Source organism: Mustela lutreola, chromosome 13, assembly GCF_030435805.1.
Source record: "Mustela lutreola isolate mMusLut2 chromosome 13, mMusLut2.pri, whole genome shotgun sequence".
Taxonomy (NCBI): domain Eukaryota; kingdom Metazoa; phylum Chordata; class Mammalia; order Carnivora; family Mustelidae; genus Mustela; species Mustela lutreola.
In genome coordinates this window covers 81488901-81618778 of record NC_081302.1, presented here as the reverse complement: position 1 = coordinate 81618778, position 129878 = coordinate 81488901, and the positions used below count along the sequence as shown (strand labels likewise).

Genomic DNA, 129878 nt, shown 5'->3' with positions numbered 1-129878 from the left:
CAGCCTAAAGTCCGTAAGATAGTGACATTAAAGTTTTGAAGAACATCGTCATTTTTCTGTATATGCCTACAAATAAATAGGTACCTATTTTCGTAGGTACTTAGACATGCAGTCAGCTTACTAATTCTGAGTTTGCCACCCTTTCTTTACATCAGCTGTATGTTGTGGACTTCTTACCCTGAAAATAGATGCACCATGATATAGCTGTATAATAGACGTGTTGTGCTAAAACTTATGTAAACACTCCCCTGTCAACAGACTTTAATGTTTTGTTTTCAAGTTTAAGACATTTTGCTTAACTTCCCTCTAGAAAGATCATACCAGTATATACTCCCAGCAAAAGGGCATGCTACTATTTTATGAAATACAGGTATTATCATTTAGGCATCCTGCATTTTTAAAAATCTTGACTTTAACAGAATTCTTTTGTTGTGCTTGAAACCCTGAAGTGTTAGATAGGCAGTTGGCCTAAAGCCAAATGTTGGCCCATCGTTTAAAGCTTATATGTCCACTTCCATCACACACCCAGAATTTTGTCTTTTAAGAAATCAAAAAAGATCAGGGATTTGTTTGTTAATAGGTTTGCATGAGCAGGGGTCTTCCCATAAAGCTAAATTACTGGTTATAGAGTATTTGGTAGTGGTGAGGGTTAGGCAGTAAAGCAAACAATTCTTAATATTGAAATGAGATCACAGAGGGGCCTCTCATCCCTCACACCGTCTGATCTAATACTCGGAAGTGTCAGAATCTCAAATATCTGGATTGTAAGCGTTCTACTTTGGCATTTACCTGTTAGATCAAATCCCCAGACTCTGGCCACATGAGAAGTGTTATTCTTTCAGTTATTTGAAGAATTGTCTGAAACTAGTTTAATGAAATACTTGAATAAGTAAGTGACTCTAATAGGGCCTTAAAATTGGTTATCACTCAGGCACCTGGGTGGCTCCGTGGTTCAGCATCTGCCTTCGGCTCAGATCCTACATCGGGCTCTCTGCTCTGCGAGGAGTCGGCTTCTCCCTCTTCCTTTGCTCCTCCACCTTGCTCTCTCGCTTTCGCTCTCAAATAAATAAATAAAATCATTTTTTAAAAATTATGGTTTTCACTCCTTTTCCAACTTGAGAACTGAAACTGGAGTGCTTTCTTAACATTACTGACTGCAGTCATGGGGGAGGAGTGTTCTACTTTCCACCACAGCTTCTTGAAAGCAGGCTGTCAAATTTTCCCATAGAAATGATATTAAACTTGGAAAGTTGTAGTCATGACCAAGAATCAGCATCAAGTAGACCAGGCCTGTACGTTAAAAGCAAAGATAAAATAGCTTTAAAAAGTATAATAAATGTGAATCTGTGTTTCAGATCTAGATCTATAAATACAGATAATGGACCTCTAAATTTAACGTGGTTGTCATCACCTCTAAAATTACATTTATGTGTGAGTGCACATATGGCATATATACGCACACAATTTGTGATGTATATAAATACTAATCCTGTTTTACAGGACCTTTGTTATCATTCTTTTCAGGACTGTTTAAGCTGATCCCTATTTTCGATTTGAAGCTGTAGTGTGTGGAAACAGAGCTACATGTAGTTTCATTGATTATCACTCTCAAAGTAGCCATCTTGGAATTTATTTCAGAAATCACAAAGGATTGTAATCCAGTTTAGAATCCGTTCGTCCTTATATCTTCTTTGCTCTCTTTCTCTCAGTGCCAAGGCCAGTTTTGCAGGGGAGGGAAGTATAAAAAGACAGTTACCCTTCAAGAAATCATGGGGAGATCAGAACCCAGGCTTTGCTTTGGTTATATCCTTGGTATTTCCAGGATTAGGGAAGGTTTACCCAAGAGGTCTGTGTGTGGCTCTTTTACCTGCAGAAGTTTTAAAGTATTAGCTCCTGAAATGAACTCCCTCGTCTGCCCCACCCCCAGCAGGGTCCTTCAGTCCCCACTCAGGTGAGGCTCTGATACAGCGATGATAAGTGCATTGAAAATGACCCTCCCTATAATTTTTTTAAGTGAGAAGCATCATTAATGACTGGTGATTATATATGTGTGTTTTCTCCAGGCTAGTGGCGACAGGGTGGATTTAACAATTGCTAGGCCGGGGAAATCCCAGCCTGGTAACCCTGTCCAGGACACAGGAGCTCAGGGTAGCAGCCAGCAGCATGCACAGCCGCTGTACCACAACAGACCCAGCTCACACAAGATGAGGCCTCGAGTTTGCATGTTTTCATTCATCTGCCCTCAGGGAATCCTTGTGACAAACTGGTAAGATTTAAATGAGGGCTGTTACTCTGTTGGAAAAGGTGAACACAAGGTGTTTGGGGGTGTGGAATGTGTGTTTGGCTACCTTGAGAGTCCCTGTACAGTCTGTTCCTCAGCCAGTAGGGGTGGTTTCTTAGTAAGAAGGTCCCTCTGCCAGATTGATGAGAAGTGTTTGATCTTCTAGAAAGACTTCTTTGTTTGGTCCTGCTTGAAGGTGGGATTTATCCTGGTTTGCTCATTCAGTTGTAACAGGAGGTTATGTAACTGAAAAAAAGACAATGACCAACAAGTCTATACTTAGCGGTTGGGCAGGTTGCCTACAACAACAGAATTCTCTATGTGAATATGAAGCAGAAATCATACTTTCTGATACGTACATGCAAAACACAGAAAGCATTTCTTTTTATGTTACAGTTCATAGGAATACTACCCTAGATCATTTTAAATTCCCGTATGTTGAGCTTTTTGCTGCATCTTTCATATTTCAGTGCTTTGATAATATATTCCTAGGTCATTTATCTGTGCCAAAAATTCTGCTGCTGTCTCACTTTGGATGCAGAAATCAGTAGAAATCAAAAAACAGTGGCACTTTACTGTGTTCTCAGTGTTATTTACTTCATTTGATCTTTCATTTGAACTCAACTTCTAGTAGGCCAGAATTTTTACAATGATGCTATTTACCAACTGTGTGAAAATCACACATCGGAAACTTCCTATAGATTTTTTGTTTGTTTGTTTGTTTTTACTTCCTATAGTTTTTAAGTAGACCAGTAAATAAGTTTTAATTTAGCAAAGCAATTTAATTTTACTTAAGGAGAATGACTTAAGAAACACATGTTTAGCTTAAAGTGGCTTCTTAATGTAAGTACAATTTGAGATAATAACTCTGTAATGTCACAGGAGCCCAAGAAAGCATTATTTATTTATGTATTTATTTATTTTTAAGATTTTATTTATTTATTTGACACACAGAGATCACAGGTAGGCAGAGAGGCAGGCAGAGAGAGAGAGAGAGAGAGAGAGAGAGAAGCAGGCTCCCCGCTGAGCAGAGAGCCCCATGCGGGACTCGATCCCAGGAGCCCAAGATCATGACCCGAGCCGAAGGCAGTGGCTCAACACACTGAGCTACCCAGGCGCCCCAAGAAAGCATCATTTCAAGGCACAAGTATTTTTGGCCCATCAGGTTTATCTTGTTTTCTGAGCTGAAGTATAGACTTGTCAGTGGTCTTTGTTAAGTTAAAACTTTTAAAAAATTATAAGCACAAACTTCATCTTATTTTTGAACAGAAAATGAAATGTGTGAAGGGAACCTATAATTTTGCTTTCACAATGATGACTACGAAAAGCAGTTATTGTTTCGAAAAGGAATTTGAATAGGAGTTGTTCATATCGCTGGTCCTTGCTTTACAAGTTACATATATATACATATTCCTAAAGAATCATAATTAAGGCAAAAGTTGGTAACTGAATCCATGAATTCTACAGAAAGTGGAAATATGGGTGCTCAAAGACAATGCTACAAATTTAAGACTGTCTTAAGAACTACTTAACCATTTCAGCGTTCATATAGAGGACGATTTATGTCCTTTTGTTTGTTTTGGGCACAAATATTTTTCTTTTTACTAGTTCCTCTTCCTTAATTTTAAGTGGTGGTGTTTTAAATAGCAATGCTGAATTCTTACTCTAGGTGCTCTGTAAACCTGATTGTTAGAACAGCCACATGAAATGTAATTTTAAGCATTAATTTAGCAATTTACCATTAACATATAGCATTTGTGATGTCAAATCCTACTTTAAAAAAATAAAGGTCTCCTAGGGAGAACAAATACAAATTCATCAAAACAACCTGTTCAGAGGATAATCATTGTTAAAAATTAAAGCACACATTACTCTATTACTAAGCCCCTGCGTGGCCCCTGCTTGGAAACATTCATCCAGTGTTAAGCCCTTAGAAGTTTCCATGAAGTATACCAAGAGTAATCCCTGAAGTTTGGCTAAAATGCATACATCTCAGCCATATGGAGGAATAAAACAACCACCCCTAATTGACTCGATACCTGACAGACACAAGCGTTGAAGTCAATTTGCTCCCAGCTGAGTTTACCTGGATTGTCTTCATAATAACGTGGGTCTTACCCAGTTTGGAAGGATGCGAACATAGATGTCATATGCTATGATACCACCTGTGGACGTTTACAGGTTTTCTATGAGGTCAAAATTCTAGGAACTCTAGGCTATTTAAGTAGTGCCCTCAAGAAAATTTCAGAGTGTTGGTTTCAGGAGCAGAGAAGAGCAGACACCCCTGCCGGTGCAGGGCTTGACTGACACGTCGTACCTGTCCACTCTGAAGCAGTGTCACTAAAGGAAATGTTACAGTTCTAGCAAAAGAATTCATCTAGTTCTGCTGTTGATATTGTTAGTCATGGTAATAGTTATCTTGTTATCTACAATATGCTGTTACAGTATATGTGTTATGGAACCTTTTGAGATAGGAGCTTCCATTATTACACCTAATGGGATAGCACCCTTGTAGTGTGGATGCATATAGCATCATGCTGTATGAACATACACAACTACATATGAATACATGTTTATGTATATACACTATGTGTGTGTATGTGTATTTTTTTTAAACTTGAATCACCTCAGATCCCAGTGTGATCATGCGTAGCTATATAATTTGGAGCAAATTACATGAACTTTCCTTTTTTTTTTTTTTAAGATTTTATTTATTTATTTGACAAACAGAGATCACAAGTAAGAAGAGAGGCAGGCAGAGAGAGAGGAGGAAGCAGGCCCCCGCTGAGCAGAGAGCCCGATGCAGGGCTCAATCCCAGGACTCTGAGATCATGACCTGAGCCGAAGGCAGCGGCTTAACCCACTGAGCCACCCAGGCGCCCCTACATGACCTTTCTAATAAGGCTATTCCCTTGTTTATAAAATGGGGCCAACCATAGGATTTACACTCCGGACCATTGTAATGAAATGTAATGAAACCATGTAATGAAATAATACATGTGAAGCCATTTGCTTTACACATAGTAAATCTTCAATGTTAGTTACTATTGCTATTTTAATATTAATATTGCATAGGTACACCTTGTTTTTTATAGCATTCTAATTTTAAAAAAGGGTGGTGTTTTAAATTTTCCTTTTCTTCTAGGATGTCCCCATAAATAGAAACAATCAATATCGGTAAAAATTGCTTTTTCCTGAGAACACAGTTTGTTGGAAAATTGTTCTCTTCCTTAACTTTTTCAAAAATTCAGTTATTTCATATCCTTATAGATTTCCGTGAAGGTTGTGAAGATCAGTTTGCACCCATTTCATGACCGAGCATTCTCATGATTAAGAAACAGAAGATAGATCTATAGCTTTTTTCTGGCAGTTAACAAAATCCGCACTTTACTTTTGTACTGTTCTGTCACCATTTCTCTCAAAGAATAGAGGAGAGAGAGAAATAAAATTAATTAGCTTGTCTTCAGAATCTTAAAACTCAAGTGCATTATTGACCTTTGTAGAATTGGCCCTATTTTGACTTCCATATGTCAACAGTCCTGAGTTTTTTCTGTTCCATACATAGTCATATGAAAATACAGCCGTCCAAAGTCTGACATTGTGATCCCCAGTGTTCGGTGTCATGTTTGTACCATGAGGAACTGTGTATTATTTCTACAGTAACTGATTTTAACAGTGACTTTATCATTGCCATGGTATTTTTTCCTTCAGTTTCCTTACTTTACTTCAGCTATGTATTATTTATTTTGCAATGAATTTTCTTCTCCTGTGTTAGGATCTTACCCAGTGTGTTACATGCCAAGAAAAACACATTACTGTAAAGAAGGAACCACCTAAGTCCCTGGGAATGACAGTGGCAGGGGGCAGAGGAAGCAAGAGTGGTGAACTGCCCATCCTTGTAACCAGTGTGCCAGCTCATGGCTGTCTGGCACGTGATGGACGCATCAAGAGAGGTAAGATAGGAAGGGCTGGGAACAGTGAAACTCTCCCATCTTCTCCCTGCATGCTACTCATGTTTGAAAAAAGTAACAAATATTCCCCAAATTTTCTATTAAATATGATTTTTTAAAAATCTTCTAAAGTGTCCCTTCCATATATATGTGTAAAACCTTTCTCTAAGGTTAGAAAAATGCCTAATGGGAAGGAAAATTGCTGCAGTTTGATGATGTTTCTGTTCTTTTTTTTTTTTTTTTAAAGAATTTATTTATTTATCTGACAGACAGAGATTACAAGTAGGCAGAGAGGCAGGCGGGGGGTGGGGGGGCGGGAAGCAGGCTTCCGGCTGAGCAGAGCCCGATGCGGGCTCGATCCTAGGACCTGGGATCATGACCTGAGCTGCAGGCAGAGGCTTTAACCCACTGAGCCACCCAGGTGCCCTTTCCCTTATTTTCTAATGTTTATTTAGATCATTGCATTATTTTATGTTGGAAAAAACCCTCCAAAAAATAGAACACTCATCTTTTCCTTCCTAACCTTTTATATAATCCTCGTGGCCCTTTTTTTTTATTATATTACTTGGCAGGGCAACAAACACTTTTTTTTCTTCCTTAAGCAAAAGATGCTCAAATCACGAGTTTCATTTCTTTGTGTAGACCCAAGGATCTCTTCTCTTTAAGTATTCTGATACATCCACGCTGAGCAAACTCTGTAGGACTATATCTATAAAACTGTGTAACTCTAAAACAGGATATGTTAAAAATTCATTTCTAAGAGCAAAAGATCAAATAATTTTTGAGCAGGAAAGAACTATAGAAATCACTGAAGCCCAAAGAAGAGAAATGAACATGCCCAGGTCCTGCACATTAGCAAAACGAGGTCTAATGATTTGGACTTCCAGTCACATCACAGTGCCTCAAGCCACATTTTTTCCTATATATGATGAAATTATCTTAAAGTTTTGAGTTGTTTTGGAATGTTTTCCATGAATTGGATTTTTCCCTCGATATCGTAAGAATGACAGAGATGTGAAAAAATTACAAATAACAGGATGTATAGGGAAGATAATGACTTGGTAGCTCATCTCATTTTCTTGTTTATTCCTTTGGACAGGTGATATATTGCTGAATATCAATGGCATTGATTTGAACAATTGAAGTCACAGTGAGGCCATGGCTATGCTAAAAGTCAGCGCCGCGTCCCCTGCTATTGTCCTGAAAGCACTTGAGGTCCAGACTGTCGAGGAGGCAGCCCAGGCTACTGAAGAGCAGCCAGGCACCTTCAGTGAGAATGAGTAGGACTCCAGCTGGTCCCCGTCGTGGGTCATGTGGCTTGGGCTTCCAAGGTACTGACAGCGTTTCAGCAGTTTCGTGGAATAATCATAGTGACAACATTTCTCAGTATGGAACACAGTAAATTCATTTGTCCAGGGTGTGAGGGGGAAGGTCCTGGTCAGAGATGAAAGTGGCAATGGCATATCAAGTTATAGAAGAAAAGGGTAATTTTTTCCTTAGGTTATTATATTTTAAAAGATAAATTTAAGGGGCCTCTAGGTGGCTCAGTCGGTTAAGCATCCAACTCTGGATCTCAGCTCAGGTCTTGTACTCCGGGCCATGAGTTTGTAAAAAAGATTTTTTGTAATTTTTAAAAAATTAACATTCTTAAAAAATAAACCCTTTACCTTATTAAAGGTAAATTTAATATGTAAGAACTCAGCTAAAAAGACTTGGTGTATCTGTTTATAAAAATGAATAAAGCCACTCTGTCCATGACTATTAAGAAGGTTCTCAAGTGGGCCAGCCATGAGATTTGGATGTTCATGCTCTTGCTTTAGAAAAGCTGTCATTCAGCCTTTTCAATAAATGGTGCTGGGAAAATTGGACAGCCACATGCAGAAAAATGAAATTGGACCATTTCCTTACACCACACACAAAAATAGACTCAAAATGGATGAAGGACCTCAATGTACGAAAGGAATCCATCAAAATCCTTGAGGAGAACACGGGCAGCAACCTCTTCGACCTCAGCCGCAGCAACATCTTCCTAGGAACAACGCAAAAGGCAAGGGAAGCAAGGGAAAAAATGAACTACTGGGATTTCATCAAGATCAAAAGCTTTTGCACAGCAAAGGAAACAGTTAACAAAATCAAAAGACAACTGACAGAATGGGAGAAGATATTTGCAAACGACATATCAGATAAAGGACTAGTGTCCAGAATCTATAAAGAACTTAGCAAACTCAACACCCAAAGAACAATTAATCCAATCAAGAAATGGGCAGAAGACATGAACAGACATTTCTGCAAAGAAGACATCCAGATGGCGAACAGACACATGAAAAAGTGCTCCATATCACTCGGCATCAGGGAAATACAAATCAAAACCACAATGAGATATCACCTCACACCAGTCAGAATGGCTAAAATCAACAAGTCAGGAAATGACAGATGCTGGCGAGGATGCGGAGAAAGGGGAACCCTCCTACACTGTTGGTGGGAATGCAAGCTGGTGCAGCCACTCTGGAAAACAGCATGGAGGTTCCTCAAAATGTTGAAAATAGAACTGCCCTATGACCCAGCAATTGCACTATTGGGTATTTACCCTAAAGATACAAATGTAGTGATCCAAAGGGACACATGCACCCGAATGTTTATAGCATCAATGTCCACAATAGCCAAACTATGGAAAGAACCTAGATGTCCATCAACAGATGAATGGATCAAGAAGATGTGGTATATATACACAATGGAATACTATGCAGCCATTAAAAGAAATGAAATCTTGCCATTTGCAACAACATGGATGGAACTAGAGCGTATCATGCTTAGCGAAATAAGTCAAGCAGAGAAAGACAACTATCATATGATCTCCCTGATATGAGGAAGTGGTGATGCAACATGGAGGCTTAAGTGGGTAGAAGAATAAATGAAACAAGATGGGATTGGGAGGGAGACAAACCATAAGTGACTCTTAATCTCACAAAACAAACTGAGGGTTGCCGGGGGGAGGGGGTTGGGGAGAAGGGGGTGGGATTATGGACATTGGGGAGGGTATGTGATTTGGTGAGTGCTGTGAAGTGTGTAAACCTGGTGATTCACAGACCTGGGGATAAAAATATATGTATATAAAAAATATATGTTTATAAAAAATAAAAAATTAAAAAAAAAAAAAAAAAAAGAAAAGCTGTCATTTACCACACGTGTACATGCTTAGATCGTGTGCATTTTTCACCAGAAAAAACAGGTCAAAGTGTGGGGCCTTTTGAAAAGCTTTACTAAATCCCCTTTCTTAATCTTGTTAACTCTGTCTAAAAAGGCAGGATGTCAGAACTCAGTTTTCATTGAACATGAGAGACTCCTTCAGCCAAACCACGGGTGTCCGAGAGTAGGTCTTCTCACCACCTTCGGGACTGTAACCCACCAGGACATTCTGTAGTTGGTCATTGTCTGCTCATGAAAGTGTTTCAGCTCCTGGTGAGTGTTGTATATACTTCGGTATTGAAGTTGGAAGAATGTGTATTACTGTCTTTGTTTCTAGATCACTTTAGAGGAATCCTAAAACTGAACTATGATGAAACTTTCTGATTCTGAGCCAAGTAGGAAAATGACTGATTTTTTTAAATAAAAATAAACAATAAGAATGCCAGTTTCTGAGACATCTAGCTTCATTTGGATGTAATTTGTAATAACTAGCATTTGTATAGTGCTATGTGAGATATATATATATATATATATATTTTAAAAGTACTTTCACGTAAAGAATAGCAGAAAAATCCAGGATGAATGGAATTCATTTGTCTATCATCTAACTTACTGACTTGTCCTTGTGGTAGTGAAAAAGACCAAAAAGGCCTGAAACAGTAACAGAATTCGTATCTCAAGGCCCTGTAGGCATAGATTGGAATGGTTGCTATGAAACCATGGCCGTTCTACCTAATGGTGAGGGCTCAGCCAGCAGAGGGAACTCATTTATCCTCTTGAGTACTCAGCCCGATACACTGACCTGTCACTTGAAACCCAGCATGTCAGAAAGGCCTGGTACCACACCAATGGGGGAGAAGTGGTCTCCTCGGCGGCGCAGGAGCCGAGCGTGTGCACACCACTGCCGGTGGCCAGGCCATGCTGGCGCTCCTTTAGTTCTTGTTACCTGGTGTTCTGGGTGTCCAGCTCCCCTAAGAAGTCCAGAAATGCTCACCCCATTGATCAAGGACTCCCACTCCTAGTGGCTTTTGGCCAGCCTGCCGTGTGGGAGCAGGCCTGTCTTGGGCAGGACTGCCAGGTAGCAGGTGGACAAGGAGTCTCACTGGGCTCGGACAGGAGCTGGCAGCCCAGGACCCAGGTTCCCACTTGGGTTCCTTGGGATTTTGGTTTGGATGCGTACCCTGTCCTCTGACTTCTCTGCCTCCATGTCTGTCCCCAGGGCGGAGCATTTTCAGGTGAATCACAAAGAACAATGATATTTCAGATGAACAGTACACGGGAATATGAAATCTATTTGGGGAGTCTACCTGTATCGAAAGGGTATCTATCAGTCCAAGCTCACAATTCTGTGGACTTCTTGAGGTTGTGTGTTGTGTGCAGACCAGTATACACAACCAGGTATTGGGAGGGCCACTGCTCTGTGGGTACCGGCGGCTCTTTCCAGCATGTCGCACACCACACAGGGTAGCAACTCTGCTCTTTCTCAAAAGGGAGGGTCTTTCTCTGCAGTTAGCTGGCGGTGTACCAGACAAAAGAGTCATTTGTTTTGTGTTGTGCTGTTTCATTGTTTGTTTTGGCAGAAGATTCACAAAAAGGAAAATACCTATATCGTCTCTAAAAAAGTTTGAAAAGAGGGGAATCACTCTTATGTTCTGCAGACACACACAGAAGGCCATATTGTAGTTTTCCAGGCAGAGGAAAATCCAAGTTGAGGTGAAGTGGCCGAGACAGATAGAAGAGCAGTGGTTGCAGGGACTGGGGGAGGGACAGAGCAGTGAGCGATGAGGAGCGCGGGTGTCTCTGTGAGGAAACGTCGTAGAATGACATGGTTGTGCAACACTCTGGATGGACCTAATGAGACCTCCATATCCCACTGCAAAGGATGCGAGTAAAATGTTATATAAACTCAAATTCTACTTTATTTAATAAATAACATCTATGAAGTAATTATAGAGGTGAACACAGAAAACAAATACGATAAAGAAGGAAATGATGTCATGCTCCAGTCATGCTCTGGAGCTGCAGCAAGCACAAGCTGTTGCTCGGGGGCCGAGCCTGCTTGCTCCATGGAGGCAGGGGGCGGCAGCTTGGGGGCCTAGCCTGCTTGCTCCACGGAGGCAGGGGGCGGCATCTCGGGGGCCGAGCCTGCTTGCTCCACAGAGGCAGGGGGCGGCAGCTCGGTGGCAGGACCCTGCTGGTCATCCAGGAAATTCAAAAGGCCTGGTGGCTCTTCCGTGGCAGAGAAGTGAACGAGGGCCCTGACGACCATCTGCCCTGGCCCCAATGGGTCAGGGGGGGTCACTGGTTTTCCTAACCCATAGTGAGCAGCCATAGCAGGGATGGCGGGGGCCAGCTCAGGCCCTAGAGGTGCCGCAGGTGCCAGAGTGGCTGCTGGAACAACTTCCCGAGACACATCCTGATCTCGCTCTGGGGCCGGTGCTGTAGCTCCGAGAAGAGAAAGCATCATCAGCTTGATTGACTTCTCTTTTGCCTTTCCCTTTCTCCACCACTCAGCGTGGCCTGCGTTCAAGACCCAGCCCCCGGAAGGTGTCCCCGACGGAAGCCCATGGGGACAGGGATCTGAGACGATTCACTCTCTTCGGCCCAATTACAATCTACAGAGGCTTCCTCAGGGTGGCCCACCCTGCCTCTGCCTCAGGCCCACACCAGTCACCCCCAGTCCTCCTCACCCCCAGCCTCTGGCTCCGTGGTCTTTTCAGGAGCGCATTGCCTTTCTGGAAGCAGAAGCTGGGCACAGCGCTGCAGGTCCGAGCCCGGCACATTGACCTGCAGGTAGGCCAGCAGCGTATGCAAGCTGAGAAACTCCGGAGGCTGCACAAAATCCCCTGGATACTTTTCCACCCAGGTGTTAAGGATGGCATAGACGGCCCTGGGGACAGACATGGAGGCAGAGAAGTCAGAGGACAGGGCACGCATCCAAACCAAAATCCCAGGGAACCTATGTGGGAACCTGGGCCCCTGAGTTGTCAGCTCCTGTCTAAGACCAGTCGGACTCCTTGTCCACGTGCGACCAGGCAGTCCTGCCCGAGAAAGGCTTACTCCCACACTGCAGGCTGGCCAAAAGCCGCTAGGAGTGGGAGTCCTTGGTCAATGGCGTGGGCATTTCTGGACTTCTTAGGGGAGCTGGTCACACTCCTCAGTCTGTCTCCTTGCCCACGAGCCACTTGAATTCAACTGCTTGTGCCTGGGGAGGGCTGGTGTCTGACCTCTTAATTACCCTCACTGCACTCGCCTCTGCTCGGTGAAGATCCAACCGAGGAGGGAACAAAGGGACTCTGTCTCTAGCCAGGCCTTCCCAGGACCCTCCCCATACCTCCACCGTTACCTCCTCTGCCCAGTCACTAGGTGCCATGAGAGTGGATCTGTTTCCACTGACACTCACCTCCCACAGGGTGTGGGATGCCTGCTGCTCCCTGGGCTCTACTGGGTCACCAGTCTCCCTGAGCCCCCTCTGAGCACCCAGCATGTAGGTGCCAACAGAATGCTATGCGATGGTTCCTCAATCCTGCGTTCTGGGTCCCAGAATTGGGGCAGAGAGAGGGCTGGGAGGGGTCAGGGATGGAGCATGACCCTCTCAGGGGTTGAAGCTGTACACCATCCCCTTCTGCTCTCCCACAGTGCTCACACACCTACCCCAGCCCCCCAGGGCACCTTCCCCGTTTCCAGTAGAAGCTCTCAGACATTTACCATAAAGCAAGAATAACGAGGTGAGTCTGAAGGTCCGGCAGCCCCTCGAACTCACAGGACCCTCACTACCCTGGTGGAGAGGGAAGGCCCTCCTAAAGCAGCCAAAGCTTACTCACATGTTGCGCTGCTCCTGGGGTCCGCCGACCTCATCATAGCTGGAATAAACACATCCGAATCTAGAGGAGGCCAGGGGGCATCGCATGAGATATCTGTGGATGTTGGCTCTCACCGCCTGACCCTCGACTACCCTGCAGCCCTGGGGTGCTCTCTGTTCTGTGCAGGGATCCCATTCAGCTCCTAGATAATCGCCTCCACCTACTGGGGCTTCCTGAATGCTTGCTGAATAAAAGGGCCCCAACCAGCCCATCACCGACGTCTGAGTGGGCCTGGCCCCTGCTCACCCCCAGGGATGCTTGCTCTGGATTCAGCCAGACACAGGCCCCAGAAGGAGTCTCAGATCTCCCTTTCAGTGGCAAAGGAGCCCAGCTCAAGATCATAGTGAGAGTCAGGGATGAGGCAGTGGCTTCATCATGAGGGGCACAGGAATGAGCAAAGAGCATGCCCACAGGCCCTCCAGCAGAATTTTCCACTGGCGCAGGCTCCCAGGTGTCCTTTCCCTACAAGACCCCACTGAGTCCCTATAATACCTCTGCCCCAGTTAGGAGCAAGGAAAGCTTGGGGAAGCTTAGGGACCTGCCAGAGTCTCACAACAGGAATTGGCCAAATCTCACAGAGCAGTTAGGGGCAGGGGAGGGTGCTCACCTTGCAAAGAGGAGGTCCAGCACCTCCTGGGTGGTGGCCAAGTGACGGTATGTGTCCAGAAAGATGTGGACACAGTGTAGATCTTGTCTGATGACGGCAGGCACCAGGTGATCTATTGCAGCCTGCAGCTTGTTGGCCTGCTTGGCCATCAGCACCGAGGTCTTCCTCCTCTTCCTGGTTGAACGATTTTTCCCCTGAGGTGAATCAGAGGAGACATGAGTCAGTGCTGTGGCCAACAGGAGGGTTGGGGCTTGGAGGGCAGAATGAGCCCCCAGATCTCAGGGACTTCTGCAAGAGGTGGGACAAGAGAGCCCAGAGTCCGAAAAAGAATCGGGTGACTCAGTGTCTCATTGGGTTCAGCCTAAGGCTCTTGGTTTTGCTTCACGTCATGGTCTCTGTTTCTGAGGCTGCGCTCCTCGTAGGGCTGTGTCCATAGGGGCAGTGTCTGCTTGAGGATTCAGTCTCTCTGTCTGCTTCTCCCCACTCTCCCCCTGTCTCTCTCTCAAATCCATCAATCAGCCAATCAGTTAAGAAGCCTTTAAGGCAATGAGAAAATGTTCTTGGTATCCATACAAAGAATTGAAAAAAATGATGTCTGAACTTGCTAGTATCTGAGGTCCCTTTGTGAGCGGAGTATGGATAGCACGTCCCTGCATGAGTGGCATGGATCCTGTGATTTCTGATAACATAGCCCATTCTTTTTATTTTTTTGAAAGACTTGTTATTTATTTATTTGATAGAGAGAGAGGTCACAAGTAGGCAGAGAGGCAGCCAGACATAAAGGGGGAAGCAGGCTCCCTGCTGAGCAGAGGACCCCACGCCCCCGACGTGGGCCTCGATCCCAGGACTGTGATACCCACGACCCATGACCTGAGCTGCAGGTAGAGGCTGAAACCCCTGTGCCACCCCGGCACCCAACATATCCCATTCTTGAGACGAGTACACAGAAATGTTTAAGGCGAGGGGGCTTAGGATAAGAAGGAACAGAGGCTGTAGGATGCAGCACTGTGCCTTGGCCAGAGAAGGGGATTACATCCAGTCCTGCCACAGTAAAGGGCTCCATGGCTGTGATCAATGACTGGCCTTCAGGACTGCCGTGCAGTGCAGTGCAGTGAGGCCCCTGTTCCTATTCCTGGGGGGGGGGGGGGGGCACAACAATGTGTTCAATCAATACCAAAGCGCAGAGCAAGAGACAGAGTACCATGGGACCCATGTCCCTTTGGATCAAAGTCTCCCATTTGCAAGACTTGCAGAAGCTGAGGAAGGACTGTTGGGCCAGTGGGGGCACTTGGGAGCACGAGTTAGAAAAATGCCTTGGCCAGGGCAAAAGGAGTCTAAATCAACGGGATGAGACCTGGTCTAAAGTCTCTTTAATGATACTCCTATAAGTATGTGGACAATGGCAGTGCTTCTGTCCAAGGCGTGGGCAGGACCATGAGGCCAGTTTGGGGAAGAGATGGGATGCAGATTCACGGGAGTACAGGACTCTAGGAGGCCAGGCTGGCTTCTAGGAAGTGGGGCCCTTGGTGCTGCATGGGCGCCCCGGGGTCGGGTCTCCCCAGCACCTGCACTCACCCTGAGCCAGCGCCAGACTCTCTTGGCCGTGTGAGGCTTCTTTTCCTTGGAGGAAGGAGAGCAGGCAATCTCCTCGGTCACCTCCTGCACCATGTCCTCTGGGGCGTTCTGTAAAGACAGTGCCCGGCAGCCAGGCAGGAGGCCTTAGAGCCCTGTCTGGAGGCGTTTGCTAGTGTTCAGACCCCGGGCGCTCCATTCCAGACACACCACAGCCCAGGTGGCAGAGCCCTCCCCCAAGGAGAGAAACGTGGCCCAGCTTCAGGGCCTTGGATGTGCTCTGGCACAGCTCAAGAGTCACCTCAGGAATCCCCTGTGCACCCTGCCCACCCTGACATTGGTGTGAACAAGAAGGGATCACCAGGGTATCCACTGTGCTCACCCTCCTCCAGCCCATGGGCAGGAACCCCCACATATCCCTCCTCCCCTCAAACTCCAGAGGAATGGATGGGGCTTCCCTAGGATGGTTGGGGGGGGGCATCGCCTAGTCTCCTCAGTAGTAAGTACCTTATGGCGTCTCCCTTGAAACGTCCTGTGGCATTGGGGGGGTGGTTTTAGCCAATGTCTGCAGCATGGGAACAAGTCATTTTCCTGGGGGTTCTGGTACCCAGAGCCCCGGAAACTACGTACACAACAGGAAAACATCTTTCTGTGTCAAGGTCCTGAGTCCAGTAACCCTGCTACTGGACTAGACTGGCTGCCTGGTTGCAGGGGTTCCAAGTTCTGAAGGCCTTTGTGAGCCAGGCAGTGACATCACTTCCTGAGATGCCCTATCGGGGCCCACTCCTGGTTGGACCCCTACACGAACAGTGCTCCTGTCTGCCATCTCCTCATCTCCCTTCTGCATGCAGGGACACATCTTATCTGTACACAGTAACCCCAACACACCCCTCTCCACAGGCCCCCAGGGAAGGTCTGGGAGCAGCCAGGGCCCCAGCTTGCAAACACACCTGGTTTCAGACACAAGTCTCTATTCTTACCTGGTTCAGATCCTAGATAAGCCATTGTGGCACACAGGGATGGTCTTCTTGCCAAATATGGATGAATCCAGCATGTCTTTCTATCAGATGTCCAAAGGCATAGGTTGGATAATAGCTATGATGTTAGAAGAGTGCTGTCACATGGAGGAAATACCTCCTACCCAATTTCCACCCTCCTGTCAACTTCTTGGAATCTGCTACTAATCAGATCCCACCCCACAGTCCCTCCTGGGGTGTGTGTGTTTGTGTGCACCAGCACACAAGCTCCTGTGTGCACACATGTGTTCATAGGTGCTCACATTCTGGAGTCCCAGAAGAGGACAGCCCCACTTACAGAGGGCTGGGTAATAGTTCCCAAGGTCTTAGGCTTTGCATTTTCAATGCAAACCCTAATGAAGGGACTGGATTCTTGGCCCTTGATGGTCAGAATGTACCCTTAGCCCTAGAGACCGCCTGTCCCGGGATGCAGGCCATTCTCTCCTATCCAAAGGGTGTGATGCAGATAGGGGTCCATCCAGTGGGTCGCCATTCCCAGGATCCTCCTCAGACAAGAACCTGGGCATATGTCTCCTGTCTAGGAGACTAATGTTCACCCTCAGCCTGATAACATTTCCAGGCCAACAGCCACTTCCTTCCAGAAAAACTTTTCCAGAGCCCCCAGTGAATGTCTAGGTTGCATCCAGGACCCCAACTTTGAGGATACTCAAAGAGTTGGGTTCAAGCCTGCTAAGCATCCCTACCAGTCTGATTCTGGGCAAGGCCTAGACCCTTCTGGGATCTTCACAGTCTCCCTTCGGGGGCTCCATTGGTTGCCCAACTCCTCTGTAGACATGTTTGTGTGACCCCTCCCCAGAGTGTGGTCCGGACTTGGTGATTCACTTCCATGACACAGAACGTGGCAACGTGACCCAAAGGCCCTTCTGAGATTTCGTTCGAAAACTCATTGCCCAGCCCCATGTTGACTCGGATCCATGTTCTCTCTCCAATATTCATACTGGAGCACAAGGCCCTAGGTGGAACCATGACCCAGACATACGCACATGGCCCAGCCCTGTGGGCCCACAAAAGACAGAAGTCAGGTCTTTGAGATGGGCTGTATCTGGCCCATGCCCCTGAGTGCGCTCAGGTTCTCGGTGAAGCAGGTCCTCCCTTGGTGTTGTCATTAGCCCAGTTTAAGGAGAGACTCTGGCAGGAGCCCCTAGCAGAGCACTGCTGGATTCCTGATCCCCCGAGACCACGAGGCAGCATTTGTTGGTTCAGCCACTGAGTGTGGGGAAGTGCAGTCACACAGCCCTGGGAGAAGGGCACTGATACTGACCAACTTCCCGGGCCCTGGCCCTCCTCCCCTCCCACTCTGGTCCTTCCTCATCTTCTCTGGCCACCCTGGCCCCCTTTCTAACCTCCAGTCCTCTGCTCCATGGTGCCCTCCGCCAGGTGGAATGCACTCGCATTTGTGCAGGGCTGTCTCCTTCTTTTCCTCCCGCAGGAATTCTCCGTGTCATCTCAGCACAGCCTTGTCATACCCCTCACCGGGTGCAGTTCGGGCCTTAGTTGTGTCCCTTGCTCTTTTGCTGTGGAGCAATCGCTTTTCCCGTTCACATTTTGGTTTCTCGTCTGTCCATCTTCTGCTCTAGACCCTGAGCTCTCACGAGGAGAACCCGCTGGGCTGATAAGCCCTGGCACCATCTGAGTGCGCAGTGCCCAGTGGCTGAATGAACGGGAGACAGGATCCATCCCAGCAGAGACCAGCTCCGTTGTTTGAGCCTCACTGATTTTAGTCCTGTGTAAGCCTTTTGTTTATTTTTAAGTTAACTGTGACTGATGTTGGCCTCGAACTCATAACCCTGAGATCAAGGATCCTAGTGCCTGGGAAGCCAGGTGCCTCTTTGGTCCTCTTTAAAGGTTTTAGGCTGATCACTATTCAAGTGAACTTGGTCATTTCAACATGCTGTACGGAGCTATATTACATTACGCTGAATGCCCATGTAACTCCCCAGGTTTTGGTAGCCTGTCACCACAGAGGTCCCGCCTTGACAGTGCTGAGTGGATCTTCAGATTGGAGACTGAAATCCTTTCTGTGTTCTTCAGGAGCCCAGAGTCTCTCCACCATCGGCCTTCTCCCTCCTTGGGATGACATGCACCTCTGATGCCATCAGCACAAGAAGAAAGATGACAAGGAAATACACACAGGAGGGTGTTTCCGGCCAGGTCTTGAAGGCCTCAAGGTTCACTTTGATGCTCAATCTTTTATGTATTATTTTAGGATTTTATTTCTTTATTATAGGGAAAAGAGCACAAGCAGGGGGAGGGGTAGAGGGAGGAGAACCAGAGAGATGCTGATCTGAGGAGGATAGGGGGTGGCTGATATAGACCTGTGCAGGGAACAGTGGAGGCCGTCCTGAGCTAGCCTCTGTCATCTGGTGTGCCGGGAGTAAGGAGTAGCCTCAGATCCCTGTGCCCATGACCTGCTATCAGGGGAGACCCTCTAGGGATTGCTTCCTGGACTCAGAGAACATTGAATGGTGGGGAAATTTTCCTTGATTTAGGAGGGACATGAAAAGTCAATCATTGGATTGATACTTTCTCTTCTTGGACCGACAGCCCCAACCTCAGAAGAAGATGCTGAACCACCTCAAGAGCTACCTCTAGCTCCCACTGTGGTGCCTGCCGCAGCTTCAGAGCCCGAGGGGCCTGGATGGGAACCAGTTGTGAGTGTGATACAGCTATGGATACAGCCAAGGGGAGGCACCTACCTGAAGGGGCCTACTGCAAAGTTTCTATGGACAACCAGGTGCATGATTGAAAGACTTAGGGGTCTTCCCCTGTGGGGGACATTCCTGGCTTAAAAGTGTTCAAGCGGTGAAGCGGGGCGATATCCCAGGTATGACAGCATGATTTCAGGATCCCGGGGGTCCCCAGAAGACCAGCTGGGGCCCGAATGCTTCTGAGTTCCCAGACATCAGTTAGGGAGGATGGCTGAAAACCAGGAAGCTAGGTCCCGGCTTTCTGCTCTGGGAAGCAAGCTGGGCCCAGACATCACCTTATTCCATCCACAAAGTCTCACACATCTCGCCATTCTGGTTGCAATGAAGAAATGGACTTACACCAGAATTTCGTACCTGTGGATTATGCCCAGGATTTAAGGTGCTAGAGAAACATTTTTTGACATAAGGATGGAGAAATGGTTCCTCCACAACAGCTACTGGAAGGACAACTGAAGGATTATTTCAGCACCGGAAGTCAGACGTGCAGGAGTGAGTGGGAAACAAGGAGCCCGGTGGGTAAGTAGTTAGCCAACATGTCGGGAAATCTGAATCACCATTAGCTGTAAAACCCACGAAAAAGCCATTTCGAGAGATGTTAGTGACAAGTTGGAATGACATGATAATGCACATTGTTAGAACAACTGAAGGTACATAGCATTAGGATTCTGAGATTCTCATTGTGTGCTCTAAGAGGGGTAATAGACTCAGTTCATACATAAATTACACGTGCTTAAGAGTTTGGCTTTTTTAAAGATTTCATTTATTTATTAATTTATTTATTTCTCAGCAAGAGTGTGAGAGCGCACAAGGAGGGGGAGCAGCAGGCAGAGGAAGAAGTGGGCTCTGGGCTGAGCAAGCAGCTTGATGCAGGACTCAATCCCAGGTCCCCAGTATCATGGCCTGAGCCGAAGGCAGATGCCTAAGAGGCTGAGCTACGTAGGCGTCCCTACATCGGCTTAAGAGTTTTAAAGGTGGGGCACCTGGGTGTCTCAGTTGGTTAAGGAAGTGCCTTCGGCTCAAGTCATGATCCTGGAGTCCCAGGTCCCACATCAGGCTCCCTGCTCGGCAGGGAGTCTGCTGCTCCCTCTGACCTCTCCCCTCTCATAGTCTCTCTCTTGCTCTCTCATTCTGTGTCTGTCTAATAAATAAATAAAATCTTTTTTTAAAATGAGTTTTACAGATAACCCAAAAATCACAGAAATCAAGTATATGTTTTTTCAAACTAAAAGATGAAATTAGAGAATAAAGAAAGTATGTCAACTCCTTGACAGGGAACAAATGAGAAGAAAGAAACATTAAAAATGCATGATCAGGACACCTGGGTGGCTCAGAGGGTTGAGCCTCTGTCTTCGGCTCAGGTCATGGTCTCAGGGTCCTGGGATCGAGCCCCACATCGGGCTCTCTGCTCGGTGGGAAGCCAGCTTCCTTCTCCCTTTCTGCCTGCCTCTCTGCCTACTTGTGATCTCTCTCTGTCAAATAAATAAATAAAATCATTAAAAAAAAAATGTATGATCAGGGACGCCTGGGTGGCTCAGTTGGTTAAGCAGCTGCCTTTGGCTGAGGTCATGATCCCAGCATCCTGGGATTGAGTCCCACATCAGGATCCTTGCTCAGCAGGAAGCCTGCTTCTCCCTCTGCCTCTGCCTTCCTCCGCTCACTCTCTCTGTCAACAACAACAACAACAAAAAGCATGATCAATAGAAAAGTAAAAATCATACAGTAGAAATAAGTCTACCTATATAAGCCATCACAACAAATGTGGGTAGTTAAACCATAAGTCAAATGATATATGAATGGACAGAACTCTTAAATTGAATTAGGAAATTAACAAAATCTGTTTCTCTGCTGTTTTTAAAAAAACATCAAATGCAAGAGGACAGAAACCAGTGCACAGGCCCAAACTAAAACCAAAGCAGATGCACTGGGTTTTGCTTGGAGGTGGAAATACCCCAGGCTGATGGCCTTGGGAGACACGAGGGTGGGGGGTGGAGGGCCAGCTAAGGGAGGACTAAATGGAAGAAGTGATGTGAGATTTGAGGCGGAAATGGTAAGAATGAGCCACCTGGGTACCGTACTTCAGGCAGAACATCCTAAGGTCCCGTAGGACCTTATGATGTTTGTAAAACAGAAAGGTGGGTGTCCTTTGACAGATGGTACCGGAAATAGATCATGAAGGATCTTGAAGAATATTTGCATTTTATTTTTAGTGCAGTGAGGAAACATCGGAGCATTTGTAGCAGACGAGTTCCATGATGTATCTTTAAAAAGATCCTTCCAGCTACTGCGGGGAGAATGCAGTAGAGAGGGTTATAGAGAAGCAAGAGGGGAAGCAGGAAAGCCATTTGGTGGCCAGTACAGTTGTTCAAGTGAGAGGAGAGTGTGCCTTGATCCAGAGGGGTTGTAGGGGACACCAGGAGGCAGCGATGGGCTGGAAATATGTTTTGGCGGTTGAGCCAAAGGGACTACTTGATTGACTGGACACAGAGTACGGGATGGGGAAGAATCAAGGCTGACGCTCTCCTTGGGGGCTTGAGCAAGTGGGTCGATGTCAGTGCCATTCACCGAGATGGGGAAGGGTGAGGAGCAACAGCTTCGGGGGGTGGGTAGGGGTTGCAAATCAACAATTCTGATTGGGTCTGAGATGACTCTCAGCTGTAAAAGTGGAGTTATCATGTAGGTAGTCCACTCTTTTGGTGTGGAGATTGGTAGAGATTTCTGAACTGGAGATAAAAATTTCAGAGTTGTCAGGATAAAGCTTGGACTGTGTTGACTCCCCTAAGTAGTGTGTGTGGGTAGAGAAAAGGTCCAGGGTGGAGACTCAAGGTAAGTGTTCCTCGAATTAGCAAATAAAAATAAAGGAGTGCCAACTGAATTTGAACTTCAGATAAACAAATAGTTTTATGAGACTGATGCACTGCCTACTGTGCTAAGGAGGCACCTACAATAAATATTTTTAAAGGATATGTTACATGAAATACTGGGGACATACTTGTGCCAAAAGAATCACTTATTATTTTTCTGAAATTCAGATTTAATGGGACATCGCATTTAATTTGACAATCCTACCTAAGGTATTACTTCCTTGTTTAGATGAGATGTAGAGAAGGATCAGGAGCAAAGAGAATGTTCCATTTAGTGTGACTATGTATCCTATCTTGCCAGAATGCAATGTCATAAAAAAAAATTTATAATGCTCACAAATTCTATGGGTCATGGATTTGGACAGGGGATAGTGGACATGGCTTTCCTCTACTCCTTACTCTAATCCTGGGATTCTTGCCAGCGTGGTGTCTGGGTTCCAATGGTGAGAAAGAAAATGCATGTGCATGTAAGCAAAAGAGAAAGAGAGATTCAGATAGAGAGAGAGAGAGGGAGACAGACAGAGAAAGAGAGACTTTATCACTCAAATGTCCCGATTCCAGGTAACTTTGATTCATTCTACAAGAAGCTCCCCCATGCCTTGCCCTATATTCTGGACTCTACAGTAGGGATAGGAGGAAAGCCCTTGTTCATTTTTCAATCTTTTATGGACCAGACCCTGTGCAGGGCACTGGGAACACAAAGGGTCTTAGCCTTGGCCCCTGCTGTCCAAGCACTTACAGTATGGGTGGGTATGTGCTGGTGAAGACAGACATATCGGGAGAATCAGGGCTCGGCATCCCCATCAAACCCTATCCTGGCTTTTGGGGGAGAAGATGTGAAAATGTAAGCTATTCTTAAATAATCTAGCAGGTGACTTAGGATCAGACAGGCTGAAACAGATAGCAGGAACAGGTGGAACCTGGGAGAGGGAGTGATTGTTCTGGGTTGGATTAGTTTGGAACGATTTTCTACAAGAGAAGCAGTTTGAGCTAGACCTTCCAGAGGAGGAGAGTTTGATCACTTCCCTTAGCTCAATAACATCCTAGACATCCTCACATTAAATAAGTCTGATCTTCCACACCCAGAGCCCTAGTGCCCACCATTAGTTGACCCTGGGTGTCAGTTGACATTTTTTCCTCCGGAGTCCTGTGTTTCCTCTACACTAGTAGTTAGATCTAGAAGCTTGGCTGGGCTTGATTTTCTCTTTCCCTTCCCTTCTGTTCCCTTCCCTTTTCTTTCCTTCCCCCCTTCCTTCTTTCCTCCCTTTTTCTTCCTTCCTTCCTTCCCTCATGTCTCGCTCTTTCTCTCTTTCCTCTCTCGCGCTTTCTCTCCTTCCTCCCTCCATCCCTCCCTCCCTGCCTCTCTTCAGTCCTTGCTCTCTCTCTCTCTCTCAGGAATACTTCCTTCACAGGTGGTGCCCTTGTTTCCAGCAGGAACATGTGCGACAAAGGCTTACCACCTAAGTTTTCTTCTCTAATTAAAAATGTGCCAGCATCTCATTTGGATTATTTACTTACTTATTTATATTTATTTTATTTTAATATTTATTCAACTTGTCTTGGTGTTGGTTTGTTTTGGTTTGTCTGCTTTTTGGTTTTGTTTTGTTTTGTTTCATGTTTTGAATGCCTGCTCTGCTCCAGACAGATTGCCAAAGCAAATGCTTATTAATCTCAGCAGTCTTCGTGGTGAAATTACTTACTCCTGTAGGTATATGTGAAATAAGAATAAGATCAAGCCACCTAGACACCAGTGTTGGTAGAGTATCTCATCCCAAAGAAAACCAAATCCTGCTTTAAAACCAAACAAAACATGAAAACTAATATAGCTCCTTACTGAAGATCTCTTGAAAAGGTAGAAGAAGGTGAATTATACTAAACAACATCCATCAAGACTCCCTTAATAAAGCTTCTTTGTATACTGTTTCTCCCGCCTTGTTCGTCACTTTCCCTATTTCCTGCTCATCCGCAGTTTGCCCGCAGTTTGCCCGCACGTCCCAGGCTGTCCTCCCCCACTCTTGTCTCGTATCATGTCTCCTTGTTTTTCTTTTGCCAATTTTCACGGAGAGGTAATAACAGTAACTAACACTTACTAAGGGATTATCAGGAGACGGAAAGTGTAGCAAATGCATCACCTGTGTTATGAGGAAAATACTGTTCCTTTCCTCCGTTTAAAGATGAAGAAAGTGGAATACAATGAAGTTAAGTATCTTGCCCAATATCACAGAGAGTTAAAGCCTAGATCCACGATGTAAAGCCAGACAGTCTGACTCGAGAGTCTGTATTCTTTTTTTAAGAATTATTTTTATTAACATAAAATGTATTATTTGCCTCAGGGGTACAGGTCTGTGAATCATCAGGCTTACACACTTCACAGCACTCACCATAGCACATACCCTCTCCAATGTCCATAACCCAACCACCCTCTCTCTACCTCCCCACCCCTCAGCAACCCTTAGTATGTTTTGTGAGATTAAGAGTCTCTTATGGTTTGTTTCCCTCCCGTCCCCATCACTTTTTTTCATTTTTTTCTTCCCTAATCCCACGACCCCTGCCCTGCCTCTCAAATACCTCATATCAGAGAGATCATATGATAATTGGCTTTCTCTGATTATAGAGTCTGTATTTTTAACAGTTATTCTATACTGATTTCTTTTCCAAAATCTATATATAAGTTCCACTTATGATAATATAATAGGTTGGAAATGACCCTGCCTTAAAAGAAAAAAAAAAAAAGGAATTAAAATAACAAAGTAGAAATCAAGTTCTGTAAAGCACCAGGTAACTGACAAGTTAGTGAGAAGGTAAAAGAGCAGACTATAAGAAAGTGTATACCCAGAGAGGTAAGCAGAATCGTAAAATTGTTGCAAAAGGGCCATTTAAATTTTTTACAGGATATGAAATTCAGAAGTTAAAATCTAGGGCCTAATGAATGGGGAGTCTAATGAGGTACTCTTCCGACATAAAGCCAGGGACATATAAAAATACAACCAACCCAAACAATAGAATACATCAGAAAATTTGCACTGACATTGAGAAATTGCCTGTCTTGGATATATCACAACCACAAAAAAGTTAATAGATGGATTTGCAACCTATATTCTTACTACCCAAAAAACTTCTCCCAAATGTCAAGCTGTGCATATAATTGAAAGTGTTTGCAATTAGTAGTGCCTAAGAATTTTATTACAGCAAATACAAATTCTTTTTGATTGGACTGTCTCTCTATGATAGGTTTCAAATAATTCTCACAATTAGTTTTCAAAGGAAAATAATTCATCACAACAACAACAATAAAACTAGTACACAAGGAAACAATTCTCAAGAGATCATTGGCAGTTACAACCTGTGGCAATAAAAGACTTTATAATTATCAGGCTTTTTTTTATAAAGCAACTGTTTTATTTCAAGAAATTAAAGCCCCTTAAAACATCTGCAGTGTATGGGAAAATGATTTTTGAATGATATAGAAAATATGAAGAACAACCAAATATAAGTTCTACAACTGAAATACAAAAATTGGAGTGGAAAGCTCATTGGGTGAGTTTAACAGATGAGACCCATTAGAAAAAGAATTAGAAAACTGGAAGTTACTAAAAGAAGATTATCCACAAAGAAAAGAAATACAGAGAGACAAAAAGATTATATGAAAAGAGGTTAAGAAAAATGAAGGATAGAATTAAAAGATCTAAAGCAAACTTGATCATGGTTTCACAAGAATAAGAGAGAAGGAGAGCAACTGGGGCAAAGATAATATTTGAAGAGACAGTGCCTCATTTTTTTTTCGCAGAATGCTTGATAGACACCAATCCACGGAATAAAGCAACCAATGAATTCCAAGTATATTAAAAAGAAATCCAACTCTAGACACAGGCTAGTGAACTACAGGTTCACTATGGTGACTTCATTATGGCAACACCAAGCACAAAAATGGGGATTTTAAAACCATCCAGAATAGAAGTACAAATTACCTCCAGCAGATCAATAAGTAAATTTCCAGTAGACTTCTTATCAGCGATAGAAGCCATGGAACATTGCAATGGTATCTTCCATATACAGAAAGAAACAACTGACAATCTCAAGTACTTTTCCCAGGGGCACCTGGCTGGCTCAGTCAGTGCGGCATAGGACACCTGATCTCAGGGTTGTAAGTTTGAGCCCCATGCTGAGTGTAGAGATTACTTGGGAAAAAAATCTTTCAAAAAAATGAATATAAATAATAAATAAATAAAATACTTCTCCCAGGAAAAAATATCTTCCAGAAAATAAGAGTAGGGAGGAAAATTCATTTTTCCAACAAACAAACAAACAAACAAACAAAAAGATTGAGTTTGCCATGATCCATATTAAAGCAAATTCTAAATTTATACTTCAGAATAAGTAAAATGATCAGAGTTGGAAGATATAAGCTACAAAAGAAATGAAGATTTTTTTAATGTCAAGAAATGAATAAATGTAAGTAAACACTGCATAAAACAATAATACTCAAGTTTTATAAAATTGAAAAGCAATTTAAATATATGAGTGAGGACTGAAATAAAGTATCTTAGGATCCTTGCATCATCTTGGTAGAAATTAGGAATGCTAGTTAACTTTCGTCTTAAAAAGTTGTGTGTAGGGACGCCTAGGTGGCTCATTCAGTTAGAGCATCTGATTTTTTATTTTAGCTCAGGTTATGATCCTGAGTTGTGAGATCAATCCTGCTTAAGATTCTTTCTCTTTCGCATTTCCTCTGCCCATTCCCATATATGCCCACCCTGCTGTCTCCTTCTCTCTCTCTTTCTCAAAAAAGAAAAGAAAAGAAAAAGGCTGTGTATATTTTTTAATTGCTAGGAAAACTGATTTTAGAAATAGCATACAAATTCCAATTTAATAGAAGATGAAAATGGAATTGTATTTGCCACAGCATAAAAATAATGTCAGATGTCAATGAACAAATTTAACAAAATATGTGTAAGATATTTATAGAGAATGTTATAGAACTTCATAAATGGATGGATGAAAAGATATATTGGAGTAGATCTATCTCAATTTCTATCTCTCCCCCTGCCAACACACACACACACACACACACACACACACACACACACACAAAGACCTAACTAAATGGAATGGTTGCAGTATGTTCACGGAATAGAAAACTCAATTTTAAAATATATCAATTCTTTCCAAACTAATCTATCTATAAATTCAATATATTCCCAATCACTATCCTAACAGGTTGGTGTGTGTATATATTTTGGGGGTGCAGGGATTTGTCAGTATGTATGTGTAATGAGCTGATTCTACAACCTATATGGTGATGTAAAGAGCTAAGAATAATTCTGAGGAAGAACAAGAAGGCAAGACTTTCCCAATATAGTACTTAAGGTGGCATGTTGCAAGATTAGGCAAACAGAATAAGAGTCCAGAAATAAAACGACATATATGTAGCTATCTGGTTTATGAACAAATGTGATTTTACAGATCAGTATGGGGAAACTCTCTTTTCAATACATGGGGCTGAGAAAATTTGCTATCTATATGGGTCAAAAGATGAAATTTGATTCTGACCCCACAGTACGCATTCCTATGTTGATTGAAGACCCAAGTGTGAAAGGCAGCATTATAAACTTTTGGAGGGTAAGGGAGAAGAGTCTCATGACTTTATTATAGAGGAAATTATTTAAAACAGACTATACAAACATTGTAGACAATAAATTGTACATTTCTATTCCTTAAAAAAAAAAAAAAGACAACAATAAAGCAGTACAAGGACAAACCATAGAGTGTAAGGCAGGTTTTTAAAAACTATTTTATTTATTTGAGAAAGAGAGAGAGCATAGGGCGAAGGAGCAGAGGGAGAGGGACAAGCAGGCTCTGTGCCGAGCACAGAGCCCCACATGGGGCTCGATCCCAGGACACCGAAATCACGACCTGAGCCGAAATCAAGAGTTTGAGGCTTAATCAACTGTGCCACCCAGGCACCCAGCATTTAAGGCAGTTTTAATACATATAATATGCAAAGGATTCATATTAAGAAAATATAAAGAACTTCTATAAATAAATTAGAAAAAGGCAGAGGCTCCACAGAAAAACGGGGAAAACATTTAAACAGGACTTCACAAAATAAGACAGACAAAAGTTCTGTAAGCATATGTGAAAGTATTTAACTTTATTTTTAATCAGGACAATTCAAAAACGTTGACACTAACATGTTTTGGCAAGGATGGATCACAGCATGGACTCTCAGACCATGGTTGCCGTTGGGGTGTAATTTGTTACAAAACCTTTCAAGAACAATTTATCTTCCTCTTATCCAGTGGAACACATACATAGCCTAGGAACCATCAACTCACTCCTAAATGTGGATGCTAGAGTATTTTAAACATATGCAATAAGATACATGTCTAATGTTTATAGCAACCCCATTCTAATAGCCCCAAACTGTAAACAATAGCAACAGTAAAATAGGTATATGGTGATATAGTCATAAAATGGAATGCTATGCAGCAGTGGAAAGGAACAATCTTCAGTTACATACAGCAAGGATTAAACTTAAACATAAGTTTGAACAGGGATGCCTGGGTGGCTCAGTTGGTTAAGCAGCTGCCTTAACCAGTTCCTGATCCCAGCGTCCTGGGCTCGAGTCCCACATCGGGCTCCTTGCTCCGCAGGGAGCCTACTTCTCCCTCTGACTCTGCCTGACACTTTGTATGCCTGTGCTCGCTTTCGCTTGCTCTCTCTCTGACAAATAAATAAAAAAAAATCTTTCAAAACAAAACAAAACAAAAAAACATAAGCTTGAACAAAAGATGCAAGGCACAGGGGCACCGGAGCGGCTCAGTCAGTTAAGCATCTGATTCTTGATCTCAGCTCAGGTCTTGATCTCAGGTTTGTGAGTTCAAACCGCACTCTGGGCCCTACACTGGGTGTGGAGCCTACTTAAAAAATAATTTCAGAAAAATATACAAGGCACAAAATGATGCATATGGTATGATTCCATTTATATTACAGTTCAAAAATAGGCAAAAATGCAACTATGTTTATGGGTGAGCATGTAGGTATTGAAACTGTAAAGAAAAGTAGAGAATATATCCTTACAATAGCTAGGATAATGGTTACCACTGGAGTGTGATTGAGGACGTCAATCACTACAAGTCACTTGTAAGTCTCCTGCAGCGCTCAGTTTCTTGATGTGAGCGGTGGTTACAATGTGACGTTTAGAGATGAGGGTATCTAGTTATACAGTACTTGCACACTTTGTACTTTCTTCCTCAAGTATGATATTTTCACAATTGGGAAAATCTATGGAGTAGGAAATTTGAACTTTTTCCCAAAATAATATACGATGCTTTTAAAAGTTCAAGAGTAGGGGCGCTTGGGTGGCTCGGTGGGTTAGGCCACTGCCTTCGGCTCAGATCATGATCTCAGGGTCCTGGGATCGAGTCCTGCATCGGGCTCTCTGCTCAGCAGGGAGCCTGCTTCCTCCTCTCTCTCTCTCTGCCCGCCTCTCTGCCTACTTGTGATCTCTGTCAAATAAATATATAAAATCTTTAAAGAAAAAAAAAGTTCAAGAGTAGCATAAAACTTATAGCAAAATGTGGTTATCACATGCTTCATCACTATTCCTACTTCTCCAAAGCACTCATTTTAATTTTTGCCTTTTTCCTCTTTTTTTTTTTTTCCACTTCTATATGTCTAAGTAACTTGTTATGGGACTCTTTCCTCTTTTGTGTGTGTGTGTTTTGTTTTTGTTTGTTTGTTTGTTTTAGATAATCTTCATTTACTTCCTTCAGTGAAGGTCAGAATTTCAGTATCTTACAACATAGGTACCTGCTCCCAGACTTACACCTATAAAGGTATTCCTATAAAGGTATGCAGACACTTTACAGTGGAGAACTTTGCTTAGTTAGCATGAATTCAGAGCAAGGGAAAATATGGTGTGGATAGGCTGTTCTCATTCATCCAAAGTCTTGATGCATCTGTAAATCCTATTGGGAGGAATCAAGTGCAGGAGAAGGTAGTAGTGTTTCTGGGCCAGGGAAACCTCTGGAGGCAGCCCTGAAGGTTCATTATTATAGGGGTGTATCAAGTAAGCCTAATTTAGGCTTTATTGCCGAAAAAGTCTCCTTCTGAGGGTCCTGTTGTTTTTTTAACTACACCATTTGGCCAACTAAGTTCCTGCAAGTCATGGTCTAGACACCAAACTGTGTCTTTCTATGGAGTCCTTAAATGTTAGTTCTTTGATTAGTTTTGTTTTGTTGCATCTAGTTAGAACTTCCTTTGTCACCCAAGTTCTAGGGGACACCTAAATTTTTCCTTGTATGTGCCAACAAAAACAACTTACAATAGGGATGTGACTATTGTTATTGGATGACTTTAATGAAATGGCATTTTCTTAATTAAAGATGGTAGATTTTTGCATCAAAATTAACAAACACAATAAAGCATTCAATAAACAATCATGATACTTTGAAATAATGAGGAATCAGAATCTCCTGCATTCCTTTCTCCCTAATGCTTGTTTGTTTGAACACTCTTAAAAAAAAAAAACACCAAAACACTTACTTCCCCTACAAAATGTGTGAGAGTTGTCTGATACTATGATTCATGTGAGATAATATTAATATTTTAAAAGCAAATGTTGTTGCTTTTATAATTATGTTTACTATTTGCCACCTAATGAGATATCATAAGAGCAATTATATTTCTTAATTTGGTTGTTTCTTAAATAAACATAAGTCATTGAAAGAATAAGAATATTTCATTTGACTCCATTTCTTCACTTTTAGTTTTAGGTATATTATTGCAGAAGATGAAATCTATGGTCAGAATTCTTTCTGGAATCAAAGCTATCTAAATTCAAATCTCATTTCTGCTGTTCACTATCTGTGTGAACAGATATTAAATTATTTAATTACCAAATAATTTACTAGCTATAATTTAATAATTACAAAATTATTTAATTTCTCTACTCTCGGTTTACTTATTGGTAAGTAGTAGTACTTACCATCATCTTCTCCACTAAGTTATTTGTGTTAGTTAAATGATGTAATGAAGAGAAATGCTCAAGCGTAGTGGCTGGCCTCAACGAATGCTCAATAAATAATAGGTGTGAGCACGTGTGTTTTAAGAATGCATCCCAGAATGCCTGGAGATGTCTGCGTACTTGCTGTACCTCATCCTCCTCTTCAACCCTGAGTTTAGGAATTTATATGGATCAGACTGTGTTCCTTGAGGAGAATGGGTGACGGAACAAACATTTGTTCTTATCAGAGTGACTGTACATTGTATGCAAGTGATCACACTCTGTATTCTATACCTGCGGGTGAGGACGTGCACCTGGCCCAGCAAAGTGCATGCAGCCAAGTTAACCGATATGCCTCAGTCTCATACGTGGAGGGAGAAATATTATATTTCCAGAGGTTAGTATAACTTTCATTGTCTCCGGATTTGAGAGTTCGGAGGCTGGCTTGCTCCTCATTCTGTCATAAAGAAGATAACTCATCATTTTTCACTGTATCCTGAAGGTGTGACTTTCTCTCTGAATCCTTTAGATGAGCAAATATTGATGATTTGCCCAAGTGGTATCCATGTCTGATCTTTCTGTCCGTTCACACTGGTTATTAACATTGGTGGATACAGTGGTCAGTCGTGCTGTAATCTGCATAATCCCTTCATTGAACACTGGATTCTTATGGGGTGAAACAGGCAGTAGCTTTTTCTTCACAGTTACCCTTCAAGGCTGTTTTGTTGGTTCTCCTTTTACCTCTCAATAACTTTGCATGATTACTCTGCGTTTTAGAAAAACTTATTTTTCGGAGTCAAGAGTTTAGTTTAACATAAATATAAATTTGCCCCTCTATCCTATTCAAAAACTCTTTTTCCCTGTACTTCCCTGGTTTGATAACAGTGGGGTTGGAGGTAGGGACAGGGTTGGGGGTAACTGTTCTGCTACGTTTGTTTCACTTTCTCCGCGTTTGTTTACTGGCCTTTTCTCCTTGAGAGCTGGGTCTCAGATTCTTGTGTGGCAGATGCCTGAATGCCCCTCTGTTTCCCTTGGGCACTCAACCAGTTAGTTAATCCTTCCCCCATCCCCTGGGACCTCCAGATCTTCTCAGTTCCAAAATAAGTGTAACTCTCCACTGTTCATTTCTTATGAACTGTCTAGCTGTCACTTTCTGATATACTTGAGGCCTGGCAATTCCTTTTTGTGGGAGGGCACAATAAGGCTTGAGATGAGGACCAAACCAGGCCCTGATTTGTGGCTCCTTTAAAGGCTGAATAGCCAAACAAAAGCCTTAGGTCGATAAAATCGAGTAGCATTGAGAAAGGGTCTGTGCTATGTGTTATGCGCTCACCTACCTGACTTCCCACATGCTCGCTAAAAAGGAGAACAATTCGGTTGGGGTCATAACTTTATGCTGGTTCGTGCTGCCCTAGTACAGCCCATAAATTACTTTCAGGTTTGCTGTATCAATACAGAACAATTGTACTGGCATCAGCCATTTGGTGTCACAAAGTCTGCTTATAGTTCATTGTGAAACTTATTATGGGAACTCGTGGTTGTTTAACTAGACACAGATGTATTGCTTCTCCTATTATCATTATATATATGGCCTTAATGCTTTGAATAAACTTAGCACTGTTGGACATCCTCCTCAGCGCTCCTCCAGCCCCCATCTCTCTGCTTCTCGAGTTCTTTTCTTCATCCTCTTACCCTCACGTTCATGGTCGATTTGTCGGGCCATCCGTGACACCTTTTCCTCTAGATTCACTTGAAACTTCTCTGTATTCCAAGTCTGTCTCCCATGTCTCAATAACAAGACCTACCAGTAACTCTGTCTTCCCACATCTCCCTGCACATGTATACACAGTTGTGCTTAAACTACTTTTAGAGGATTTCTATTCCTTGTAACCAAAAGAGGTCTAATCAAGCAGTGGGAAAACTGGTCAAAGAGAATTGAGGGAAATTTTGTGCATGGTATGGAATAGTCTTGTGAATGTATTTCTGCTCCATGACAGTGCATACTGAGTCCATCAGGTACACTGAATTGTTTTGTTAAAATGTGAAAACAATAATTGCAGATACATTCTCCCTCCTTGGCTCCTATGTTTTTGAGACTAGAACTCAACTGTGCTCTCTGCTAGCAGAATAAAATTAGATAACAGGATATTTTGTTTTTGCCTTTATCACTGTATAGTGATCCTATAGAGAATCTGGACCTTGGTTCATCATGGCTATTTCCTGTTTCTTCAGTAACACATACAAAATCTATCTTTTAGTGTGGGTTCCTACTTGAACTGGTATATTAAGTTTAGCTATGAATAACAGAGACCCAACTCTGATAACTTAACATGGGGGTTGATTTTTTTTTTTCTTTCATTTAAAAGAAGACTGAAGGGGGAGCTGGGTGACTTAGTTAGCTGAGCATCTGCCTTAAGTTCAGATTGTGATCCCAGGATCCTGGGATGGAGCTCCATGTCAGGCTTCCTGACCAGTGGCAGAGTCTGTTTCTCCTCTCTCTCTTTCCCTCCCCCTGCTTGAGCACTCTCTCTCTTTCTCAAGTAAATTTTTTTTACAAAATCTTTTTTTTTAAGATTTCATTTTTTTATTTGACAGACGGAGATCACAAGTAGGCAGAGAGGCAGGCAGAAAGAGAGAGGAGGAAGCCAGCTCCCTGCTGAGCAGAGAGCCCGATGTGGGGCTCGATTCCAAGACCCTGGGTTCATGACCTGAGCCGAAGGCAGAGGCTTAACCCACTGAGCCACCCAGGTGCCCGGCGTTGTGATTTTGAATTCCACGTTGGATGTAGAGATTACTAAAAAAAAATTTAAAAACAAATAAATAAAATTAGCTTCATTGTAAGACTCCCTGTATTGCTTTTCCTTTCTTTTCTTTTTTATTCATTTCTTGGGAGAGGAATGAAAATTTTATCAGGAAACAGATCATTATTAGATCTATTCTTGGAAACTTCTGTTTCAGATTTAGGCTCCAATTTTTTAGTATGAAAAATTTCAAACCTATAGGGAAGTTTAGAGAGCAGTACAATGAACACCCATCTATCTTTCTTGTAGAGTCAGCAGTTATTAACATTTGGTCGCATTTTGACTGTTGATCTATCTTTCCATAAATTTTGTTGTTGTTGGATCTTTTGAAACTTTAATAGGATTTTTATAAAAAAGTTAGGACACTATATAAAACTTTAAAGTCAATAGATCCCCAGGAATAAATTCAAGACAGAGGTCAACTGATTACATATAGGCTTTAAATCACAATTTCTTTCTTGGTTATTTCAGAGGATCAGACCATATATATTGCGGATCCACTTAAATAGACTTAAGATTCCAGCTTCTTTTCTATGTTAGAACTTCTCAAATGATGCTTCTCAGAGTTATCCTGATCTGAGCATACCATGGAAACAAGTTTCCTTAGCCATCTTAATGCAGGTTGAAATTATTTTTTTTTTACAATGCTATTCTCTTTTGGATTATTCAGTTTGATTCTGACATTAGCAACATCGCCGTACAGCCAGTAACTCTGCAAAAGATGGTCTTCTTAGCATGATTCACATAATATAAAACAACAAAGGGAAGGAATGTGGTTTGTTACATAATTTAGAATCTGAATCATTTGCTTCCTCCTTGGAAAGTGGTAATTCCCATAGAATGGATATACGGATTCAGGTCTCCCAATGTCAAAGAGGAATATGGGAAACATCCTTTGGAATAGAATGTGTTATTCTAAATAAGGACAGTTAAGCCAAATGACTGTGCTGCATGGTTTTGCCTGGATGCATAGACTTTAGGCTTAAATAGGCATGAAATTTACATGGACATTTTACATCAAGCTTTCCATTTAATAACCACATTGCTGGCTTATAGAAACTGCTTTCTTTGGAGTTCTAGTTCTGTAGAATAAAGGAGGTAAAGTGTTTTCTTTTTGCTAATATGACAAGCAGAAGAATTTATATGAGAAAAGGTCTTTGAGGTCCAGGCTTACACTCGGTGTATCTGGAGCCATGTTATAGACTGTAATACTGCTGTTCATTAAGTAGTCTGCTTTCCATCCCTGAGGCCCTCCTCTCCGTGGCAGCTCAGGGGTTACTTCTGCACAAGTTAAACTACTCTGCCAGATGGAAGACAAAAATGCCATACTAAAACTTTTATGAAGTTAAAGGAATACTTTATCAATTTGAATGGCTCCCCCCAAACTCAAACTTTTATCTAACTGAAATTTCTCACTTTGTTTTATAAACTTGTATTTTATTTATTTAGCTTTTTAAAAGTAGACTTCACACCACATGGGCTTGAATTCACAACCCTGAGAATCAAGAGTTGCATGCTTTACCAACTAATCCATCCAGGTGCCCTTGATAAACTTATTTTTAAAACTGTTTAAGATTTACAGAATGATTGAGAAGTTAATTCCGATATGGCCCACATCAGTTTTCCTTATTATGAATATATATTAGTCCCTACTACATTTTTACATGCACTTTCCTTCCAGCTAACCTTACATGTTTTATTAATCAACATATAAACTGTATGTGCCAAGCCTTTTTTTACAATATTTTATTTATTTATTTAATTGACAGAGAGATCCTGAGAGAGAGCACCAGCAGGGGGAGCGGCAGGCAGAAGCAGAGTGAGAAGTAGGCTCCCCGCTGAGCAAGGAGGCTGGTGCTGGGCTCCATCCCAGAACCCTGGGATCGTGACCTGAGTGGAAGGCAGACACTTAACTGACTGATCCACCCAGGTACTCCTAGGCCAAGCCTTTTGAACTTACTAATTTTATGTTGATAGTCTTCAAAAGTTGTGGAAAGAATGCACAATGGAATTAAAAGATGTTGGGAGCCACATTCTATCTTCCTCCAAAAATCATCCGGATCTTTTTTTTCCAGTCAAAATACCCTACATTTTTTCCTCATAGTCCTCTTATTAACCATCTTACAAGTTATCACTGATAATAGCATTTTCTAGATCACTGAAGCTCTAAAACCCTCGATATTTCATTTTTTCCTCATCCTGTTCTGTCACTATGAAATATTTCTTTAAATTACAGTTCAACTAAATCACTTCTTATGGTGATGTCCATAATATCTAAAATGCTAGTTAGGTTTTTAATTAAACACACACAGAGGTAATGTGTAAGTGCTCAGGCTGCCATAACAAAATACTACAGTCTGGGTGGGAACCGAAATTTCTCACAGTTTTGGAGGCTGAGAAGTTCAAGATCAAGGTGCCCATCAGCTCTCCTCTTGCCTAAGAAGGCTGCCTTTTAGCTGTATCCTCAAGAAATGGAGAAATAGAGGTCTCTAATGTTTCTTCTTATGAGGGAATCAATCCCATCATGAGGGCCCCACCCTCGTGACCTCATCTAAACCTAAGACCTTCCACAGGCCCTATTTTCAAACACCATCCCATTGGAGGTGAAGGCTTTAACACATGAATTTTAGAGGGACAGGATTCAGTCCACAGGAGGCAGCAATGCCCAACCTCAACACTAGAGAAAGTGCTGCATTAAGAGGAATTGTGAGGCCCGAGCTTAGATTTGTTTTATGGAGGGCGAATGCTAGCCTAAAGGGCCACTGGTGTTTCATCAAGGCAGTGCAGGGGTGAAAATTGTGTTTTAGGAGAGCAAATCTGGTGGTTGCTTATGGGATAAATTTTACTGGAAGAAATCACAAGTAGGAAAACCATTTGCGGGAGTAATGTAACAATCTCTGAATAAAGACCCACATTATGATGACAGCACCTTAAATGCACCAGACATGAAGCTTCTCCTGATGCTTCTACAAGAGGGGATCTCTTCCTTAAATCTACATTTTTCTTGTGTTTAGGGGTTGCTCTTGGAACTCTTAAATTCCGCACTATATTGTGTTTGTTTCTGTACTTAGCCCTTCCACCTGGCAGTTCCTCTGGTAGGTAGCAAAGAGGCGTCAGAGCAATGCAAAACCCAAAGCCCCAAGGCAGCCATCGCCACGATGGGCCTGGAGACCCAGACTCCTACCCAGCAGGATATGCTGCAAAAACTTCGTGGACTTGACCACATCGCTTGACTCCAGGGGGTTTGCTGAGCGCCACCAACGGGATCCGCCACCCCCCACCAAAGGACGCTCTCTGAGCTTCCTGGCTGGCAACTCGCAATGACTGCGCTCATCGGGCTCCAAAAGCTGTGGAGGGGATGAATGAATTGCTCTCAGTTCATTTCCGAACTGTCAGGGAAAGACAAGCTACCCCTCCTTCTTCGGGAAGGGACGGCAGCCGACCATGGACTGAGCGCGCCTCCGTTCCTCTAACGGGGCTTGGACTGCTAAATAGGGCCCTCCCCACCTTGGGATTCCACGCATCCTTTTACCAGTAAGGAAAGACATAAGCAATAATATTCAACAGGCATGAAGTACAGATTGCATTCAACAGGTATGCAAATACAGAACTAAGGGAACGGTTTTGCTGTTTAAGGCCAAGCGCCTACCCTTTAAGACGACCGGAGTCCCACCCCCACCAAGCCCGCCCCCCAGGCGACGCCACCCCGCAGCCCCCCGCCCCCCGCCCCCCGCCCCCCCCAACCCCGCGCAGCCGCGCCTCCCCCACCCCCCCGCAGCCTGCCCCTTCCTAGAATGCCCTCGGCGGCGAACTCCTCCCATCCTACGGTGCCCTGCTCTGCGGGCTCGCTCCCGGTGGATTACGTGCGCGCTGCGGGCTCGCTCCCGGTGGGTTACGTGCGCGCGGCGGGAGCCAGAACGTGCTGTCGAGTGCTTGCCCCGCCCACCTCGGCCTTGTCTGTTCAGCTTCTAGGGCTTGAAGTTCCCGCCAGGTTGGGCTGGGCAAGAGCGATGCTGCCTGGCCCGCCTTGGCTTTGAGGAGAGAGGAACGTCCAGAACCGCTGCAGCTTGCTTTCGGCGCTGAACCCCGGCAGCCATGTCCACGGGGTTCTCCTTCGGGACCGGCACGCTGGGCTCCACCACCGTAGCCCCCGGCGGGACCGGCGCAGGCGGCGGTTTCTCCTTCGGGACGGGGCATCTAGGTAACTGCGCTTCTGCGCCTTCCCGGCCTGGTCCTCTCCGTGAGATCCCGTGGGTGGGCCCGTCCCTCTCCCTTCGCGCTGGGTTCCTTTCTAGTGGGTCTGCGAAAAAGAAAGACAGACTTGCGCAGCGCCAGCCTCATAGTCCTGCCGTTCGGGGGCCTGGTCGGGAGGGTGGTCATAGGGTTGTGAGTCCCCAGAATCCACAATGGTTCACCCAGTGTCCCTGTCGAGTGGGGTCTGGCTGGGTGAAAGGGCCTGGGATTTCACGCTGAGCCCTAGCAGTGCGGCAGTCTGAGGCACAGAACGGAGAACGACATTGTGGGTCATTCTGGCGTTTCAGAAAAAGACAATAGAAAAATTTTAAGGGGGACAATTAGAGTTTTATCGCTGATAATACAGAATTCATTGCAGGATATACGGCTTTGGACATTCCACTGCTTTAATGATTTCGTGGTATTCTAAACGAGCTCACCTCTTGGTACCTCATGGAACCCTGTCCTTTTTTACTGCAGGTTTTTGTTTTAAATACGTGTTGCAGCATTTCTTGGTGGTCATTTTGAACAGTGTGCGTAGTAGTATTCGTGAGTGTTATGGTGGAATGACTCACACTGTCTTCTAGTTACACTGAAAACTGTAGGTAGCATATTTATCGTTTTTGTGCAACCTGCTAAAGCACCGCTTCAGGCGATGACGAAATACAGTCAGCAGAGGTTTAGAAAGAGACAATAATAGTCAAAGGTCATTTTCATGGTGAGAGATTTAATTTTTAGAACTTCATCTTTTTAAGGTAAAAGGGGAGGAGTTCATTACATCAAGAAGTGTGCATAGAAAATGTTACAAGGTATCTATTGCCTGAAGCTTGAGGGATGTCATTGTAGAGTAAAAAGCCAAAAGTATCTTCCTTATATTAAAAAGGGGAGGTACAGGGGCGCCTGGGTGGCTCAGTGGCTTAAGCCTCTGCCTTCTGCTCAGGTCATGATCCCAGGATCCTGGGGTTGAGCTCCGCATGGGGCTCTCTGCTTAGCAAGGGGCATACCCCCTGCTTCTCTGCCTACTTGAGATCTCTCTCTCTCTCTGTCAAATAATAAATAAAATCTTTAAATATATATATATATAAAATTTACCAAGAAAAGTGGGGGAGGTACAGGCTACACAGTCAAGGAAAAAGTCTGGGAATTTCCCTTAATACCTCCTTTTCTCTCTGCACCCTTAATCAGCAAGGCCTGCTAATTTTAATTACCTAGTTTCCATTTGCTTCACTTCGTGTCACCGCCCCGTGGCAAGCTCTTGTCATTCATGGAACAAATATTTATTGAACACAGTTCCATATAATGGACTCTGTTTTAGATGATGAAATAAATAAAGGTACAGCTCTTTCTTCCAGGTTTTCAACCAGTAACCCTTCTCCTATTTGGCGAAAACTATTCCTGTCATCTCCTACTTAGATTAGTTCAATGGAATCGCAATTGCTGTGTCAAAATATACTTTTTTAAAAAAGATTTTATTTATTTATTTGACAGACAGAGATCACCGGTAGGCAGAGAGGCAAGCAGAGAGATAGGAGGAAGCAGTCTACCTCCTGAGCAGAGAGCCCGATGAAGGACTCTATCTCAGGACCCTGGGATCATGACCTGAGCCGAAGGCAGAGGCTTTAACCCACTGAGCCACCCAGGCATCCCGGTTTGGTCTCTTTAGGTAAATCATTTTAGGGAAGTTACTCTCCAAGCCTCAGTTCCCACATCTGGAACAGAGATGCTGATGAATAAAGTACTTAACATCATACCTGGCACTTGGTAAGTGCTCCCTAAATGTTACTTTCTAAGTCCACATTAGGGCATGCTGGAGAAGTTAAAACAATATTCCTGACCTGTTGGAGTCAACTGTAACACATTCTGATGAGCCATTGGCAGATAATAGTGGGTTGAGGCAAAACTTGGTCCTGTTTGGGGTAGCTTTTAAATAAATTTCTCTCCTGTAGAGAAATTTCTCTTTTGCTTTCTTGAGTAAGAAGATACCACTTTGATGTATTTCTTCGGTAATATTTTCACATTTAATTATGAAACAGTGCCTTGTGTCTTCAGTTATCTTAAGTTGTCAAGAAATTTTAAATATTTAGTCTAAAAATACAAAATTTCAAAAAATAAAAATACATAATTTCATTGTGCATCTTTCTATATTTATGGAATAGCAGTAAAACCAAATGGAATCACTGAATTATTTGGGAGGGAGGAGAACATAATTACCATTTCCTTAATTTGAGGTCTTCAAAATTTGCCAATAACATTTATTAAAATACCTTTTTAGCTCAGTTGATTAAGTGTTCAAAGTTTTGTGCTTTGTTGGTGAGACCTTGCAACGCTGTTTTGCCAACCTTCTGTACTTCACATACCCATGTTCCTAGAGATCATTTTAAAATGAATGATAGGGGTGCCTGGGTGGCTCAGTGGGTTAAGCCTCTGCCTTCGGCTAAGGTCATGATCCCAGGGTCCTGGGATCCAGCCCCGCATCGGGCTCTCTGCTCAGTGTGGAGCCTGCTTCCCTTCCTCTCTCTCTGCCTGCCTCTCTACCTACTTGTGATCTCTGTCTGTCAAATAAATAAATAAAATCTTTAAAAAAAAATAAAATAAAATCCATGATAAACTGAGACACAGGGCCAGCTCCCTTTTTTTTTTTAAGATTTTATTTATAGATTTGACAGAGAGAGATCACAAGGAGGCAGAGAGGCAGGCAGAGAGAGAGAGAGGAGGAAACAGACTCCCCGCCGAGCAGAGAGCCCTATGCGGGACTCGATCCCAGGACCCTTTTTTTGACCCCCTACTCAGTGTTGATGACTGGTTTCAAGTTCTGTTCCCCTCACAGTGATTGGCTGGTGTAATACATTGTATAAAATGTGTACAGTAGAATTTATTAAGTTCCTAATGATGACAGTAATAACATTTATTAAGTGAAGTTAATTCACCATGCATAATCTTTCAATCTTTTGCAAAAAATCTGTTAAGTGGGCAAAGTTATTAACATTTTGCATATGAGGAAACAGAGGATCAAGAAGGCTAAGTTATGTCACAGAAGTCCCAGGACATTGGAGAGCTGGCACTGGAACCCAGCCATAACACCGCTACCTCCTTAAATTGCAGTGTCCCAGACATAAGCTTTTTAAAACTGACCTTGACTTCTCTTGGGATTATGTCTTGGAAGGGCAGGCAGGATAGAATAAAGATACCTATATAGGATGAATGGGAGCTCCCATTATGTTATGTGTTATAGTCTCTTTTAACTCTCCTGTACAATTTTTGGAGTGTTAGGTTGTTGAGACATTTTGATTATTTTAATAATTTGTTCTCCCACTATAGTTAGCAAATATGAGCCCCTGAGTTTTGATAAGAACAGTTGAAAGTTGTGAACTTTGTTCACATCACTTGCTATCACCAGCTGTTCTTTTTGAGCTTTCAGAAACTCTGAAGAGAATTTCTGCTTATGAACACATAATCTGGATAGAGGGTGATTTTTACTTTGTATTTTCCTCTTGCCAGGTTATGTTTAGTCCTTTTCCTCTTCTCACCCCTACCCCAGTTCTTGATGCTGTTTTGGTGACAAGAAAAGTAACTGTATCCCCCGTCCCTGCCTAAATCCATGAATATGGTGATAAAGCAACAGAGAGGTGGCAAAGATCACTTAAAAGAACTTCTCTGAGTATGTTTTATTTTTCTTTATTTAGTAGTTGGGAAAGAACAAATGTATTTAGAAATATGGACTATACGTGAGTCATTCAAGAGGAAAATGATCCACATTCATAGGACTTCTCTGTGGCCATTTTAAAATATGCTAACTGTCAATAAAACTTAGAGAAGGAGAATATGTGATATTGTTTATGATTTCCTTGGGATCTGAAATCTTTTGTATGTGACTTATTTTTAAAGAGAACAGGAGAATATTTGAATTGGGTTGGTTAAAAATAAATTGATAGTTCTTTTTGTATTCTATGGCAATATATTGAATATGTGAAAAGAAAGAAGGTGTTTAACCTTGAAGAGTTAATTTTTATTTTTCTTTAGGAAATACTGGCTCCAGTAGACTTTATTTTGTGTTCTTTATAAATAAGCAACCCTTCAGTGGGTCTTAATTTTGGAACTCTTGGAAGCACTGCAACTCCTGCCACGACATCTGCTCCTTCAGGTGGTTTTGGAACCGGGCTCCTTGGATCGAAACCTACCACTGGGTTCACTCTGGGAGGAACAAATACAGGTAAGGAGGATTGTCACATTTCAGGGAGTAGCTATGGGATATTCTTTTTAAGGTTCTGGCTTATATCTCTGCCCTTTATAGGGATTGTCAGACCTAAAAAATGGTAAATATTAAGATGAAAAAATATATAGGGATGTGGACTTAAGGGCCAGTGGTAGGCCTAACATTGGTTATGATCTATTCTAGTGTAAATGAAAACACCCATTTAGGGGTTCTTGGATGGCTCAGTTGGTTAAGGGTCTAACTCTTGATTTCCACTCGGGTCATGATCTCATGCTTGCAGAATGAGACCTTCTTTGGGCTTTAAGCTCCTTGGGGACTCTGCTTGAGATTCTGTCTCTGTTTCCCTATCCTCCTGATGCATACTGCACCCCCCTCCCCCAAGCTCTTTCTCAAAAATAAATAAATCTTCAAAAAAGAAGAGAAACAAATTTAAAGAAATGCGATTTTTTAAAGAAAGATTTTATTTATTCATCAGAGAGAGCGAGAATAAGCAGGGGGAGCAGGAGGCAGAGGGAGAGGCAGGCTCGTCACTGAGCAAGGAGCCCATTGCAGAACTTGATCCCAGGATCCTGGGATCATGATTTGAGCTGAAGGCAGCCGCTTAATCAATTGAGCCACGCAGGCATCCCAAGATCTCTTTTCAAAATAACTTCTTTTTTGGTATACTTGACACAATGAAGATATACCTCTTTAAATATAAAGAATTAATTTAATTTATTTTTAAGATTTTATTTATTTATTTGACAGACAGATCACAAGTAGGCAGAGAGGCAGGCAGAGAGAGAGAGAGGGAAGCAGGCTCCTTCCTGAGCAGAGAGCCCGATGTGGGGCTCGATCCCAGGACCCTGAGATCATGACCTGAGCCGAAGGCAGCAGCTTAACCCACTGAGCCACCCAGGCGCCCCAAGAATTAATTTAATTTTTACAAGAGAGTATATAATGCAGTGTTTCACCTTAGTGAAGATAAATGAAGTTTACCAATTTGGACGTTAATTTAATTTAGTATATATGGTGCAGTCAGCATCCTTTCTTGCTATAACATTATAATTTACCTTCCTAAGAGACGTTTTAAGTTTTTATATTATTAAAAGAGTTGTTTCGATGGGAAAAGGGCAAGAGGTCAAGGTTTCTGGTAGACATTTCGATAATAAAAATCTGTTTTTTAATACTTAAAGATATTTGGTTATTAAAAATATGTGTCAGTAATGCTGCCATTTCAAAAGCTTATTTCTTTATTTACTCTTTATTCTGTACCCACAGGGCCTCTTGGTCTCTGTTACCACTTTATGCATTGACATTCCAGCTTTGATTAAAACTTTTCACAGCCACACATAGAAAATATAAGAACTGCAGGAATGCGGGAGCCTCCAGTGAGCTCCTTGAAACGACTTTGTGTGCCAGTGTTGGCTTAGAGTAGCTTTTTTTCTCCTTGCCTAATGTTGTTATAAACAGTAGTTGTTTGCATTTATAAATCTTATTCCCTATATAATTATATATAGCCGGTAATATGAAAACCAGTGCTCTAGGAAGAATGTTTCTATTAGTGGTCATGGTAGAAGATACTGGTTGTTGTAGTATCATATCCTGAGGATGACTCTAAGTCTTGCCCTTGTAATAACCCCCCCAAAATGTCATCTGCCATTGATGATTAAATTTTATTTCTCTTTTTGTCCCCAGTCATAGCAACAAGTATAACTACAGGATTAACTCTGGGTAAGAATTAATTTTGGAGGAAAGATCCCAGATCTGTGGTTTTCTTCTCTTCTCTTTCTTATTATCTCACAGAGCTGGGGTATAGAAGGAAGCATGTAAGGAACCTAATAGATCACAGACACTGACTCATTATACAGCCTTTCAGTACTGGAGTTTTTAAAAAAGTCAATGACTGTTTAATTCAGGAAAAAAAACTTTAAATACAGCAATGGTTTTTTTCCTCTGGAGGTTTAGTTTATATTGTATTTTTATAGTCATTTGAACCCTTTTAGTGGAAAAAAAGCAACAAACTCTAGACCAGAAGTCTTAGAATTAAGCCCTGGTTGTAATTCCAAATCATTGTGAGGTCTTAGGTAGTCATGTAGTATCTGGCAGCTTTTGGTTATCTGTAAAACAAGGGTAGAACTGAAAAGTTTTTGTATTTCTTTTCAGCTCAAAAACGCCATGGTTCTCTGTAGCGATACGCCAAAGGGCATGTGAGCAAGTAGTATGACAGTTAATAATGTCAAAGGAAATGAATGAATGAAAAGATAGTATGGGAACTCAGTTAAAGTTAAATTTATTAATTTAATTAACATTTGAAGTAAACTAAAGATTGTTGGACTTTGTTCATTTGGATGCTGCTCACCTGTGACCCACAGAAAGTGTAATCCATCTGTTCACTACCAGAGTTTTGGACAGGATTGGCTTCGGGGCAAGCAGTTGGATTCTCTTCTTTTCTGAGATTTTAGAACCCATACAGGATTTCAAGCACTGTACCCGGGCAGGAATTTCTGGTTGTGGTAAGGGCAATCCAGAAGTTTAATTTCTGGCAGCTGCTTCTCTCAGTGCCTTTAGGGAAAGCCAAAATGCAGGTCATTATGTATTTCCTCATTTAATAGTTTGGAATAGCTACTACTTCCTAACTTGGCCTTGAGTATACATAATGCTTTGAACATTTAGTATTAGCTGTGGTGTGGTGATGGTACTGGTGGTGCAGGTGGTACTAATGATGTCAAGAGCATCAGCATGAGTATGAGTAAGGCATTCAGTGGGTGATGAGGTGAAGCTGACTGGCAGGTATAGTAACATGTTCTTTTATGACCTGATAAGTGCTCTAACATGTATGAAAGGCACCAAGGGAAGTAGAGGAAGATAAGAGTAGAAGTTTATTTTGGGGGCAGGAAACATCATTCCTGATGGAGACGTGCAACAGCCCAGTCATAAGGGGACTCAGGGAAGTAGGAAAAGTACTTGGTTAGAATTTAGGATTCAGAAGTGGGAATGGTAGGGAGAGAGGGGGTGTGAAGAGCAGATTGGAAGTAGATAGGAAAGGTGGTTGTGTGCCACGCCTTTTGACTCTAGGGTAGAGATAGTATAGAGCTAATGAGAGCCTTCAGTCAGAGAGAATCACCAGGGTATTATTTTTTGTTGGTGTTCTCGCTTCTTCTTTTTTAAAGTAACTGATATAATTCCAAGAATAGATTAAAGTTTAGAGGGACTGATAGCACAGAAACAAATTAAGAGGTTATATTTTTTCTTGAGAAGAAGATGACATGAGCTAAGGGTTTTGAGGATGCTCGTAATCCAGAGCTATTTCTGCACTAGAATCAGCAGGATTCGTGGCTAGTAGAATGCAGGAGAGAGAAGGGATGTCAGGGGTGATTATGGTTTCTGGCATGAGCAACTGCGTGGACTACAGCAGGGGGTTTAGGAAACATTTTGTGTACGGAGGCGTAGAGGTGGAACGTTAAGGGACATCCCGGTAGAGCTAACCAGTGGAGACTCCGGCAGGTGTAGATTTAGGCCCGTGTTGCCCTAGCTGAGATTCTGTAGTTGGGAAGTATGGGAGCAGGCCTGGAGCCGTAGGCAGTATCACTTAAGAACTGAACAGAGGAAGGAGATGGACAAAAGCAGACTGGAAGGAGTAGCCAGAGTTGACAGAAGTACAGGAAAAGGAAACAGTAGAGAATGGTGGTTTAAATAGCGTTGGAGGGGAGGAATATTTTTCTGTTGAGTATAGAGCAAAGGAAGGGTAAGTGCTGTTTTAGGTAAATCCAGGGGTAGAACTGATACTGGATTTCAATATGACCACATTGATGGGACTTTTCCTTGCTTTTCCTAAGATCATAGCATCCTCTTTTAATTATTCACCATGATTTGGCTCCAACTTCTATATTTTCCTTTTTCATACCTACACACCTATCCTTCTAGCTACAAAAGTAGGGTCACAAACTTTTAGGGATCCTGATTGAAACCGGTGTGATACATATACAGTCCTGGTAAAATAGGATTTGTTTGTTTGTTTGAATCAGGAACGCCAGCTACTACATCTGCGTCTACAGCAGGTTTCAGTTTAGGATTCAGTAAACCTGCCGCATCTGCCACACCATTTGCTCTCCCTATTACTTCTACCTCAGCTAGGGGTCTTACTCTTTCCTCTGCTATGACGTCAACTCCAGCAGGTGAGGCAGAATGGAAAAAGTCACGTTTTGTGGTTGAATTTTGTTTTGTTTTTGGTTAGTGAATAGAGGGATCCACCTTATTCAAGATAACTTCAGTTTTGGAAAGTTTTTATTTTAATCAGTCTGCAATTAGGATCCTACAAAGATCATCATTGGCTTTAAAGCAGCAGGAGCCATCCTGGAAGTTGATCTCTGTTTACAGAGCAAAGCAGGGACAGGGTGAGAGGTAAAATGTAAAACTATTAATATACACTTTGTTTTCAAGGAGCATATTGGTGACAAGAAAGGATAAAGAATTTGCATCAGCCTAGCCTGCCTTAGGATTCATTCCATTTTGAAGGCGAATTTGGCATCCTGGATTGAAAACTCTTTATTATTCTCTGGAAACCGTTACCTTACCCCATTCTAGTGTTACCTAGAACTCTTATTTGTGTCACTAGCGTTTGCCTTACGGTCTTATTTCTCTTTATTCTTAAGTATATGTAATTTTATCTTTAGCAAGTAGTTTTTTAGGAAAAACTAGAGTGAATTTTGTCATGGACGTGAGGGCTGTCTGTTTTGGTGGTGGTGGGGAATGTTTTGTATTTTCTCCAGTGTTCTTAGAAATGATGTTTCCTTTTGAAGCCTTTACCGTTTTACTTTCTATAGGATCTTACAGGATTTTCTGTAAATAATTTGGGCGGAACAACAGCTACAACTACTACCCCATCAACAAGCCTTTCCTTAGGGGGAGCCTTAGCTGGGAGGTTCACTTTTCCAGAGTTCAAATACAGCCACATCAGGTAATTAATGGTATTCATTTTCCAAAATAGTAAATATTTATATTTAAATTTACTTTATCTGTATTTTGACCTTTGGAACAGACCACTTTGTCTCTTTAACCTGAATGTTTTTGTTTCGTATGAAAACTGAATCATAAAATAATGGTTTTCATGCATAATTGGGTATCTTAGCCATATTGTAGAAAAAAAGTTTTCTGCTTCTCAGTATTGACTGACTATATAAAGAAACAAAGAAGGGCCTGTTTAAGGAGCCTATAAACTATTCTAGAGAAATTTATCAAGAAATGGTAGTTGTAGAGTCTTGGATCATTTGGTATCTAAGTTCGTTTCAAATCAACTTGACCTTTCAAGCCCTGGTTTTAAGAATGGCTTTCCATTACAGGCATCAGGAAAGGGTATTAGCATGCTTCAAAGAAAAGGTTTTAGAACACAAGTATTAAATTTATTCTAGTCAAGGAAAATACTAAAGTATCAATTCAATTGGCAGAGAATACTTCATATTTTCCATCTTGGATTGATTTTTCATTTCTTTCTTATTTTGAAATTAGCTTCATGTTAAGGATTCTGTCGATGTTTTGAGTATTAAGATATACTATAAATATATTTATATACAAATATAAATGAATGAATAATAGAGGAAACATGATACTATAAATAATGTAACATAATACCAAGTAGGAGTGAGAAGAGCTTTCCTCTGATTTGAAAACATTGTATAATTATCTCACATAGCAATATAATATCAAGAATTTCTCTTCAACAATTTATGTGTTAGGAAAAACATACTTTTTGGCTTTGAAACATGTTAAAATCATAGCATTCCCAGCAATACATGGCTATTTAATATCAGAAGTTTTACTCAACACCTCGTAGGTGTCTAATACTTGGTCGTGTGGGAGAGATGAAGGAGTATGACCTAGTGTTTTCTATTAAACAGCTCTTTCATGTCCTCCGTTCAGGTACTAAATTTAGTGAAGAAACTCTGGGTCAGTGGAAGGGGAAAAAAGGAGTTGGTGAAGATAATCTGTAAAAATTTGTAGCATTCAGGTTTGCATTATCTTTCAGATACTTGTCTTTGTCACTGTAGTCTCACCTTGTAGGTATTCAAAATATCTCCTAATAACTGAATCACTGGATGACTGTAACATACATTTCTTTGTAGGATAAGTGTTTAAACATCTCTCCTAAAGAGTCCTATGAGAGCAAAACACAAAAATAACAGAAAGGGGAGGTGGAGGATTGTTTTTGTGTCTTTCTAATGAGTTTTTAGGCCTGCTACAATTTTTCTTAGGCTCTAGACACACGTCAGTGCTTGATTTATGGTTGTGCTAACTAAACATACCCCTGTTTTTTATTTTTCTTTAATGGACATTCATTTAGCTGTATTTTATTTTTCACACATTGTCAGTATTTAAATCCAGTCTTCATATATCCCGTGCTTTTATTCAGTACCTCTACTGTTTCCTCTATTTAAAGTAAATAGCATCTGTCCAAAAAGAACCACACTTATGTGAGCTTGGTAATGCATGGACTTAGATGATTTACCAATGCGTGGTCTTTAAAATTTTGCTACTTGATTTACAAGCATACCTTCATGACTTAAGATTAACTGTAGTTTAGCCCCTTCAATTCCTTTTGTCAGTGAGGTAGGATTTAAATAAATGAAGTCTATTTCTTTCATTAAATATTTCTTGAAAAAGCTTGGGAGTATGAAATTTGATGTTTGAACTGTAAGGCTTCTAACTCTCAGTTCTTTAGATTTCATGAATAATGACACTATTTGCTTTATAAGATTTATAAGATTTGCTGAAATCTTATAAATCATTACCGGATTATTTTATTATGTAATTTATTTATCTGTTACCAGCTTTCCTGAGGTATAATTGAGAAGTAAAAGTATAAGATATTTAAAGTGTAGAGCATAGTGATTTCATATATACGTGCACATTGTAAATGCCCATCAAGTTAATTAACACATCCAATACTTGATAATTTAAAAAGTATCCAATTACAAAGCATGACTAGAGGACAAGAAGTATTCACCTGGAAATATACAAACTAAAACTGCTTTTTCAGGAGGATTTAAAAAAAAACAAGTAGTATGTTCACATTTATTGAATTAACAGATAAACTCTGACCTTTTTAGTAAAGACAAATTAATAGACCCATAAATACAGAGAACTGATGGTTGCCCGAAAGGGTAGGGAGGACAGGCAAAATGGCTGACGGGGAGTTGGTACAACCTTCCAGTTATGGAATCAGTCACAGGGATGGATATAATCCGTGGTATTGTAATAAGGTTGTATGGTGACAGATAGGGTAGTGACACTTGTGGTGAACACAGCATGTATAGAGTTTTCAAGTCACTGTTGTACACTAATGTGACATTGTGTGTCTACACTTTAAAAAATTACCTAAAACGTAAAGAAGTTAAAATCATATTATCCAGACTACATACACCATTAAATCCCAGCTTTAGACTTATTCCATGTTATTTGCTTAAGCCAATTATGAAGAAAAATGGGATCCAGCTTGAAAGCATTTGAGAATTTTGTCCATTGAGGGAAAATCATTGTGAAGACTTTGTAAATTATAATTGGTTTATTTGTAGGATTTGGACAGAATGCTTTAGGCTTGACTTTGGGAACCACAGCAGCTACTTCAACTGCAGGCAATGAAGGTCTTGGTGGTATAGATTTTCGTACCTCATCGGATAAAAAGAGTAAGTAATGTTCTGTTCTAACAGTAACTTAAATTTCTGTGTCAGTAAGATTTTTAGTTACATGTTCAGTAGTAAAGTTTTTACTTATACATTTACTTTATATCTCACAAATTTTTTGTGTATTATGTGTTTAAGATTTTATTTTCATAGAAAACTGAGTTTTGTTTATCCATACGGTTATGTAGCTAACAGTGTGTGTATTAATATATGTTCTTAAGTTGGGATCATGAACACATGTATGGTATATAAGTTGATACTTGAACAACATGCTTTGAACTGGTTAGGTCCACTTATATGTGAATTTTTTCCAGTAAAAGTGGAGTCCTGTAAATGTGTTTTCCTTACGATTTTCTTAATATTTTCTTTTCTCTATGTTATTTTATTGTAAGAATGCAGTATGTAGTACATATCACATACAAAGTGTGTGTGAATAGACTTTATATTGTCAGTAAACATTCTGGTCAGCAGGAAGCTATTAGTAAAGATTTTGGGGAGTCAGATTATGTGTAGATTTTCAACTGCCTGGGTGTTTAGGACCCTTAATCCCTACATTGTTCAAAGGTCAACTGGATTGCTTTGTAACCTGTTCTTTCTCATATGTTATATCACCAATATTTGTCAGTTCAGTAATTCTTTAGGAGTGTTTTATTGCTGCTTAAGTCAGCTTTATGAATCGATACATCATTAATCAGCCGTCCTTCCATTATTAGTGTTTGTATTCAGTTCGTATATTCTAGGAAGTATCAACATATTGAGCATCTTTATGGGGAGAGGCAATGTGGTTTTGTAGCTTAAGGGGATAGACTTGAGCTGAAATCTGGCTTCAGATCCCCTCCACTGTTGATAAGCTCTGTGACCTTGTTCAAGTTATTTATCCCTCTGTGTTTAGTTTCTTTATCTGTAAAGTGGGGGAAAAGAACAGTAACTACTTGACATTGTTGGTCCAAGGATTACAGTTTATAAAACTTCAGTAGAGCCAGGCACACAATGAATGCTCTCTATGTGTTTGTTTTTCTTATAAATTTTCATTCATATTTTTGATTATTTTTTAAAGACAAATACCTAGAAACTGAATCACTGGCTTAAAGAGAGGGAGAGTTTTGGAGACTCTGGTAAATATTGTAAAATTACTTTCTAGAAAGAGTTTACCAATTGATTACCCACCAGCTAGTATGAAAATGCCCTTCTCACTGTGCTCTTGCAATGCTGAATTTTCTTGTAATATTCTTGTTAAAAAATTACCAATCCAGATTCATTTTGAAAGATGTTTTAGTTTTGTTGATTCCCTGTGCATGATTTTTTGTTTGGTCTTGCATTGCCTCTTCTGCCTCTGATGAAAGCATGTTTCACGTATTGCATTGAATCCTCTGAAGAACTTAGAATGAGTAACAGATGAAGGAGTCCATATATCTGTGTAGGAATTTTTTATTTGGATGTGGTTGTTATTATGTAGATGATTCTAGGGTGAAGTACTGTTTTAAAAGCTGGCTATCCTAAAATCCTTTTAAACTTAGAAAATTTAGGATAACTTTGAATGAAAATTGATTTTTATTTTATATTATTTTTTTTTAAATTTTATTTGACAGAGAAGAAGAGACAGCTAGAGAAGGAATACAAGTGGAGAGTGGGAGACAGAGAAGCAGGCTTCCTGCTGAGCCAGGAACCTGATGCAGGGCTTGATCCCAGGACCCTGGATTATGACCTGAGCTGAAGACTGATGCTTAAGAACTGAGCCACTCAGGCGCTCCGAAAATTGATTTTTAAACATAGGGGTCTGTCTCTTGTTTTTACTTAGTTTTCTTTGTAGCCGCATCAAAATTAGAAGAAATTATCTTAGATGTTTTAGCAGCTTTTTTTATTTATCAGCTGAAGCAGTGTGGTACCCTTGAACTACTTTGATTTTAATTATGAAACTGGTTCTCTCTTTATTGTAATTGCTTATAGGCTCCACGTGAAAGACTTGATTGAGGCAAAGGAGTAAGAGAAATATAAGGAGTTAATCTCCCTTCGCGCCCTCCCCCCTCATGCCACTCCACCTTCCCCCATTGTCTTCCTCTTGCATTGTGCCTCAGAGTTGAACCAAAGGAGTATGTAGAATAAGTGCACATGACCTGATATAGCACATCCAGTTCCTTTTAACCTGCTATACGTGTCCAGGGGTTCCTTATTCTAAAGGATTTCTCTGTTTCCCTAGCAGCTGCAGCAGTAGCCTGGACCTGCTGTATTGGGTTTGATAGATGAAGAGGGGTTGGAAGCAGTGGTCTCTAAGTGGGGGCAGCATGGAGTAAGATCTAGAGACAAGGATGATCTTTACTCTTTTGAAGAACTGCTGGAAAACCGGCAAGCCGCAGCATGGGAAGATCAGATTCCAGATGTCATAAAGGGAAGGGCCGTGTATGTCATCTTAAAGAGTTTTGTAATTACACGGAGGACAGTTGAGACCCACTAGGGGTTTGATGTGAATAATAGGACATGAGATACGTGTTTGAAGAAGAGCATTCTGGCAGCCATGTGGAAGATAATGTGCAGGAGGGCAGGAACAGAGGTGGAGTGCTGAGAGTGAGCTTTGACAGCAGTCCACAGGTATTACAGATGCCAAGCTAGATGGACTAGTCAGGGCCCACGGTCGGCCAAAAACAGGCCTAAGTTTTCTATACGCAGGTTTGTGTGTATAGAGACTTCTGTAAATATAATAAAAATGGAATATCAAAGAGAGAGCAAAATAGGACGCTAATGAATAAAAAAGTTGAAGTCTGTGGGAAAAAAATTAAATCCCTCCTTTATCTTACGTCCAGTCAAAGGCTTGCATCGGTAGAACATGGATATCAATTTCAGAAATGTTAAACTATGAAAGACAAATATCAACATACAAAGTAAGGAAAATTAAATTGTAGTTAGATTAAAAAGGTAAACAAAAGAAACCCTATGGACAAAGGCAAAAGGTAAAGGACAGGTTGGAAGTAAAATACTTGCTGTTTCGATGCTTTTTTTTCTTCACATTTTAACATCTGAAATTGAGATGTATCTTGAAATGAAGGTCTCATTTTAGAAATAGACACATAAAGTATATGTATGAGATAATTAATATGCTTAATGTTGAAATAGCACTGAGAAGTCAGTGAGAAACATACCTCAGATATACCTCAAATAGCCTGAATAGACCATTCACTCAAGGAGAAATAGACTTGTCTAATTAATATTTGAAATGTTTTACTTAGTACTGTCAGAAATATGAATTTAGATGATAATGAAGTGGCATTTCTCACCTATGTACTGGCAGTGATTGTTTCAGAAAAATGTCCATTGTTGTAGATGGTGTGACAGAAAAATTACTTATTCGTAGTAGGTGGGAAGATAAATTGGAACAGTTGTTTTAAAGGATCAGTTGATAATACGTAGGTTTTCCTTGATGTAATCTTTGACCTATAAATTCCTCTTTTTGTGGAATACAAATAAAGTCATGCACAAGTATTTGGAGATAAAGGCATTCACTGTAGCAGCATTGTTTATATAGTAAATGCGTATATGTTAAGAAGAGGGTTGGGCATAAAGGTTCTGATACAGCTATGTCATCAGTATTCTGTGGTCATTTAAAACCATGTTAAGTGACATGAAAAAGACTTAATTTCAACATCCTGAGAAAATATGTGCACATAACTTATGGTCATCCCCATCACGTTTAAAAATGTGTGTGTAGGGACGCCTGGGTGGCTCAGTTGGTTAAGCAGCTGCCTTCGGCTCAGGTCATGATCCCAGCGTCCTGGGATCGAGTCCCACATCAGGCTCCTTGCTCTGCGGGGAGCCTGCTTCTCCCTCTGACTCTGCCTTCTACTCTGTCTGCCTGTGCTCGCTCTCGCTTGCTCTCTCTCTGACAAATAAATAAATAAAATCTTTAAAAAAAAAAAAAAATGTGTGTGTAAGTCCCAAAACAGGTTGAAAGAGGAACCATTAAGGTTCTGTGATGGGATGAAGTTTTGTGTGTTCCTATATTTTCTTTATTAAGCAGGTCTTATTTTGCAGTGTGAAGTAAATTCTGGGAAAGTAGAAAGTGAGTCACTGCATTTTGCTGATGGAGCATTTTTACTTTTCTACTTTTAGACATACACTAATAATGATACCCACTAAATAAGTGTTCATGAGAAAGCTGTTGATCTATCTGCACACATTAAAAACATCATCTTAAAAAATTGCTGCTCTTGTAAAATATTTAGAGACATCCAGGTAGTCTGACATATTTTAGTATTCTAAAATGATAGAACCTCAGAAAGCATCCAGTAGAACTTGCAGGAGGTGAACTGTGCCAAGCAAGAATATTTTTCATAGAAGATAGTTGAAAGAGGAAAAATCTTGCCCTTGAAAGAAAGAGATACAAATCAGCTACGTAACTATGTGTTTATGTGTATACAAACATGTCCCCATAGTATGTTGTTGGAGTTTGTGACAAGTGACCTCACATGATGTCTACGAGGCTGTCCTAAAAATGCTTAGAAGTTTCTGTTTATACCTAAGTTTGTGTTAAATTAAAACTTGAATTTGGAATACATTGTTAAATGACCTGTTTTTACATAAAGCTTCTTGAATTTTCTAGGTGATAAAACAGGAACAAGACCAGAGTAGGTTTACAATTTAACTTTTAAAGTATTTTATTTGAAGAATTTTATTTGTTAATTTATAGGCAGGTGGTCTCATCGGAAGTAAAAGAAACTATATAGACATTTAGAAGAAAAATTCTTTGAATCAGTTTTTGTCTAAAGTAAAATAATAAACATATGCTCTGGAAAGATTTTGGAAGGTCAGATCTTTAATTTTTAATCATTAGGAAAGTTTATAACCAATTCTTTCTGGATACTTTATGCTCAGTTTTAGGTATATATACCTTTTCTATATAAACTACTATACCAGTCCCATTTATTTTCTGATGATGAAGAGGGAGAAAAGCCTCTATCTATAATATACATCAGATAGGTTTGAAGATCACTATTTTTACTAGCACTTACATTTTCTCACCTAATTTGTATTACATTAGATAAAACATTTGTAAATAAATGATCAAGTTCATGCCTCCAAAATATCTTCTGTATACTTTAGCCCTATATCATAAATGAGAAAGCTGTAGGAGACTGAGGTTTGCTTCAGGTTCTATCAAGGAAGTAGTAGCAGATCTGTGACTGAATTTTAACTCATAATTCCATTACAGCATGCCACATTTCACCTCTTCCTATTCTCATTAAATATTTATGATTCCCTTAGCTATCCCTAGGTTTTATTTTGTTGAAGAATAAATTGAAATTCTAAAAATCAAGTAAAATACAATGAGAATCTCATTATGAGAAGTTTGTAGACTTTCTTTAATGAATGCTTTAATATTTTTGAACGAAATAAAAGGTCAGTCATAGAGTTTTTGAGCCAGGGGAACTTAGTTCAATATTTAATCTCTTCTATTTTCTAATTTTTTTTCTTAAACGTTTGGTCAGATGCATTTATGTGTACTTCTGATAGGTGCCAGTCCTTTTAGAAGAGAACTCCCTGTCAGATGAATTGTTAAAGCTATTTTAAAGGTCAGGAAACAACATTTTTTTATAAAGAGATTTGAAATCAACCATAAGAGCTATAAATGGGGAATATTTGTTTTACCTCCTCCCCTTTAACACTTCCGTAGTGGAACTCAGCTGTCAGCTTTTTAGAACCTCAATGGATTTAATCTATCTGTGGCATTTTTCTCAGGGATAGTAAAGCACTGAAGGATGAAAATCTCCCTCCTGTCATCTGCCAGGATGTTGAAAACCTCTAGTAAGTGTGTCAAATGTAATTAGATATATCATGTTGAAGAATGTTAGAATCTATTTTAAGGGGAACATCTCTTCTTCCTCTTAAACATTTTAACTTGGGTGTTGGTAAAAATTTTAATATTTTTATAAACAAAGCAGAATAATGGGAATTAAAATTCTTTTATTGTCAGTCTGAAAAAAGCATGTGAACTGTGGATGAATTTTTAATATTTCCTTTTTAAAAAACACTAGGACTCTGACCAGCCTATAGTAAATATGCTTTTTTCCTATAGGAAACCAAAGGTGTATTTTTTTGGAACTCAGTTTTATGTATCGTTTTAGGAAATTTGTGAAGGAACAGAAACAGGTACAGAAGAAATTAGTAGAATGTCTTCAAAAGCCATGCGTAAAGTACAAGAGGATATTACATCTCTGAACCAGCTTCTGTCACTGGCTGCCAGTGGATTACAGAGGAACACCCTCAGTATTGACAAGTTGAAAACAGAAACTGCTCAGGTAAAGTAATTTAAAGTATTTTTATTGTAGTGTTTTGTTTCGTTTTATTTAAGTCTTATAGGTTATAAGACTTGATACAGATGTACTGTAAGAAAACAATATAGCATGTGTGCTTTTTAAAAAAAGATTTTATTTATTTGAGAGAGAGAGAAAGAGAGCATGAGAGGGGGGAGGGTCAAAGGGAGAAGCTGACCCCTTGCTGAGCAGGGAGTGAGTTGCAGGACTCAGTCTTGGGTTTCAGGATCATGATCTGAGCCGAAGGCAGTCGCTTGACCAACTGACACCCAGGAGCCCTAGCTTGAGTACTTTTAAGTTGCTATGATACTAGTAGTCACTAGTTTGTATTGAGTTCTGATTATTTATAGGCAGTATTTTAAGCAATTTATATTAGTCCAGTTTAGTTTTCATGACAGCTCTATGAGTTAGGCCGTCTTATCTTTGTTATATAAAGAAGAATATGGGCAGAGAGGTTGTTAATAAATGGAAGAGGTTGTCAATAAGTGGAAGAGCTGATACTCTTAACTAGTTTGTTTCCTAAGAGTGCTTGCTGGCTAAATTGCTATATCATGCAAGCAAGGCAGAAAAATATGTTTTTAAAAATCTGTCATCCATTAAATAAAAACTATATTAAGCTTTTTAACTATTAAAAATTCTGTTGACTTGCCAGACTTATGTCTTAGTTATAAATGTTAATGAGGCTCATGTTTTTTGCCATTCATATGTACTTGTTTTTTCTTTCTATGGTATAATCTATGTCATTTTTTCTTCTTTGACACTCTTGCCTCCCTTGTGTAGTTTGAAGTCTTTCATCGTCTCCTCCTGGCTAGTTGTTCCGTCTCTGTGTGCCCAGCTCCCCATCTGTTTAAAGGTGGGTGTTGCGTAGTCTTCTGTGACCTTCCTGAGTGCCAGATGAATGCGTTCTTCCATAGTTCTCTGTGATATCACACAAAATACCTGTCTTTAGTCCCTCTTAGCAATTTGCTGTCCCATTGGGATGTAAGTATACCTGGTTCTTTACCTAACAACTTCAGGGATCCAGTTTTAAATTTATTCATGGGGACACCTGGGTGGCTCAGTTGGTTAAGAGGCTGCCTTCCACTCGGGTCATGATCCCAGAGTCCTGGGATTGAGTCCCACATCTGGCTCCTTGCTCAGCAGGAGGCCTGCTTCTCTTTCTGCCTCTGCCTGTGCTCACTCTCTCTGACAAAAAAAAAAAAAAAAGAACAGAAAAAAAAAATTATTCTTGGATAAGATAAGAGGGGCTTTACAGTTACTTAGTTTTTAGGATTTTGTAGTTGTTAACTAGGCTCTTTCCCAGCTGTGCACATTCTGCTTATGTTTCCTTGCCAAACCCTGTTCCTAGTCTGTTTCTCCATCGAAGACTGGCTGTTACGCATATGGATACCAGTGTGTGATATGCATTTGGGGAATTGAATCTTTCCCTATAGTTTTAGTCTCAAGTATTGTTTTATGATCCACTTTTTGTCACCATTTTTTTATTGAATGAAATAGTTTTAAAATGCATTTCTCATGCAATCTATTTACTTGACAAAAATCGTTTTTTCAGTGATACAATATTCCAAGTTACTTGTCAGGTCCTTGCAGGAACATTTCCTGGAGTGCGGCACAACAGTGCAGAAGGGAAATCCTTTGTCCTCTTAATAAGGTGATGAGGAAACCAGGAATGAGAAAAATATAAATAAAGAAATTCCATAGCAATGTTTTGCAAGAACTTGAAACCCACAACTTATCTTTAGTTTGTGAGGGGAAATTCATTACTTTTACAGCTAAGGGATAGCTTCCAGTTTTCAATAAATTTATCCTATACTTGATTTTTCATGAAATTTGAGATTTTAAAAAACACTATCATTGAATGAAGTCTGCAGTCCTAGACATAAGACCGCCACCCACCATACGCAGCCTCTTGAGCCTTTGCTCTGCTTTTCTGCAAGTGGCAGAGCCTCAGATGTATTGCTTCTCACTAATAAATGAATGTGTACCCTTGGCCCTGAGATTGGAAAGGAACAGTGTCACTCAGGGTCCAAGTCTGGATGCAGGAGCACATTGTGGAAGAAGACTGCTGTTTCCACTCCTGTTAAGGAGTTAAGCTATCCCTGTGAAAAGGGGGTTATGCAATCAGGATCTCAGAATAGTATTTGCAGCGTACCGTCTACTGTGCTGGTGTATTTCTGGGACTAGTATGTATCTGAATACAGGTTTTTATTGAAGTATTTTTTGAGACATGCACGAAGCCACTATTTATGCCAACATCTGTTTTAAGTTTGCTACACAGTGTGGTAGGAACTTAGTTTGAGCAGAGGTTAAAATGAGAATTACATACCACTTGTGGATTACCTCTAGGTGAGTTTGGCAATGAAGCAGTGGCTATTCTGTTGTTGGGGCACAAGCTGTCAATCATTTTTCCTTTCAAATCATCTGGGAACCCCTTAATGCTCTCTCTCTAGATGTCCTGGAGCTTCTCATCGGAGACTTGCTCTAGAAAGGAGGAAAACTGATAAAGCTCAGACAGAGATTGAGAATGAAAATGGAACCACTGTAATAGATCTTCCAGGTACTTTATCCCTCGAAACGGACTGTTCAAGGACAGGCACAGCACCTGCTTAGTGCAGCTTGATATCAGCGTCTCTGCCCCCATGGCCTGAGGAGCCTGGCCTGGACAACCCCGCCTTGGAGGAGAACACGGCCACTGACAGTATGTGCTCTTCACCTTGCTTTTGCTTTTCATCTGTTTTCAAATCAGATATTTCCTTTCTTCTCAGTACTCCCTATTACTTTCCCTCCATGGGGTGTTGTTGTTGTTGTTGTTGTTTTTCCTCTTCAACAAACAATTTTACTGAGATATGCTTCACGTATCACATATTCACCCTTTAAGTGTACAAGTCTAACAGTTTGCCGTTTAGAAACAGAAAGCGAGTCTTACCTTGAGGCTTATCCTTCCCCCTCCCCCTCTTCTGTTGTAGTCCACAAATTCACTGGTCATCAGCAGGCTTCTTTTGTTTGTTTGTTTTGAAGCCTATTGCTTCTTGACTAAGAAATCCACAGCATCAAGAAGAACAAAAATAATACCTCAGCCTATGTGCTTATTCTGTGTCAGCACTGTGCCAGGCACTTTACATATATTAACTTATTAAATGCTTGTACCAATACTGGCTTTTTTTTAATGATGAGGAAACTTAGTCAGGGAATCATTGGTCAAAGTCTGAGAGCCACGAAATGGCTAGGTATGTATCTGACTCCCAAGGCCATGTGTCTGACTATTGCTGTCCTCTGGTAGCAGCCACTGATCTGTCTACATGATCCACCATAAACACGCAGAAAACCTCTAGTCATAGATCTTGGGCATATCTTAGTAGTTGGCCCTTTGTCTTACTTTTAAATAGGTTTATCTCTTATGAAAATTCCAATTTTTCTACAAATCCCAGTTTTCCCAGCCATGGCTATAACAATTCTTCTATCTCCTACTGCTCAGATCAAGACCCTCCTCTTCTTGCTTAATGTGGTTATTTTGTCAACCACTACGGTGATTGTATGTCACAGAGTTTGTCTTTTTTATTTCATATGTACTGCCTTGCACTGTTTACAGCTGTTTCATGGGTCAGAGTTTCTCTGATCAATTAGGACAAGATGATATTGTCTTTATATTTCTTTATCAGATCACTATGTGGTCCCTAGTGATCTGATGCATAGTAGTTATTTGTTGATTATTCACCTTTCGAAGAGGAAGTGTTTTCCTAATCTTATCTATTGGTGTTTTGGTCATTCTGGTTTTCTTATCCCGTGGTATTGCTTTGTTATGAATCATCTATTAACATAAGGTCATCACTAATGATAGACGATAACTTACTTACCTGAAGATAATCAAAATATAAAACGTTTTTCTTTCTATTTTTCTCCCTCTCATTTTTAACTTGGCAGCTACGCAACAGCCGGTTAGTTTTCCAGAAGGCAAAATTACTACAATTGAAATTCACCGGGGTGATCCTTATATTCAGCTAGGAATTAGCATTGTGGGCGGCAATTTAGCGCCACTGATCAACAGATACATTGTTATCCAGGAAGTCTGTCGGGATGCGGTGATCGCCAAAGATGGAAGACTTCTTGCTGGAGACCCAATTCTTCAGGTATCAATTTTTTAAATTATTTTGTTAACTTGCCTCTTTTTTTGCTCTTATTCATCAATTTAAAACTTAAGAAATTAGGGTACTGTGGAATCTGACTTATAAAAAGGTAAGTTTTACTGTTTTTTTTTAGTGCTAAACATATCATAATTTATCTGTAATTTCTCCGATTTCCCCCAAACTCATGGAATGTATTTTTACCGCCATCTTAAATTTGATCCCGCATGTGCCTCAGTGTGTGGCTCTCCAGGCCAGCTGGATTCCTCCTGGCTTGGTCTCCACAGTTCTCTATTTCGTGGCCACATTCACTGCTAAATTCTCTTGTCCCATTGTCTGTATCCCTAGTCCCAGGGTACCATCCTTCAGTTACCTTCGTTGTCTGATTCATCCTTCTCTACACGGATTTCTATAATCTAGAAAAGAGAGGTCACACAGCACAAGTTACTTAAAACTTACAGCATTGAATTTAAGATAGAATTCGGAAATCGTGGGGCGCCTGGGTGGCTCAGTGGGTTAAGCCGCTGCCTTCGGCTCAGGTCATGATCTCAGGGTCCTAGGATCGAGTCCCGCATCGGGCTCTCTGCTCGGCAGGGAGCCTGCTTCCTTCTCTCTCTCTCTCTGCCTGCCTCTCAGTGTACTTGTAATTTCTCTCTGTCAAATAAATAAATAAAATCTTTAAAAAAAAAAAGAATTCAGAAATCATGACCACCTCTTGTTGGCTCTCAAACGCACTCTCATCCACAAACAGCCTGACTCTGCACTAATCCTTGGTGCTACCCTCTCCCTCTTCTCTTTAAAAAGAATGAGCTACTCCAACAAATGAACTTGCTTCGGGTAAGATGATATTATGTTAGAGGGCATACTGATGAGCATGAGATGGCCATAAATCTACTGTTCATGTGAATTCTAGAGTGTATGTGAAAATTGACCTGGGTATATGACCCATGCAAGTGTATGTGGTACTTGAAGCTAAAAGACTGGATATTTAGCAGAGAAGAAATAGGCATGAATGAGAAAAGATGTCTTCTAGGAACCCAAGCTCAAGGACTCTTGCCTCCTCGATTTCACTGCTGGGTCCTTCCCCACGGTCTGTTGGTATTCACCCCTTCTCTTTTCCCTGCCATCTCTCTGGTCTGTGCCCTCACTGCTTCACGTCTAACCCAGGAGAATCAAAACCCCTGCCTCCCTACCCTGCTCTGAAATCCGGTACGACCATTGTGCGGTTAATTCACCTGTGACTCTGCTTTCCCTGGATAGATTGGACCAGAGAATCAAGTCCATACTGATTAATCTAATAGTCCAGGTCCTCTTTGAACTCTTACACAACCTGTCCCCTCAGCCTTAACCCTTGCTTTTTCTTTCAGCTGTAGCCATCGGTGTATTACTGAAACATCATAGGCATGGTGGTCAGAGCTGAGGGTATAATTAAGAGCAAAAAGCAAGCCCTGCCCTCATAGGATGTATAATGTAGCAGAAAATCCAGACATCGCAGTCTCCTTGCTTCCCTCCACGTTCCAGCCTGTCCCCATTGTGCTACAGCTTCCCCACCTTCATCCAGAAAGCCCTGCCCTGCCATTTTCACCCATTCAGACCTCTTCTCACACTAAGTGCTGAAGACATTCCTTCTCTTCACCACTGAATGCATAATTGGTCACAGAGAGTTATTCAAATGCAGTGTCTTCCTTTGGGGATGGCAGCCGCCATTAGTACTTACTGTGGGACAGGCTTCTCACAGAGCTGTGCCTGGAGTCGATACCCAGGACAAACTTGCTGAGTCAATAAAAGAGTGGATTTGGTTATGATATCCTGTTGGGAATAGCTGTCTTCTTCATTAAAACCAAACTTAGAACCTCTGGGATTTTTAGTTCTTCAAGAGAAATGTCCAGAGGGGAAGACAGACAAACTAGGCTCCAAGAGCAGCAAGGATTGACCTTTCCACTGGGGGTTCCTGGCTTTGGTTTCCACGCCCATCCGTATTCTGCCTCTTGTAGTTTGTGATTTCCACTTCGACACTTGGGCCCAAAACCCCTCCTTCGTTGCACTTGGCCTGGCTGACACAGACTGAACTTCCAGTGTTTTGTTCTTGACTAAATCCGAAGAGGCAATAGGAGAATACAGGAAGCATAACTAATCCAGCTTATGTAAAATCCAGTTTCTGATCCTACCATAGCTAGCTATTTACCGCATTCCTGTGTTTGCTGTCCTTTTATGATATTAGTAGTATTCTGGTTGCATGAGGTTGGCACAGCTCTCTGGACACCTTACTCTGTATTCCTTCTACGCCAGCTCCTAAACTGATTCTCCGTGGAGGAACTCTTGTAGCTGGTTTTGACATTTTGACACCTTTGTGGCCAAGACAAAAAGAACCAGATTGCCCTTTTTTGCAGCTTACACAGTGTTCTTTACTTTTCCACTCTGGCCTTTCTAGCTATAATTGAGTATACATTTATTTTCATCTTTTGTTCTTTGCTACCAGCAGTGTGCCAGCTTTGGATATTAAATTTTTTACATATTTTTCTTTTTACATATTTTACACATTTCATATTTTTTACATATTTTTATTTTACATATTTCTCATGCTTTTTCTAAACTTTCAAGGTAAAAACAAATGCTTTGTTCTTATTTGCATTTCTTTGAGTGTAATTGAAGTTAAGTCTGTAACCTCAGATTTACTAATGTATTTAATATATAGTTATGTTTGCTATAGGGTTTTGTTTGCTAATATATTTCATCTACAGGCTTTTTTACTGGTCTGCTTTGGAGAATTGTTTAATAACATAACTGAATCTGTATATCTCAAATAAAAAGCTAATTATCTAAATACTGGCTATAATTTGGGGAATTAAATCAAAGCTATAAATCAGCATTGTAGACATTCCAGTGCATTATTATTGTTAATGGAGGCATACATATTAATAACCCTAATAATGGCAATCTTAAATGCAGTTTAATGATTTCAAATTGATAGAAAAACTATGAGCACATAACCTGATTATTGAATTCACAATGGGTCTCTCCTCTTGTGGGCCTGACTTCTCATTGGCCTTTGGCTGGTATGCTGGAGGCAGTAAGTAAAGCCACACTACTTGCCCAAATACAGAGTAGTATTTATGGCCATTCAAAAGGAAACACTTGGAAAGAAGGCTCCTTAGTATATTTTTACTACCTGGTTATCTTCCACTTTTTGTGAGCTGCATAAAGAATACCGTGAGCCAATTTGAAAGACCTTGGAGTCCTTAAGATGGTTTATTTACTGACCAAAGGGCTAGCTAGCCTGTGTTTTTAGTTTAGCAAACTAGATGTAGTAACAGTGGGTGGCTTTGGTTTTCCCACACTGATTATGTGTGTGTGTGTGTGTGTTTTATATATATACCCACACATCCATGTTATTCTATTAAAGAACCTATTTGAAAAGGAGAACCATATACCCTCAGGGCCTTTCACAGTGCAGCATTTTGAACAGTTTGAAGAATAAAATAGTGTAAGAGAGTACATCAATATTACTATTAAAAATAAAACAAATTTCAGAACATGACTAAGAGTACGAATTTACAGTGCGATCTGAGTCGTCAGTGATATATTCCCTTTTGTTTTTTTTTAATTGATATTACTTTATTTTATTTCATTTTACTTTTAGATTTTATTTATTTATCAGAGAGAGAGAGAGGGAGAGAGAGCAAGCACAGGCAGACAGAGTGGCAGGCAGAGGCCGAGGGAGAAGCAGGCTCCCTGCCGAGAAAGGAGCCCAATGCGGGACTCGATCCCAGGATGCTGGGATCATGACCTGAGCCGAAGGCAGCTGCTTAACCAACTGAGCCACCTAGGTGTCCCATCACTTTTGGTTTTTAAGGAAAATAATTGCAGTCATGTCTTGACTGCATTGCTCCAAAAGATAATTAGCTAAAGATGTGGTAAAGTTTACTCTGTTGGTGCTATTTCTACAACATCTAGCAACAGTATTTTATTTGGTTTCTGCTTTCTCTGTGTTTCACTGGCAACCACACTTTTGTGAAGGGAAAATCTCCGATTGTAGGATATTCCACAACCCACGTCACAAAAATGGTGTGAGGCTTCATACTCGCACGTGGCTAGCGCTGGATTCCAGCCAGATGTTTGTAAAGTCATTTGTGATAGATGTGAATTTAAGACGGAAAAATAAGAACCTAGAGATAAGTGGCTTTTTAGCTGAATAACCAGAAATGATGAGTTTTGACTAACAAATCCACGTCAGGCTGGTTTTTTAGAAGCTGCCTTAAAGTTCTGTTCTTGACCCTATGTTACTCAACTTTTTCATCAAGGATCTGGATGGCAATCAAATGCACAGATGTTGCAAAATTGGGCGAAGAACAAGTTTATGTGTGAGATCTATGGCTTTTGATGCCTGAATTTTAAAAGATGTCTACAGGCCCAAATCAATAAAATTCAAGTTAGTGGTGCTCAAAACTGTCATCCCGAGATGAGTAGGAAGGGGGAAGGCTTTCCTTAAGATAGACTCACGTGAAAAAGATTGAAGGCTTTGGGTAATCACAGGCACCTAACCCAGAGCCTGTGCCACATAACGCATCCAAGAGAATGTCGATTTCCTGCTTGCTGTTGGTGCAGACAGATGAGAAGAGGAATTCTAATTGTGATAAATACTCAGAGTTGCGCCAACCTCTTCCTCTGACTGGGTGAATAACTGAAGCTGGGTGTATTTTCTTAGTCCTGTTCCTGTCCCAGGATCAGTCACTATACTCCTTTCAGGGCCATAAGGTTTAGTAAATAAATGTTCTGTGAGTACTGAGTTAAGCTTGTTGTATTAGATAGATGTTACACTTGAGTGCTAAACAGAGTGAAACTGTAATTACCTGCTTTTGTTTAAAGTAAAAATGACTGAACTGAGATCAGGTTGTGTATCTAGAATCTGTCCCTTTTCTTAGATTAAAACTCGGTGTATTTTTTCCAGGGTAGGTGTTTTTCATTTGGAAAAGCCACATCAATCCAGTAGAACTTCAGTTTCTGTTCCACTAGAACTAGTATTTTGTTGGCACTTGCCACATGCTGCTGCTGTCTCTGCATTCTCCTCCTGGTCCCGTGAAGCGGAGAGTAAACCCATCTCACCACTCAGGGGACGCACTCAGACATCCCGCTACTGGCAGGACCAGGGACTCTGATTCAGCACCCTCGCTGAAGCCTGAGATCCTAACTGCCATTCTCTACTTCGTGCTAGTCATTGTGAGTGAAGCTTAGGAACTGTGCATTTTAAAACATCTTCAGAGGGCTTTTCTTTGTAAATAATGACTGTATGTCATTTTCCAAAGTCAGTTTCTTTTGGAAATGGCGTATAAATGTTTACCAGTTGAGAGGATAAAAGATTGTCCCACCTCGGTCATAATTCTTTTCTTCTAGGTCAACAACTGTAACACCAGCAATGTGTCTCACAACTATGCCAGAGCCACCCTTTCCCAGCCCTGTTCCACACTGCACCTAAGCGTGCTGCAAGAGTGGTGCTTTGGGGGCCGGACCTACAGCCACCCCGACAGTAGCTCTCCCCGGGAAGAGGTCTTCCACGTAGTCTTTCACAAACGGGACTCTTGTGAACAACTTGGCATTAAACCCATTCAAAGGACCGGTGAACCAGGTGTTTTTTATCCTTGATCTGTTGGAAGGGGGCCTGGCTGCCCAGGATGGAAGGCTGAGCAGCAATGACCGAGTGCTCGCCATCAATGGACACGACCTGAAGCTCGGAACCCCTGAGCTTGCCGCCCAGATCATTCAGGTACACGCAGATATTCATTCCACGTGCTCAGCCTTTATGCCGATGTTTTCGTAACATGAGAACCTGAGGGATATTTGATATTTCCTGGGGGAAATCAAACAGGGCTCCCCAAATCCTTCAAAATGCACAAGAAATGATTTTATCATTACAGATAAAATCCTGTCTGGAAAACTGTATCCCTGTGAACATTTAGCCTTGCTCTTTATAGAGTGAAGGCTCTATATTTTCACATGGGTTTTTCATTTGCTCCATGGGCTCCACCTAAACCCACACATAAAAAACACATTTATGTCCACATTTAACAGGTGAGACAAGCAAAGCTTGAAGGAGCTGTGGTTCCAAAGTTGTGACTTCCCTGCTCTTGTAACGTTCACTCTCCGCTTCACCTCCATACAAGTGGGGAAAATCAATTTTTATTGAGAAGAACTCATTATCTCTGTAGTGCCCTTTTATAAAGCATTCAGAGCATTTCAAACACATCATAACTTGCGTTCTTACAGTATCCCTGTGAAGTAAAGATGGTTATTATTAGAGAAAAAAATATTTTTCAATAAGAGCATTAAAATAGGTAAAGTAGAGGGGCACCTGGGTGGCTCAGTCATTAAGCATCTGCCTTCGGTCAGGCATGATCCCAGGGTGCTGGCATCCAGTTTCACATAGGGGCTCTCTGCTCAGCCAGGAATCTGCTTCTCCCTCTCCCACTCCCTCTGCTTGTGTTCCTTCTCTTACTCTCTGTCAAATAAATAAATAAATACATAATAAATAAAATCTTTAAAAAAAGAAAACAGCTTTAAATTTTTTTTTTAAAAATACGATAGAAAACATAGAAAATAATCAAGGCCAGACCTTCTGATTCTATAACCTACCAAGGCATTTAATGATATGGGTATCTCCTCCAATGATAGGGGTAAAACAAAGATGTGTATGGTGTTTTATTTTGTTTTGTTTTGTTTTGTTTTAAGTAAGCAGAAGAAAACACTCTGACATAGAGGAAACCAAGCAGTAACATAATCGAGCATCAGGAATTAAAGTAGGTTGATAGTCACTGGGAAATGTGTATAGTAAACAGAATTAACAATGAAGATTTAAGTACTGTGTAAGAAAACCCAAATTTAAATCCCATTTCATTACTCCTTTTCACAAATGTTTGGTTCATTATAACTATGGGAACACACACACCCGGTAGCCATCTTGCATTAGGAGGGAGATTCAGGCGTTGGTCTCTTGTCCCAGACTTGAGGTTTAAAAAAATGGGATACAGATACTTATATATGATACCAAATATAATATATTGCTCAAGTTGTTTCTTTGTGAAAAACATCTTAATGTTTTGGATTCTGAGAACAACATGTATTCCATGTCTGAAAAGGAGACTAAGGAAGGCAAAATACAGAAAATGAAGAAGGAAGTCCAAATCACTGTCAGCCTAAAGTCCATAAGATAGTGACATTAAAGTTTTGAAGAACATCATTACAAAATTTTTCTGTATGTGCCACCCTTTCTTTACGTCAGCTGTATGCTGTGGACTTCTTACCCTGAAAATAGATGCACCATGATATAGCTGTATAGTAGGCGTGTTGTGCTAAAACTTACGTGAACACTCCCCTGTCAACAGACTTTAATGTTTTGTTTTCAAGTTTAAGACATTTTGCTTAACTTCCCTCTAGAAAGATCATACCAGTATATACTCCCAGCAAAAGGGCATGCCACTATTTTATGAAATACAGGTATTGTCATTTAGGCATCCTGCATTTTTAAAAATCTTGACTTTACAGGCATCCTGCATTTTTAAAAATCTTGACTTTACCAGAATTTTTCTGTTGTGCTTGAAACCATGAAGTGTTAGATAGGCAGTTGGCCTAACCCAAATGTTGGCCCATCGTTTAAAGCTTATATGTCCACTTCCATCACACACCCAGAATTTTGTCTTTTAAGAAATCAAAAAAGATCAGGGATTTGTTTGTTAATAGGTTTGCATGAGCAGGGGTCTTCCCATAAAGCTAAATTACTGGTTATAGAGTATTTGGTAGTGGTGAGGGTTAGGCAGTAAAGCAAACAATTCTTAATATTGAAATGAGATCACAGGGGTTTCTCACCCTTCACACCGTGTGATCTAATACTCGGAAGTGTCAGAATCTCAAATATCTGGATTGTAAGTGTTCTATTTGGAATTTACCTGTTAGATCAAATTCCCAGCCTCTGGCCACATGAGAAGTGTTATTCTTTCAGTTATTTGGAGAATTGTCTGAAACTAGTTTAATGAAATACTTGAATAAGTAAGTGACTTTAACAGGGCCTTAAAATTGGTTATCACTAAGGCACCTGGGTGGCTCCGTGGTTCAGCATCTGCCTTCAGCTCAGATCCTACATCGGGCTCTCTGCTCTGCGGGGAGTCGGCTTCTCCCTCTTCCTTTGCCCCTCCACCTTGCTCTCTCGCTTTTGCTCTCAAAAAAATAAATAAAATCATTTTTTTAAAATTATGGTTTTCACTCCTTTTCCAACTTGAGAACTGAAACTGGAGTGCTTTCTTAACATTACTGACTGCAGTCATGGGGGAGGGTTCTACTTTCCACCACAGCTTCTTGAAAGCAGGCTGTCAAATTTTCCCATAGCAATGATAGTAAACTTGGAAAGTTGTAGTCATGACCAAGAATCAGCATCAAGTAGACCAGGCCTGTATGTTAAAAGCAAAGATAAAATAGCTTTAAAAAGTATAATAAATGTGAATCTGTGTTTCAGATCTAGATCTATAAATACAGATAATGGACCTCTAAATTTAACGTGGTTGTCATCACCTCTAAAATTACATTTATGTGTGAGTGCACATATGGAATATATACGCACACAATTTGTAATGTATATAAATACTAATCCTGTTTTACAGGACCTTTGTTATCATTCTTTTCAGGACTGTTTAAGCTGATCCCTATTTTCGATTTGAAGCTGTAGTGTGTGGAAACAGAGCTACACGTAGTTTCATTGATTATCACTCTCAAAGTAGCCATCTTGGAATTTATTTCAGAAATCACAAAGGATTGTAATCCAGTTTAGAATCCGTTCGTCCTTTTATCTTCTTTGCTCTCTTTCTCTCAGTGCCAAGGACAGTTTTGCAGGGGAGGGAAGTATAAAAAGACAATTACCCTTCAAGAAATCATGGGGAGATCAGAACCCAGTCTTTGCTTTGGTTATATCCTTGGTATTTCCAGGATTTGGTTTGCATGAGCAGGATTAGGGAAGGTTTACCCAAGAGGTCTGTGTGTGGCTCTTTTACCTGCAGAAGTTTTAAAGTATTAGCTCCTGAAATGAACTCCCTCGTCTGCCCCACCCCCAGCAGGGGCCTTCAGTCCCCACTCAGGTGAGGCTCTGATACAGCAATGATAAGTGCATTGACAATGACCCTCCGTATAATTTTTTTAAGTGAGAAGCATCATTAATGGCTGGTGATTATATATGTGTGTTTTCTCCAGGCTAGTGGCGACAGGGTGGATTTAACAATTGCTAGGCCGGGGAAATCCCAGCCTGGTAACCCTGTCCAGGACGCAGGAGCTCTGGGTAGCAGCCAGCACCATGCACAGCCGCTGTACCACAACAGACCCAGCTCATACAAGGTGAGGCCTCGAGTTTGCATGTTTTCATTCATCTGCCCTCAGGGAATCCTTGTGACAAACTGGTAAGATTTAAATGAGGGCTATTCCTCTGTTGGAAAAGGTGAACACAGGTGTTTGGGGGTGTGGAATGTGTGTTTGGCTACCTTGAGAGTCCCTGTACAGTCTGTTCCTCAGCCAGTAGGGGTGGTTTCTTAGTAAGAAGGTCCCTCTGCCAGATTGATGAGTAGTGTTTGATCTTCTAGAAAGACTTCTTTGTTTGGTCCTGCTTGAAAGTGGGATTTATCTTGGTTTGCTCATTCAGTTGTAACAGGAGGTTATGTAACTGAAAAAAAGGCAATGACCAACAAGTCCATACTTAGCGGTTGGGCAGGTTGCCTACAACAACAGAATTCTCTATGTGAATATGAAGCATAAATCATACTTTCTGATAGGTACATGCAAAACACATAAAGCATTTCTTTTTATGTTACAGTTCATAGGAATACTACCCTAGATCATTTTAAATTCCCATATGTTGAGCTTTTTGCTGCATCTTTCATATATCAGTGCTTTGATAATATATTCCTAGGTCATTTATCTGTGTCAAAAATTCTGATGCTGTCTCACTTTGGATGCAGAAATCAGTAGAAGTCAAAAAACAGTGGCACTTTACTGTGTTCTCAGTGTTATTTACTTCATTTGATCTTTCATTTGAACTCAACTTCTAGTAGGCCAGAATTTTTACAATGATGCTATTTACCAACTGTGTGAAAATCACACATCGGAAACTTCCTATAGTTTTTTTGTTTGTTTGTTTGTTTTTACTTCCTATAGTTTTTAAGTAGACCAGTAAATAAGTTTTAATTTAGCAAAGCAATTTAATTTTACTTAAGGAGAATGACTTGAGAAACACATGTTTAGCTTAAAGTGGCTTCTTAATGTAAGTACAATTTGAGAGAATAACTCTGTAAGGTCACAGGAGCCCAAGAAAGCATCATTTAAAGGCACAAGTATTTTTGGCCGATCAGGTTTATCTGGTTTTCTGAGCTGACGTATAGACTTGTCACTGGTCTTTGTTCAGCTAAAACTATAAGAAATTATAAGCACAAACTTCATCTTATTTTTGAACAGAAAACGAAATGTGTGAAGGGAACCTATAATTTGGCTTTCACAATGATGACTACAAAAAGCAGTTATTGTTTCGAAAAGGAATTTGAATAGGAGTTGTTCATATCGCTGGTCCTTGCTTTACAAGTTACATATATCTACATATTCCTAAAGAATCATAATTAAGGCAAAAGTTGGTAACTGAATCCATGAATTCTACAGAAAGTGGAAATATGGGTGCTCAAAGACAAAGCTACAAATTTAAGACTGTTTTAAGAACTACTTAACCGTTTCAGCGTTCATATAGAGGAGGATTTATGTCCTTTTGTTTGTTTTGGGCACATATACTTTTCTTTTTACTAGTTCCTCTTCCTTATTTTTAAGTGGTGGTGTTTTAAATAGCAATGCTGAATTCTTACTTTAGGTGCTCTGTAAACCTGCTTGTTAGAACAGCCACATGAAATGTAATTTTAAGCATTAATTTAGCAATTTACCATTAACAAACAGCATTAGTGATGTCAAATCCTACTTTAAAAAAATAAAGGTCTCCTAGGGAAAACAAATACAAATTCATCAAAACAACCTGTTCAGAGGATAATCATTGTTAAAAATTAAAGCACACATTACTATATTACTAAGCCCCTGCGTAGCCCCTGCTTGGAAACATTCATCCAGTGTTAAGCCCTTAGAAGTTTCCATGAAGAATATCAAGAGTAATCCCTGAAGTTTGGCTAAAATGCATACATCTCAGCCATATGGAGGAATAAAACAACCACCTCTAATTGACTCGATACCTGAAAGACACGAGCGTTGAAGTCAATGTGCTCCCAGTTGAGTTTACCTGGATTGTCTTCATAATAACTTGGGTCTTGCCCAGTTTTGAAGGATGCGAACATAGATGTCATATGCTATGATACCACCTGTGGACGTTTACAGGTTTTCTATGAGGTCAAAATTCTAGGAACTCTAGGCTATTTAAGTAGTGCCCTCAAGAAAATTTCAGAGTGTTGGTTTCAGGAGCAGAGAAGAGCAGACACCCCTGCCGGTGCAGGGCTTGACTGACACGTCGTACCTGTCCGCTCTGAAGCAGTGCCACTAAAGGAAATGTTACAGTTCTAGCAAAAGAATTCATCTAGTTCTGCTGTTGATATTGTTAGTCGTGGTAATAGTTATCTTGTTACCTACACTATGCTGTTACAGTATATGTATTAAGGAACCTTTTGAGATAGGAGCTTCCATTATTACACTTAATGGGATAGCACCCTTGTAGTGTGGATGCATATAGCATCATGCTGTATGAACATACACAACTACATATGAATACATGTTTATGTATATACACTATGTGTGTGTATGTGTATTTTTTTTAAACTTGAATCACCTCAAATCCCAGTGTGATCATGCGTAGCTATATACTTTGGAGCAAATTACATGAACTTTCCTTTTTTTTTTTTTTTAAAGATTTTATTTATTTATTTGACAGACAGAGATCACAAGTAGGCAGAGAGGCAGGCAGAGAGAGAGGAGGAAGCAGGCCCCCCGCTGAGCAGAGAGCCTGATGCGGGGCTCAGTCTCAGGACTCTGAGATCATGACCTGAGCCGAAGGCAGCGGCTTAACCCACTGAGCCACCCAGGCGCCCCTACATGACCTTTCTAATAAGGCTATTCCCTTGTTTATAAAATGGGGCCAACCATAGGATTTACACTCCGGACCATTGTAATGAAATGTAATGAAACCATGAAAATGAAATAATACATGTGAAGCCATTTGCTTTACACATAGTAAATCTTCAATAAATGTTAGTTACTATTGCTATTTTAATATTAATATTGCATAGGTACCCATTGTTTTTTATAGCATTCTAATTTAAAAAAAGGTGATGTTTTAAATTTTCCTTTTCTTCTAGGAGTGTCCCCATAAATAGAAACAATCAATATCGGTAAAAATTGCTTTTTCCTGAGAACACAGTTTGTTGGAAAATTGTTCTCTTCCTTAACTTTTTCAAAAATTCAGTTATTTCATATCCTTATAGCTTTCCGTGAAGGTTGTGAAGATGAGTTTGCACCCATTTCATGACCGAGCATTCTCATGAGTAAGAAACAGAAGATAGATCTATAGCTTTTTTCTGGCAGTTAACAAAATCCGCACTTTACTTTTGTACTATTCTGTCACCATTTCTCTCAAAGAATAGAGGAGAGAGAGAGAAATAAAATTAATTAGCTTGTCTTCAGAATCTTAGAACTCAAGTGCATTATTGACCTTTGTAGAATTGGCCCTATTTTGACTTCCATATGTCAACAGTCCTGAGTTTTTTCTGTTCCATACATAGTCATATGAAAATACAGCCGTCCAAAGTCTGACATTGTGATCCCCAGTATTCGGTGTCATGTTTGTACCATGAGGAACTGTGTATTATTTCTACAGTAACTGATTTTAACAGTGACTTTATCATTGCCATGGTATTTTTTCCTTCAGTTTCCTTACTTTACTTCAGCTATGTATTATTTATTTTGCAATGAATTTTCTTCTCCTGTGTTAGGATCTTACCCAGTGTGTTACATGCCAAGAAAAACACATTACTGTAAAGAAGGAACCACCTGAGTCCCTGGGAATGACAGTGGCATGGGACAGAGGAAGCAAGAGTGGTAACCTGCCCATCCTTGTAACCAGTGTGCCAGCTCATGGCTGTCTGGCACGTGATGGCCGCATAAAAAGAGGTAAGATAGGGAGGGCTGGGAACAGTGAAACTCCTCCCATCTTCTCCCTGCATGCAACTCATGTTTGAAAAGGTAACAAATATTCCCCAAATTTTCCATTAAATATGATTTTTTAAAAATCTAAAGTGTCCCTTCCATATATAAGTGTAAAACCTCTCTCTAAGGTTAGAAAAATGCCTAATGGGAAGGGAAATTGCTGCAGTTTGATGATGTTTCCGTTCATTTTTTTTTTTAAGAATTTATTTATTTATCTGACAGACAGAGATTACAAGTAGGCAGAGAGGCAGGCGGGGGGTGGGTGGGGGGAAGCAGGCTTCCGGCTGAGCAGAGCGCGATGCGGGCTCAATCATAGGACCTGGGATCATGACCTGAGCTGCAGGCAGAGGCTTTAACCCACTGAGCCACCCAGGCGCCCTTTCCGTTATTTTCTAATGTTTATTTAGATCATTGCATTATTTTATGTTGGAAAAAACCCTCTAAAAAATAGAACACTCATCTTTTCCTTCCTAACCTTTTATATAATCCTCGTGGCCCTTTTTTTTTATTATATTACTTGGCAGGGCAACAAACACTTTTTTTTCTTCCTTAAGGAAAAGATGCTCAAATCACAAGTTTCATTTCTTTGTGTAGACCCAAGGACCTCTTCTCTTTAAGTATTCTGATACATTCACGCTGAGCAAATTCTGTAGGACTATATCTATAAAACTATGTAACTCTAAAACAGTATATGTTAAAAATTCATTTCTAAGAGCAAAAGATCAAATAATTTTTGAGCAGGAAAGAACTACAGAAATCACTGAAGCCCAAAGAAGAGAAATGAACATGCCCAGGTCCTGCACATTAGCAAAACGAGGTCTAATGACTTGGACTTCCAGTCAAATCACAGTGCCTCAAGCCACATTTTTTCCTATATATGATGAAATTATCTTATAGTTTTGAGTTGTTTTGGAATGTTTTCCATGAATTGGATTTTTCCCTCGATATCGTAAGAATGACAGAGATGTGAAAAAATTACAAATAACAGGATGCATAGGGAAGATAATGACTTGGTAGCTCATCTCATTTTCTTGTTTATTCCTTTGGACAGGTGATATATTGCTGAATATGAATGAGCATTGATTTGACCAAGTGAAGTCACAGTGAGGCCATGGCTATGCTAAAAGCCAGCGCCGCGTCCCCTGCTGTTGTCCTGAAAGCACTTGAGGTCCAGACTGTCGAGGAGGCAGCCCAGGCTACCGAAGAGCAGCCAGGCACCTTCAGCGAGAATGAGTATGAATCCAGCTGGTCCCCGTCGTGGGTCATGTGGCTTGGGCTTCCAAGGTCTGAGAGCATTTCAGCAGTTTCATATAATAATCGTAGTGACAACATTTCTCAGTATGGAACACAGTAAATTCATTCGTCCAGCGTGTGAGGGGGAAGGTCCTGGTCAGAGATGAAAGTGGCAATGGCATATCAAGTTATAGAAGAAAAGGGTATTTTTTTCCTTAGGTTATTATATTTTAAAAGATAAATTTAAGGGGCCTCTATGTGGCTCAGTCGGTTAAGCATCCAACTCTGGATCTCAGCTCAGGTCTTGTTCTCCGGGCCATGAGTTTGTAAAAAAGATTTTTTGTAATTTTTAAAAAATTAAAACATTCTTAAAAAATAAACCCTTTACCTTATTAAAGGTAAATTTAATAGTAAGAACTAAGCTAAAAAGACTTGGTGTATCTGTTTATAAAAATGAATAAAGCCATTCTGTCCATGACTATTAAGAAGGTGCTCAAGTGGACCCGCCATGAGTTTTGGATGTTCATGCTCTTGCTTTAGAAAAGCTGTCATTTACCACACGTGTACATGCTTAGACTTTGTGTGCATTTTTCACCAGAAAAAACAGGTCAAAGTGTGGGGCCTTTTGAAAAGCTTTTCTAAAACACCTTTCTTAATCTTGTTAACTCTCTCTAAAAAGGCAGGATGTCAGAACTCAGTTTTCATTGGACATGAGAGACTCTTTCAGCCAAACCACGGGTGTCCGAGAGTAGGTCTTCTCACCACCTTCGGGACTGTAACCCACCAGGACATTCTGTAGTTGGTCATTGTCTGCTCATGAAAGTGTTTCAGCTCCTGATGAGTGTTGTATATACTTCGGTATTGAAGTTGGAAGAATGTGTATTACTGTCTTTGTTTCTAGATCACTTTAGAGGAATCCTAAAACAAAACTATGATGAAACTTTCTGATTCTGAGCCAAGTAGGAAAATGACTGATTTTTTTTAAATAAAAATAAATAATAAGAATGCCAGTTTCGGGGCGCCTGGGTGGCTCAGTGGGTTGAGCCACTGCTTTCGGCTCAGGTCATGATCTCAGGGTCCTGGGATCGAGTCCCGCATCGGGCTCTCTGCTCAGCAGGGAGCCTGCTTCCTCCTCTCTCTCTCTCTCTCTGCCTGCCTCTCTGCCTACTTGTGATCTCTCTCTGTCAAATAAATAAATGAAATCTTAAAAAAAAAAAAAAAAAAGTCACTGTCTTTCATCTACAAAAATATACTTTAAAAAAAAAAAAAAAAAAAAGAATGCCAGTTTCTGGGACATCTAGCTTCATTTGGATGTAATTTGTAATAACTAGCATTTGTATAGTGCTATATATATATATATATATATATATATATATATATATATATATATTTTTTTTAAGTACTTTCACGTAAAGAATAGCAGAAAAATCCAGGATGAATGGAATTCATTTGTCTATTATCTAACTTACTGACTTGTCCTGTGGTAGTGAAAAAGACCAAAAAAGCCTGAAATCTATTCGGGGGGTCTGCCTGTATCGAAAGGGTGTCTATCAGTCCAAGGTCACTATTCTGTGGACTCCTCGGGTTGTGTGTTGTGTGCAGACCAGTATACACAACCAGGTATTGGGAGGGCCACTGCTCTGTGGGTACCGGCGGCTCTTTCCAGCACGTCGCACACCATACAGGGTAGCAGCTCTGCTCTTTCTCAAAAGGGAGGTTCTTTCTCTGCAGTTAGCTGGCGGTGTACCAGACAAAAGAGTTATTTGTTTTGTGTTGTGCTGTTTCATTGTTTGTTTTGGTAGAAGATTCAGAAAAACAAAAATACCTATATCGTTTCAAAAAAGTTTGAAAAGAGAGGAATCACTCTTATGTTCTGCAGACACACACAGAAGGCCATACTGTAGTTTTCCAGGCAGAGGAAAATCCAAGTTGAGGTGAAGTGGCCAAGACAGAGAGAAGAGCAGTAGTTGCAGGGACTGGGGGAGGGACAGAGCAGTGAGCGATGAGAAGCGCGGGTGTCTCTGTGATGGAAAGGTCGTGGAACGACATGGTTGTGCAACACTCTGGATGGACCTAATGAGACCTCCATATCCCACTGCAAAGGATGCGAGTAAAATGTTATATAATCTCAAATTCTGCTTTATTTAAGAAATAACATCTATGAAGTAATTATAGAGGTGGACACAGGAAACAAATACGATAAAGAAGGAAATGACTGGGGAGGGGGAATCATGCTCTGGAGCTGCAGCCAGCACAAGCTGCTGCTCCGGGGCTTAGCCTGCTTGCTCCACAGAGCCAAGGGGCAGCAGCTCGGGGGCAGGACCCTGCTGGTCATCCAGGAAAGTCAAAAGTCCTGGTGGCTCTTCCGTGGCAGAGAAGTGAACAAGGGCCCTGATGACCATCTGCCCTGGCCCCAACGGGTCAGGGGGGGCCCTGGTCTTCCTAACCCATAGTGAGCAGCCATAGCAGGGATGGCAGGGGCCAGCTCAGGCCCCAGAGGTGCAGCGGGTGCCAGAGTGGCTGCTGGAACAACTTCCTGAGAAACATCCTGATCTCGCTCTGGGGCCGGTGCTGTAGCTCCAAGAAGAGAAAGCATCATCAGCTTGATTGACTTAACTTTTGCTTTTCCCTTTCCCCACCACTCAGCGTGGCCTGCGTTCAAGACCCAGCCTCTAGAAGGTGTCCCCGACGGAAGCCCATGGGGACAGGGATCTGAGACGATTCACTCTCTTCAGCCCAATTACAATCTACAGAGGCTTCCTCAGGGTGGCCCACCCTGCCTCTGCCTCAGGCCCACACCAGTCACCCCCAGTCCTCCTCACCCCCAGCCTCTGGCTCCGTGGTCTTTTCAGGAGCGCATTGCCTTTCTGGAAGCAGAAGCTGGGCACGGCGCTGCAGGTCCGAGCCCGGCACATTGACCTGCAGGTAGGTCAGCAGCGTATGCAAGCTGGAAAACTCTGGAGGCTGCACGAAATCCCCTGGATACTTTTCCACCCAGGTATTGAGGATGGCATAGACGGCCCTGGGGACAGACATGGAGGCAGAGAAGTCAGAGGACAGGGTACGCATCCAAACCAAAATCCCAGGGAACCTATGTGGGAACCTGGGCCCCTGGGCTGTCAGCTCCTGTCTGAGACCAATCGGACTCCTTGTCCACGTGCGACCTGGCAGTCCTGCCTGAGACAGGCCTGCTCCCACACGGCAGGCTGGCCAAAAGCCGCTAGGAGTGGGAGTCCTTGATCAATGTGGGGAGCCTTTCTGGACTTCTTAGGGGAGCTGGACACACTCCTCAGTCTGTCTCCTTGCCCACGAGCCACTTTAATTCAACTGCATGTGCCCGGGGAGGGGTCGTGTCTGACCTCTTAATTACCCTCACTGCACTCGCCTCTGCTCTGGGAAGATCCAACCGAGGAGGGAACAAAGGGACTCTGTCTCTAGCCAGGCCTTCCCAGGACCCTCCCCATACCTCCACCGTTACCTCCTCTGCCCGTTCACTAGGTGCCATGAGAGTGGGTCTGTTTCCACTGACACTCACCTCCCACAGGGTGTGGGATGCCTGCTGCTCCCTGGGCTCTACTGGGTCACCATTCTCCCTGAGCCCCCTTTGAGCACCCAGCGTGCAGGTGACAACAGACTGCTGGGCGATGGTTCCTAAATCCTACGCTCTGGGTCCCAGAATTGGGGCAGAGAGAGGGCTGGGAGGGGGCAGGGATGGAGCATGACCCTCTTTGGGGTTGAAGCTGTCCTCCAACCCCCTCTGCTCTCCCACAGTGCTCATACACCTACCCCAGCTCCCCAGGGCACCTTCCCAGTTTCCAGTAGAAGCTCTCAGACATTTACCATAAAGCAAGAATAACGAGGTGAGTCTGAAGGTCCAGTAGCCCTTCGAACTCACAGGACCCTCACTACCCTGGTGGAGAGGGAAGGCCCTCCTAAAGCAGCCAAAGCTTACTCACATGTTGCGCTGGTCCTGGGGTCCGCCGACCTCATCATAGCTGGAATAAACACATCCGAATCTAGAGGAGGCCAGGGGGCATCGCATGAGATATCTCTGGATGTTGGCTCTCACCCTCTGACCCTCGACTAGCCTGCAGCCCTGGGGTGCTCTCTGTTCTGTGCCGGGATCCCATTCAGCTCCTAGATAATCGCCTCCACCTACTGGGGCTTCCTGAATGCTTGCTGAATGAAAGGGCCCCAACCAGCCCATCACCGACATCTGAGTGGGCCTGGCCCCTGCTCACCCCCAGGGATGCTTGCTCTAGATTCAGCCAGACACAGGCCCCAGAAGGAGTCTCACATCTCCCTTTCAGTGGCAAAGGAGCCCAGCTCAAGATCATAGTGAGAGTCAGGGATGAGGCAGAGGCTTCATCATGAGGGGCACATGAATGAGCAAAGAGCATGCCCACAGGCCCTCCAGCAGAATTTTCCACTGGCGCAGGCTCCCAGGTGTCCTTTCCCTACAAGACCCCACTGAGTCCCTATAATACCTCTGCCCCAGTTAGGAGCAAGGGAAGCTTGGGGAAGCTTGGGGACCTGCCAGAGTCTCACAACAGGAATTGGCCAAATCCCACAGAGCAGTTAGGGGCAGGGGAGGGTGCTCACCTTGCAAAGAGGAGGTCCAGCACCTCCTGGGTGGTGGCCAAGTGACGGTATGTTTCCAGAAAGATGTGGACACAGTGTAGATCTTGTCTGATGACGGCAGGCACCAGGTGATCTATTGCGGCCTGCAGCTTGTCGGCCCGCTTGGCCATCAGCACCGAGGTCTTCCTCCTCTTCCTGGTTGAACGATTATTCCCCTGAGGTGAATCAAAGGAGACATGAGTCAGTGCTGTGGCCACCAGGAGGGTTGGGGCTAGGAGGGCAGAATGAGCCCCCAGATATCATGGACTTCTGCAAGAGGTGGGACAAGAGAGCCCAGAGTCCGGAAAAGAATCGGGTGACTCAGTGTCTCATTGGGTTCAGACTAAGGCTCTTGGTTTTGCTTCAGGTCATGGTCTCCGTGTCCTGAGGCTGCGCTCCTCGTAGGGCTGTGTCCATTGGGCAGTGTCTGCTTAGGATTCTGTCCCTCCGTCTGCTTCTCCCCACTCTCCCCCTGTCTCTCTCTCAAATCCATCAATCAGCCAATCAGTTAAGAAGCCTTTAAGGCAAAGAGAAAATATTCTTGGTATCCATACAAAGAATTGAAAGAAGTGATGTCTCAACTTGCTAGTATCTGAGGTCCCTTTGTGAGCGGAGTATGGATAGCACGTCCCTGCATGAGTGGCATGGATCCTGTGATTTCTGATAACATAGCCCATTCTTTTTATTTTTTTGAAAGACTTGTTATTTATTTGACAGAGAGAGAGGTCACAAGTAGGCTGAGAAGCCAGACATAAAGGGGGAAGCAGGCTCCCTGCTGAGCAGAGGACCCCATGCCCCCGACGTGGGCCTCGATCCCAGGACTGTGAGACCCAGGACCCATGACCTGAGCTGCAGGCAGAGGCTGAAACCCCTGAGCCACCCCGGCACCCAACATATCCCATTCTTGAGACGAGAACACAGAGATGTTTAAGGCGAGAGGGCTTAGGATAAGAAGGCACGGAGGCTGCTGGATGAAGCACTGTGCCTTGGCCAGAGAAGGGGATTACATCCAGTCCTGCCCCAGTAAAGGGCTCCATGGCTGTGATCAATGACTGGCCTTCTGGACTGCCGTGCAGTGCAGTGCAGTGAGGCCCCTGTTCCTTTTCTTTGGGGGGGGGGGGCAACAATGTGTTCCATCAATACCAAAGTGCAGAGCAAGAGACAGAGTACCATGGGCCCCATGTCCCTTTGGATCAAAGTCTCCCAATTAACTCTTGCAAATGATGATTTGCAAGACTTGCAGAAGCTGAGGAAGGACTGTTGGGCCAGTGTGGGCACCTGGGAGCACGAGTTAGGAAAATGCCTAGGCCAGGGCAAAAGGAGTCTAAATCAATGGGATGAGACCTGGTCTAAAGTCTCTTTAATGATACTCCTATAAGTATGTGGACAATGGCTCTGCTTCTGTCCAAGGCGTGGGCAGGACCATGAGGCCAGTTTGGGGAAGAGATGGGATGCAGATTCACGGGAGTACAGGACTCTTGGAGGCCAGGCTGGCTTCTAGGAAGTGGGGCCCTTGGTGCTGCATGGGCGCCCCAGGGGTCGGGTCTCCCCAGCACCTGCACTCACCCTGAGCCAGCGCCAGACTCTCTTGGCCGTGTGCGGCTTCTTGTCCTTGGAGGAAGGAGAGCAGGCAATCTCCTCGGTCACCTCCTGCACCATGTCCTCTGGGGCGTTCTGTAAAGACAGTGCCCGGCAGCCAGGCAGGAGGCCTTAGAGCCCTGTCTGGAGGCGTTTGCTAGTCTTCAGACCCCGGGCGCTCCATTCCAGACACACCACAGCCCAGGTGGCAGAGCCCTCCCCCAAGGAAAGAAACGTGGCCCAGGTTCAGGGCCTTGGATGTGCTCTGGCACAGCTCAGAGTCACCTCAGGAATCCCCTGTGCACCCTGCCCACCATGACATTGGTGTGAACAAGAAGGGATCACCAGGGTATCCACTGTGCTCACCCTCCTCCAGCCCATGGGCAGGAAACCCCACATATCCCTCCTCCCCTCAAACTCCAGAGGAAGGCATGGGGCTTCCCTAGGATGTTTCAGAGGGGGGGGGGCATCGCCTAATCTCCTCAGTAGTAAGTACCTTATGGCGTCTCCCTTGAAAGGTCCTGCGGCATTGTGGGGGTGGTTTTAGCCAATGTCTGCAGCATGGGATCAAGTCATTTTCCTGGGGGTTCTGGTACCCAGAGCCCCGGAAACTAGGTACACAACAGGAAAACATCTTTCTGTGTCTAGGTCCTGAGTCCAGTAACCCTGCTATGGGACTAGACTGGCTGCCTGGTTGCAGGGGTTCCAAGTTCTGAAGGCCTTTGTGATCCAGGCAGTGACATCACTTCCTGAGATGCCCTATCGGGGCCCACTCCTGGTTGGACCCCTACACGAACAGTGCTCCCGTCTGCCATCTCCTCTTCCCCCTTCGGCATGTAAGGACACATCTTATCTGTACACAGTGACCCCAACACACCCCTCGGAACAGGGCGCCAGGGAAGGTTTGGGAGCAGCCAGGGCCCCAGCTTGCAAACACACCTGGTTTCTGACACAAGTCTCTATTCTTACCTGGTTCAAACCCTAGAGAAGCCATTGTGGCAGACAGGGATGGTCTTCTTGTCACATATGGATGATTCCAGCATGTCTTTCTAGCAGATGTCCACAGGCATAGGTTGGATAATAGCTATGATGTTAGAGGAGTGCTGTCACAGGTAGGAAATTCCTCCCACCCTATTTCCTCCCTCCTGTCAACTTCTTGGAATCTGCTACTAATCAGATCCCACCCCACAGTCCCTCCTGGGGTGTGTGTGTTTGTGTGCACCAGCACACTCGCTCCTGTGTGCACACATATGTTCATCGGTGCTCACATTCTGGAGTCCCAGAAGAGGACAGCCCCACTTACAGAGGGCTGGGTAATAGTTCCCAAGGTCTTAGGCTTTGCATTTTCAATGCAAACCCTAATGAAGGGACTGGAGTCTTGGCCCTTGATTGTCAGAATGTACCCTTACCCCTAGAGACCACCTATCCCAGGATGCAGGCCATTCTCTCCTTTCCAAAGGGTGTGATGCAGATGGTGGTCCATCCAGTGGGTCGTCATGACCCGGGATCCTCCTCAGACAAGAACCTGGGCATATGTCTCCTATCTAGGAGACCATGATCACCCTCAGCTCGATAACATTTCCAGGCCAACAGCCACTTCCTTCCAGAAAAACTTTTCCAGAGCCCCTAGTGAATGGCTAGGTTGCATCCAGGACCCCAACTTTGAGGACACTCAAAGAGCTGGGTTCAAGCCTGCTAAGCATCCCTACCAGTCTGATTCTGGGCAAGGCCCGGACACTTCAGGGATCTTCACAGTCTCCCTTCGGGGGCTCCATTGGTTCCCCAACTCCTCTGTAGACATGTTTGTGTGACCCCTCCCCAGAGTGTGGTCCGGACTTGGTGATTCACTTCCATGTCACAGAACGTGGCCACGTGACCCAAAGGCCTTTCTGAGATTTCGTTCGAAAACTCATTGCCCAGCCCCATGTTGACTCGGATCCATGTTCTCTCTCCAATCTTCATACTGGAGCACAAGCTCCTAGGTTGAACCATGACCCAGACATACGCCCATGGCCCAGCCCTGTGGGCCCAGAGCAGACGGAAGTCAGGTCATTGAGATGGGCTGTATCTGGCCCATGCCCCTGATTGCGCTCAGGTTCTCAGTGAAGCAGATCCTCCCTTGGTGTTGTCAGCAGCCCAGTTTAAGGAGAGACTCTGGAAGGAGCCCCCAGCGGAGCACTGCTGGATTCCTGATCCCCTGAGACCACGAGGCATCGTTTGTGGGTTCAGCCACTGAGTGTGGGGAAGTGCGGTCACAAGCCCTGGGAGAAGGGCACTGATACTGACCAACTTCCCGGGCCCTGGCCCTCCTCCCCTCCCACTCTGGTCCTTCCTCATCTTCTCTGGCCACCCTGGCCCCCTTTCTAACCTCCAGTCCTCTGCTCCATGGTGCCCTCCGCCAGGTGGAATGCACTCGCATTTGTGCAGGGCTGTCTCCTTCTTTTCCTCCCGCAGGAATTCTCCGTGTCATCTCAGCACAGCCTTGTCATACCCCTCACCGGGTGCAGTTCGGGCCTTAGTTGTGTCCCTTGCTCTTTTGCTGTGGAGCAATCGCTTTTCCCGTTCACATTTTGGTTTCTCGTTTGTCCATCTTCTGCTCTAGACCCTGAGCTCTCACGAGGAGAACCAGCTGGGCTGATAAGCCCTGGCACCATCTGAGTGTGCAGTGCCCAGTGGCTGAATGAACGGGAGACAGGATCTATCCCAGCACAGACCAGCTCCGTTGTTTGAGCCTCACTGATTTTAGTCCTGTGTAAGCCTTTTGTTTTGTTTTTTAAGTTAACTGTGCCTGATGTGGGCCTCAAACTCATAACCCTGTGATCAAGTTTCCTAGTGCCTGAGGAAGCCAGGTGCCTCTTAGGTCCCCTTTAAAGGTTTTAGGTTGATCACTATTCAAGTGAACTTGGTCATTTCAACATGCTGTATGGAGCTATATTACATTACGCTGAATGACCATGTATCTCCCCAGGTTTTGGTAGCCTGTCACCACAGAGGTCCCCCCCCTTGACAGTGCTGAGTGGATCTTCAGATTGGAGACTGATATCCTTTCTGTGTTCTTCAGGAGCCCAGAGTCTCTCCACCATCGGCCCTCTCCCTCCTTGGGATGACATGCACCTCTGATGCCATCAGCACAAGAGGAAAGATGACAAGGAAATACACACAGGAGGGTGTTTCCGGCCAGGTCTTGAAGGCCTCAAGGTTCACTTTGATGCTCAAGCTTTTATGTATTATTTTAGGATTTTATTTATCTATTAGAGGGAAAAGAGCACAAGCAGGGGGAGGTGTAGAGGGAGGAGAACCAGAGAGATGCTGATCTGAGGAGGACAGGGGGTGGCTGATATAGACCTGTGCAGGGAACAGCGGAGGCCGCCCAGAGCTGGCCTGCGTTATCTGGTGGGCCGGGAGTAAGGAGTAGCCTCAGATCCCTGTGCCCATGACCTGCTATCAGGGGAGACCCTCTAGGGATTGCTTCCTGGACTCAGAGAACATTGAATGGTGGGGAAATTTTCCTTGATTTAGGAGGGACATGAAAAGTCAATCATTGGATTGATACTTTCTCTTCTTGGACCGACAGCCCCAACCTCAGAAGAAGATGCTGAACCACCTCAAGAGCTACCTCTAGCTCCCACTGTGGTGCCTGCCGCAGCTTCAGAGCCCGAGGGGCCTGGATGGGAACCAGTTGTGAGTGTGATACAGCTATGGATACAGCCGAGGGGAGGCACCTACCTGAAGGGGCCTACTGCAAAGTTTCTATGGACAACCAGGTGCATGATTGAAAGACTTAGTGGGGGACATTCCTGGCTTAAAAGTGTTCAAGCGGTGAAGCGGGGCGATATCCCAGGTGTGACAGCATGATCTCAGGATCCTGGGGGTCCCCAGAAGACCAGCTAGGGCCCGAATGCTTCTGAGTTCCCAGACATCAGTTAGGGAGGATGGCTGAAAACCAGGAAGCTAGGTCCCGGCTTTCTGCTCTGGGAAGCAAGCTGGGCCCAGACACCACCTTATTCCATCCACAAGGTCTCACACATCTCGCCATTCTGGTTGCAATGAAGAAATGGATTGTACACCAGAATTTCGTACCTGTGGATTATGCCCAGGATTTAAGGTGCTAGAGAAACATTTTTTGACATAAGGATGGAGAAATGGTTCCTCCACAACAGCTACTGGAAGGACAACTGAAGGATTATTTCAGCACAGGAAGTCAGACCTGCAGGAGTGAATGGGAAACAAAGAGCCCGGTGGGTAAGTAGTTATCCAACATGTCGGGAAATCTGAATTACCATTAGCTGTAAAACACACGAAAAAGCCATTTCGGGAGATGTTAGTGACAAGTTGGCATGACATGATAATGCACATTGTTAGAACAACTGAAGGTACTTAGCATTAAAGGATTCTGAGATTCTCATTTTGTGCTCTAAGAGGAGTAATAGACTCAGTTCAGACGTAAGTTACACGTGCTTAAGAGTTTGGGTTTTTCAAAGATTTTATATATTTATTTATTTATTTATTTGTCAGCAAGAGTGTGAGAGTGCACAAGGAGGGGGAGCAGCAGGCAGAGGAAGAAGTGGGCTCTGGGCTGAGCAAGCATCTTGATGCAGGACTCAATCCCAGGTCCCCAGTATCATGGCCTGAGCTGAAGGCAGATGCCTAAGAGACTGAGCTAGGTAGGCGTCCCTACGTGGGCTTAAGAGTTTTAAAGGTGGGGCACCTGGGTGTCTCAGTTGGTTAAGGAACTGTCTTTGGCTCAAGTCATGATCCTGGAGTCCCAGGTCCCACATCAGAGCCCTGCTCGGCAGGGAGTCTGCTGCTCCCTCTGACCTCTCCCCACTCATACTCTCTCTTTTGCTCTCTCATTCTGTGTCTCTCTAATAAATAAATAAAATCTTTTTTTAAAAAAAGAGTTTTACTGGTAACCCTAAAACACAGAAATCGAGTATATGTTTTTTCAAAGTAAAAGATGAAATAAGAGAATAAAGAAAGTATGTCAACTCCTTGACAGGGAACAAATGAGAAGAAAGAAACATTAAAAATGCATGATCAGGACACCTGGGTGGCTCAGAGGGTTGAGCCTCTGTCTTCGGCTCTGGACATGGTCTCAGGGTCCTGGGATCGAGCCCCACATCGGGATCCTTGCTCAGCAGGAAGCCTGCTTCTCCGTCTGCCTCTGCCTGCCTCTGCTCACTCTCTCTGACAAAAAAAAAAAAAAAAAAAAAAAAAAAAAAAAAAAAAAAAAAAGCATGATCAATAGAAAAGTAAAAATCATACGGTAGAAATAAGTCTACCTATATAAGCCATCACAACAAATGTGGGTAGTTAAATCATAAGTCAAATCATATATGAATGGACAGTACTCTTAAATTGAATTAGGAAATTAACAAAATCTGTTTCTCTGCTGGTTTTTAAAAAAGATCAAATGCAAGAGGACAGAAACCAGTGAACAAACTAAAACCAAAGCAGATGCACTGGGTTTTGCCTGGAGGTGGAAATACCCCAGGCTGATGGCCTTGGGAGTCACGAGGGTGGGGGGTGGAGGGATAGCTAAGGGAGGACTAAATGGAAGAAGTGATGTGAGATTTGAGGTGGAAATGGTAAGAATGAGCCACATGGGTGCCGTACTTCAGGCAGAACATCCTAAGGTTTTTAGGATGTTTGAGGAACAGAAAGGTTGGTGTCCTTTGACAGATGGTACAGGAAATAGATCATGAAGGATCTTGAAGGATATTTTCATTTTATTTTTAGTGCAGTGAGGAAACATTGGAGCATTTGTAGCAGACGAGTTCCATGATGTGTCTTTAAAAAGATCCCGCCAGCTTCTGTGGGGAAATGCAGTAGAGAGGATTATAGAGAATCAAGAGGGGAAGAGGGAAAGCCATTGGGTGGCTAGTACAGTTGTTCAAGTGAGAGGAGAGTGTGCCTTGATCCAGAGGGGTTGTAGGGGACACCAGGAGGCAGCGATGGGCTGGAAATATGTTTTGGCGGTTGAGCCAAAGGGACTTCTTGATTGACTGGACACAGACTACGGGATGGGGAGGAATCAAGGCTGACGCTCTCCTTAGGGGCTTGAGCAACTGGGTCGATGTCAGTGCCATTCACCGAGATGGGGAAGGGTGAGGAGCAACAGCTTGGGGGGGTGGGGAGGGGTTGCAAATCAACAATTCTGATTGGGTCTGAGATGACTCTCAGCGGTAAAAGTGGAGTTATCAAGTAGGTAGTCCAGTGTTTTGGTGTGGAGATTGGTAGAGATTTCTGAACTGGAGATAAAAGTTTCAGAGTTGTCAGGATAAAGCTTGGACTGGGTTGACTCCCCTAAGTAGTGTGTGTGGGTAGAGAAAAGGTCCAGGGTGGAGACTCAAGGTAAGTGTTCCTGGAATTAGCAAATAAAAATAAAGGAGTGCCAACTGAATTTGAACTTCAGATAAACAAATAGTTTTATGAGACTGATGCACTGCCTACTGTGCTAAGGAGGTACCTACAATAAATATTTTTAAAAGATATGTTACATGAAATACTGGGGACATTTGTGCCAAAAGAATCACTTATTATTTTTCTGAAATTCAGATTTAATGGGACATCGCATTTAATTTGACAATCCTACCTAAGGTACTACTTCCTTGTTTAGATGAGATGTAGAGAAGGATCAGGAGCAAAGAGAATGTTCCATTTAGTGTACCTATATAACCTATCTTGCCAGAATGCAATTTCATAAAAAAAATTTATATTGCTCACAAAATCTATGGGTCAGGGATTTGGACAGGGGATAGTGGACATGGCTTTCCTCTACACCTTACTCTAATCCTGGGATTCTTGCCAGCGTGGTGTCTGGGTTCCAATGGTGAGAAAGAAAATGCATGTGCATGTAAGCAAAAGAGAAAGAGAGATTCAGATAGAGAGAGGGAGACAGACAGAGAAAGAGAGACTTTACGACTCCAATGTCCTGATTCCAGGTAACTTTGATTCATTCTACAAGAAGCTCCCCCATGCCTTGCCCTATGTTCTGGACTGTACAGTAGGGATAGGAGGAAAGCCCTTGTTCATTTTTCAAGCATTTATGGATCAGACACTGTGCAGGGCCTTGGGAACACAAAGGGGCTTAGCCCTGGCCCCTGCTGTCCAAGCACTTAAAGTATGGGTGGGTATGTGCTGGTGAAGACAGACATATCGGGAGAATCAGGGCTCGGCATCCCCATCAAACCCTATCCTGGCTTTTGGGGGAGAAGATGTGAAAATGTAAGCTATTTTTAAATAATCTAGCAGGTGACTTAGGATCAGACAGGCTGAAACAGATAGCAGGAACAGGTGGAACCTGGGAGAGGGAGTGATTGTTCTGGGTTGGATTAGTTTGGAACGATTTTCTACAAGAGAAGCAGTTTGAGCTAGACCTTCCAGAGGAGGAGAATTTGATCACTTCCCTTAGCTCAGTAACATCCTAGACATCATCACATTAAATAAGTCTGATCTTCCACACCCAGAGCCCTAGTGACCTCATTTAGTTGACGTTGAAAGAGAACTCATACCTTCAAAGTACATATTACGTATGTTTCCATTCAACTTTAAGCAAGTGTTTAAAGCTTCTTGATCTATGTTCTTCTATCGTCTCTTCTCTCATGGAGAGATTCCAGGAGTTAACTTATCTTTTCTTTTTAGTCGAGGTGCAATATTTATTCCAGCAGTTAACAGAACCGTTCACGTGTATTTGCTCAACAGCATCGTGGTGGGGAGAAGTGAAGGATGGTGGGCGGAGCCCGAAGCCCTTTAGGTCACAGAGTAGGATACAAAGGCCTCTCTAGGGACATGCACGTGTCCTGTCCCCTGAAGGAGTAGCCATGGAAAGGGGTGGCTCCTTGCCATAAGAGATAATCTCACCAAAGGCCAGAAGACTCTCTGAAGACTGCCTCCAAACCAGAAGAGCCATCACCACTCACATGGCAGTCACTGTTTTCCACATTTTTATTCTTGGACATTTCAGAAGGACAGAAGTGTTGAAAGCCTAGCATAATAAATATCAGTGAATTCTTTCTGCAGAATTAAACCATTGATAACTTTATGCTGTCTTTGCTTTCTCTTTCTACATGTCCTCATATAGCTTCTGGTATAGCAATTAATGACCCTTCTCTCCTAAATAATTCAACAAGTATCTTCTAACAATAAGAACATTACCCCACCAGAAAGCAGAAGAAAAATTTTTTAAATTTCTCAGGTTGATCTAGCATCCAGTTTGCCTCAATTCTCTGCATTATCCCCAAAATGTCTTTCTTAGCTGTCCCCTTTTTCTTCAAGCCCAGATCTAGCTGAACTTCTCTTATTATATCTGGTTGTAATGGGTCTTTAGACAATTTAAATACTGTGTCAAGACAATAAAGACAACCCATGGCTTCACTTTTTTCTGTGACACTGATAATTTGTTTTTGTTTTAAAAATCATCTGCATCAATGCTTAACTTGACCTAAGAAATTCAGCTGTAAGTGTACTGTTCATTAATTTTGACAACTGTATGCACCGATGTAACTGTCCCATCAAATCAAATAAAAAACAATCAAAATGCAGATTTCTGTTGGCCCAGAAAGATCCTTTGTGTCTCTCTGCAGTCATATCCCCTCTGCTCCTTGTTCCAGGCAAGCATTGATCTGCTTTCCATGATCAGATTGATTTTCTGGAGAGACGAGGCCAGTTTGTCTTGTAAAATGTCCCACAAGTCTAACTGTTTCCCTGTAGTGTCATTACCTCCACATTCCAGCTATCGACTTTCCTATGCACTGGAAGTTAGGTCTAAAACCTTGGTTAAGTGCAGGTTAAACATATCAGGAACAAATACTCTCGGTGATACTGGATACTTCCTGCTGCTTCGAGTCGGGGGTACAACACCAGGGTGTGCATACTATTGAGTTTTCATCCTTGGTTGAGTTGTCAGCCACCAATACTGGCCTTTGTGATAGTATATTGTTCTCTTAAAATTGGCAAGTCACCAGTGGGGTGATACTTTGGTAATGTCCAAAGATCCTACTCCCCACAATCTTCTACCCAATGCTTGTAGCATTCATTGATGGCTCTTACCTGAATCAGTTTTTCCATGCAGAGTTGCAAAATGGTGACTTCCTAATTCTACCATTTTTTCTATCTTTGGAAGCTGTCATTCTTTGGTAAAGAAGTTTTTTTTTTAAAATATTTTATTTATTTGACAGAGAGAAATCACAAGTAGGCAGAGAGGCAGGCAGAGAGAGAGAGAGGAGGAAGCAGGCTCCCTGCTGAGCAGAGAGCCCGATGCAGGAATCGATCCCAGGACCCTGAGATCATGACCTGAGCCAAAGGCAGCGGCTTAACCACTGAGCCACCCAGGCGCCCAAGAAGATTTTTTTTTAAAAAAAAACAGGAATTTATTTATTTGACAGAGAGAAATCACAAGTAGGCAGAGAGGCAGGCAGAGAGAGAGAGAGGAGGAAGCAGGCTCCCCAATGAACAGGGAACCTGATGTGAGGCTCCATCCCAGGACCCTGGGATCATGACCTGAGTTGAACACAGACACATAACTGACTGAGCCACCCGGTTGTCTTGAAGAAGACTTCTCTGTAAGGAACCAGGGACTGCATCTCCTAAACAGGCAGAGTAAAGCCTAATTGCTTTACCCTTAGTTACAGTCCGGGACAATGTGATGGTGCGGGAAGGAAAGAAGGCAGGAGGCAGGGCGGGCGGGAGGGAGGGAAGGAAGGAAGGCGAGAAGGACACAAGTAAAGGCAGGAAGGAAGGAAACAAGCCGGAACTGAAAGTGAAATACTGAACAAATACAATTCTGCCTGATGAATTGTCTTTTTGGATATGTAATAAAAGCATCCAAGACGACAATGCAAAGTGTTGTAATGGTACTGGTCATTCATTGTCGGGCTCCTTATCATCCCAACCTTCACGTAATGTGTAGGTACGAGGCTGGCACAGACACACTGCATTTCCCTCTCTAGTGACGTGGGTGGCGGGAGGGACATGAACTTTGGAACCAGGTGGCTCTGGGCTGAGTCCTGGCTCTGCCACTTGCTTGCTGGGTGGATTGAACCCCTTTGAGCCTTGGTTCTTTTCTCTGAAGGGAGAGTTATGTTGAGAATGAACAGAGGTACCATATGTGAAATTTCTGTCCCAGGGGGAGGGACTGATCCCTACCTTGGATCTTTTCAGTCCCCTGGAGAAGTAAGGCCACAGCAAGAGGAACTGCCTGAACTTTCAGAGCCAACAGGGATTTGGGGCTGTTCAGACACTCTTAAATGTGCCCATGAACACAAAGTCACAATTCGCTGCTGGCTTATTCTTCCTTCATGTACTTTTCCAGTGTTTGTTGAATGGTGTCTTTATTGAAGGAAGCACGCTAGAGACTAAGCAGTTAAGGAGGCCACCCAGGTGTATGTTGGTGACCGTGGTGCTAACCTAACCATCCTTGGGCACAGGTGCTTCTCCTATCCTGGGACTCTGGTGCAAATTCCCGTTCAGTCTGTCCCAGGATTTCTGAAGCCAGAGAAAGCAAGCAGTGGAGGGAGGGAGGGGCCAGTGGGCTGGACTTCAAAGGAGAGAAGCAGGAGGGAAAGGAAGGCGTGGCGTAGCACAACTTCCATAAGCCATCACTGTGAGAGAGACCACTCTGACCATGAATGACAGAGCGACTGATGAATGCAGTAGGAAATGTGTGCATTGCATGACGCGGATCGGGGCTAGAGCTGACAAAAACAAACCTGACTGTGTGGCCAGGTGGGCAGACACCAGCCCAGCAGAGATGGGCTCTGAAATGTCATCCTGAAAAGAGACATGCCAAAGAGGTCATAGTTTTCCCCCATCTGAATTTCTCTCTCTCTCTCTATTCCTGTCTTGATGAAAAGTTTGCAACTCTTACGCTGTTACAGAGGGAACAATTCGACTTATCATGCCCTAATTTATAGAGCTGACTAATGTTGTTTTTCTCCAAAATACTAGGATTTAATAGAATTATTTATTCTATATTTGGAATTATAAACTCATAAAATATACATGCCCCTAAGTGATGTAAAATGCAGACACTTTTTCAAATAATTAGAAGTTTTTTGATTTTTAAAATACATAGGAACATTGATTTTAGAGGTTCTGTGAGTAATAGGATTTCACAAAATCTGTTGTGAAGCTATCGCTTAATGGGATTAAGAAAAAACACCTCAAGATATTTGAACTTAAATAATGCTGCATTGATCTCATACCAATTAAAGAAAGACACAAGATAGAATGCTATGTAGATTATTTTTAAAAGTACCTTACTAATATATCACAGGGGTATTTCTAATGGAATTATAATCTACTCAAACACCAGAAATTCTGTCGCTGAAATCTTGTCTTCAAGAGATCAACAGCTAAGCAATTAATATAACCACCTGAGCTGTTCAGAGGACCATATCAAATGTGGGTAATCCCAACTGCTTAATTAAAATGGACCCTCTGTCCCCAGTATGAACTTTATAACAGGTTTGATACACCCAAGGATCATAACATTTAAAGCACAAAATTTTAGACGAAGCCACCACAACCATCAACACCAGCTGTGCCAGGAGTAGAGGAAACCTTTGGCACCATTTTCAAGAAAAAAACCCAAATATATCTGAAGAACTTCAAATTTCCAAATTCATTTTCAGAAGGACTTATTGCTATGTCCCGAGGAACTCACTGTCCCAAATAAGATTGGGCAACGCTTCAGGAGTAATGTAATCCGTTTTGGGAAGCAGTCATGAGGAAGCTGAGGGGTCCTTCCAAAGAGACCTTCTGCTCAACAGTGACTTGGAAATCCATTTACAATCTTTTCTTTGACATCAGTGAGAGACACAGCTGGTTGGCGGCTTTCACCTTGCTCTATTGGGATATCACGTGACCAAAGAACCCCCCTCCCCACCACCACCAAATTCTCAGGCTCTGAGGAGATACCCAACAAAGGAAAGGACTGTGTGTGTACAGATGTGTGTGTGTGTGTGTGTGTGTGTGTGTGTGTGAAAAGACGCAGATCCTGAAGGCATCAAAAGGGCATGATGCTGTCTGTTGGAACTCATAATTTTATTCATTTATTTTTGCAAGAGACAGCGAGAATGAGAGAGCACACAAGTTGGGGAGAGGGGCAGGGGGAGAAGCAGACTCCCCATTCAGCAGGGAGCCCGATACGTGTCTTGATCTTAGGACCCTGAGATCATGACCTGAGCTGAAGGCAGACACTTAAGGTTTTTTGCTTTATTTTAAGCTTTTACTTATCTGTTTGTTTGCTGTTATAATTTTTTTTATTATGTTAGTCACCATACAGTACGTCATGGGTTTCTGATGCAGTGTTCCATGATTCATTGTTTGCGTATAACATCCAGTGCTCCTTGCAATCCGTGCCCTCCTTAATACCCATCACCGGGCCGACCCATCCCCCCACCCCCTCCCCTCTAAAACCCTTGGTTTGTTTCTCAGATCCCATAGTCTCTCCTAGTTCATCTTCCCTCTGATTTCCCCCTTTTCATTTTTCCCTTCCTTCTCCTAATGTCCTCCATGCTATTCCTTATGTGCCACAAATAAGTGAAACTATGTGATAATTGTCTTTCTCTGTTTGACTTATTTCACTGAGCACAATTTCCTCCAGTTTCATCCATACTGATGTAAATCAGTAATATTCCACTGCATATTTTTATTTATTTGTTTGTTTGTTTGTTTGTTTTTGCAAGAGAGGGCAAGAGCAAGAGAGAGGACAAGTGGGGAGGGAGGGACAGAGGGAGAAACGGTGTTAGGACTTATTAATCTGCATGCATTGGTCCTAACACATTACTAACTTCTGCTTATTATGACTTTTTTTCTCCCTCTGAGAATATTGGAGGCTCCGGATCTCCTCATTGTATTGATGTAAGTCACTAACTTAGGTGCTGTGAGGACATAAAGACAAAGCAGACATAGACCCTCCCTTTGAGGGGTTACAGAGTAAAACTTGTTCTCAACTTTGGTCACATATTGAAATCGCCTGGGGAGCTTTAACAAAAGCTGGAGCCAGTTTCCCTCGCAGAGATTCTGACTTCATTAGTCTAGGATATGGCGTTGGCATCGAGATTTGAATGTCCCCATTGATTCTAGCGAGCATCCAAGGCTGAGAACCATTGCAATAAGGAAAGACAAAGCCTTCTGAAGCCCACAAGCTTCAGCATAATAAGAATTTTGAGCCTCTAGGGGTGATTATACTACTATAGGACTTTTGCAGAAGTATAATAAAATTTAAAGTTACTGTTCTCTTTTATACACATATGTATCCATGTTTGCCGATGTGTGTCAGCATGTGTACGCACGTGGATTACATGAGTATCGCATTTTTCTTAGGACAGATCCAGTGACATAGCAGTAATCCAAGTCACATCTCACTCACTTCCCCGCCACCTTATTTTCTTCCAGCTTAAACAACAGAAGTCTTCCCACTTTGGTAGCCGTAGTCTGGGATCAAGGGGATGGCTGGATCGGTTCGTTCCGAGGGCTGTGGAGGAGAATCTCCTTGTTTCTCTCCTGGCTTCAGTGACCTCAGCTGTTCCTGGCTTCTAGAAGGCTTTTTCTGTGTCTTCCCTGGTCCTCCCTCTGTGCCTGCCTCTGTGTGCAGGTGCCCTCCTTTTCATTTCCTCTTCGTCTTTTTTACTGATGTACAGTTGACACAGAGTGATATGTTAGTTCAACATAGGGATTCAATGGACATTACACCATGCTCACCATAGGCAGAGGTCCCATCTGTCCCCATACAACACTATGACAGTATGGTTGACTCCATTCCCTACGTTGTACCTTTCGTCCTCGTGACTTACTCCCACCGTAACTAGAAGCCTGTATCTCCCGCTCCCCTTCAATGATTTTGCCCTCCCTCCCACCCCCCACACCGCCACCGTGGAGACAACCACCAGTTTATTCTCTATATTTATGGGTCTCTTCCTGCTTTTTTAGTTTGTTCACTTGTTTTGCTCTTTAGATGCTATACATAAATAAAATCGTATGGTATTTCTCGTTCTCTGTCTGACTTATTTCACTTAGTATAATGCCCTCTCGGTCCGTCACTGTTGTTGTAAATGGCAAGATTTCATTTTTTAAATGGCCGATATATACCACTTAATGTATGACTTCTTCTTTATCCGTTCATCTATCAGTGGACATTTAGGTTGTTCCCACATTGTGGCTATTGTAAATAATGCTGTCATAAGCATAGGGGGCGTACATGTTTTTGAACTAGTATTTTTGTCTTTTGAGGGTAAATACCCTGTAGTGCAATTACTGGCCCATGTGGTATTTTTATTTTTATTTTTTAGATGACCATGACTCCCTTTTAGTTCCTGCCCCCACACTGGCTCCCAATCTCTTACTAGTGTCAGTTACTCCTGAGCAATTCCCCAGGCTCCCTTTCTATGCATTTTAAGCACATTTTCATATCCATGACCGATATACCTACAACAGAGAGTTCAGGTTATCTAATTTCGTTTTTTAAAAATTTTAATAATTTGTTGTAGCCACACTTAAAAAAACCTTTATTTACTGTTTGTTTGTTTGTTGTGAGCAGGGTGAGGGGCAGAGGGGGAGGTAGAGAGAGAATCCCAAGCCTACTCCCCACAGAGCCTGAGACCAATCCCAAGACCCTGTGATCAGGACCTGAGCAGAAATCAAGAGCGGGTTGCTTAGCCAACTGAGTCACCCACACACCCCTAGAGCCGCACTTTTGACTGGCTCTTCAGTGCTATTTGCTGTTTGGTTCAGATAGTCTCTGCTTGACTTACTCTGTCTCCTACATGAACTGTCTCTTACATGGACTGTTTCTGGTTACCCTCCTTTGGACGTATTTGAAAACTCTTAGAGCAGTAACAAAACAACACAAGTGGTTAAACAAGCAAAATTAAAACTATGATTCAGAATCTCATTAAGATCTAGTGAAGAATTTAGCTTTGAATGCCCATGAAAACCAGAAACCTCTGTTTTTAACACGAGAACCACTTCTGACTCTATTAAAAAGTCAGGCCTTAGTGCAAAAAAAATTTGGAGAAATGTCCTGGAAAATGAGTATGGTTTCTATTGGAAACTATAAAAACAACAACAACAACAACAACAAAACCAAACAAAACAAAAATCCCCACACATAAGCATGAGCATTTTTGAGTGGGAGGAAAGGAAAGACAAACAATTCATTAGACGGAAGGGAGAAGGAACAGGAAGGGGTGTGGCAGCGAGCAGAGGACACCGCAACACCCTTCAGATTCCCTTCCTTATTTTATCTGGAGACAAGGGTGGTCTCGCCTATATAAATCACTTGGGGTGACTAAGCTGAAAGTGGGGTGGGAGGCACCACCGGGTCTGTCCACCGTCACTGGTGGGATGAGCAAGTGATGCTTAGGGGGGAATCGAATCAGGAGATGCAATTTCATGCCATCGCGCTCTTCTCTTGTAAAGCGCTACTTGCTTCTGGAACACCCACCTGGCTGGGGGTGAAACGATCAGGTAGATTGTCCAGGACCGGCTGCAATTGTGTAAACTTTCCATCAGACACTTGTTCCATCTGAAATAATGTTGCTCCTCGTACCCTGGCTTGCACTCTACCAGCTGCCTCGAGCTCCGCGTGGGAGGGACTGGTTCAGAACCCGAGGAGGTGAAATGCTGAAGTTACCCTGGAGGTGACAGCAAGCACAACAGATGCTGGGATTGGAGAGGTTCTGAGAGAAAGTCTCAGGCTCAAGGCTGCTACTTTGCCTGAGGCTAGTTAGTGAGCGTGTAATACTATAGTTAATCAGGCTTATTATACTGGATGTTCTGGGATTTTTTTTTTTTTTAAGAATTTTTTTTCCTAAGAAACAGATCAAAGGAAAGAAAACCGCCAGCTTTCCTAGTCAGGTAGCTTGATTTCCCCGGTACTTTTTCTCTTCCATGAGATAACTGTATCACAACATTTGCGGGAGGCGGTGGGGGGCGGTTTCTGGGAATACACCCACCATACATCATAGGATACTGGAATGGAGCGGGAGTTCCTAAAGCCTCTGCCTGCCCTCCGCTCCCACCTGTCCAGGGCTGTATTCACACAGGCAGAGGGCTTTCGAGGAATTCAACCAGGAAAATATGGGTCATTATCATTAAAGAGGTTGTTCCAAAACCTCATTGAGGCAATTTTTAACTTTGAACTTTTTCTAAACACTTACCAGGGGTGCTCCTAGAAAATAAAATTGTTTTCTTGCTCCCTTCTAGGAAACCAGCCTGGCAGCAGTGGCAAAGTCGGGGCAGGGGGGAAGAGGGAGAAGTCAAAAGGCAAAACGTGCACAGGTAACCTGTAAATTATCTGCCTCTGAAATATCCTGCCTTGTTTTATCCCATGTCATCTGTTTAACTCTCATGCCGCCCCTGCCAGATGATGCTAAGCTCTGGGGTTGGAGTGACAGCAAGCCGGTTATGAGGTCCCTGTTTTGGCAGCTGGAACCTGACTGGTGAGAGCTTAGTGGTGTTCCAGAAAGGCCAGTCCTATTACCAAGGCCCTTTATCTTAGCATTCACGTTCAAGGTGTCAAGAGCGTCATCCAGATTTGTGATTTCATTAACATCCGGGGTTTGACCATGACTCATTGTTGAGCGCATGGCAGTGGGCATCTGGCGAGTTGGAATTGACCGTGACTTATTGTTGAGGGCACGGCAGTGGGCATCTGGCTAGTTTCATAGCAGCCAAGTGAGCTTCCCTCGTCAATTAGGACTGTCTTGAAACTGGCCAGTCTTGACGGGGGCAATTAATTCCTGGTCCAGAAGCAGCCCAGCATCCACACAGCTGGCTAACAGTCTGGTACTTGCTGAATGAACCATGTACTTTCCGAACATCACCTAGCAAGTGCAGGGTTGTCTTCCTGGGAGTCCCCCAGCATTCAGAGATACGAAGAGAGCACATACAATGAGAAGGTCCTGGTGTAGGCAACAGGAAATCTCCAGGGAGAGGATACTTTACCCTGGTCAGTAAGCTAGTGTCCCAGTCGGAGGGCGGAGTGGAATGTGAGGAGGGGCAGTGAAGAGATAGGAGGATCCCAGTCTCAGGAGCGGGGGAGTCTGATCTCTGTCCACTGTACCCTCCCTGAGGACAGATACCAGGTGTATTGTGCTCACAGCTAGATTCTCAACACTTAGCCCATTGTAAGTGCTCATGAAATGCTTGTTGAGTGAATGAAGAGCTTAGAGAAGGACAAGGAAGCATCTGCGCCGGCATGATCAATGGGGAAAACAGCCAATATTCTCACAGAAGAAATGCTATGATACAGTGCAGCCCAACATTTCCACAAATCTCCCTTCTAGGAGAAGAGAAAAGAAAATTCTTGCCCCGGGGGATCTGGAGTAAAGTCTTGGGACAATAAAGCACACTTAGCAATATACACTGATAGTCTGGTTTATGACATAAAGCCATCACCTGTTTGTCCTGAGGTCCTTCGCATGGACGCCTCTTGACCTAGCTCCTGGACTGCCCCCATGGGAGAGACCTTTGGATAACCCTTACCTTCTGGGAGTCCGTTAAGTATCTGTAGAGGCTTCGAGGTCTATTCCTGAGGGATTGTGGCCCCGAGAGCCAGAGCTGTCTCCCCACCCTCCATGTTCTTCTTTCCTGCTGAAGATCTTGGGATTACCTCTTCTCTCCAGAGATGTTGACCTCCTGCCTCAGAGGCATGGCCCCTACCTGGGGCAGCAACAAGAGGGATATCCCAACTCAGCACAGTGAGTCCAACAAGGGTACCAGGGATGCCCAACGACGCTAGAAGAGGTCGTTCAAGGGATGCAATCTGTGGAAATTAAGACAGCATCGGGAGGCATTTCTTAAGATGTGGACTTTCAAAATAGACTAACGGCAGTGTGAATTCTTCTTGGAAGCACTATAAAATGAGAATAGCCCCTCCTCTGCTTGGACCACATAAGCATGTGCTTATCTGTAAATGGAGGGTGAACCAAATGCTCTTGTCAGCCTTCTGAGAGTCCATGATTCTACAGCTCCGTGTTTATATGACACCTTTCAATATGTTATTGTGGCCCAGTTTCAAACAAGTCATCGTATATTCTTATTTTATAGCTGAGGAATATAGGCCACAGCATGTTGGACCATTTACCAAAAGTAAAGCTGAAAGCTAGCCTTTGTCAGCTTTCTGTTATCCTCTGAGGAGATTCCAAAATTGGCAATGTTCTGGTGTCGGGCTTATAATTAGCTTCCAGAAAATGATGACAGATCATCCTGCTACATTAAAGCCCATCATTTTCCCCTAAAACCTGACACAAAGTCCCTACACCAGCAGCGATGACCCAGTTTATTTTTCTTATGTATGGAGTTCTGAGGCGTGAGAAGAACAGGCTGTAGTTAACAGGTGTCTGGAGCTCCTGCCCCTTGCTCTTTTCTAAAGAACACAGTTGCCTGTGGTGGGTGGGGGAGATGTCCCACCTGGCTGGAGCCTCAGCTCTTAGAGGTCACTAAACCTCAGCTTGCACCCCTGAATTCTGAGGGAGTTCAGAATTCACTATGGGTAGTTACTGGCTGCAAGTGTCTTAGGAGACCTGACAGGTCAGTACAGGAGCTTCCAGTGATTTCTCTCTTTATCTTGGGTACTCTCCCTCATTTCAAAATATTTAAGGCCATCTGAATGGCCCTGGATTTTCTGAGGGAACCCTTGGATTTGGAGTTATCTCATGCCCCAAAGTAGTCAAGACCATTCACTATTCACTGTAATCCCAATTCTGGCAATCCCTCCTTACAACACACACACACACATAAACACACACACACACACACCACCACCACCACAACCACCAACTCCACATTCTCAAATTTTTTAGATCTTTTCAGAACCGGTGCAAGGCCTTGACTTCTGGCAAGCACCGGGTTCTCGCCAATGTTTCAAGTGCCACTCTTTAGCAAAAATCAATAGAGGTGTCATCATTGTTGGTGTCTTGGCTAGAGGAAGGGAGGGTCCATTTTGAAGATGTAGTTTGATCAATATAGTGATTATTTAAGAAGTTATGTATCTTTAAAATACTGTGATTTGTATTTTCAGTAGCCATTTTCCTATTGTATTTATTTAATATCGTATCAGGTAATATCATATCATATAAATAAACACAGAGGAAAAGAGCACAACCTGGTTTAAATCCTGATTCTGCCATTTACAAGTCAGCTAACTTTAGATAAGTAACCTAACTTCCCTGGAGCCTCATTCTCCTCATCTGTAAAATTAGAAATAATTATATCCATCTTAAAGGGTGATAGTGAAGGTAAGAGCTAGCAAGTATAAAGCACCTAGATTTTTGGCTAGCCTGTGATGGGTGCCTACGACATGGCAGTGTGGGTATGGGCAGTCAGGTTGTTGCATGAGTGTCCTTTCGTGGCTACACCTCTCCCAATGGGTTAAGCTGCACCCACTGTCAATTTTCAGTTGCACTGGGGCCCCCAAGTTCCTCAGGAACCAGCAGTCCTCTGAATATCTGGCACCCAAGCTTGCTCTGCTTGGCACTGGAGTCCTTGAGAAAGGCTGCTGTCCATGTTCCCTCCCATGGCATTGGAATCCAACCTCTATGAAGGAACCCAACCCTATGGTCAAGTCCATTCTTAGCCCCCTGTCCAGCAGGCCTTCCTCTGAAGGATGCAGAGAGAACAGGGACCCACGTAATCTTGCTCCCTCTTCTGCCTCTGATTCCAAAGCACCTCAACTAGGTGTGACTGGGTTTGTTGATCTTCGCCCGTGAATAGTTGCAGCATTATTAATACTAGTTGAAGTATCTAATTACTTCTGAGGCTATGTGAACTAGAATTGCATCTCCTCATTTGGAATAGATATATGCCTTTAACAGTGACACGTAAAGTGAATTTTGGAGTGTCACATCTTATTTTTCCATTGATTTGCATCATTAAATAGAAATGTGTTTCTTTGGGAAAAACTGGATTTTAATAAAATTCCATGAAGAAATATAGGAACCACACATATTACAAAAGTATTTCTATAAAATCCTAATAATGATACTGAAAATCACTTACACAATACAAACAAAAACCTCTGAGTGTATTTTCATGTTTAACACAATTGCCTAATATTCTACGAAAGGAAAAACAATGATCATTGCAAAGAACATTCTGGAACAGAAAGTCAATTTTATAAATTCATTTCTCATCCACATAGCTGCATCAGGTGCTATTTTTTCTCTCTGTTGCTCAGATCTTAGAACTCTGAGAAGGCAATCTGTGACATAATTGCCTTTGATTTTCTTAAAACATTGGGCTTGATTAAATCTGAAAGGTGAAACAAAACTATAGATGTGACCAAGAGCATCCTATCAGTCAAGATAGACTAGGTTTTGTGGTGACAACAAACAGTTCCAACAAAAGTTTCTTTCTTTCTTTCTTTCTTTCTTTTTAATATTTTATTTATTTGTCAGAGAGAGAGAAAGAAAACACAAGTAGGGGGAATAGCAGGCAGAGGGAGAAGCAGGCTCCCCACTGAGCAAGGAGCCCAGTGCAGAACTCAATCCCAGGACCCTGGAATCATGACGTGAGCCGAAGGCAGTGGCTTAACTGACTCAGCCACCCAAGTGTCCCCAAAAGTTTATTTCTTGGTCTTACTACATGTCCATTGCAAAATGACAGGGAATTCTGTTCATTAAAGCCACTGAGGAACACAGGCTGGAAAGCTTCATTTACCTTCCATGTTCCCTGTCACTAAAGAGGGAAAATGAGATCTCTAAAGGCTCGCACTAACAATTAAATGCTCAGCCATAAGAAACATAAAATTTCTACTCGTCACTCATTGCTAGAACTAGTTCCATGGCCCGATCCGTCCAAACAAAGTCAGATATACAGTCCATATCCTGTGTATAGATAGAAAGTATTTGAGGAATAGTGTTAATGTACAAGGAGGTATTTGCTGATGCATATTCAGCAAGGAAAGAGGCTGTGTGGAAGCAAATTGCTAGAACCCATCCCGAAGAAGGTCAGCAAACCAAGTTAAGAAAGTCTCCAGGAGATGTATGTTAAACCAGTTCTCTAATTTGTGAGGGGCATGGAAATTTTTTCCTAACAAACAGACACTGAGAAAAATCTTGTTAGATTTTCTTTTTTTTTTTAATGTGTTGTATGGGGCACCTGGGAAGCTCTGTTGATTAAGCACCAACTCTTGGTTTTGGCTAAGGTCATGATTGGGTGGTGAGATTAAGCTTTATGTAGGGTTCCCTGCTTAGCATGGGGTCTGTTTAGGTGTCTGTTCCTCTCCCTATGCCTCTGCCCCTCCTCCAACTCATGCACGTGCACATCCTCTCTGTCCTAAAATTAAGAAAAGAAAATCTTTTGAAAAAATGTGTTTTTTTTCCATTTTTGAGATTTTGTACATCTGCATTTTCATGTAAAATTGGCAATTTTATTTTATTTTATTTTATTTTTTTCAGGGAAAAGCGCGAACGCAGTCCCCCACTACCACAAATTATGCAGTCGAGTTTCCCACATTTGGGGAAATCGCAGGGGTCAGCACATCCGGAGTGCAAAGGATAAGCCTTGCCCTGGGAAAACCACCTTCATGATCATGGTATCTCCCCTGTAAAATTGGCAATTTTAAATGTTGGGAAGTAGTTAACATAAAGTATGTTGAAGGCACAGAAAGGGGTCTATGCACTGAGACCCAGCACCTCATTGGTAAACTCTGGCCTGCACAGAGTGATGAAGAGCAGAGTAACAAGTCTCATTACACACCAGCTAAGGTTGGATAACAAAAATGTTTAGTGCAGCCAGTCAGTTTGGTCCCAAAGAGCAGTATGGGACTGGAGGAAAGGAAGGAGATCACCCTAACCAACCTGGAGGTTTTGTTCTGTGGGTCTGGCAGGCAGTCAAGAGATGGGAAAGAAATCTGTGTATGAAAAGAAGGACATTCATGAACCTGCTGTTGGCAAGCTGACATAGCCTGGACATGCACTCTTTTCTCTTCCAAGGACAAGTTTATAGAAAGAACAAATAATAGATAAACTAACAGAGATGCCAGAATGGGACAAGGGAGGCCCCTAGGGTACAAAATTTAAGGAGGCACTCGCTCAGGGTCATGAAGGTTCATGGATGAGGCTTGCGCAAACCTAGGCGTGAGTGTCTCCTGACATCGTGTGCTCTGGGGGCATCAATTGCCTCACCTTCGTGCTGGTTCACGAGTTTACACTACATCAGAAACAACTGTTTATTCTTTTCCCAGATGATACGGCTATGTTTTGGGAATAGCAAATCTTAGTGAAAAATAGTAATGAGAAAGCAGTAAAAAAAAAATAATCTGGACACTAATGGCCCATTTTGTGATGACAAATTGGCAACCATTTGCTCCAATGAATCAATTTTTATTTGCATTTATACATTTTCGATTACACTTCGATTACACTTCCAAACTCTGTGATAGGATTTCACTTTCTTGGTTTATATATTTATTCATTCAAAGGTATTTATTGAGTTCCTACCTCATGTGTCATTGTGCTAGGCAATTGATTATATATTGGTGAATAAAACAGAAAAGGTGACTGCCCTTTTGGAGTTGATAAGTGAGACAGAAAGAGACACTTAATATGTACATAAGAAAATTAATAAGTACTTTTCACTGTGGCAAGGACAATAACAGAAACAAACACGATGCAGGAATGTCGACTATTACTGGTTCATGTTCGAGAACACAGTCAAGGATCACCTCCAAGACCTTTGGCGATGCAGCGTGGTTGAGGAGGATTCCTGCCAGAAGTCCTAAGACATTTGAGAAAATAAATTATATAACACCCTTTCTTTAAATATTAAAACTAAAATTGAAATAATTCATGCATGCTTTAAATAATAGGAAGACATTTTGTCAAGTATGTATTATAAAAACAAAGCACATTTGGTCATACCACAGAGATACTACTAATAAAGTTCTTTCTTTCTTTCTTTCTTTCTTTCTAGTTTTGTCTCATGCCACACTTTAGTAAAATTCATATTACTCCTTGACTACTCTCTCGCTGCTCTTGGCTTTCTTCTTTCTCTTCCTTCTCCTACTCTTTTTAAAAATTCATGCATATTTAGGATTGATCTAATTTTAATTTCTTCTGACTTAAGGCTACTCTTGGAGGGGAGCCTGGGTGGCTCAGTTGTTGAGTTTCAGCTCAGGTCTTGATCTTTTGAGTCCTGGGATCCTGCCCTGAGTTGGACTCTGTGCTCAGCAGGGGGTCTGCTTGAAGATTCTCTGCCGCTGGGGCGCCTGGGTGGCTCAGTGGGTTAGGCCGCTGCCTTCGGCTCGGGTCATGATATCAGGGTCCTGGGATTGAGTCCCGAGTCGGGCTCTCTGCTCAGCGGGGAGCCTGCTTCCTCCGCTCTCTCTCTGCCTGCCTCTCTGCCTGCTTGTGATCTCTCTCTGTCAAATAAATAAATAAAATCTTAAAAAGATAAAGAAATAAAAAAGATTCTCTGCCTCTGCCCAACCACACCCCCCCACACATTCTCTTTCAAATAAGAATTCTTTAAAAGGAGATGAAAGTAAGAAAAACCTGAAAAAAATAAACAAAAGCCTACAAAATAAAAATACAAAGAATGCTACCTAGTGATTTCCCTGAGCTCTGCAGCTTTGCAGCCCTCTCTGATCAGTGAACTTGAGAGGGGTGAGCTGTTCGTGATGGCCTTCTAGGGGAGGGGCTCTTGCCCTGATCCTCAGGGGGACTTCCCCTGGTGCAACTGCAGCTGGCCCAAGCAGCAGAGACGGGCCCTGGGTTCCAGCAAGTGCCGCTGTTTTACTCCCTGAAGGCTTGCAGCACCAATGGCTGAGGTGACTGTCACCGCACCCTGCTCCCTACCGTGGAGCTGAAAATTCACACCCAGCTCTTCAGTGAGCCCGCACAGAAAAAAACGTTCCACCGGTCTTATCTCCTCGGATTCTGTCAGAACTCTGCGTTCACCCTGCCAGGGACGAGGCATTTTTATCGTAGGCGCGTGACTGAGTTCCAATTCCAATTGTTTTGTTTTGTTTTATTTTTAAAGATTTTATTTATTTGAGTGAGGGAGTGCATGAGAGCGGAGAAGGTCAGATGGAGAAGCAGACTCCCCATGGAGCTGAAGCCCTATGTGGGATTCGATCCCAGGAATCCGGGATCATGACCTGAGCTGAAGGCAGTTGCTTAACCAGCAGAGCCACCCAGGAGGTGGGAACCACCCACTCCAGGTTCTATGGATTCCAGTGACACAGACCAACACCAGACCTGCGAGGTGTCAGAGGTCTCACCAAGCTCCTGCTTCTTCTGGACCTCTCCCAGGAAAGTGATCACCCAACTATGCTGTGATTCGGAGTACAGGGCTTTACAGAGTAGAAAGCCAGGACATAGCTTCATGGTTTTCAGCCATTTTCCCTAACTGATGTCTGGGAACTCTGAAGCATTCGGGCCCCACCTGGTCTTCTGGGGACCACCGGGATCCTGAGATCATGCTGTCACCCCTGGGATATCACCCCACTTCACCCCTTGAACACTTTTAAGCCAGGATTGTCCCAGACAGGGGTAGACACCTAAGTGTTTCAATCATGCACCTGGCTGTCGATGGAAACTTTGCAGTAGGCTCCTTCAGGTAGGTGCCTCCCCTTGGATGTATCCATAGCCCTATCATCTGCATAACTTGTTCCCACCCAAGGGCCAAGGGCCAAGGGCCAAGGGCCAAGGGCCAAGGTCAGTCCCTTACTAAGGGATTTCATTGAAAATTCGAAGCCTAAGTTCTTGAGAAGCTACTACCCAGCCCTTTGTAGGTGGGGCTGTCGTCTTCTGGGACTCCAGAATATGAGCACTGATGAACACATGTGTGCACACAGGAGCGAGTGTGCTTGTGCACACAAACACACACACCCCAGGAGGGACTGTGGGGTGGGATCTGATTAGTAGCAGATTCCAAGAAGTTGATAGGAGGGAGGAAATTGGGTGGGAGGTATTTCCTACCTGTGACAGCACTCCTCTAACATCATAGCTATTATCCAACCTATGCCTGTGGACATCTGATAGAAAGACATGCTGGAATCATCCGTATTTTGCAGAGAAGGGACCATCCCTGTCAGGCACAACGGCTTATCTAAGGTCCAAACCAGGTAAGTATAGAGACTTGTGTCTGAAACCAGGTGTGTTTGCAAGCTGGGGACCTAGCTTCTCCCAGACCTTCCCTGGGGGCCTGTTCCGAGGGGTGTGTTGGGGTCACTGTGTACAGATGAGATGTGTCCTTGCATGCAGAAGGGGGAAGAGGAGATGGCAGACGGGAGCACTGTTTGTGTAGGGGTCCAACCAGGAGTGGGCCCCGGTAGGGGATCACAGGCAGTGATGTCACTGCCTGGATCACAAAGGCCCACAACTTGTAACCCCTGCAACCAGGACCCACACTCTAGTCCGGTATCAGGGCTATTTGGACAGAAACGTCTGACACAGAAAGATGTTTTCGTCCTGTCTACGTACATCCCGGGGCTCTGGGTACCAGAACCCCCAGGAAAATGACTTGTTCCCATGCTGCAGAAGTTGGCTGAAACCACCCCCGCGATGCCTCAGGATGTTTCGAGGGAGACGCCATAAGGTACTTACTACTGAGGAGACTAGGCGATGCCCACCCCTCTGAACCATCCTAGGGAAGCCCCATTCCTTCCTCTGGACTTTTAGGGGAGGAGGGATATGTGGGGGTTCCCGCCCATGGGCTGGAGGAGGGTGAGCACAGTGGATACCCTGGTGATCCCTTCTTGTTCACACCAATGTCATGGTGGGCTAGGTGCACCGGGGATTCCTGAGGTGCCTCTTAGCTGTGCCAGAGCACATCCAAGGCCCTGAAGCTGGGCCACGTTTCTCTCCTTGGGGGAGGGCTCTGCCACCTGGGCTGTGGTGTGTCTGGAATGGAGCGCCCTGGGTCTAAAGACTAGCAAACGCCTCCAGACAGGGCTCTAAGGTCTCCTGCCTGGCTGCTGGGCACTGTCTTTACAGAACGCTCCAGAGGACATGGTGCAGGAGCTGAATGTCGACATCCGCTGCTCTCCTTCCCCGAAGAACAAGAAGCCACACAGGGCCAACAGAGTCTGGCGCTGGCTCAGGGTGAGTGCAGGTGCTCGGGAGACCCGACCCCTGAGGCGCCCATGCAGCACCAAGGGCCCCACTTCCTAGAAGCCAGCCTGGCCTCCTAGAGTCCTGTACTCCCGTGAATCTGCATCCCATCACTTCCCCAACCTGGCCCTCATGGTCCGGTTCACGCCTTGGACAGAAGCACAGCCATTGTCCACATACTTATAGGAGTATCATTAAAGAGACTTTAGACCAGGTCTCATCCCGTTGATCTAGACTCCTTTTGCCCTGGCCTAGGCATTTTCCTAACTCGTGTTCCCAGGTGTCTGCATTGGCCCAACAGTCCTTCCTCAGGTTATACAAATCTTGCAAATGATCATTTGCTAGAGTGAGTTGGGAGATTCTGATCCAAAGGGACATGGGGCCCATGGTACTCTGTCTCTTGCTCTGTGCTTTTGTTTTGATGGAACACATCTTTGGGGCCCCTAGGGTGAGGATCAGGGGCCTCACTGCCCTGCATGGCAGTCCAGAAGGCCAGTCATTTATCACCGGCATCTAGCCCTTTACAGGGGCAGGACTGGATATAATCCCCTTCTGTGGCTAATGAACAGTGCTGCATCCTACAGCCTCCGTGCCCTCCTATCCTAAGCCCTCTCACCTAAAACGTCTGTGTTCTTGTCTCAAGAATGAGATATGTTGGGTGCCGGGGTGGCTCAGGGGGTTCAGCCTCTGCCTGCAGCTCAGGTCATGGTCTCAGGATCCTGGGATCAAGGCCCACGTTGAGGGGGGGGTCTCTGTTCAGCGAGGAGTCTGCTTCCCCCTCTCTGTCTGGCTGCCTCTCTGCCTACTTGTGACCTCTCTTTCTCTGTCAAAAAAATAAATAAAAAATCTTTCAAAAAAATAAAAACAATGGGGCTATGTCATCAGAAATCACAGGATCCATGCCACTCATGCAGGGACGTACTATCCATACTCCGCTCACAAAAGGACCTGAGATACTAGCAAGTTCAGACATCATTTTTTTCAATTCTTTGTATGGATACCAGAACATTTTCTCTTTTCCTTTAAGGTTTCTTTCTTTCTTTCTTTCTTTCTTTCTTTCTTTCTTTCTTTCTTTCTTTTAATTTTATTTCTTTATTTGACAGACAGTGATCACAAGTAGGCAGAGAGGCAGGCTGAGACAGAGAGGGGAAGTAGGCTCCCCACCGAGTAGAGAGCCCAATGCGGGGCTCGATCCCAGGACCCTGAGATCATGACCTAAGCCAAAGGCAGAGGCTTTAACCCACTGAATCACCCAGATATCCCTTCCTTAAAGAGTTCTTAATTGATTGATTGATTGATTGATTGATTGAGAGGGAGGCAGGGGGAGTGTGGGGAGAAGCAGAGGGAGAGACAGAATCCTCAAGCAGACACTGCCCTATGGACACAGCCCTACGAGGAACGCAGCCTCAGGACACGGAGAGCATGACCTGAAGCAAAACCAAGTCTTAGGCTAAACCCAATGAGACACTGAGTCACCTGATTCTTTTCCAGACTCTGGGCTCTCTTGTCCCACCTCTTGCTTAAGTCCCTGAGATCTGGGGGCTCATTCTGCCCTCCAAGCCCCAACCCTCCTGGTGGCCACAGCACTGACTCATGTCTCCTCTGATTCACCTCAGGGGGAAAATGGCTCAACGAGGAAGAGGAATAAGACCTTGATAGTATGGAACACTCGTGCCAGTTCATTGGGGGCCGGAATAGATTACCTGGTGACTGCCGTCCTAAAACAAGATCTAAACTATGTTCACACGTTTCTGGAAATATACCGCAGCTTTGCTACCACCCAGGAGGTGCTGGGCCTCCTCTTTGCAAGGTGAGCACCCTCCCCTGCCCCTAACTGCTCCGTGGGATTTGGCCAATGCCTGGTTGTGAGACTTGGCAGGACCCCAAGCTTCCCCAAGCTTCCCTTGCTCCTAACTGGGGCAGAGGTATTATAGGGACTCAGTGGGGTCTTGTAGGGAAAGAACACTCGGTAGCCTGCGCCAGTGGAAAAGTCTGCTGTTGGGCCTGTGGGCATGCTCTTTGCTCATTCCTGTGCCCCTCATGATGAAACCTCTGCCTCATTCCTGACTCTCACTGTGATCTTGAGCTGGGCTCCTCTGCCACTGAAAGGGAGAGCTGAGATTCCTTCTGGGGTCTGTGTGTGGGTGAATCCAGAGCAGGCATCCCTGAGGGTGAGCAGGGGCCAGGGCAACTCAGATGTCGGTGATGGGCTGGTTGGGGCCCTTTCATTCAGCAAGCATTCAGGAAGCCCCAGTAGGTGGAGGCGATTGTCTCGGAGCTGAATGGGATCCCTGCACAGAACAGAGAGCACCCCAGGGCTGCAGGCTAGTCGAGGGTCAGGCGGTGAGAGCCAACATCCACAGACATCTCATGTGATGCCCCCTGGCCTCCTCTAGATTCGGATGTGTTTACTCCACGTATGACGAGGTCGGCGGACCCCAGGACCAGCGCAACATGTGAGTAAGCTTTGGCTGCTCCAGGAGGGCCTTCCCTCTCCAGCAGGGCAGTAAGGGTACTGTGAGTTCGAGGGGCTGCCGGACCTTCACGCACACCTCTGTGATTCCTGCTTTAGAGTAAACGTCTGAGAGCTTCTACTGGAAACTGGGAAGGTGCCCTGGGTAACTGGGGTAGGTGTGTGAGCACTGTGGGAGAGCAGAAGGGGATGGTGTACAGCTTCAACCCCTGAGAGGGTCATGCTCCATCCCTGCCCCCTCCCAGCCCTCTCTCTGCCCCAATTCTGGGACCCAGAACGCAGGATTTAGGAACCATCGCACAGCAGTCTGTTGGCACCTGCACGCTGGGTGCTCAGAGGGGGCTCCGGGAGACTGGTTTCCCAGTAGAGCCCAGGGAGCAGCAGGCATCCCACACCCTGTGGGAGGTGAGTGTCAGTGGAAACAGACCCACTCTCATGGCACCTAGTGAACGGGCAGAGGAGGTAACGGTGGAGGTACGGGGAGGGTCCTGGGAAGGCCTGGCTAGAGACAGAGTCCCTTTGTTCCCTCCTCGGTTGGATCTTCACGGAGCAGAGGCGAGTGCAGTGAGGGTAATTAAGAGGCCAGACACCACCCCTCCCTGGGCACATGCAGTTGAATTGAAGTGGCTCGTGGGCAAGGAGACAGACTGAGGAGTGTGTCCAGCTCCCCTAAGAAGTCCAGAAAGGCTCCCCCCATTGATCAAGGACTCCCACTCCCAGAGGCTTTTGGCCAGCCTGCCGTGTGGGAGCAGGCCTGTCTCAGGCAGGACTGCCAGGTTGCAGGTGGACAAGGAGTCCGACTGGTCTCGGACAGGAGCTGGAAGCCCAGGAACCCAGGTTCCCACAGGGTATCCCTGGGATATTGGTTTGGATGCATACCCTGTCCTCTGACTTCTCTGCCTCCATGTCTGTCCCCAGGGCCGTCTATGCCATCCTGGATATGTGGGTGGAAAGGTATCCAGGGGATTTTGTGCAGCCTCCAGAGTATCCCAACTTGCATGCTGTACTGGCCTACCTGCAGGTCAATGTGCCGGGCTCGGACCTGCAGCGCCGTGCCCAGCTTCTGCTGCCAGAAAGGCAGCGCGCTGAGACCACAGAGCCAGAGGCTGGGGGTGAGGAGAACTGGGGTTGACTGATGTGGGCCTGAGGAGGAGGCAGGGTGGGCCACCCTGAGGAAGCCTCCATAGATTGTAGTTGGGCTGAGAGTAGTGAGTCGTCTCAGATCCCTGTCCCCATGGGCTTCCACTGGGGACACCTTCCAGGGGCTGGGTCTTGAGCGCAGGCCACGCTGAGTGGTGGGGAAAGGGAAAGGCGAGAGGGAAGTCAACCAAGCTGATGATGCTTTCTCTTCTTGGAGCTACATCACCGGCCCCAGAGCCAGATCAGGATGTGTCTCGGGAAGTTGTTCCAGCAGCCACTCTGGCACCCGCTGCACCTCTGGAGCCTGAGCTGGCCCCCGCCATCCCTGCTGCGGCAGCTCACTATGGATTGGGAAGACCAGTGACCCCCCCTGACCCGTTGGGGCCAGGGCAGATGGTCGTCAGGGCCCTCGTTCACTTCTCTGTCACGGAAGAGCCACCTGACCTTTTGACTTTCCTGGATGACCAGCAGGGTCCTGCCCACGAGATGCCGCCCCCTGCCTCCGTGGAGCAAGCAGGCTCCGCTCCTGAGCAGCACCTCGTGCTTGCTACAACCAGAAAGCATGTCTTTCCCATCGCCCTCGTTGCTTTATTTGTATTTCTTCTGTTTTGTGTATATGTATATAATTACATACTAGATTTAATTAAATAAAGTAGAATTTGAGTTTACATAACATTTTACTTGCATCCTTTGCAGTGGGATATGGAGGTCTCATTAGGTCCATCCAGAGTGTTGCACAACCATGTCGTTCTACGACGTTTCCGTCACAGAGACACCCGCACTCTTCATCGCTCACTGCTCTGTCCCTCCCCCAGTCCCTGCAACCGCTGCTCTGCTCTCTGTCTCGGCCACTTCACCTCCACTTTTTTCCTCTGCCTGGAATCCTACCATATGGCCTTCTGTGTGTGTCTGCAGAACATAAGTGTGATTCCCCTCTTTTCAAACTTGGTTATACAAATAACATTTTATTAGATAGGAATGTTCCTGAAAGAACAGAGATCACGGGAAGCCCCCAAATGAACTGTTTTCATTCTGAGCTAGGTTTCCCATTTAGAAGCATGCCTTGAAAAGCAGAAACCATGAGAGAAATGTCTGGGTCCATGAGACACCTTTACATGCTTTCATTTTTCTGGATAGTCTGTTTCAACTATTCTAATGGGCATGTTATCAAGTATTAAAATTATATCTAAATTTTCTCCTCTTGCTAACAAGTTACGTCATAAAAGAGTTCTTTAGGCTTTATCCAGACTATGTTTATTTAGTAAATAATGATTTAAAGATGAAAAAAGGAAGGCATGTTCCTTCTACCAATGAACAATCCCCTATAATACACGGCATCCTACTTCTCCGCCTTACCCTCAGTGTAGTGTGTGTGTGTGTGTGTGTGTGTGTGTGTGTGTGCACATGTGCGCACATGTATGTGACAGAGTGGGCCGGGGAAGGTTCCGGGGCTGTGCTCTTGTTCTTCCTTATGTCCCCTCAGTGGACAGACACTGTCGCTCTGTCCCCTTGGGCATTCTCAGTGACAGCATTCAGGAAACCCCTCTGTTGAACAACTAATTCATTTCCAGTTATTTGACTCTCAAAGTGTAAGCGATAAGCACGTCTGTGCCATAAATGTCTGTTTCTTTAGGAATGATTCCTGTAAACAGTAAACACTGGAACACGCTTTACCCACATTTTTAGGGGACTGGCTGCTGGCTCCTCTATGCTGTCTTCATTAGGGAGAAGCATTGCTTTGGAAAGGAGGGATCCAGGATTCTATAGATGAGACCTGAAATCATGAGGAGGACAAGCCAGCAGTGATGACGTCGGGGCCCTGGGAGTGACCATAGAGCATTGGGGAGGCTGCCCACAGCGCCCTCATAGGTCCTCTCCCAGATGCTCCCCTGGCCCGTGTCCTGGAACCCACCTCACCCATGCCCTGTCCGGTGACACGCTCCCGCCACTCCAGCCCCCCGGGCTCAATCACCCAGACTCTCCCTGGAGCAACCAGAGCCTGCTCCAGGCCAGCAGAGGGGCACAGGCCAGGCCACTCCTCTCGGCTTGCTCCCTGTCCTTCCTGGCTGAACCCCATCCTCTCAGGGACGAACCTCCAAGGACAGTGCCGGTCAGTGGGTGACAGACAAGTGTTCATGCAGATGGAGTTTTAGTGGCAACAGCAAGAGCCACATGATCTGTGTGAGCAAGGGAGGCCTTTGCAATGCACATCGGCTGCTCATGGAAGCTGCAGGATGGACAGAGCCTCAACCAGGGCCTTTGGCACTGGACAGAGCTCATCCACACCCTCAGGATCCTCTGGCTGTGACCCCCTGACCCTGCCAACCCCAACCTTGGTATCCCTCAAGTTGAGCTTGTGTGAGAGACGGGGCCGGGCTTCCTGCTGACACCCCTCCTCTCCCACAGAGTCGGGTAAGGGGGAGTCCCCTTGATCTGACGCTCTAATAGAGGTCGTCGTCAGTAACTCCGGTCTTGCCCGCCAGAAGATGGAGCTAACCAGGCACACAAGATAGGTCCTCAGAGAGAGGGCATTTGGGGCTCTCCCTGCAGGAAGAGAGAGAAACACCAGCGAGTGGGACTCCGTGAGAAAGGGGAGCTCTGAGCACTAGGGGAGGGGCGGCCGTGGGCTGTGCGCTGCCTTACTGGTCAGGGGCTCAGGCTTCGTGTTGGCTTGCAGGGAGTGCCCAGGCTTCATCCCACCAGCAGGTCCATCAAAAACCAAACTGACCTCCATCAAACATTTTCAACTCCAGCCACGAAAAGGCTCTGGGGCCCTGGCAGTCAGGGAGGCCTAAGGCGCGATGTACCAATGGTTCCACAGTGGGGGAAAAGTGGGACAGGCGTGATGGAACTGGGGGGCAGCTCATTTCCCTGCTTTGGGGAGAAAGAGCCCCATCACAAGGCACCCCAATATTTGTTCTAAAAACAGGTGGCAGCACAGCGGGCTCCAGCTTGCCAGTCTCCACACGGAGGACTCTCCATGTCCAGGACACTAGCTCTGGGGGACGTCCTGCCCCAGGGCTGGCCTGGGTCTGATGGGTGAGCACCAGTGTAGTGGGATCCCATACTGGCGGGCAGGAAGGCTTTCTGGAAGGACGACTGGGTCAGGGGAGTCTGGATTGGCAGGCTGAAGGGACACAGTAGGGCAGAGGCCCAGAGCCCAGGACGGCAACGTGCTCCCAGGGGGCTACTCTGAGCAGGTCAAGCTGAGGATTACTGAGTATCTTTTGAGAGCATGAATCATGACAGTCAATCCCCCTAACAGCCCATGAGGAAGGGCAAAATGCTGTCTCTGTTGGACTCCGAAGGAAACCAAGGCATTTCCTTTCTTTTCTCTTTCATTCATTTCTTGGGAGATGAGTGAAAATTTTATCAGGAAACAGATCATTATTAGATCTATTCTTGGAAACTTTTGTTTTAGATTTAGGCTCCAATTTTTTAGTATGAAAAATTTCAAACCTGTAGGGAATTTCAGAGAGCAGTACAATGAACACCCATCTATCTTTGTTGTAGAGTCAGCAGTTATTAACATTTGGTCGCATTTTGACTGTTGATCTATCTTTCTATAAATTTTGTTGATGTTGGATCTTTTGAAACTTTAATAGGATTTTTATAAAAAAGTTAGGACACTATATAAAACTTTAAAGTCAATAGATCCCCAGGAATAAATGCAAGACACAGGTCAACTGATCATATATAGGCTTTAAATCATAATATCTTTCTTGGTTATTTCAGAGGATCAGACCATATATATTGCGGATCCACTTAAATAGACTTAAGATTCCAGCTTCTTTTCTATGTTAGAACTTCTCAAATGATGCTTCTCAGAGTTATCCTGATCTGAGAATACCACGGAAACAAACTTCTTTAGCCATTTTAATGCAAGTTGAAATTAATTTTTTTTTTTTACAATGCTATTGCCTTTTGGATTATTCAGTTTGCTTCTGACATTAGCAACATCACCATACAGCCAGTAACTCTGCAAAAGATGGTTTTCTTAGCATGATTCACATAATATAAAACAACAAAGGGAAGGAATGTGGTTTGTTGCATAATTTAGAATCTGAATCCTTTGCTTCCTCCTTGGAAAGTGGTAATTCCCATAGAATGGATATACGGATTCAGGTCCCCCAATGTCAAAGAGGAATATGGGAAACATCCTTTGGAATAGAATGTGTTATTGTAAATAAGGACAGTTAAGCCAAATGACTGTGCTGCATGGTTTTGCCTGGATGCATAGACTTTAGGCTTAAATAGGCATGAAATTTACATGGACATTTTACATCAAGCTTTCCATTTAATAACCACATTGCTGGCTTATAGAAACTGCTTTCTTTGGAGTTCTAGTTCTGTAGAATAAAGGAGGTAAACTGTTTTCTTTTTGCTAAAATGACAAGCATAAGAATTTATATGAGAAAAGGTCTTTGAGGTCCAGTCTTACACTCGGTGTATCTGGAGCCATGTTATAGACTGTAATACTGCTGTTCATTAAGTAGTCTGCTTTCCATCCCTGCAGCGCTCCTCTCCGTGGCAGCTCAGGGGTTACTTCTGCACAAGTTAAACCACTCTGCCAGATGGAAGACAAAAATGCCATACAAAAACTTTTATGAAGTTAAAGGAATACTTTATCAATTTGAATGGCTCCCCCCAAACTCAAACTTTTATCTAACTCAAATTTCTCACTTTCTTTTATAAACTTATATTTTATTTCTTTAGCTTTTTAAAAGTAGACTTCACACCCAACATGGGCTTGAATTCACAACCCTGAGAATCAAGAGCTGCATGCTTTACCAACCAATCCATCCAGGTGCCCTTGATAAACTTATTTTTAAAACTGTTTAAGATTTACAGAATGATTGAGAACTTAATTCCGATATGGCCCACATCAGTTTCCCTTATTATGAATATATATTACTCCCTACTACATTTTTACATGCACTTTCCTTCCAGCTAACCTTACATGTTTTATTAATCAACATATAAACTGTATGTGCCAAGCATTTTTTTACAATATTTTATTTATTTATTTAATTGACAGAGAGATCCTGAGAGAGAGCACCAGCAGGCGGAGCTGCAGGCAGAAGGAGAGTGAGAAGTAGGCTCCCCGCTGAGCAAGGAGGCTGGTGCTGGGCTCCATCCCAGAACCCTGGGATCGTGACCTGAGTGGAAGGCAGACACTTAACTGAGCCACCCAGGTACTCCTAGGCCAAGCCTTTTGAACTTACTAATTTTATGTTGATAGTCTTCAAAACTTGTGGAAAGAATACACAATGGAATTAAAAGATGTTGGGAGCCACATTCTATCTTCCTCCAAAAATCATCTGGATCTTTTTTTTCCAGTCAAAATACCCTACATTTTTTCCTCATAGTCCTCTTATTAACCATCTTATAAGTTATCACTGATAATAGCATTTTCTAGATCACTGAAGCTCTAAACCCTCGATATTTCATTTTTTCCTCCACCTGTTCAGTCACTATGAAATTTTTCTTTAAATTACACTTCAAATGCATCACTTTTTAATTATTCTTATGGTGATATCCATAATATCTAAAATGCTATTTAGGTTTTTTAATTAAACACACACAGAGGTAATGTGTAAGTGCTCAGGCTGCAATAACAAAATACTACAGTCTGGGTGGGAACCGAAATTTCTCAGAGATTTGGAGGCTGAGAAGTTCAAGATCAAGGTGCCCAACAGCTCTCCTCTTACCTAAGAAGGCTGCCTTTTAGCTGTATCCTCAAGAAATGGAGAAAAAGAGGTCTCTAATGTTTCTTCTTATGAGGGAATCAATTCCATCATGAGGGCCCCACCCTCGTGACCTCATCTAAACCTAAGACCTTCCACAGGCCCTATTTTCAAACACCATCCCATTGGAGGTGAAGGCTTTAACACATGAATTTTAGAGGGACAGGATTCAGTCCACAGGAGGCAGCAATGCCCAACCTCAACACTAGAGAAAGTGCTGCATTAAGAGGAATTGTGAGGCCCGAGCTTAGATTTGTCTTATGGAGGACGAATGCTAGCCTAAAGGCCACTGGTGTTTCATCAAGGCAGTGCAGGGGTGAAAATTGTGTTTTAGGAGAGCAAATCTGGTGGTTGCTTATGGGATAAATTTTACTGGAAGAAATCACAAGTAGGAAAACCATTTGCGGAAGTAATGTAACAATCTCTGAATAAAGACCCACATTATGATGACAGCACCTTAAATGCACCAGACATGAAGCTTCTCCTGATGCTTCTACAAGAGGGGATCTCTTCCTTAAATCTACATTTTTCTTGTGTTTAGGGGTTGCTCTTGGAACTCTTAAATTCCGCACTATATTGTGTTTGTTTCTGTACTTAGCCCTTCCACCTGGCAGTTCTTCTGGTAGGTAGCAAAGAGGCGTCAGAGCAATGCAAAACCCAAAGCCCGAAGGCAGCCATCGCCCCGATGGGCCTGGAGACCCAGACTCCTACCCAGCAGGATATGCTGCAAAAACTTCGTGGACTTGACCACATCGCTTGACGTCCAGGGGGTTTGCTCAGCGCCACCAACGGGATCGGCCACCCCCCACCAAAGGACGCTCTCTGAGCTTCCTGGCTGGCAACTCGCAATGACTGCGCTTATCGGGCTCCAAAAGCTGTGGAGGGGATGAATGAATTGCTCTCGGTTCATTTCCGAACTGTCAGGGAAAGACAAGCTACCCCTCCTCCTCCGGGAAGGGACGGCAGCCGACCATGGACTGAGCGCGCCTCCGTTCCTCTAACAGGGCTTGGACTGCTCAATAGGGCCCCCCCCCCACATTGGGATTCCACGCATCCTTTTACCAGTAAGGAAAGACATAAGCAATAATATTCAACAGGCATGAAGTACAGATTACATCAACAGGTATGCAAATACATAACTAAGGGAACGGTTTTGCTGTTTAACGCCAAGCGCCTACCCTTTAAGAGCACCGGAGTCCCACCCCTCCAACCCCGCTCCCGACAACCCCCCGGCCCCGCAGCCCGCCCCCGCCCCCGCTTAACCCCCCCTCCGCAGCCCACCCCCTCCCCTCCCCCTCCGCCCCCCCCTCTGTCCACTCCCCTCCTCCCCCCGCAGCCCGCACCCTCCTAGGATGCCCTGCGCCGGCGTGATCCACTCCTCCCATCCCAGGGTGCCTTGCGCGGCGGGCTCGCTCCCGGTTACGAGCGCGCGGCGGGAGCCGGAACGTGCTCTCGGGTGGTTGCCCCACCCACCTCGGCCTTGTTTGTTCAGCCTCTAGGGCTTGAATTTCCCGCCAGGTTGGGCTGGGCAAGAGCGATGCTGCCTGGCCCGCCTTGGCTTTGAGGAGAGAGGAACGTCCAGAACCGCTGCAGCTTGCTTTCGGCGCTGAGCCCCGGCGGCCATGTCCACGGGGTTCTCCTTCGGGACCGGCACGCTGGGCTCCACCACCGTAGCCCCCGGCGGGACCGGCGCAGGCGGCGGTTTCTCCTTCGGGACGGGGCATCTAGGTAACTGCGCTTCTGCGCCTTCCCGGCCTGGTCCTCTCCGTGAGATCCCGTGGGTGGGCCCGGCCCTCTCCCTTCGCGCTGGGTTCCTTTCTAGTGGGTCTGCGAAAGAGAAAGACAGACTTGCGCAGCGCCAGCCTCATAGTCCTGCCGTTCGGGGGCCTGGTCGGGAGGGTGGTCATAGGGTTGTGAGTCCCCAGAATCCACAATGGTTCACCCAGTGTCCCTGTCCAGTGGGGTCTGGCTGGGTGAAAGGGCCTGGGATTTCACGCTGAGCCCTAGCAGTGCGGCAGTCTGAGGCACAGAAGGGAGAACGACATTGTGGGTCATTCTGGGCTTTTAGAAAAAGACAATAGAAAAATTTTAAGGGGGACAATTAGAGTTTTATCGCTGATAATTCAGAATTCATTGCAGGATATACGGCTTTCGACATTCCACTGCTTTAATGATTTCGTGGTATTCTAAACGAGCTCACCTCTTGGTACCTCATGGAACCCTGTCCTTTTTTACTGCAGGTTTTTGTTTTAAATACGTGTTGCAGCATTTCTTGGTGGTCATTTTGAACAGTGTGCGTAGTAGTATTCGTGAGTGTTATGGTGGATTGACTCACACTGTCTTCTAGTTACACTGAAAACTGTAGGTAGCATATTTTTTTTTTTAAAGATTTTATTTATTTATTTGACAGACAGAGATCACAAGTAGGCAGAGAGAGAGAGGAGGAAGCAGGCTCCCTGCTGAGCAGAGAACCCGATGCGGGGCTCGATCCCAAGACCCTGAGATCATGACCTGAGCCGAAGGCAGGGGCTTAACCCACTGAGCCACCCAGGCGCCCCTGTAGGTAGCATATTTATCGTTTTTGTGCAACCTGCTAAAGCACCGCTTCAGGCGATGACGAAATACAGTCAGCAGAGGTTTAGAAAGAGACAATAATAGTCAAAGGTCATTTTCATGGTGAGAGATTTAATTTTTAGAACTCAGTCTTTTTAAGGTAAAAGGGGAGGAGTTCATTACATCAAGAAGTGTGCATAGAAAATGTTACAAGGTATCTATCTCCTGAAGCTTGAGGGTTGTCATTGTAGAGTAAAAAGCCAAAAGTATCTTCCTTATATTAAAAAGGGGAGGTACAGGGGCGCCTGGGTGGCTCAGTGGGTTAAGCCTCTGCTTTCTGCTCAGGTCATGATCCCAGGATCCCGGGGTTGAGCTCCGCATGGGGCTCTCTGCTTAGCAAGGGGCATATCTCCGGCTTCTCTGCCTGCTTGAGAGCTCTCTCTCTCTCTGTCAAATAATAAATAAAATCTTGAAAAAAAATAAAAAAAACATAATTTACCAAGAAAAATGGGGGAGGTACAGACTACACAGTCAAGGAAAAAGTCTGGGAATTTCCCTTAATACCTCCTTTTCTCTCTGCACCCGTAATCAGCAAGGCCTGCTAATTTTAATTACCTAGTTTCCATTTGCTTCAGTTCCAGTGCCACCGCCCTGTTGCAAGCTCTTGTCATTCATGGAACAGATATTTATTGAACACAGTTCCATATAATGGACTCTGTTTTAGATGGTGAAATAAATAAGGGTACTGGCTCTTTCTTCCAGGTTTTCAACCAGTAACCCTTCTCCGATTTGGCAAAAACTATTCCTATCATCTCCTACTTAGTTCAATGGAATCGCAATTGCTGTGTCAAAAATATAGTTTTTTTTAAAAGATTTTATTTATTTATTTATTTGACAGACAGAGATCACAAGTAGGCAGAGAGGCAGGCAGAGAGAGAGGAGGAAGTAGGCTCCCTCCTGAGCAGAGAGCCCGATGCAGGACTCTATCTCAGGACCCTGGGATCATGACCTGAGCTGAAGGCAGAGGCTTTAACCCACTGAGCCACCCAGGCATCCCGATTTGGTCTCTTTAGGTAAATCATTTTAGGGAAGTTACTCTCCAAGCCTCAGTTCCCACATCTGGAACAGAGATGCTGATGAATAAAGTACTTAACATTATATCTGGCACTTGGGAAGTGCTCCCTAAATGTTACTTTCTAAGTCCACATTAGGGCATGCTGGAGAAGTTAAAACAATATTCCTGACCTGATGGAGTCAACAGTAACACATTCTGATGAGCCATTGGCAGATAATAGTGGGTTGAGGCAAAACTTGGTCCTGTTTGGGGTAGCTTTTAAATAAATTTCTCTCCTGTAGAGAAAATTCTCTTTTGCTTTCTTGAGTAAGAAGATACCACTTTGATGTATTTCTTCGGTAATGTTTTCACATTTAATTATGAAACAGTGCCTTGTGTCTTCAGGTATCTTAAGTTGTCAAGAAATTTTAAATATTTAGTCTAAAAATACATAATTTCAAAAAAATAAAAAAAAATTTCATTGTGCGTCTTTCTATATTTATGGAATAGCAGTAAAACCAAATGGGATCACTGAATTATTTGGGAGGGAGGACAGCATAACTACCATTTCCTTAATTTGAGGTCTTCAAAATTTGCCAATAACATTTATTATAATACCTTTTTAGCTCAGTTGATTAAGTGTTCACAGTTTTGTGCTTTGTTGGTAATACCTTAAACCCTGTTTTGCCAACCTTCTGTACTTCACATACCCATGTTCCTAGAGATTATTTTAAAATCAATGATAAACTAAGACACCCGGCCCGCTCCATTTTTTTTGAAAGATTTTATTTATTTATTTGACAGAGAGAGATCACAAGTAGGCAGAGAGAGAGAGAGAGGAGGAAGCAGAATCCCCGCCGAGCAGAGTGCCCGATGCAGGGCTCAATCCCAGGACCCTTTTTTTGACCCCCTCCTCAGTGTTGATGACTGGTTTCAAGTTCTGTTCCCCTCACAGTGATTGGCTGGTGTAATACAATTTGTAAAATATGTACAGTAGAATTTATTAAGTTCCTAATGATGGCAGTAATAACTTTTATTAAGTGAAGTTAATTCACCATGCATAATCTCTCAATCTTTTGCAAAAAATCTGTTAAGTGGACAAAGTTATTAACATTTTGCATATGAGGAAACAGAGGATCAAGAAGGCTAAGTTATGTCACACAAGTCCCAGGACATTGGAGAGTTGGCACTGGAACCCAGCCATAACACCGCTACCTCCTTAAATTGCAGTGTCCCAGACATAAGCTTTTTAAAACTGACCTTGACTTCTCTTGGGATTATGTCTGTTTGGAAGGGCAGGCAAGACAGAATTAAGACCTATATAGGATGAATGGGAGCTCCCATTATGTTATGTGTTATAGTCTCTTTTAACTCTCCTGTACAATTTTTGGAGTGTCAGGTTGTTCATTTTAATAATTTGTTCTCCCACTATAGTTAGCAAATATGAGCCCTTGAGTTTTGATAAGAACATTTGAAAGTTGCGAACTTTGTTCACATCACTTGCTATCACCAGCTGTTCTTTTTGAGCTTTCAGAAACTCTGAAGAGAATTTCTGCTTATGAACACATAATCTGGATAGAGGGTGATTTTTAGTTTGTATTTTCCTCTTGCCAGGTTATGTTTAGTCCTTTTCCTCTTCTCTCCCCTACCCCAGTTCTTGATGCTGTTTTGGTGACAAGAAAAGTAACTGTAACCCCCATCCCTGCCTAAATCCATGAATATGGTGATAAAGCAACAGAGAGGTGGCAAAGATCACTTAAAAGAACTTTTCTGAGTATGTTTTATTTTTCTTTATTTAGTAGTTGGGAAAGAACAAATGTATTTAGAAATATGAACTATACGTGAGTCATTCAAGAGGAAAATGATCCACATTCATAGGACTTCTCTGTGGCCATTTTAAAATACGCTGTCAATAAAACTTAGAAAAGGAGAATATGTGATACTGTTTATGATTTCCTTGGGATCTGAAATCTTTTGTATGTGACTTATTTTTAAAGAGAACAGGAGACTATTTGAATTGGGTTGGTTAAAAATAAATTGATAGTTCTTTTTGTATTCTATGGCAATATATTGAATATGTGAAAAGAAAGAAAGTGTTTAACCTTGAAGAGTTAATTCTTATTTTTCTTTAGGAAATACTGGTTCCAGTAGACTTTATTTTGTGTTCTTTATAAGTAAGAAACCCTTCAGTGGGTCTCAATTTTGGAACTCTTGGAAGCACTGCAACTCCTGCCACGACATCTGCTCCTTCAGGTGGTTTTGGAACCGGGCTCTTTGGAACGAAACCTACCACTGGGTTCACTCTGGGAGGAACAAATACAGGTAAGGAGGATTGTCACATTTCAGGGAGTAGCTATGGGATATTCTTTTTAAGGTTCTGGTTTATATCTCTGCCCTTTATAGGGATTGTCATTGGTGTCAGACCTAAAAAATGGTAAATATGAAGATGGAAATATATATAGGGATGTGGACTTAAGGGCCAGTGGTAGGCCTCACATCGGTTATGATCTATTCTAGTGTAAATGAAAACACCCATTTAGGGGTTCTTGGATGGCTCAGTTGGTTAAGGGTCTAACTCTTGATTTCCACTCGGGTCATGATCTCATGCTTGCAGAATGAGACCTTCTTTGGGCTTTAAGCTCCTTGGGGAGTCTGCTTGAGATTCTGTCTCTGTTTCCCTATCCTCCTGATGCATACTGCACCCCCCTCCCCCAAGCTCTTTCTCAAAAATAAATAAATCTTCAAAAAAGAAGAGAAACAAATTTGAAGAAATGTGATTTTTTTAAAGAAAGATTTTATTTATTCATCAGAGAGAGCGAGAATAAGCAGGGGGAGCAGGAGGCAGAGGGAGAGGCAGGCTCCTCACTGAGCAAGGAGCCCATTGCAGAACTTGATCCCAGGACCCTGGGATCATGATCTGAGCTGAAGGCAGCCGCTTAACCAATTGAGCCACGCAGGCATCCCAAGATTTCTTTTCAAAATAACTTCTTTTTTGGTATACTTGACACAAAGAAGATCTACCTCTTTAAATATAAAGAATTAATTTAATTTTTACATGAGAGTATATAATGCAGTGTTTCACCTTAGTGAATATAAATCAAGTTTACCAATTTGGACGTTTTTTAATTTGCATATATGGGGCAGTCAGCATCCTTTCTTGCTATAACATTATAATTTACCTTCCTAAGAGACGTTTTAAGTTTTTATATTATTAAAAGAGTTGTTTCGATGGGAAAAGGGCAAGAGGTCAAAGTTTCTGGTAGACATTTCGATAATAAAAATCTGTTTTTTAATACTTAAAGATATTTGGTTATTAAAAATATGTGTCAGTAATGCTGCCATTTCAAAAGCTTATTTCTTTATTTACTCTTTATTCTGTACCCGCAGGGCCTCTTGGTCTCTGTTACCACTTTATGCATTGACATTCCAGCTTTGATTGCCACTTTTCACAGCCACACATAGAAAATGTAAGAACTGCAGGAATGCGGGAGCTTCCAGTGAGCTCCTTGAAACAACTTTGTGTGCCAGTGTTTGCTTAGAGTAGCTTTTTTTCTCCTTGCCTAATGTTGTTATAAGCAGTCGTTGTTTGCATTTATAAATCTTATTCCCTATATAATTATATATAGCCGTTAATATGAAAACCAGTGCTCTAGGAAGAACGTTTCTATTAGCGGTCATGGTAGAAGATACTGGTTGTTGTAGTATCATATCCCGAGGATGACTCTAAGTCTTGCCCTTGTAATAACCCCCCCAAAATGTCATCTGCCATTGATGATTAAATTTTATTTCTCTTTTTGTCCCCAGGAATAGCAGCAACTATAACTACAGGATTAACTCTGGGTAAGAATTTTTGAGAAAAGATCCCAGATCTGTGGTTTTCTTCTCTTCTCTTTCTTATTATCTCACAGAGCTGGGCTATAGAAGGAAGCATGTAAGGAACCTAATAGATCACAGACACTGACTCATTATACAGCCTTTCAGTACTGGAGTTTTTAAAAAAGTCAATGACTGTTTAATTCAGTAAAAACCTTTAAATAAAGAAATGGTTTTTTCTCTGGAGGTTTAGTTTACATTGTATTTTTATAGTCACTTGAACCCTTTTAGTGGAAAAAAAAAAAAAGGCAACAAACTCTAGACCAGAAGTCTTAGAATTAAGCCCTGGTTGTAATTCCAAATCATTGTGAGGTCTTAGGTAGTCATGTAGTATCTGGCAGCTTTTGGTTATCTGTAAAACAAGGGTAGGACTGAAAGGTTTTTGTATTTCTTTCCAGCTCAAAAATGCCATGGTTCTCTGTAGCGATACGCCGAAGGGAATGTGAGTAAGTAGGATGACAGTTGTTAATGTCAAAGGAGGGAGAAGGGGTGTTGGGTTATGGAAATTGGGGAGAGTATGTGCTTTGGTGAGTGCTGTGAAGTGTGTAAACCTGGCGATTCACAGACCTGTACCCTTGGGGATAAAAATATATGTTAATAAAAAAAATTAATAATGTCAAAGGAAATGAATGAATGAAAGGACAGTGAGGAAACTCAGTCAAAGTTAAATTTATTAATTTAATTAACATTTGAAGTAAACCAAAGATTGGTGGACTATGTTCATTTGGATGGTACTCACCTGTGACCAGCAGAAAGTGTAACCCATCTGTTCACTACCAGAGTTTTGGACAGGATTGGCTTTGGGGCAAGCAGTTCGATTCTCTCATTTTCTGAGATTTTAGAACCCATTTAGATTTTAGAGCACTGTACCCTGGCAGGAATTTCTGGTTGTTGTAAGGGCAATCCAGAAGTTTAATTTCTGTCAGCTGCTTCTCTCAGTGCCTTTAAGGAAAGCCAAAATGCAGGTCATTATGTATTTCCTCATAATAGTTTTGAGCAGCTACTACTTCCTAACTCTGTGGCCTTGGGTATACATAATGCTTTGAACATTTAGTATTAGCTGTTGGTGTGGTGATGATACTGGTGGTGCAGGTGATACTAATGTTGTCAAGAGCATGAGCATGAGTAAGGCATTCAGTGGGTGATGAGGTGAAGGTGACTGGCAGGTATAGTAACATGTTCTTGTATGACCTGATAAGTGCTCTAACATGTATGATAGGCACCAAGAGAAGTAGAGGAAGATAAGAGTAGAAGTTTATTTTGGGGGCAGGAAACATCATTCCTAATGGAGACGTGCAACTGCCCAGTCATAAGGGGACTCAGGGAAGTAGGAAAAGTGTTTGGTTAGAATTTAGGTTTCAGAAGTGGGAATGGTAGGGAGAGAGGGGGTGTGAAGAACAGATTGGAGGTAGATAGGAAAGGTGGTTGTGTGCCACGCCTTTTGACTCTAGGGTAGAGATAGTATAGAGCTAATAAGAGCCTTCGGTCAGAGAGAATCACCAGGGTATTATTTATTGTTGGTGTTCTCGCTTCTTCTTTTTTAAAGTAACTGAAATAATTCCAAGAAAAGATTAAAGTTTAGAGGGACAGAAACAAATTAAGAGGTTATAATTGTTCTTGAGAGGAAGATGACCTGAGCTAAGGGTTTTGAGGATGCTTGTAATCTAGAGCTATTTCTGCAGTAGAATCAGCAGGTCATGGCTAGTAGAATGCAGGAGAGAGAAGGGATGTCAGGGGTGATTATGGTTTCTGGCTTGAGCAACTGAGTGGACCACGGAAGGGGGTTTAGGAAACATTTTGTGTAGGGAGGCATAGAGGTGGATAGTTAAGGGACATCCCGGTAGAGCTAACCAGTGGAGACTCCGGCAGGTGTAGATTTAGACCCATGTTGCCCTAACTGAGATTCTGTAGTTGGGAAGTATGGGAGCAGGCCTGGAGCCGTAGGCAGTATCATTTAAGAACTGAACAGAGGAAGGAGATGGACAAAAGCAGACTGGAAGGAGTAGCCAGAGTTGACAGAAGTACAGGAAGAGGAAACAGTAGAGAATGGTGGTTTAAATAGCGTTGGAGGGGAGGAATATTTTTCTGTTGAGTATAGAGCAAAGGAAGGGTAAGTGCTGTTGTAGGTAAATCCAGGGGTAGAACTGAAATTGGATTTCAATATGACCACATTGATGGGACTTTTTCTTGCTTTTCCTAAGATCATAGCATCCTCTTTTAATTATTCATCATGATTTGGCTCCAACTTCTATATTTTCCTTTTTCATACCTACACACCTATCCTTCTAGCTACAAAAGTAGGGTCACGAACTTTTAGGGATTCTGATTGATGTAAGACATATACATTCATGGTAAAATAGGATTTGTTTGTTTGTTTGACTCAGGAACGCCAGCTACTACATCTGCGTCTACAACAGGTTTCAGTTTAGGATTCAGTAAACCTGCCGCATCTGCCACACCATTTGCTCTCCCTATTACTTCTACCTCAGCTAGTGGTCTTACTCTTTCGTCTGCTCTGACGTCAACTCCAGCAGGTGAGGCAGAATGGAAAAAGTCACGTTTTGTCGTTGAATTTTGGTTTTTTTGGCTAGTGAGTATAGGGATCCACGTTATTCAAGATAACTTCAGTTGTGGAAAGTTTTTATTTTAATCACTCAGCAATTAGGATCCTACAAAGATCATCATTGGCTTTAAAGCAGCAGGAGCCATCCTGGAAATTGATCTCTGTTTACAGAGCAAAGCAGGGACAGGGTGAGAGGTAAAATGTAAAACTATTAATATTCAGTTTGTTTTCAAGGAGCATATTGGTGACAAGAAAGGATAAAGAATTTGCATCAGCCTAGCCTGCCTTAGGATTCATTCCATTTTGAAGGCGAATTTGGCATCCTGGATTGAAAACTCTTTATTATTCTCTGGAATCCATTACCTTATACCATTCTAGTGTTACCTAGAACTCTTATTTGTGTCACTAGCGTTTGCCTTACGGTCTTATTTCTCTTTATTCTTAAGTATATGTAATTTTATCTTTAGCAAGTAGTTTTTTAGGAAAAACTAGAGTGAATTTTGTCTTGGACGTAGGGCTGTCTGTTTTCGTGGTGGTGGGGAATGTTTTGTATTTTCTCCAGTGTTCTTAGAAATGATGTTTCTTTTTGAAGCCTTACCGTTTTACTTTCTATAGCATCTACAAGATTTACCCTAAATAATTTGGGTGGATCAACAGCTACAACTACTACCCCATCAACAAGCCTTTCCTTAGGGGGAGCCTTAGCTGGTTTGTTAGGTTCACTCTTCCAGAGTTCAAATACAGCCACATCAGGTAATTAATGGTATTCATTTTCCGAAATAGTAAATATTTATATTTAAATTTACTTTATCTGTATTTTGACCTTTGGAACAGACCACTTTGTCTCTTTAACCTGAATGTTTTTATTTAGTATGAAAACTGAATTATAAAATAATGGTTTTCATGCATATTTGGATATCTTAGCCATATTGTAGAAAAAAAGTTTTCTGCTTCTCAGTATTGGCTGACTATTTAAAGAAACAAAGAAGGGCCTGTTTAAGGAGCCTATAAACTATTCTAGAGAAATATATCAATAAATGGTAGTTGTAGAGTCTTGGATCATTTGGTATCTAAGTTTGTTGCAAATCAACTTGACCTTTCAAGCCCTGGTTTTAAGAATGGCTTTCCATTACAGGCATCAGGAAAGGGTATTAGCGTGCTTCGAAGAAAAGGTTTTAGAACATAAGTATTAAATTTATTCTAGTCAAGCAAAATACTAAAGTATCAATTCAATTGGCAGAGAATACTTCATATTTTCTTTCTTGGATTGATTTTTCATTTCTTTCTTATTTTGAAATTAGCTTCATGTTAAGGATTCTGTCGATGTTTTGAGTATTAAAATATACTATAAATATATTTATATATAAATATAAGTGAATAAATAATATAGGAAACATGATACTATATATAATGTAATATAATACCATGTAGGAGTGAGAAGAGCTTTCCTCTGATTTGAAAACATTGTATAATTATCTCACATAGCAATATAATATCAATAATTTCTCTTTAACAATTTATGTGTTAGGAAAAACATATTTTTTGGCATTGAAACATGTGAAAATCCTAGCATTCCCAGTAATACATAAGTTCATGTATAATGGCTATTTAATATCAGAAGTTTTACTCAACACCTCGTAGGTGTCTAATACTTGGTCGTGTGGGAGAGATGAAGGAGTATGACCTAGTGTTTTCTATTAAACAGCTCTTTCATGTCCTCCGTTCAGGTACTAAATTTAGTGAAGAAACTCTGGGTCAGTGGAAGGGGAAAAAAGGAGTTGGTGAAGATAATCTGTAAAAATTTGTAGCATTCAGGTTTGCATTATCTTTCAGATACTTGTCTTTGTCACTGTAGTCTCACCTTGTAGGTATTCAAAATATCTCCTAATAACTGAATCACTGGATGACTGTAACATACATTTCTTTGTAGGATAAGTGTTTAAACATCTCTCCTAAAGAGTCCTAGGAGAGCAAAACACAAAAATAACAGAAAGGGGAGGTGGAGGATTGTTTTTGTGTCTTTCTAATGAGTTTTTAGGCCTGCTACAATTTTTCTTAGGCTCTAGACACACGTCAGTGCTTGATTTATGGTTGTGCTAACTAAACATACCCCTGTTTTTTATTTTTCTTTAATGGACATTCATTTAGCTGTATTTTATTTTTCACACATTGTCAGTATTTAAATCCAGTCTTCATATATCCCGTGCTTTTATTCAGTGCCTCTACTGTTTCCTCTGTTTAAAGTAAATAGCATCTGTCCAAAAAGAACCACACTTATGTGAGCTTGGTAATGCATGGACTTAGATGATTTACCAATGCGTGGTCTTTAAAATTTTGCTACTTGATTTACAAGCATACCTTCATGACTTAAGATTAACTGTAGTTTAGCCCCTTCAATTCCTTTTGTCAGTGAGGTAGGATTTAAATAAATGAAGTCTATTTCTTTCATTAAATATTTCTTGAAAAAGCTTGGGAGTATGAAATTTGATGTTTGAACTGTAAGGCTTCTAACTCTCAGTTCTTTAGATTTCATGAATAATGAAACTATTTGCTTTATAAGATTTATAATATTTGCTGAAATCTTATAAATCATTACCGGATTATTTTATTATGTAATTTATTTATCTGTTACCAGCTTTCCTGAGGTATAATTGAGAAGTAAAAGTATAAGATATTTAAAGTGTAGAGCATAGTGATTTCATATATACGTGCACATTGTAAATGCCCATCAAGTTAATTAACACATCCAATACTTGATAATTTAAAAAGTATCCAATTACAAAGCATGACTAGAGGACAAGAAGTATTCACCTGGAAATATACAAACTAAAACTGCTTTTTCAGGAGGATTTAAAAAAAAACAAGTAGTATGTTCACATTTATTGAATTAACAGATAAACTCTGACCTTTTTAGTAAAGACAAATTAATAGACCCATAAATACAGAGAACTGATGGTTGCCCGAAAGGGTAGGGAGGACAGGCAAAATGGCTGACGGGGAGTTGGTACAACCTTCCAGTTATGGAATCAGTCACAGGGATGGATATAATCCGTGGTATTGTAATAAGGTTGTATGGTGACAGATAGGGTAGTGACACTTGTGGTGAACACAGCATGTATAGAGTTTTCAAGTCACTGTTGTACACTAATGTGACATTGTGTGTCTACACTTTAAAAAATTACCTAAAACGTAAAGAAGTTAAAATTATATTATCCAGACTACATACACCATTAAATCCCAGCTTTAGACTTATTCCATGTTATTTGCTTAAACCAATTATGAAGAAAAATGGGATCCAGCTTGAAAGCATTTGAGAATTTTGTCCATTGATGGAAAATCATTGTAAAGACTTTGTAAATTATAATTGGTTTA

The 129878-nt window shown here is 42.9% G+C and overlaps 2 protein-coding genes and 1 non-coding gene across 8 annotated transcripts; 2 read left to right on the top strand and 1 right to left on the bottom strand.

Annotated features, from left to right (window-relative positions):
- Positions 1-19593: 19593 nt before the first annotated feature.
- LOC131813471 (ral guanine nucleotide dissociation stimulator-like) lies at positions 19594-111389 on the top strand. Of its 6 annotated transcripts, none has more exons than XM_059143760.1 (10): positions 19594-19720; positions 97250-97324; positions 102445-102581; positions 105998-106115; positions 106531-106588; positions 106987-107094; positions 108720-108913; positions 109500-109559; positions 110495-110530; positions 110934-111389. In XM_059143760.1, the coding sequence occupies exons 4-10, from the start codon at positions 106039-106041 to the stop codon at positions 111022-111024; spliced, it is 624 nt and encodes a 207-aa protein (XP_058999743.1). In that variant the 5' UTR covers positions 19594-19720; positions 97250-97324; positions 102445-102581; positions 105998-106038; the 3' UTR covers positions 111025-111389. The 6 variants fall into 6 exon arrangements, with proteins under 6 accessions (XP_058999743.1, XP_058999745.1, XP_058999741.1 ...); XM_059143762.1 differs by lacking the exon at positions 19594-19720 and adding an exon at positions 85098-85278; XM_059143758.1 differs by lacking the exon at positions 19594-19720 and adding an exon at positions 85098-85282.
- Positions 52453-73641, top strand: LOC131813657 (ligand of Numb protein X 2-like). Its single transcript, XM_059144018.1, is given in 9 exon segments — positions 52453-52563; positions 56091-56264; positions 57860-57930; positions 58730-58977; positions 60201-60406; positions 65792-66028; positions 66030-66161; positions 69629-69769; positions 73396-73641. Coding segments are annotated over 9 exon segments (1566 nt in total).
- On the bottom strand, positions 102442-102605 carry LOC131814242 (U1 spliceosomal RNA). The gene has a single exon (XR_009347230.1). It is a non-coding gene; the product is annotated as a U1 spliceosomal RNA (small nuclear RNA).
- Positions 111390-129878: the final 18489 nt, after the last annotated feature.

Coding starts and splice junctions, on each gene's coding strand:
- LOC131813471 (XM_059143760.1), top strand. CDS start 106,039: ATGCTGGAATCATCCGTATTTTGCAGAGAAGGGACCATCCCTGTCAGG. Junction 106,589..106,986: donor TTCGAGGGAGACGCCATAAG/GTACTTACTACT, acceptor CTGTCTTTACAG/AACGCTCCAGAGGACATGGT. Junction 109,560..110,494: donor CCCCAGGACCAGCGCAACAT/GTGAGTAAGCTT, acceptor GTCTGTCCCCAG/GGCCGTCTATGCCATCCTGG.